Source organism: Rhinoraja longicauda, chromosome 27 (assembly GCF_053455715.1).
Source record: "Rhinoraja longicauda isolate Sanriku21f chromosome 27, sRhiLon1.1, whole genome shotgun sequence".
NCBI lineage: Eukaryota > Metazoa > Chordata > Chondrichthyes > Rajiformes > Arhynchobatidae > Rhinoraja > Rhinoraja longicauda.
The window spans coordinates 12,140,508-12,284,686 of NC_135979.1; the positions used below are offsets into that span (position 1 = coordinate 12,140,508).

General features: G+C 42.9%; 3 protein-coding genes and 1 long non-coding RNA gene across 6 annotated transcripts in view; 3 read left to right on the forward strand and 1 right to left on the reverse strand.

Annotated features, from left to right (window-relative positions):
• Positions 1 to 8,869: 8,869 nt before the first annotated feature.
• LOC144606874 (F-box only protein 39-like) lies at positions 8,870 to 16,215 on the forward strand. Its single transcript, XM_078423325.1, has 4 exons — positions 8,870 to 9,328; positions 11,200 to 11,772; positions 12,722 to 12,898; positions 16,087 to 16,215. Exons 1-4 carry the CDS (start codon positions 8,870 to 8,872, stop codon positions 16,213 to 16,215), a joined length of 1,338 nt encoding a protein of 445 aa, XP_078279451.1.
• A 22,614-nt stretch (positions 16,216 to 38,829) lies between these two features.
• On the reverse strand, positions 38,830 to 98,124 carry mfsd2ab (MFSD2 lysolipid transporter A, lysophospholipid b). Of its 2 annotated transcripts, XM_078423424.1 has the most exons (14): positions 97,916 to 98,124; positions 91,977 to 92,102; positions 89,808 to 89,932; positions 62,772 to 62,904; positions 61,005 to 61,083; positions 57,245 to 57,411; positions 56,979 to 57,069; positions 51,030 to 51,151; positions 49,153 to 49,236; positions 46,737 to 46,820; positions 44,826 to 44,938; positions 42,754 to 42,897; positions 41,215 to 41,391; positions 38,830 to 39,183 (listed from the first exon to the last, which is right to left on the reverse strand). In XM_078423424.1, exons 1-14 carry the CDS (start codon positions 98,006 to 98,008, stop codon positions 39,129 to 39,131), a joined length of 1,593 nt encoding a protein of 530 aa, XP_078279550.1. In that variant the 5' UTR covers positions 98,009 to 98,124; the 3' UTR covers positions 38,830 to 39,128. The 2 variants fall into 2 exon arrangements, with proteins under 2 accessions (XP_078279550.1, XP_078279551.1); XM_078423425.1 differs by lacking the exons at positions 62,772 to 62,904; positions 97,916 to 98,124 and having other exon boundaries at positions 91,977 to 92,101.
• A 7,824-nt stretch (positions 98,125 to 105,948) lies between these two features.
• Positions 105,949 to 128,152, forward strand: LOC144606901 (uncharacterized). Its single transcript, XR_013548998.1, has 5 exons — positions 105,949 to 106,082; positions 108,575 to 108,675; positions 118,039 to 118,105; positions 121,057 to 121,135; positions 128,067 to 128,152. It is a non-coding gene; the product is annotated as an uncharacterized LOC144606901 (long non-coding RNA).
• Positions 128,153 to 137,114: 8,962 nt separating this feature from the next.
• trappc3 (trafficking protein particle complex subunit 3) overlaps positions 137,115 to 144,179 on the forward strand; it is a 17,349-nt gene continuing 10,284 nt past the window's right edge. Inside the window, exon 1 of one of the 2 annotated variants that reach the window (XM_078422960.1) lies at positions 137,115 to 137,255. In XM_078422960.1, the coding sequence (XP_078279086.1) occupies positions 137,214 to 137,255 (42 nt within the window). In that variant the 5' untranslated portion in view covers positions 137,115 to 137,213. The remainder of the gene's footprint in view (positions 137,256 to 144,179) is intronic. The other variant, XM_078422961.1, reaches the window with a different exon arrangement.

Below are 144,179 nucleotides of genomic sequence, written 5' to 3' on the forward strand. Positions count from 1 at the left end.
GAGTGCGAGGTAGATTCAAAAGACAGGGAACTACCCTCCCAATCATATAAAGGGCAGGAAGCCTGCCCCCCATGTGGACAGGGGATATCATGAAGCATCAGTTTGTGCATTCAACACAGCCAACAATAGGATGTCTTACACAAGTTTGTCAAAACAGGCAGAATGCAGCAAATATTGGGAATATTACAATCCACATAGGTCTCAACGGCAGGTAAACAAATTGGCAGGACAAATTCAGTGGGATACCTTGAATACCTCAGGAGTAAATGAGGAGATGGAAGAATGTGTGCAAAATATTTGCATTAGCAACGGAAGGGGACTGCAATAAATGTCAAATCATTGTTAGATAAATGGTCATTGGGTTGTGATAAAGAATGTTACTGCAGGATATTTCTGGGCAGATGGAGCATTCCTACCTTATCAGGAGCACACCCTTCCTGGAAATACAGGTGAATGGTCAGGAAGTTTAGCATGCCATAGAGTCATAGAGTCATAGTGATACAGCTTGGAAACAGTTCCTTTAGCCCAACTTACCCACACTGGCCAACATGTCCCAGCTACACTAGTCCCAACTGTCAGCATTTGGTCCCTATCCCTCCAAACCTGTCCTATCCATGTACCTATCCAACTGCTTCTGAAATGTTGGGATAGTCCTTGCCTCAACTACCTCCTCTGGCAACTTGGTCCATAAATCCACCACCCTTTGTGTGAAAAAGTTACCCCTCAGATTCCTATTAAATCTTTTCCCCTTCACCTTAAACCTATGTCCTCTGGTGCTCGATTCACCTACTCTGGGCAAGAAACTCTATGCATCCACCCGATCTATTCCTCTCATGATCTTTTACACCTTTATAAGATCACCCCTCATCCTCCTGTGCTCCAAGGAATAGAGTCCCAGCATACTCCACCTCTGCCTATAGCTTAGACCTTCTAGTCCTGGCAACATCCATGTAAATCTCCTCTGTACCCTTTCCAGCTTGACAACATCTTTCCTTTTACATGGTGCCCAGAACTGAACACGTTCCCACTTACCAGACCTTGGCTCCCTTCAACATACCAATGTCCCATTTCCGGCACTCTCTTTCCACTCACTAGGGTCCCTGTTACCATGCTCCCTTTCCAATACGTAGTTCATTGGAAAATTTATTACATCTAAAGTGAATTCATACAGAACATAGAACAGTACAGCATGGGATAGGCCCTTCTGCCCACAATGTCCATTCCTAATGTGATGTCAGGTTAAACTAATCTCCTCTACCTGCACATGATTCATGTCCCCCCCCCATTCCCTGCAAGTACATGTGCCTATCTAAAGCCTCTTAAATGCCTTTATTGTATCTGTTTCCACCACCACCCCTGGCAGCACCATCCAGGGTCCCACCACACTCCCTGTAAAAAATACTTGCCTTGCACATCTTCTTTAAATTTTGTCCCTCTCACCTTAAATCAATCCTAATTGAGGAGTAAGGAATGAATTGAACGCAGAGGTCTTTGGAGGGAGTCCAAAGGAATAAGTATGTCCAGGAATATAAATTTGACAAAAATCAGGGGTACAAATTCACAGGAAGATCCTAATGAAGAGACCTGGAACAGAGACAGAATCAAAGATGGATCTGTGCTGTTGTGGCAGGTCTCAGGTATACTTAGAATTGTGACTGTGCCCAAATGCAAGTTCTTCACTGTGATTAGGCTTACAGGACACATAAGTTCTTAAAGAGAACGTGTGGACCTATTTCTACAGCGTTCTTTCTGTGAAGGAGGGTTGTTGTAGTTGAAGCATGTTGTGTACCTGCTGCCTTAAAGGTCACTATTACCTTAACAAGTCTCATAGAAACATAGAAACATAGAAAATAGGTGCAGGAGTAGGCCATTCGGCCCTTCGAGCCTGCACCGCCATTCAATATGATCATGGCTGATCATTCAGCTCAGTAGTCTCGGGTGAATGTAGCAAAATTTGGAAGGACATCACCCACCTATGGTTTTCCAACCTCATCTATTTACATTGCAAATAAATGTAAATTGTAATTGGTTTTTATATTTTTTAATTTTAATTAATTTCAATAGTGCAGAAAATTTGCCAGTCTGGATAGAGAATTATTCCAAATTAATTCCAAATACCTAAAATTACAACAAAAAAAATGTTTAAAAATAAATAAAGAAAATAAATAAAGAAACCTGAATTGATTTAGTTAACTTGAATTTGTTATTTTCATATGAAAAAAATTATTGCGTTTATCAGTCATAAACTTCAGATTTTTTTAAAGGGACAGAGTATGTTTTGAAATTAATTAACACTGGGCGGGATGAAAACTGTCTCACCGCCACTGTTCCACAGCGAGCACTTAATTGTTTGTGAAATTCCTCAGGTAGTTTCTGCTACCTGGTGCCAGGTGAGACGGTACACTTGGCAGCTGTCCCTCCTTCAGTCCCTGCAAAATGGCAGCAATGTTGGCGGCTCAGGAATGCGCTGGGACTCCCTGGTTCCACTCCTTATTTTGTTTCAGGGAAAGCCCTTTCACAACAGGGAAAGCCCTTCCACCCACCTGTGGCAGAAACGAAAGGCGAGTGCTCACTTTCCATGATCACACGTACCCGCAACTCAGCAAATATCAAAGGAAACGTAATCCTCATCATCAGTTTGTTTTTGTTTTCTGTGGGAAACCTTAGCAATCATTATTAAACCACAAGCAATGATTACAAACCATTCACAAACAGTTTTGGTGTTGACTAAGTGTTGTGAAAGCCATTCTCAATGCAGCATGGTTTTAAGCCAAGAATTAATTCATGTCTGTAATGCCCACAGGCCCTTTTGTGCTACCATTTACAAGTGCAACAAATACAGCAATCAAATTCAAAATCCATGCTGCATACAGACCACCAAACAGCAGTAGGGAGGTTGGGGGTAGCATCAAGTGGGAAATTAGGGATCCGTGTAACAAAGGTACAGCAGTTATCATGGATGACTTTAATCTACATATCGTATAAGAAAATAACTGCAGATGCTGGTACAAATCGAAGGTATTTATTCACAAAATGCTGGAGTAACTCAGCAGGTCAGGCAGCATCTCGGAAGAGAAGGAATGGGCGACGTTTCGGGTCGAGACCCTTCTTCAGACTGATGTCAGGGGGGCGGGACAAAGGAAGGATATAGGCGGAGACAGGAAGATCGAGGGAGATCTGGGAAGGGGGAGGGGAAGAGAGGGACAGAGGAACTATCTAAAGTTGGAGAAGTCGATGTTCATACCACTGGGCTGCAAGCTGCCCAGGCGAAATATGAGGTGCTGTTCCTCCAATTTCCGGTGGGCCTCACTATGGCACTGGAGGAGGCCCATGACAGAAAGGTCAGACGGAATGGGAGGGGGAGTTGAAGTGCTCGGCCACCGGGAGATCAGATTGGCCAACGCGGACCGAGCGCAGGTGTTGAGCGAAGCGATCGCCGAGCCTGCGTTTGGTCTCGCTGATGTAAATAAGCTGACATCTGGAGCAGCGGATGCAATAAATGAGGTTGTAGGAGGTGCAGGTGAACCTCTGTCTCACCTGGAAAGACAGTTTGGCTCCTTGGATGGAGTTGAGTGGGGAGGTAAAGGGACAGGTGCTGCATCTCGTGCGGTTGCAGGGGAACGTGCCCAGGGATGGGGTGGTTTGGGTAGGAAGGGACGAGTGGACCAGGGAGTTACGGAGGGAACGGTCTCTGTGGATATAAAAATCAATTACAATTTACATATAAATTGGGCCAACCAAATTGGTAACAGTACTGAGGAGGAGGATTTTGTGGAATGTATACGGGCTGGTTTTCTAAACCAATATGTAGATGAAACGACTAGAAAGCAGGCCATCCGAGACTGGGTATTGTGTAATGAGGAAGGATTAGTTAGCGATCTAGTTGTGCAAGGCCCCTTGGGCATTAGGATGGAGATTGACATGGTTAATTCAGAGACTGAACTTGAACAAAGGAGACTTTGAAGTTATGAGATAGGAATTGGCTAGGATAGATTTGCAAATTATACTTAAAAGGGTTGACAGTGGAGATGCAATGGGAAAGATTTAAAGACCGCATGGATGAACTCCAGAAATTGTTCATCCCTGTCTGGCGAAAAAATAAAACTGGGAAGGCGGCTCAACCGTGGCTGACGAGGGAAGTCAAGGATAGTGTTAAATCCAAGGAAGCATATAAATTGGCCAGAGTAAATGGCAAACTAGAGGTCTGGGAGAAATTTAGAACTCAACAGAGGAGGACAAAGGGGTTAATTAAGAGGGGAAAAACAGAGCATGAAAGAAGGCTTGCGGGGAATATAAAAACTGACTGTCAAAGTTTCTTTAGGTATGTATAAAGGAAAAGACTAGTAAAGACAAATGTAGGTCCCTTACAATCAGACAGGTGAATTTATAATGGGAAACAAGGAAATGGCAGAACAGTTAAACGAGTACTTTGGTGAATGTTATAGACCTGTGATAATCATTGATTAATAAGATCGGTGGAATTTTACCCCTGTGATCACATGATCACTAAAATTCCTGGAGCACGACCATGTCCATATTATTAGTTTGGCCAATCATGTATTGTATTTTAAACAAAGCTTGTATTTTCCTCTTTATTCTCTCATGGTTGGGGCATCCGTCGGGGCAATCGAAGCCCCCGCAGCCGGAGGTCGAAGCTCCCATGTCGGGGCGATTGAAACTCCTGCGTCGCGGTGGTCGAAGCACCTGCGGCTTAGTTCCCTGAGTCGATTTCTGACCAGAGACTGCGAGCTCCGTGATGTTAAGTCCACAAGCACTCACAGTTGGAGGTCCGAGGTCGATCCCTGGCAAAGGGATCGCGGGCTCCACGATGGTAAGTCCCGTAGGCACCCGCGATGGAGCTCTCGCAACCGGCCTCCAGCAGAGGCCGCCATCTCCTCGATGTTAGGCCGCAGTGCGGGCAGAGAAACGATACGGAAAAAAATCGCATCTCCGTCGAGGTAAGAGATTAGAAAAAGTTTCCCCCAACCCTCCCCCACCCCCCACATAAAACAAGCTAAAGAACACTAAAAACATACATTTAACACATACTATTAAAACACAAAGAAGGAAGGGACAGGCAGACTGTCGGCGAGGCAGCCATTGTTGGCGCCATCCGGTGTTTAATTTAGAGATACAGCGTGGAAACAGACCCTTTGGCCCATCAAGTCTGTGCTGACCAGCTATCACCCGTACACCAGTTCTGTCCTACACACTGGGGCCGATTTTACAGAGGCCAATTAACCTACAAACCTGCACGTCTTTGAAATGTGGGAGGAAACCTGAACACCTGGAGGGATTGCATGTGGTCACAGGGAGAGTGTACAAACTCCATACAGACAGCACCCATGGTCGGGATCGAACCCGGGGCTTTGGCTCTGTACCGCTGTGCCACCGGGCTGCCCTCTGCTGCTCCACTGTGCCTCCCTAATTTGTCTATAATTTAATTGCTGGTGAACGAAGGATCCACAATAAACCCGAAGAAAGCTTGATTGAATTAGGAAGACTAGTTTCAGTGTAGGAATTTTACTGTAATTGACACAAACTGGGATGTAACAGTCAGGCCATGAGGTCACAGAGGTTGCTATGACCTGGCAGCACTGAGGGACATTGCCTACTCAGTTTAAATGGCAGCGACGTGCAGAAACCTTGATTCATGGTTAATTTGGAAAGGGGTCTTGACTGACAGTGAAACTGGTGTTTGTTGGCAAGTACGATTTGATGAAAAATACTTGAACACAATTAGTGATCGACCCGTGCTTAAAAGAGTCTCTAAAGAATACATTGATATTTGACAGGATCTATTCCATAATTAATCATTTTCTGACCTGAAGTGTCATGTGACAAGCCTTTATTGATGCATAACTCTAATCTGAAACTGGTAAGTTTCCAGTCTAACATCAAGCAACGGATAGATTGATTTGGTTTTGATTGTGAATTGACTTGGGCACAAATAAGGAAGACAATTTGTCATCATTTCATCAGATGGGCACTTGATGGAGTCTGATAAATGACTGATTGCAATCAGTGGTCAATTTAGTCACCACAAGTTACTAATTAATAATCTGGTCATCTGAAGTAAAAAATACTTTTATGAACAAGACAACCATGGAATGGGGAAAAGGGTACTTCAAAAACTCAGTGCGCACACCAAATTATAGACCAGAGCCGGCTATTATATGGGATAGTGGAGAGGGAAGTTGAATGGGGAAGTTGCCATTTCCTGTCTTTGATGTCAAGCGGTAACACTAAAGTGAAATCAAAAATTGTGACAAAGTGCAGGAAGGTTCTCATGGTAGAGGAAGAATATACGGTTCTTTGGAATTTAATCGTCCAAATGAAGATACGAACGCAGCATTGCATAAAATATGTGAAGTCAAAAATGGGTGAGAAGCAGGGAAGGGAGTGCAATGGGGAAAGTACATCATGGTCAAATGTCTATACAAACCTGGCAAAAGACTTAGATCCAACATTTCAAAATACGAGTGTAGCTTTAAGGTGAGAGACGCAAAGTTCGAAATAGATGTGCGGGGTAAGTTTTTTAAGCCTGGAGTGGTGGTCCTAGAACACGCTGCAAGGGGTGGACGTGCAGGCAGATATGATAGTGACACTTAAGAGGTTTTTAGATAGGCACATTGTATGCGGGGAATGGAGAGATGTGGATCATGTGCAGGGAGAGGAGATTCGTTTAACTTGGCATCATGCTTCGCATGGTCATTGTGGGCCGAAGGGCTGTTTCCTGTGCTGTACTGTTCTATATTCTATGCGACATGCATGGAAATACAGACATGCCCAAACTCCTCAAAACTGAGGTTAGCGATGGGGAAATGTCTACAAGGAGACAGGCAACACACCAAAGGCTGACAAAGTAAGTCAAGAACAGCTGGGCAAATGGATTTCAATGAGGGAAAATGGGAAATCATCTGGTTTTGAACAAAGAAAATGATTTTTTTTAGATGGTGAGAAATACAAAACTGCAGAGGAGCAAAGTGATATTTGGGAGTCCAAATATACAAGTCATTAATTGTGGTAAACAAGGATTAAAAAATCATTAAGGCCAATTTCCTAAGTACCTTCATCTCAAGGGAAATAGAATGCATTGAAAGGCGTGATCTTTTGGTTTCACTCCCCATTTTGAGTTTGGTCGCTGTGGGATAGATTCTGATGGAAGATTATTGACCTTGTACATTGCCATTGTTTTTCTCACCACCAGTGCTGACTGGTCTTATTTTTTAGTTTAGTTTAGAGATACAGCACGGAATCAGACCCAATCGGCCCACTGAGTCCACGCCAACCAGCGATTCCCAAACTCTAGCACTATCCTACACACATTAGGGACAATTTACAATTTTATCAAGCCATTTAACCTACAAATCTATACGTCTTTGGAGTGTTTCCAGCATTTTCTGTTTTTTGTTAAATTGCAAGTTTACATAATTCACAATATTTTGCTTTAATAGAATATAATCTCTCTTTGGATGGGATGCAGCACAGATTCACCAGACTAATACCAGCATTTAGAGGGTTAAGTTGTTAGCATGGGTCCAATTAACTTGGCCTTCATGTATTCCATGAAGATAGAGGAGGCTGAGGACCTATCTGCTTGAAGTATTTCAAATGTTAAGAGAATTCAAGGGGCAGACACTGATGTAGAAAGGACCAATTTACACAAAGTAGAAATTTGGCACTCTTCCCCCAAAAGGTTGTACAATTTAGATCAAGATTCCAGGCTTCCAAGATTACAGCAGAGAGATTTGTATTGGAGGAAGGAAGAGATAAGGTGAAAAGCTGAGGAAATGAATGAGCAGAGCCGATCATTAAACAGCTCACTGAATGGGAGGGGCAGGTGGGCTCTGATACCTCACGATTGCACCAATACACGAGGGTGTCTAGAATGATTCATTAAAATGCTTCTTGGAAGAATATAGATGGATAAAAAAGGCGCCTATTCTGTGCCATGTCAAGCTTAGTTCAAACGAGACAGGCAGAACGCGACGTGTGTTGAAAAATGCATGTCAGTACAATCTAAAGGTAGATTGGAGGCACGACAGATGGTAGATAAAGATGGAGGCATACAGACAATAAGTGAATTTTAACATGGGAATAAGACTCGCTTGAAAGTTGCAGTTGCGTGTCCTGCATGAATTAAATAGACAATAGACAATAGGCAATAGACAATAGGTGCAGGAGTAGGCCATTCGGCCCTTCGAGCCAGCACCACCACCATTCAATGTGATCATGGCTGATCATTCTCAATCAGTACCCCATTCCTGCCTTCTCCCCATACCCCCTGACTCCGCTATCCTTAAGAGCTCTATCTAGCCCTCTCTTGAATGCATTCAGAGAATTGGCCTCCACTGCCTTCTGAGGCAGAGAATTCCACAGACTTACAACTCTCTGACTGAAAAAGTTTTTCCTCATCTTCATTCTAAATGGCCTACCCCTTACTCTTAAACTGTGGCCCCTGGTTCGGGACTCCCCCAACATTGGGAACATGTTTCCTGCCTCTAGCGTGTGCAATCCTTTAATAATCTTACATGTTTTGATAAGATCCCCTCTCATCCTTCTAAATTCCAGTCTACACAAGTCCAGTCGCTCCTGTCTTTTAACGTATGACATTCCTGCCATTCCGGGAATTAACCTCGTAATTATGACTAATGACTAAATGACTGATTTTAATGTTTATCATTAAAATCTACTTGTCTGACACTTGCTGTAGTGATTAATAATTTGGTTGTAACTGACCTTTAAATAAATGTCAACTCCTGCCTCAGGTGTGTTGATTAAGAGACGGGTCATTGGCAGCACTTCCGATTAAATTCTCAACCGACTAAAGTCTGGATTTTAATCACTGTCTCTGCCAGCACTCAAAATGACCAATGGGATGGAGGTGTCCCATGAACCGTGTCCAGATGCAGGGAATTGGAGTGAGCTGCCAGAGGTCTCCCTGAGGCAGGTGTTCCGGTGGCTTGGAGACCAGGATCGAGTTCGGGCGGCACTGGTGTGCAAATGCTGGAACCACGTGATGCACTCGCCAGCTCTCTGGCGGTCCAGGACTTTCACCTTCTGCGGAAGACCGTCCAAATATCGGCGGGCCGAGTACGAGTCTGCCATCTGGTACGCCAAGAAGTTTGGCAGGTACCTGGTAAACTGCGAGATCAAATTCATGAACCCGTACAACTCCCTCCTAACTCGGAGATTCCAGATAACAATGAGGAGCTTCTTGGCGCGCCTGGGAAATGAGAACAACAGGTTGAAGTCTTTCACCATCCAGCACCTGGAGTTGGACCGGCTTGTGTGGAGCTCATCTGTCAGGAATGCCTTCCTCAAGGTACCATCTTGTGCACAGAATATGTCTTATTTTTTCATGTTCTAATTGATACTTTCCGTTGGTTTAGTTCATAATCTTCCTCTGGGGTGGTCCAATCGTGCTTAGCCTTTCAAGCCTGAACCAATTGAGTGGTGAAATGAGCACCACTACAACTGTGCCGTAACTATGGGGACACTGGGGACACAAGGAGCATCCTGAGTGTAGGACAGAGTGTATAAAACATAGACATAGAAAATCGGTGCAGGAGGAGGCCATTCGGCCTTTCGAGCCAGCACCGCCAGTATAGTTTAGAGATACAGCGCGGAAACAGGCTCTTTGGCCAAACTCCCTGCCGATCACCGATCCCCGCACATTAGCACAACTCGGGACAGTTTCTGATTCTTCTTGCACTCCACCCACTTTGCCGTACAATTGTTGTCCATGGTGTTGTCCACAACATGAACTTCTGCTCCTGAGCCCCTCACCATTGCAACACCTCATCTACTTTACGACTCTGTTTAAAACTCACCTCTGTCCAAGTGATTGGTCACCTTTCCGACCTCTTTGATTCTCAGCATTAAAGTTTTACTGAGGTTGTTAAGGATGTTTGTTCATAGTAAGACCGAGATATAAATGCAGGTACTATCCGTTCCTGTAGCAGTAGTGAGTTTGAGTTTAGTGAAGAGCTGGAGGCAAGAAAAGACCAGGACCAATCACGACCTGCTGAGTTACCCCAGCACTTTGTGTCAATCTTTGGAATCAACCAGCATCTGCAGTTCTTTGTTCCTGCAAGGAAATGTGCCACCCTTACCTGGTCTATCTGCCTATGGAATGGTCTCATAGGTCTCATAAGTCACAATCAGAAAATGGATTGACACCATTTGGCCTGTTGAGTCCATATCAGTTCTATGGAAGAGCAATTCAGCTAATCACATTCCCTGCCCTCTCACCGTTATCTTGCTAATTCTTTTCTTTCAAATAGGATTAGCTCAGTAAGCAATTTGGTCGGCGTGGATGAGTTGGGCTTGTTTCCATGCTGTGTAAATCTATGACTCTATAAATATTATTCCAGCTCCACTATCAACACCACAGCCTTCACTGCTACCCCTTCCAATTACATCTATTCTCTCCATTATCGTGAACATATTTTCCTTTCAAAGACTTGGAACACTGTGATGGAATTGCCCTTGAGGGCCTGAGCTGCAGAGAGATGTTCAGCAGGCTAGGATTGTATTCCTTGGAGTGTAGGGGGCTGAGGGGGGGGGGGATCTTATAGGGGTATATAAAATCATGAGGGGAATAGATAGGGTGAATTATTATTTTTTCCCCAAGACAGTGGAATTAAAAACTAGAGGGCATTAGATGTAAGGTGAAAAATGTAATATGAACCTGAAGGGCGACCTTTTCACATGGAGGGGGTGGGGGTGTATATGGCACAAGCTTGCAGAGGAAGAATTTGAGGAAGGCATCAAAAGCCTGCCTCAAATACTCAAATAACAACATTTGAAAGACATTTGGACAGTCTTGTGATAGAATAAATAACAAGAATAAGATGGGGAATTGGGATGACCTCACCTCAAGTGGCCCTACAAATACTTGGAATATTTGCAACAATGCAATTAACTGTGTTTAATAACACCCCTAAAACTACACAGCACCACACTCCTTTACAAAGAGTATCGTAACTATTTTACACTTCCAATAGCAATGATCCTTTGGTACTAACTTTCTGAGAAGGCAGAATTCACCCGATTCGCAGGCTGAGTTTTCAAATTTGTGAAGATCTTTGTGTGTAAGATTTATAACGTCATGTCCAATTCAAACAAAAAACCTGTTTGAGATATTTAACTGAAGACTCTGCATACTGTAATAGAGATTTCCTTCTGTTAAAGAGCCTGAACTTCTTCCTTCGTCGCGAGTGCAGACATCTACAGTCGTTCAACCTTCGAGGAGCTCGGCTGGGCATGGAGCAAGGTTTTTCCATCCTGAACTCGCTGATCCACCAGAGGAACATAAGCTCCATTTCCGAGCTGAACATCGAGGACTTCTTCAGCCACCACTTGGCCATCTACACCAATCCCACCTTCCCCAAAATCCTTCGCAGCTTCTGTGAACTTACCAGCATCTCGATCAATTATAATTGTATCTCAGATGACCTCCTGGACACCTTGTGTGAAAGCTGCTACCAGACCCTCAGGACGATGAACATTAAATGCCACATCCATGACCCTCACAACCAGGTTGTGTGGGGCCTCTCCTGGTCCAAACTTGCCAAACGTGCCACCAGCCTGAAAGTGAACTTCTACTTTGAGCTTGTGATGAAGAATGATCGCCTGACTCGGATATTGGTGCCAGAGATCCCAGTGAGGAGCTTAAATTTCAGGAGCTGCTACTTCAGTGACCCTGACTGGACCATGAAACCCACACTGTCTGAACTAATTCCGCACTACAGGAGTACACTGCAGGTAGGTATGAGAGGGACTGTGTATGAGCAGGGGCGTTACCATGCAGTGATGACAAGCCAGGAACTCTCCTAGACACCTGGGAGTGTTGTCCGATCCCATTTGCACAAGATTTGGTGAGGACACATTTGGAGTATTGTGTTCAATTTGTACATTCTCCCTGCGACTCTGTAGGTTTTCTCTGAGTGTTCCGGTTTCCTTCTACCTTCCAAAGACATGCAAGCTCGTCGGTTCATTGGCTGCTGTAAATTGTCCCTAGTGTGTAGGATAGAATTGGCGGATGGGTGATCGTTGGTCTGCATGGACTTGGTGGGCCGAAGGGCCTGTTTCCACGCTTTCTCTCTCACTCTCTTTCTCTCAGATAAACATTACATAGAAGTAGTTATATCGTGGAAAGCTAGAAGTCCATTGCATGTGATTGCAGACAGTGCCAACAGCCTTGTTGTATTTGCCAGCAGCTTTAATGATATCTGTGTTTTCTGTTATTGGAGGAAACTCCTTGGCCTTCACAAATAACAATGGTCTTAGTTGACTCAGATTTTCAGCAGGCTTTTGATGAAGTGATTAATCAAAAGTTGCTGAAATAAAACAAAAGATTAATGGTGCAGGATTAACACATCAGCAGACTGAATGAGTAACTAGAAGCGTGAGCACATTGTGTTTTTCGAAGCAAATGCTGCAATTACTTCCAAAAATATGATTCTGCTTTTAACAGGAATCTCAATGTTCTAGTTGTAAATAGGTAAATAAGCCCCTCACCCACAATGAGCATGGAGAGAGATAGAGAGACTAAAAGATAAGGCCAAAATAAAGGAGAAAAAATATCGCCAGCCGATAAACATGTAAGAGATATGCCAGCATTTTATGTTTAACACAAGGCATGATCAATCTACTGTGATGTCATCAGGTCGGTGCATGCTCCTAATATTGTGGTGCAATTTTGTTTTGACAGAAATTGACATTGGAATTTAATAATAGTCATGAACGAATTGATGATGAGCTCTTGCAGCTGGTGTTAACATGTGAACGTTTACACTACATGAAGATCTGGGCGTTTCTCAGCATTAAATTTATTGAGACAATTCTACAATATCGACAGGAGGGAAAATCCAACTTCCGCACTCTTAAGGTAGAAGTATCTATTCTAATTAATAGGATCACTGGGTCAGGTGAGCACGAGTGATGGCCAGATCACTAAGAAAATACTTTCTTCCCAACGCCCCAGGCAATCTGTGACATGTTTTAGATTACGCTATATTTTTTTCGTTTAGCTTAGAGATACAGCAAGGACCAGGCCCTTTGGCCCACCACGTCTACACTGACTAACGATCGCCCGTTCACACTATTCGATGTTATCTCACTTTCTTATCCACTCCCTTACGCACTAGAGGCAATTCACAGAGGCCGATTAGCAACAAACATGCATGTCGTTTGGGATATGGGGGGAAACCGGAGCACCTGCAGGGAACCTCTGTGGTCACGGGGAGAACGTGCAAACGCCACACAGACAACACCTGAGGTCAGGATCGAACCGAGATCTCTGGCGCCTTGAGACGCACCTCCACCAGCTGCGCCACTGTGCCATCCCGTTGGGCTGGTTTGCTTGGGCTGCTCTCATTCCTGGGATAACTTGTTTTCCCTCAGCTATACTTAAGGCTGGCTGTCTACCATCTCAGAGCTGTGACACACCTTTTCCAGTGACAGACCATATGCCCATCACCCCTCTGTCCCAGAGCAATAAGCTTCCGGGCACATGAGATGTCAATAGAAAATAAATGATTGTTGTTAAGGTGAAACTTTCCACAGACATAATTTGGTGGCCTAATTTAAACATTTTTAAAAAGGAAAATAAATGTAAGAGGGTGTTGACGGCATTGAATTCACTGGCTGAGATTAACTAGGTTGAGTAATTAATGTCACTGGGTGGCTCTACGTTAGTTCAGGACAAATTGAAGGACTCAGTTTTACTGACCTTCCTTTCTTCTTCAACAAAGGTAAATCCTGGTACTTGAGATGCAAGCCTTTATCATGTGTTGTCTCATAATATCATAAAGATTATTATCATTATCAATATCATGTTAATAACTATTACCAATATGATAATAATCAACATCATTCTGCTATTAATAATGCTAATAAAGTTGATTATCATTAATAGTTAAAGGTTAATTGATAACTGAATCAATTATCAATTGATAAACTGAATCAATTCAGTTGATCACTTGCATCAACTGAATAGTGTCGACAGGTATATTCAACATGCAATGTGGACCAGCCATTTGGCCTGCAACAAATGGCTACCTCTGTGCTGACCATAATGCCAATAAACTAATCTCATCTGCCTGCTCATAACTAATATCCCCCCATTCCCTTCATATCCACCTGCGTATCTAAAAGTCTGTTACAACGTCACTATTATATCTGCCTCCACCACAACCCCTGGCCACAAGTTTCAGGCACCCACCACCCTCTTTGTCAAAAATCCTGCCCCGCACATCACCTTTAAACTTTGCCACTTTTACCTTTCTCCTGTCAAAAGGAATTTGGCAGATGGAGACAATATTTCAATTCCTAAATTCACCAGATAAACCTCTGTTAAAACAGAAGGCTGGGAGATTCACGAAGATGTTGCCAGGACCTGAAGGCCTAAGCAAGAGGGAAAGGTTGGGCAGGCTAGGAATTTATTCCTTGGATCACAGGAAGCTAAGGGGTGATCTTGTAGAGGTGTACATGATCATGAGGGGAAATAGATAGGGTGGATGCACAAAGTTCTTTACCCAGGTTAGGGGAAACAAGAACCAGAAGATATGGGTTTCAGGTGAGAGGGGGAAGATTTAATAGGAATCTTTGGGGCAGCTTTTTCACTTGGGGAGTGGTGGGTATATGGAACAAGTTACCAAAGGAGATAGTTGAGGCAGGTAGTGTAACACTATTTAAAAGACACCTGGAAATAATTAGAGGAATATGGGGCAAAAATGAACAAAGCATTTATGGAGCTTATGGAACATCTTGGTTGGCATGGATCAGTTGGGCTGAAGGGCCTGTTTCTGTGCTGTATGACTTTGACAGAGTTTCAAATGTGTTCATGGAGGAGGTTCTCACAGTGAAAGCAAAATATATAAATGGGGAAGCTATTTATAGGTGAGTCATGTAAACCAATCCCAGATATTTTGCAAGGCTGTTATTTTATATGTGAAAGTACAAATGATAGTACAATATATATGATATATTATATATGATAGTACAAATAGGGCAGAGTTTCACTACTGCGATTCTTCTTTTGTCTTCCATATTGCGAAAGTATTAGTCATTCAGTTTGTGTGTGTGTCTCACTGTAAACAGTTTTACGTATTCATAGTCTCTCCCTCTCAGGCTGTAATGCTCTAGACCTTGAAAATGGGAAATCTTACCAATAAACCCAAGAAGGTCAAGTCCTATACCCTAGACTTTTTATTGATAAAGACAATATCTAAATTGATGAAGATCAAGCAGCCTGCATCTTATCCCTTCCATCTGCTGTGATTCAGGCTAGACTTAGGGAGGGGGAAGTTAAGGCATATTTGATGTTTCCTTATCTTTTGCAACTGGATTTTGCTTCCACTTTGATCTCCACAATGAACTAGAATGAACATTCGTATCCCTTCGGGACATGCAAATGCCAATTCACATCCATGAGGTGCCACAATGCAGCAGTTGTGCATGAAGGAGATGCCCAAAATGATTCAATAGAGAGTTATGAGAATCAGCAGCTCGCCGGGGAGAAAAAGGAAACACTACCATTTTATGTTAAGGAAATCAAAATGTAAACATACCTCATTGCACTCTTTTATTACTTAACACATTTTATTCTGGTGCTACACACCATTCAGATGACAAAGTGCTTTAAGTTTGATTGTAAGTTCTAGGAGTAGAATTGGGCCATTCAGTCCATCAAGTCTACTCTGCCATTCAATCATGGCTGATTTATCTTTCCCTCTCTAACCCATTGTCCTGCCTTCTCCCCATAACCCCTGACACCCAGACTAATCAAGAAACTGTCAATCTGCACCTTAAAAATGTGACCTCCAGAGCCGTCTGTGGCAATGAATTCCACAGATTCACCACCCATGCAGATTAAAAATGCTTTTCAGAAATAATATTTCAAGCTATACTCTCCGTTTAAGGTGGTTTGTCATGATATTTTTCTATTCCAATAAAATATGTGATATCTCAGGTATCAACATACTAAGCCTGTCTCAATTGAGCTTGCAGACGATTGCTGACAACAGCCAAACCTTTGAGACTTTTAATGTGATGGAGAAATTGTTTGATCTACAGGTGAGAATTTACATGCACAAGTACGAAACAAATGAGGAAGATAAACTACTTCGCAACTTGTACATGAAGTACAGGGATCTAATCGACACAGAACTCAATTATTTTGTGATTACTTACCCCTTGATGTAAGGACAGCTCTACTGAATGGACAGCCCAACTATAATACATTTAACCAGTTACAGGACCAATAAATGTATTTGTCAGCCAGTCAAATAAAACCTTCAGAAGTTATAATGTTATCAGACGTAACCAATGTCAAGGAATAACTGGAAATCACTTTGTACCATTGGCGATAATTGTGCAGTGCAGTCTATTCAATCCTTGTTAATGACATCGGGCAGTTGGATGGAGTTTACAGTAGGAAGTACTGATGGCATTGAATCCACAATCTGTGAAATGTAACTGGGCTCAGATAGCTTGTGAGACATTGCTGAGGATTGTATTTGTTCAGGAAAAAATTGAAGGCCTCACATTTACTGACCTTCCTTTCCTCTTCAACAAAAGGGAAGCTCTGGTTTGCGAAGTGCAAGCCTTTATTACCTGTAGTCAGACCTGCCTGCAAACATTCTTATGCTTAGTTATACTGATTTTCATTCACCACCTTCAGCAGTCCCAGCTCATTACACAAACCAGCCTCCCATCCCCAGCAGCTTCAGTTGTACTCCAGGCTTCTCGGGAAAGCGGTCAACTCAATCATGGACCTCTCACACCCTGTTCCTTCTCCCTGGTCCCCTCTCCTGTTGGCCAGAAGACACAAAAGCTTGAAATCACATTGCACCATATTGAAGAACAGTTTCTTCCCCACTGTTATCAGACTTTTGATTGGGCCTCTCACATGCTAGGGAAGAACTGATCTTCTAATCTACCTCTTTGCAGCTCTTGCACTTAAAAAAAAACCCCTGCACTTTCTCACTATATCCTGGTCCATTCATGTATCTCGGTACACATGACAATAATAAACCAATACGAATAACTCCTATCATGCTTAATGGAAAAAAAGCAAAACAGAAGTGAAAACTAATGTTTGATGACAGGGAAAAGCTGTGATCTCTGAACATATACATTTAGCAGTTGAAAACAATACTTCAATTCCTGAATTCACAATTTGCACATGCTTATCGCAGATTCTCCATGGTAAATCCATCTAGGAAGAGCTAGTGATGGAAAATAGAAGCAGATATGATAGTAATGTTTAAAAGTTTTTAAATAGGCACATGGGTATGCAGGAAATGGAGGTATATGGATCACGTGCAGGCAGTGGAGATTAACTTGGCAATATGTTCTGCGCAGATAGGGGGTAAAGGGGCTGCCTCTGTGCTGTACTGTTCTATGTACATATAGAAAGGCACTACTCAATAAATGTTTTCACTCATTGGAACAAATTAAGTCCATGGAAATTATTTTGAAATCATAACTGTGTGTTACTGCAGCAGAGTTGGAGTGTGGGTTAAAACAATGGCTGCAAGGTTCACAGTCAGAGTTGTATCATGTTGAGGAAGCACAGATTGGGAAATTGTTACTTAACCAAAGTGGGGTGGAGTTGTTACACTCTCACTCTCAGTATCATAGAAACGTAGAAACATAGAAAATAGGTGCAGGAGGAGGCCATTTGACCTTTTGAGCCAGCACCGCCATTCATTGTGATCATGGCTGATCATCTACAATCAGTAACCCATGCCTGCCTTCTGCTCATATCCCTTGATTCCGCTAGCCCCTGGAGCTCTATCTAACTCTCTTTTAAATTCATCCAGTGTATTGGCCTCCACTGCCTTCTCTGGCAGAGAATTCGACAAATTCACAACTCTGGGTGAAAAAGTTTTTTCTCATCTCATTTTCAAATGGCCTCCCCTTTATTCTTAGACCGTGGCCCCTGGTTCTGGACTCCCCCATCCTTGGTAAGAAATAATTTGGTGCCTTTTGTAGGGGCGGAATGCCTGTCATTAATTTACCTGCATCGAAGTTAGAGTTCATTGCAAGAAAGAGTAAAATTCAGCACAGGGTTTGAAAGGAAAGGAAGAAATGGAATGAGGAATGACTGCTCCAGAACGAGGACTGCTCTTGGGCAGCACGGTGGCGCAGCGGTAGAGTTGCTGTCTTACAGTGCCAGGGATCTGGGTTCCATCCTGACTACGGGTGCTTGTATGTACAGAGTGTGTACGTCCTCCCCGTGACCTGTGTGGGTTTTCTCCGGGATCTCGGGTTTCCTCCTACACACCAAAGACAAACTGGTTTGTAGGCTAATTGGCTTGGTGTAATTGTAAATTGTCCCTATTGTGCGTAGGACAGCGTTAGTGGGCGGGGATCGCTGGTCGGCACGGACTCAGTGGGCCAAAGGGCCTGTTTCAGCACTGTATCTCTAAACTAAACTGAACAACCTAAACCAGAAAGACCAGGTATGTCTTCCTAATTTTTAAAATAAATCCTCCCAAGCATGTGGAAACATGATTAGAATCACGATGTGTGTAAGTTGCAAATAAAATATTTCTGACAAAGTGAAATTAAGGCTTTTCCCCCTCGTACATTAAAAATGAATATATTGTACTATAATAGATGTCAACTTATTTACATCGGCGAAACCAAGCGCAGGCTCGTCGAACGCTTCGCTCAACACCTGCGCTCGGTCCGCGTTGGCCAAACTGATCTCCCGGTGGCCGAGCACTTCAACTCCCCCTCCCATTCCCAGTCTGACCTTTCTGTCATGGGCCTCCTCCAGTGCCATAGTGAGGCCCACCGGAAATTGGAGGAACAGCACCTTATATTTCGCCTGGGCAGCTTGCAGCCCAGCGGTATGAACATCGACTTCTCCAAATTTAGATAGTTCCTCTGTCCCTCCCTTCCCCTCCTCCTTCCCAGATCTCCCTCTATCTTCCTGGCTCCATCTATATCCTTCCTTTGTCCCGCCCCCGACATCAGTCTGAAGAAGGCCATTCAGTCCATCAAGTCTACTCTGCCATTCAATCATGGCTGATTTATCTTTCCCTCTCTAACCCATTGTCCTGCCTTCTCCCCATAACCCCTGACACCCAGACTAATCAAGAATCTGTCAATCTGCACCTTAAAAATGTGACCTCCAGAGCCGTCTGTGGCAATGAATTTCACAGATTCACCACCCATGCAGATTAAAAATGCTTTTCAGAAATATTATTTCAAGCTATACTCTCCGTTTAAGGTGGTTTGCCATGATATTTTTCTATTCCAATAAAATATGTGATATCTCAGGTATCAACATACTAAGCCTGTCTCAGTTGAGCTTGCAGACGATTGCTGACAACAGCCAAACCTTTGAGACTTTTAATGTGATGGAGAAATTGTTTGTTCTACAGGTGAGAATTTACATGCACAAGTACGAGACAAATGAGGAAGATAAACTACTTTGCAACTTGTACATGAAGTACAGGGATCTAATCGACACAGAACTCAATTATTTTGTGATTACTTACCCCTTGATGTAAGGACAGCTCTACTGAATGGACAGCCCAACTATAATACATTTAACCAGTTACAGGACCAATAAATGTATTTGTCAGCCAGTCAAATAAAACCTTCAGAAGTTATAATGTTATCAGACGTAACCAATGTCAAGGAATAACTGGAAATCACTTTGTACCATTGGCGATAATTGTGCAGTGCAGTCTATTCAATCCTTGTTAATGACATCGGGCAGTTGGATGGAGTTTACAGTAGGAAGTACTGATGGCATTGAATCCACAATCTGTGAAATGTAACTGGGCTCAGATAGCTTGTGAGACATTGCTGAGGATTGTATTTGTTCAGGAAAAAATTGAAGGCCTCACATTTACTGACCTTCCTTTCCTCTTCAACAAAAGGGAAGCTCTGGTTTGCGAAGTGCAAGCCTTTATTACCTGTAGTCAGACCTGCCTGCAAACATTCTTATGCTTAGTTATACTGATTTTCATTCACCACCTTCAGCAGTCCCAGCTCATTACACAAACCAGCCTCCCATCCCCAGCAGCTTCAGTTGTACTCCAGGCTTCTCGGGAAAGCAGTCAACTCAATCATGGACCTCTCACACCCTGTTCCTTCTCCCTGGTCCCCTCTCCTGTTGGCCAGAAGACACAAAAGCTTGAAATCACATCGCACCATATTGAAGAACAGTTTCTTCCCCACTGTTATCAGACTTTTGATTGGGCCTCTCACATGCTAGGGAAGAACTGATCTTCTAATCTACCTCTTTGCAGCTCTTGCACTTAAACCCCACCCCCCCTGCACTTTCTCACTATATCAATAGACAATAGACAATAGACAATAGACAATAGGTGCAGGAGTAGGCCATTCAGCCCTTCGAGCCAGCACCGCCATTCAATGCGATCATGGCTGATCACTCTCAATCAGTACCCCGTTCCTGCCTTCTCCCCATACCCCCTCACTCCGCTATTCTTAAGAGCTCTATCCAGCTCTCTCTTGAAAGCATCCAACGAACTGGCCTCCACTGCCTTCTGAGGCAGAGAATTCCACACCTTCACCACTCTCTGACTGAAAAAGTTCTTCCTCATCTCCGTTCTAAATGGCCTACCCCTTATTCTTAAACTGTGGCCCCTTGTCCATTCATGTATCTCGGTACACGTAACAATAATAAACCAATACCAATAACTCCTATCATGCTTATTGGAAAAAAAGCAAAACAGAAGTGAAAAGAGCCAGTACTAATGTTTGATGACAAGGAAAAGCTGTGATCTCTGAACATATACATTTAGCAGTTGAAAACAATACTTCAATTCCTGAATTCACAATTTGCACATGCTTATCGCAGATTCTCCATGGCGGCACGGTAGCGCAGTGGTAGAGTTGCTGCTTTACAGCGAATGCAGCGCCGGAGACTCAGGTTCGATCCTGACTACGGGTGCTGCACTGTAAGGAGTTTGTACATTCTCCCCGTGACCTGCGTGGGTTTTCTCCGAGATCTTCGGTTTCCTCCCACACTCCAAAGACGTACAGGTATAATAATAATAATAATAATCCATTTATTTTATATAGCGCCTTATCACATGCTCAAAGCGCTTTACAAAAACAATTAACATAGAAACAAACAGACAAACTATCCTGACGGTATGTAGGTTAATTGGCTGGGTAAATGTAAAAATTGTCCCTAGTGGGTGTAGGATAGTGTTAATGTATGGGGATCACTGGGCGGCACGGACTTGGAGGGCCGAAAAGGCCTGTTTCCGGCTGTATATATATGAAATATATGAAATCCATCTAGGAAGAGCTAGTGATGGAAAATAGAAGCAGATATGATAGTTATGTTTAAAAGTTTTTAAATAGGCACATGGGTATGCAGGAAATGGAGGGATATGGATCACGTGCAGGCAGTGGAGATTAACTTGGCAATATGTTCTGCGCAGATAGAGGGTAAAGGGGCTGCCTCTGTGCTGTACTGTTCTATGTACATATAGAAAGGCATTACTCAATAAATGTTTTCACTCATTGGAACAAATTAAGTCCATGGAAATTATTTTGAAATCATAACTGTTTGTTACTGCAGCAGAGTTGGAGTGTGGGTTAAAACAATGGCTGCAAGGTTCACAGTCAGAGTTGTATCATGTTGAGGAAGCACAGATTGGGAAATTGTTACTTAACCAAAGTGGGGTGGAGTTGTTACACTCTCACTCTCAGTATCATAGAAACGTAGAAACATAGAAAATAGGTGCAGGAGGAGGCCATTTGACCTTTTGAGCCAGCACCGCCATTCATTGTGATCATGGCTGATCATCTACAATCAGTAACCCGTGCCTGCCTTCTGCTCATATCCCTTGATTCCGCTAGCCCCTGGAGCTCTATCTAACTCTCTTTTAAATTCATCCAGTGTATTGGCCTCCACTGCCTTCTCTGGCAGAGAATTCCACAAATTCACAACTCTGGGTGAAAAAGTTTTTTCTCATCTCATTTTCAAATGGCCTCCCCTTTATTCTTAGACCGTGGCCCCTGGTTCTGGACTCCCCCATCCTTGGTAAGAAATAATTTGGTGCCTTTTGTAGGGGCGGAATGCCTGTCATTAATTTACCTGCATCGAAGTTAGAGTTCATTGCAAGAAAGAGTAAAATTCAGCACAGGGTTTGAAAGGAAAGGAAGAAATGGAATGAGGAATGACTGCTCCAGAACGAGGACTGCTCTTGGGCAGCACGGTGGCGCAGCGGTAGAGTTGCTGTCTTACAGTGCCAGGGACCTGGGTTCCATCCTGACTACGGGTGCTTGTATGTACGGAGTGTGTACGTTCTCCCCGTGACCTGTGTGGGTTTTCTCCGGGATCTCGGGTTTCCTCCCACACACCAAAGACAAACTGGTTTGTAGGCTAATTGGCTTGGTGTAATTGTAAATTGTCCCTATTGTGCGTAGGAAAGCGTTAGTGGGCGTGGATCGCTGGTCGGCACGGACTCAGTGGGCCAAAGGGCCTGTTTCAGCACTGTATCTCTAAACTAAACTGAACAACCTAAACCAGAAAGACCAGGTATGTCTTCCTAATTTTTAAAATAAATCCTCCCAAGCATGTGGAAACATGATAGATGTACTATAATAGATGTCAACTTATTTACATCGGCGAAACCAAGCGCAGGCTCGGCGAACGCTTCGCTCAACACCTGCGCTCGGTCCGCGTTGGCCAAACTGATCTCCCGGTGGCCGAGCACTTCAACTCCCCCTCCCATTTCCAGTCTCACCTTTCTGTCATGGGCCTCCTCCAGTGCCATAGTGAGGCCCACCGGAAATTGGAGGAACAGCACCTTATATTTCACCTGGGCAGCTTGCAGCCCAGCGGTATGAACATCGACTTCTCCAACTTTAGATAGTTCCTCTGTCCCTCCCTTCCCCTCCTCCTTCCCAGATCTCCCTCTATCTTCCTGGCTCCATCTATATCCTTCCTTTGTCCCGCCCCCGACATCAGTCTGAAGAAGGCCATTCAGTCCATCAAGTCTACTCTGCCATTCAATCATGGCTGATTTATCTTTCCCTCTCTAACCCATTGTCCTGCCTTCTCCCCATAACCCCTGACACCCAGACTAATCAAGAATCTGTCAATCTGCACCTTAAAAATGTGACCTCCAGAGCCGTCTGTGGCAATGAATTCCACAGATTCACCACCCGTGCAGATTAAAAATGCTTTTCAGAAATATTATTTTAAGCTATACTCTCCGTTTAAGGTGGTTTGCCATGATATTTTTCTATTCCAATAAAATATGTGATATCTCAGGTATCAACATACTAAGCCTGTCTCAGTTGAGCTTGCAGACGATTGCTGACAACAGCCAAACCTTTGAGACTTTTAATGTGATGGAGAAATTGTTTGTTCTACAGGTGAGAATTTACATGCACAAGTACGAAACAAATGAGGAAGATAAACTACTTTGCAACTTGTACATGAAGTACAGGGATCTAATCGACACAGAACTCAATTATTTTGTGATTACTTACCCCTTGATGTAAGGACAGCTCTACTGAATGGACAGCCCAACTATAATACATTTAACCAGTTACAGGACCAATAAATGTATTTGTCAGCCAGTCAAATAAAACCTTCAGAAGTTATAATGTTATCAGACGTAACCAATGTCAAGGAATAACTGGAAATCACTTTGTACCATTGGCGATAATTGTGCAGTGCAGTCTATTCAATCCTTGTTAATGACATCGGGCAGTTGGATGGAGTTTACAGTAGGAAGTACTGATGGCATTGAATCCACAATCTGTGAAATGTAACTGGGCTCAGATAGCTTGTGAGACATTGCTGAGGATTGTATTTGTTCAGGAAAAAATTGAAGGCCTCACATTTACTGACCTTCCTTTCCTCTTCAACAAAAGGGAAGCTCTGGTTTGCGAAGTGCAAGCCTTTATTACCTGTAGTCAGACCTGCCTGCAAACATTCTTATGCTTAGTTATACTGATTTTCATTCACCACCTTCAGCAGTCCCAGCTCATTACACAAACCAGCCTCCCATCCCCAGCAGCTTCAGTTGTACTCCAGGCTTCTCGGGAAAGCAGTCAACTCAATCATGGACCTCTCACACCCTGTTCCTTCTCCCTGGTCCCCTCTCCTGTTGGCCAGAAGACACAAAAGCTTGAAATCACATCGCACCATATTGAAGAACAGTTTCTTCCCCACTGTTATCAGACTTTTGATTGGGCCTCTCACATGCTAGGGAAGAACTGATCTTCTAATCTACCTCTTTGCAGCTCTTGCACTTAAAAAAAACCCCTGCACTTTCTCACTATATCCTGGTCCATTCATGTATCTCGGTACACATGACAATAATAAACCAATACGAATAACTCCTATCATGCTTATTGGAAAAAAAGCAAAACAGAAGTGAAAACTAATGTTTGATGACAGGGAAAAGCTGTGATCTCTGAACATATACATTTAGCAGTTGAAAACAATACTTCAATTCCTGAATTCACAATTTGCACATGCTTATCGCAGATTCTCCATGGTAAATCCATCTAGGAAGAGCTAGTGAGGGAAAATAGAAGCAGATATGATGGTAATGTTTAAAAGTTTTTAAATAGGCACATGGGTATGCAGGAAATGGAGGTATATGGATCACGTGCAGGCAGTGGAGATTAACTTGGCAATATGTTCTGCGCAGATAGGGGGTAAAGGGGCTGCCTCTGTGCTGAACTGTTCTATGTACATATAGAAAGGCACTACTCAATAAATGTTTTCACTCATTGGAACAAATTAAGTCCATGGAAATTATTTTGAAATCATAACTGTGTGTTACTGTAGCAGAGTTGGAGTGTGGGTTAAAACAATGGCTGCAAGGTTCACAGTCAGAGTTGCATCATGTTGAGGAAGCACAGATTGGGAAATTGTTACTTAACCAAAGTGGGGTGGAGTTGTTACACTCTCACTCTCAGTATCATAGAAACGTAGAAACATAGAAAATAGGTGCAGGAGGAGGCCATTTGACCTTTTGAGCCAGCACCGCCATTCATTGTGATCATGGCTGATCATCTACAATCAGTAACCCATGCCTGCCTTCTGCTCATATCCCTTGATTCCGCTAGCCCCTGGAGCTCTATCTAACTCTCTTTTAAATTCATCCAGTGTATTGGCCTCCACTGCCTTCTCTGGCAGAGAATTCCACAAATTCACAACTCTCTGGGTGAAAAAGTTTTTTCTCATCTCAGTTTTAAATGGCCTCCCCTTTATTCTTAGACCGTGGCCCCTGGTTCTGGACTCCCCCATCCTTGGTAAGAAATAATTTGGTGCCTTTTGTAGGGGCGGAATGCCTGTCATTTATTTACCTGCATCGAAGTTAGAGTTCATTGCAAGAAAGAGTAAAATTCAGCACAGGGTTTGAAAGGAAAGGAAGAAATGGAATGAGGAATGACTGCTCCAGAACGAGGACTGCTCTTGGGCAGCACGGTGGCGCAGCGGTAGAGTTGCTGTCTTACAGTGCCAGGGACCTGGGTTCCATCCCGACTACGGGTGCTTGTATGTACAGAGTGTGTACGTTTTCCCCGTGACCTGTGTGGGTTTTCTCCGGGATCTCGGGTTTCCTCCCACACACCAAAGACAAACTGGTTTGTAGGCTAATTGGCTTGGTGTAATTGTAAATTGTCCCTATTGTGCGTAGGACAGCGTTAGTGGGCGTGGATCGCTGGTCGGCACGGACTCAGTGGGCCAAAGGGCCTGTTTCAGCACTGTATCTCTAAACTAAACTGAACAACCTAAACCAGAAAGACCAGGTATGTCTTCCTAATTTTAAAAATAAATCCTCCCAAACATGTGGAAACATGATTAGAATCATGATGTGTGTAATTTGCAAATAAAATATTTCTGACAAAGTGAAATTAAGGCTTTTCCCCCTCGTACATTAAAAATGAATATATTGCACTATAATAGATGTCAACTTATTTACATCGGCGAAACCAAGCGCAGGCTCGTCGAACGCTTCGCTCAACACCTGCGCTCGGTCCGCGTTGGCCAAACTGATCTCCCGGTGGCCGAGCACTTCAACTCCCCCTCCCATTCCCAGTCTGACCTTTCTGTCATGGGCCTCCTCCAGTGCCATAGTGAGGCCCACCGGAAATTGGAGGAACAGCACCTTATATTTCGCCTGGGCAGCTTGCAGCCCAGCGGTATGAACATCAACTTATCCAACTTTAGATAGTTCCTCTGTCCCTCCCTTCCCCTCCTCCTTCCCAGATCTCCCTCTATCTTCCTGTCTCCACCTATATCCTTCCTTTGTCCCGCCCCCCTGTCATCAGTCTGAAGAAGGGTCTCGACCCGAAACGTCACCCATTCCTTCTCTCCCGAGATGCTGCCTGACATGCTGAGTTACTCCAGCATTTTGTGAATAAATTCTTCTGAGATGTTGCCTGGCCTGACCTGCTGAGTTACTCCAGCATTTTGTGAATAAATACCTTCGATTTGTACCAGCATCTGCAGTTATTTTCTTATTGTACTATAAAACGATTGCTAGGCTGAAACTACACAGTAGATGTTGCAATTCAAAGATACCGAGGAGAACTGGGTGTGTACATAAGTATTTGATTGCCCGTTGATTATTGCCATGGTTTGATGCTGTGAACATATTTTATCTTATGTCATTCTTTTTCTGTAAAACATTCTTTATCTGTAAAACATTAAGTGGATTTACGAACTTATTTAATCCATCTTCACTACCCACCTTCACAATGCCTGGGCTACTATCTACCTAGTCACTGGATTTGTCCTAAAGTCTCTGATGGTTAATTTAGTTTAGTTTAGTTTAACTTATTATTGTCATGTGTACCTAAGTAGTGAAAAGCATTTTCCAGTCCGCTATCCAATCAGCGAAAAGACTGGATATAATCACAATCAAGCCGTCCACAGTGTGTGGAAACAGCCCCTTCGTCCCGCTGAGTCCGCGCTGACCAGCGATCACCCATACACTAGTTCTATCTTACACACTAGGGATAATTTACAAAGGTCAGTTAACCTACAAACCCACACAACTTTGGAACGTGGGAGGAAACTGGAGCACCGAGAGGAAACCCGTAAGGTCACGGTGAGAACGTGCAAACTCTGTACAGACAGCACCCGTAGTCAGGATTGAACTTCGGTTCCTGGCGCTGTAAGGCAGCAACTCTACTGCTGTGGCACTATGCTGCCCACCCAACCGACAGGTACAGGATAAAGGGTATAACATTTAGTGCAAGTTAAAGTCCAGTAAATTCTGATTAAAGCTTGTTTGAAGGATGCCAATGAGGTAGATGGGAGGTCAGGACCCGTCTCTAGTTGGTGAGAGGATGGTTCAGTTGCCTGATACCAGCTGGGAAGAAACTGTCTCTGAATCTGGAGGTATGCTTTTTCAAACTTCTGTACCTCTTGCCTGATGGGAGAGGGGAGAAGAGGGAGTGACCAGGGTGAGACTGGGCCACAATTATACTCGTGGTCTTGCCGAGGCAGCGTGAAGTGTAGATGGAATCAATGGAAGGGTTTGCATGATGGTCTGGGCTACGTCCACAACTCTCTGCAATTTCTTGCGGTGTTGGATGGAACTGTTCCCAAACCATGCTATGATGCATCCCGATAAAATGCTTTCTATGCGCATCTGTAGAACTTGGAGAGGAAAATTACTTACGAAAATTGCTGGGACTCTGCGCAGTCTTTGAAGATAAAGATTGCTTTGAGAGAAACATTGAGTAGATTGGACCAATACTGTCTAAGGTTTAGGGGAAAGAGAGGTGGCCTTAACAAAACATTGCAGTTCCTTCCTACACATTTTCTGTCCATAAAATATCCTGTTGTCTGGCAGGAACAAATGCTGTGGAGATGTTCCCCCTGGTGGAGAAATGGAGAAAAATACTTTGTAGTTTCTGATTAACAACTGAGATGAGAAATTATTTTCCCCAATGGGCTGTGATTCTTTGAAGTTCTTTAGCACAGAGTGGAATCTGTAGAATCATTAATCACATTTAAGCATGGTGCGGCTCGGCCGCTGGACTTAACAGTGCCCGGTGCGGTTCGGCCGCGGGGCCTAACATCGCCCGGTGCGGCTCGGCCGCGGGGCTTAACATCGCCCAGTGCGGCTCGGCCGCGGGGCTTAACATCGCTGGTGCAGCTCAGCCGCGGGACTTTTCATCGCTGGTGCGGCTCGGCCGCGGGGCTTTACATCGCTGATGCGGCTCGGCCGCGGGGCTTAACATCGCTGGTGTGGCTTGGCCGCGGGGCCTAACATCGCCCGGTGCGGCTCGGCCGCGGGACTTTTTTTTTTTTTTTTTGGATAAATATTTTTATTAAACATAAATACATATTAATAAAATTTACTTATTACATACATTCGTGATATTATTAATATTAACAATTGTGTCCTACATATTTCTATACTTTTTTTTTTTTTAAGAGAGGAAAAGATAGAGAAAAATAAAATAAAAATAAGAGATCCAAATTGGAGAAATGAATGGAGTATTAAAAAAGTTATCTATCATTGGAGATATATCCATAATTTATTATTCATAATTCTTCCTCCATTCCATTATTCAGGCCACGGTCAAGTCCTCGAACCAAGCCATTTTGACCCTTTAAATATACAATAAATGGAGACCATATTCCTCTGAAAAGATTCAACCTGTCCACTAGTACAAGTCTCAATCTTTCCAGATGAAGTGTCTCCGACATTCCTGTAATCCACATTTTAATTGTGGGGGATGTAGGACCTTTCCAGAATTTCAGTATTAATTTTTTCCCAATTATTAAACTATAATCAATAAAAATTCTTTGATTCGTTGTTAATAATTGATCTGTTTCTAATATTCCCAGTATTATTAAATTTGAGTCAGGGATCAGCTTCCTATTAACAACATTCGAAATTATTTTAAATATTTCTGTCCAGAATTTAGTGATTTTTTTACAGTTTGTGAATGTGTGTGTTAAATTAGCTTCCAATTGGGACTTCCGCGGGACTTAACATCGCCCGGTGCGGCTCGGCCGTGGGACTTAGCTGCGCAAGGCTCGGTCGCGGGGCCTTCCATCGCCCGGCTCGGCCGCGAGACGTTTCAGCGCCCGGTGCGACTCGGCCGCGGGGACTTCCACCCCCTTGCGGGGACTGTGCGGGTCGGTCGGGGACGAGCTGTCTGTCCGTGGGCGTGGGGAAGAGAGTGGAAGTTTTGTTGCCTCCATCACAGTGAGGGGGTGTTTGGAGTCACTGTGATGGACGTTTGTGTTGGGGTTATGTGTCTTGTGTTCTTTTTTGTGTGTGACTGCTATGTAAGAGGCCCTTCGGCCCATCATGTCCTCGCCGCCCGTTACCAAACACAGTCTAATTTTAATCCCATTTTCCCGCATTTGGACCGTAGCCCTGAATGTTGTAGCATTTCAAGTGCCCATCCAAATGCCTCTTAAACGTTGTGAGTGTTCCCGCCTCCACCACCACCCCAGTCAGTGAGTTCCAGACTCCAACCACCCTCTGGGTGAAAAAGTTCTTTCTCACATCCCCCCGAAACCTCCCTCCTCTTACCCTGTATCTATGTCCCCTCGTTGTTGAACCTTCCACCAGTGGAAGAAGTTCCCCGCCATCCACTTTATCTATGCCCCTCATGATCTTGTACACCTCGATCATGTCCCCTCTCAGCCTTCTCTGCTCCAGGGAAAACAACCCCAGTCTGCCCAGTCTCTCCTCATAGCCGAGACCCTTCATCCCTGGCAGCATCCTGGTGAATCTCCTCTGCACCCTCTCCAAAGCTATCACATCCTTTCTATAATGTGGTGACCAGAACTGTACACAATACTCCAGCTGTGGCCTCACCAGTGTTCTGTACAATTCCATCATCACCCCCCTACTTTTATATTCGATGCCCCGGCTAATGAAGGCCAGTAACCCATATGCCTTTTTAACCACCCTATCCACCTGTCCTGCTGCCTTCAAGGACTTGTGTACCTGTACTCCAAGGTCCCTCTGTACCCCTGTCTTCCCTAGGGTCCTTCCATTCATGGTGTACTCCCTCTCCAAGTTATTTCTGCCAAAATGCATCACCTTGCACTTTTCAGGATTAAATTCCATCTGCCACTGCTCCGCCCATCTGACCATCTCATCTATATCTTCCTGCAGCTTGCAGATCCCTTCTTCGCTATTCACCACCCCCCCCCTACCTTTGTGTCATCTGCAAACTTGCTGATCATGCCCTGTACGTTGACATCCAGATCATTTATGTAGATTACAAACAGTAAGGGACCCAACACCGATCCCTGCGGCACCCCACTGGACACCGGCCTCCAGTCACAGAAGCACCCTTCTACCATCACCCTCTGCCTTCTGTCACTAAGCCAGTTTTTTATCCATTTTGCCATGGTGCCCTGGATCCCATGGGCTCTTACCTTCTTGACTAGTCTCCTGTGTGGGACCTTGTCAAAAGCCTTACTGAAATCCATGTATACCACATCCACTGCACTACCCCCATCTACCTCCTTGGTCACCCCTTCAAAAAATTCAATCAAGTTAGTCAGACACGACCTCCCTTAACAAAGCCATGTTGACTATTCTTAATTAACCCTTGATCCTCCAAGTGAAGACTGATTCTGTCCCTCAGAATCTTTTCTAGCAGCTTCCCCACCACCGATGTCAGACTCACCGGCCTGTAGTTCCCAGGTTTATCCCTACTGCCCTTTTTAAATAATGGCACCACATTAGCTATCCTCCAGTCCTCCGGTACATCCCCTGTTGCAAGAGAGGCTCTGAAAATTTGTGCCAGAACCCCCGCAATCTCCTCCCTTGCCTCTCTCAGCATCCTGGGATACATCTCGTCAGGGCCCGGAGACTTATCCACTTTTAAGCCTGCCAGAGCCTCCAGCACCGCCTCCCTGTCAATAGCAATATGCTCAAGAACATCACAACCCTCCTGCTCCATTTCTAAGTCCGCATCGCCCTCCTCCCTCGTAAAAACAGATGCAAAAAATTCATTTAAAACATCTCCTACATCCTCTGGCTCCACACACAGCTTTCCACTATGGTCCCTGATGGGCCCCACTCTTTCCCTCGTTATCCTCTTACCCTTGATATACTTATAGAACACTTTGGGATTTTCTTTTATTTTGCCCGCTAGTGCTATCTCATGGCCCCTTTTTGCTCTCCTAATTTCTTTTTTAAGAACCGCCCTACACCTTCTGTATTCCTCTAATGATGTCTGTGCCTTAAGTTCTTTATGCCTTCCAAAAGCCCCCCTTTTTTTCCGAATTAATCCTACTATATCGTTCGACATCCAAGGTTCTTTGGACTTGTTTGTCCCACCCTTGAACTTTAGGGGAACATGCTTCCTCTGTACTTTTTCAATTATTCCTTTGAATGACTCCCACTGTTCTGATGCGGTCCTCCCCACGAGAAGCTGATCCCACTCCACCAGGGCCAACTTCTGCCTTATCAGATTAAAATCGGCCTTGCCCCAATTTAGAAATTTTCCTCTTTCCTCTGGTCCCTCTTTATCCTTTTCCATTACCACATTAAATATCACTGAATTGTGATCACTGTCACCAAAATGCTCTGCCACTGACACTTCAGCCACCTGTCCGACCTCATTTCCCAAGATTAAGTCCAATACCGCCCCTCCCTTGTTGGACTTTCAACATATTGGCTCAAAAAGCCCTCCTGGATGACCCTTAGGAACTCTGCACCCTCAGGGCCCTTGACACTTTGGCTATCCCAATCAATATTCGGGAAGTTGAAATCCCCTACTATTACTACCCTGTTGTTTTCACACCCCCCCGAGATTTGCCTACAAATATGTTCTTCTATTTCCCTCTGACTGTTTGGGGGTCTGTAGTATACACCCAGTAAGGTGCATGCCCCTTTTCTATTTCTCAATTCCACCCAAATAGCCTCATTTGAGGAACCCGCTAATATGTCATCCCTTCTTACAGCAGAAATAGATTCTTTGATTAATACTGCAACACCCCCTCCCCTTTTTCCCTGCTCTCTATCTCCCTGAAGATTCTATATCCTGGAATATTGAGCTGCCAGTCCTGCCCTTCCTTCAACCATGTTTCCGTAATGGCAACAATGTCGTACTCCCATGTGTTCAGGAACACCTTCAATTCATCCCCCTTGCTTCCAATACTCCTTGCATTAAAATAAATGCCGTTCAGACTTGCCCTACCCCATTGTGCTGGGGCATTCTTGTTCTGCCTCCCAATCTGACCAGTTTTTTCCTCTATATTTTCCTTCTCCACACCCCCTATACTAGCTCCATGCTGTATCCCAACCCCCTGCCAAATTAGTTTAAACCCTCCCCAACAGTGCTAGCAAACCTCCCCGCCAGGATATTGGTCCCCCTCTGGTTAAGGTGGAGACCGTCCGGCCTATACAGTTCCCACCTTTCCCAGAAACAGGCCCAATTATCCAGAAAAACGAATCCCTCCCCCCTGCTCCAACTCCTGAGCCACACATTAAACTGCTCTATCCTCCTATTTCTATACTCACTAGCTCGTGGCACAGGGAGTAATCCAGAGATTACAACCTTAGATGTCCTACACTTCAATCCTCTACCTAGTCGTTTTTTTAACTCTCTTCCTAGCCCCCTAAATTCTCCTTTCAGGACCTCTTCCCTTATCCTACCTATATTGTTGGTACCTATATGTACCACGATCTCTGGCTCCTCTCCCTCCCCTTTCAGGATATCCTGGACACGCTCAGACACATCCCGGACACCGGCACCAGGGAGGCAAACCACCATCCGGGTCTCCCGACTGCGTCCACAGAATCGCCTATCTGACCTCCTCACTATAGAGTCCCCTATCACTATCGCTCTCCTCTTCCTTTCCCTACCCTTCTGAGCAACAGGGCCGGACTCCGTGCCAGAGGCCCGGGCGCCGTCGCTGCCCCCAGGTAGGCCATACTCCCCAACAACACCTAAACAGGAGTATTTATTGCCAAGGGGTACAAGGGGGTACATCCACTGGGGTACTCTCTCGTCCCTTCCTCTACTCCTTGCCCCCCCTAACCGTGACCCACTTGTCTACCTCCCGTGGTCTTGGAGTGACCACCTCTTTATAACTCCTCTCTATAACCTCCTCACTCTCCCTAACCAGACGGAGGTCATCAATCTGCCGCTCCAGGTTCCTAATACGGTCCCTTAGGAGCCCCATCTCATCGCACCTGGCGCAGATGTGGATGTCTGGAAGACTATCAGACTCCCAGATTCCCCACATCCGACACCCAGAACAATAAACTGCCCTGGCACTCATACTCTCCAAACAAAGCCCCGTGCTCGGTTACCAAACCTACCGCCCGGCCGCTGCTCCACCCGCTCCAACCGCCCACCCAAAAGAACTGAGTGATCTCCTGGGAGAGGCGAAAAACCGGATTAAAAACCCTGGCCAATTTGGGGAAAAAAATCTGGGAAATTCCTCTCCGACCCCAAGCTAGGCGATCGAAACTTGTCCGGGAGATCACACAGGTCTTACTCCTTACTATCTCCACACAATACTACCCAAGCTGCTGCTAGCTGCTGCTGGCTGCTGCTCTGCTGCTAATTGCTGCTACCCTGTAGTATCATCTACTCCTGTGCTCATTCTTTGTGGACTCCATGTTATTGCAGTCCAACCCTCAATGCCCACGTTCTCAGAGGCAACCATGCACTCCTGACATTGTGAGGGAGCCTTTGGCCTGATTGCAAAGCCTCCCATGCAAAACTCCCCATTTCTAATTGCTGCCTTCTTGCACTTCAGCGACCCCACACCAAGGAAGGTGATGCTGGTTGTTGGAAGGTACCTTCACAGTACTGATGGGTCAGGAGACAGGCTCATTCTCATTGGAGATGAAAATGGTCATTCCCTGGGATATTGTTGCTAGGAATATTACATGTCACTGAAAGAGCATGCCTAAATATCATCCCAGTGTTATTGCATGCAGACTCCTTTGCGGAGAAGTTGTATATTTTGAAATCATCAGTGAACCTCCCCACATTATAAAGGAAGGAAGGTCTTTAGACTTTAGACTTTACTTTAGAGATCCAAACCTTCAGCCCACCGAGTCCGTACCGATCAGCGATCACCCTGTACATTAGCATATCCTACACACTAGGGACAATTTACAATTTACAGTAGCCAATTAACCTACAAGCCTGTACGAGTTTGGAGTGTGAGAGGAAATTGGAGCACTCAGAGAAAACCCACGGGGTCACAGGGAGAACATACCAACTCTGTACAGACAGCACCCATGGTCAGGATCTAACCCAGGTCTCTCGCGCTGTAAGGCAGCAACTTTACTGCTGCCCCACTGTGCCATCTGGTCACTGATGAAGTGGCCAATGATGGTGGGGGCTGGGACGTTGTGCTGAGAAACTGGAGTGATGTGCTGGAGCTGGGAACGATTGATTTCCATCATCCACCTACCTTTGTGCATACGCCGACTACCTGCCACAGACCCAGTTTGGTAGCCGTATCCTTCAGGACTCAGCCAGCTAGATCTCTCCTCAGCACTTTGTGCGATCACCCATACACTAGTTCTATCTTACACACTAGGGATAATTTACAAAGGTCAGTTAACCTACAAACCCACACAACTTTGGAACGTGGGAGGAAACTGGAGCACCGAGAGGAAACCCGTAAGGTCACGGTGAGAACGTGCAAACTCTGTACAGACAGCACCCGTAGTCAGGATTGAACTTCGGTTCCTGGCGCTGTAAGGCAGCAACTCTACTGCTGTGGCACTATGCTGCCCACCCAACCGACAGGTACAGGATAAAGGGTATAACATTTAGTGCAAGTTAAAGTCCAGTAAATTCTGATTAAAACTTGTTTGAAGGATGCCAATGAGGTAGATGGGAGGTCAGGACCCGTCTCTAGTTGGTGAGAGGATGGTTCAGTTGCCTGATACCAGCTGGGAAGAAACTGTCTCTGAATCTGGAGGGAGTGACCAGGGTGAGACTGGGCCACAATTATGCTGGTGGTCTTGCTGAGTCAGCGTGAAGTGTAGATGGACTCAATGGAAGGGTTTAAATGATGGTCTGGGCCACGTCCACAACTCTCTGCAATTTCTTGCGGTCTTGGATGGAACTGTTCCCAAACCATGCTATGATGCATCCCGATAAAATGCTTTCTATGCGCATCTGTAGAACTTGGAGAGGAAAATTACTTATGAAAATTGCTGGGACTCAGCGCAGTCTTTGAAGATAAAGATTGCTTTGAGAGAAACATTGAGTAGATTGGACCAATACTGTCTCAGGTTTAGGGGAAAGAGAGGTGGCCTTAACAAAACATTGCAGTTCCTTCCTACACATTTTCTGTCCATAAAATATCCTGTTGTCTGGCAGGAACAAATGCTGTGGAGATGTTCCCCCTGGTGGAGAAATGGAGAAAAATACTTTGTAGTTTCTGATTAACAACTGAGATGAGAAATTATTTTCCCCAGTGGGCTGTGATTCTTTGAAGTTCTTTAGCACAGAGTGGAATCTGTAGAATCATTAATCACATTTAAGCATGAAGTAATGGAGATGAGTCACCAAACTAGAGGAGGCCAAAAACTGACATCATGCATGATCCTATTGCATGGGGGAGCAGGCTAAAGCGGTGGTATCATCTACTCCTGTGCTCATTCTTTGTGGACTCCATGTTATTGCAGTCCAAGCCCTCAATGCCCACGTTCTCAGAGGCAACCGTGCACTCCTGACATTGTGAGGGAGCCTTTGGCCTGATTGCAAAGCCTCCCATGCAAAGCTCCCCATTTCTGATTGCTGCCTTCTTGCACTTCAGCGACCCCATACCAAGGAAGGTGATGCTGGTTGTTGGAAGGTACCTTCACAGTACTGATGGGTCAGGAGACAGGCTCATTCTCATTGGAGATGAAAATGGTCATAGAAACATAGAAACATAGAAAATAGGTGCAGGAGTCTTCTGAACGGTTCCGACTCAAAACGTCACCCATCCTTTTTCTCCAGAGATGCTGCCTGACCCGCTGAGTTACTCCAGCATTTTGTTTCTATCTTTGGTATAGACCAGCATCTGCAGTTGTTTGCTTCTGATATTCTTAATGTATTATTTAATGGTTTGCTCTCTCATTGCCTATATTTGCACTCCAATTACCTGGAAAAGATTAGCATGTCAGAGATTTGAAATAAAATAGCAAGGGACACAGTGTAAACATGGCTGAAAATAAAAGATAGATGTTGCTAATATTCAACATAACAAATTCATAATCTTGCAAATTGGGAAGATTTTAAAAGTGTACAAAGTATGGTCTAGGAATTGGAGCAAGAAACCACTGCAAGGTGAAAACAGATCATACAAGCTTAAGATTGTTCAGATCATACAGGTTTAAGGCGAGGTGGGGTGCGGTGAAGTTTTAATAGGAACCCAAAGGCAACTTTCTATTTTACATAAAGGTTGGTGGGCCTATGGAACGAGCTGTCAGAGGAGGTGGTTGAGGCAGGTGCTATCTGGAGGTATACATATTCAAACCTTGGTACCTCTTGCCTGATGGGAGAGGGGAGAAGAGGGAGTGACCGGGGTGAGACTGGTCCTTGATTATGCTGCTGGCCTTGCTGAGGCAGTGTGGAGTACAGGCGGAGTCAATGGAAGGGAGGCTGGTTTGCGTGATGGTCTGAGCAGCGTCCGCGACTCTCTGCTGTTTCTTGCGGCCTTGGGTGGAGCTGTTCCCAAACCATGTTGTGATGCATCCCGATAAAATGCTTTCTCTGCCGCATCTGTAGAAGTTGGTGAGGAAAATTGCTCAATGAAAGTTACTGGGACTCTGCAGTCTTTGAAGATAAAGATCACACTGATTAAGAAACATTGGACAGGTGCATGGAAAGAATAGGTTTAGAGGGATATGGGTCAAATGCAGGCAGGCAGGACTAGTGCTGATGGGACTTGCTCAGCATGGGCAAGTTGGGCTGCATTACCTGTTTCCATGCTGTGTGATTCCAAGCTGCTAAAGATATTTAAAATGTAGAGAGAGCGAGATATTTGTCCCTTACAGACAAGGGCAGGAAAAATTAAGGGGAAAGCTAAACATAGTACAATTAAATACATACCTTATATCAGCCCACATTTTGGAAAGTGGGGATTGGTTCAGACTGGGAAATTAAGAGATTCGTGTTTGTAATGTATTTAGACAAACATGAATGGGTTTGAAATGCAATGAATCTACTGAAGATCATGGCTTAACAGGGAAGGATGTGCTGGCTCTGGAGAGGGCCCAGAGGAGGTTTACAAGAATGATCCCAGGAATGAGTAGGTTAATATATAATGAGCATTTGTCGGTGCTGGGCCTGTACTCGCTGGAGTTTAGAAGAATGAGGGGGGGACCTCATTGAAACATACAGAATAGTGAAAGGCTTCGAGTGGATGTGGAGAGGATGTTTCCACTAGTGCGAGAGTCTAGGACTAGAAGTCATAGCCTCAGAATTAAATGACGTTCTTTTAGGAAGGAGATGAGGAGAAATGTCTTTAGAAGGCTGTGTGGAGGCCGTCAGTGGATATTTTTACGGCAATAGATTCTTGATTAGTACGGGTGCCAGAGGTTATGAGAAGACAGGAGAATGGGATTAGGAGGGAGAGATCGATCAGACATGATTGAATGGCAGAGTGGACTTGATGGGCCGAATAGCCTAATTCTACTCCTATCACTTATGACATATTATGAAAATTCAGATTTCTTCTGACCCATTGATTTTAATAAATTATAAAATGATCCTGTAGATTGAAGGGTGACAAACAAACATGTCACTCATGAAAGGAGGGAGGAAGAGGGAGCTTGTCGTGCCCATTTGTAGTATGAGGGGGATATTCTGAAATCTGTTACTTGGATCTAGTTATGCGTCTCTTCAAATATGTTTGCGAAACACCAAAAAGATTTAAGAGGGGGAAATTCTGTTAGTAAAACTGGAGTATTTTGAGGCTACAGTGAACTTGGGAGATAAAACTGGGGATCAGTGGATTTAGAAAAGGGATATGATTAGCAATCATTCTATGGATTCTTATTCAACATTTTAATTCCTAAGGCTGGGTTCTATAATGACACAAGTTGAGGACAGAATTATAGAGAGCACGCAAAGAATGGGGATAATGGGCTTAGAGAGAGTGACAGTGGAGAGGATGCTTCCAGTAGTGGGAGAATCTAGGACCAGAGGGCACAGCCTCAGAATAGAAGGATACAACTTTAGAATGGAGTTGAGGAGGAATTTTTTTTTTTTAGCCAGAGGGTGGTGAATCTATGGAAAAAAATTGCTCCAGATGGCAGTGGAGGCCAAGTCATTGGGTAGTTTAAAAACAGATTGATAGATTCTTGATTAGATTAGCGCGTCAAAGGTTACCCAAAGAACGCAGGAGAATGGGGTGGAGGGGGAAAAATAGATCAGCCATGATCAAACGGCAGAGCAGACTTGATGGGCCGCATGGCCTAAATCTGTCCCAATCTTATGATGTTAAAAATAATAGGGAGGCACGGTGGCACAGCAGTAGAGTTGCTGCCTTACAGCGAATGCTGCGCCGGAGACCCGGGTTCGATTCCAACTACGGGTGCTGTCTGTACGGAGTTTGCACGTTCTCCCCGTGACCTGCATGGGTTTTCTCCAAGATCTTCGGTTTCCTCCCACACTCCAAAGTAGGTTAATTGGCTTGGTAAATGTAAAAATTGTCCCTAGTGGGTATAGGATAGTGTTAATGTGCGGGGATCACTGGTCAGCGTGGACCCGGTGGGCCGAAGAGGCCTGTTTCAATGTTGTATCACTAAACTAAACTAATAAACTTTGGGAAGGCAGTCTGTAAATTAGTGCGCTGTGTCCATGTCAAAACCCAGAATAATCAGAGATCAGTCAGTGATTTAATATTTTATTGACAACTAATATTTTAATTCAAATATATACAGGATATTGAGATTTATATAAATTTACATTAGACCAAGCTATCTGTACAGCTTTCTAAATTAGAACAATATACACTGTACAAATTCTATGTTCAGTACGAATAGAATGTAAACATATTAAACAGTGTGGAAAAGGTTAGCTTGAATCCATATGTTTGGATGTCGGTCTTCTGTGGGTGGCGTGTTGTTTTCATATTTTAATGCAATGTACACTGTACAAAAATAGTTTTTCATATCTGCAAATATTTGTTATACAATGCTGCAGCGTTCCTTTGTATCTGTTTGTGAAAGCTGGTCATCGTCTCTGCAAGGAAGAAAGTAAAACAACAATGATGTAAGTCGTCACTCAGCACACAATTTGTGTTTAGTTTAGAGTAACAGCACGGAAACAGGCCTTGCAGCCCACTGCGTCTGCACCGACCAGCGATCCCCACACATTAACACTACCCTACACGCACCTGGGATAATTTAACTTTTTTTTTAAACCAAGCCAATTAACCCACAAACCTGTACGTCTTTGGAGTGTGGGAGCAAACTGAAGATCTTGGAGAAAACCCACACAGGTCAAGGGGAGAACGTACAAACTCCGTACAGACAAGCACCCGTAGTCAGGATCGAACCCAGGTCTCTGGCACTGCAAGGCAATATCTCTGCCGCTATGCCACCGTGCTGCCTTTGTGTTGCCAGAGAAACGCTTAATGCAGGTCTGCCATATTCAAGACTTTTGGTTGTTGTGCAGTCCTCTCTCCCACACTATCACCCCCATTTTTACAAAAACCTACATCAATTGGTAAAGCCAAACAATACAAGTACAACCATGTCATTTTCTAAAAGCTGCAATTCATGACCAATGACTCGGAAAGCCCAGGTTAGACAAGTCGTGGAAACAGCAAATATCTGCTCAGTCACTCTTTCCATTGTGGCTACCCTTAAGTTATGGACAAGCTACCAGAAGAGGTAGGTCCTGTTACAGCATTAAAACGACACTTGGACAGGTACATTGATAGGATAAGTTTAGGACGTGGGCCACAAGTGGGCAAATGGGACTAGCATAGATAGGGCATCTTGAATGGCATGGGTGAGTTGGGCCGAAGGGCCTGTCTCCATGATGCATGACTCTACGACCAAGTACAGCAACTTTGGTGGACAAGACCATTGGAACAATCAGGTTAGACAATGGTATGCAATGCACGATAATCAAACTGGTTTTGTTCTGCAACTTTATAAAACCAAAACACAAAACTGCAGGTGCAGGTAATCCAACGTTTTAAAAAAATGAAAATTCTGTACATATTCATAGTTGTGGAACTGGCTTATTCACCTGTATCTGTATCAGGTCAAGAATTTGAACATAGAACAGTACAGTGTAAGAACAGGCCCATCGGCCTACAGTGTCCATGCTGAACATGATGCCAAGACCATCTCATGTCTACTCATGTATAATCCATATCCCTCCATTCCCTGTGTGTCCATGTGCCGATCCAAAAGCCTCTTGAATGCCACGATCATATCTGCCTCGACCTCCAGCCCTGGTAGCGTGTTACAGGCACTCAAACCCCGTGTAAAAAAAGTTCCCCCGTACATTTCCTTTAAAGTTTACTCCTCTCATGCTAAAGCTATGCCCACTAGTATTTGATTTTATTGACTGCTATTAAAATATATAAGCAGCACTCGTTGACACGTTCCGTTTTAGTTTAGTTTAGAGATATGGCATAGGATCAATCACCTGTCCCACTAGTTCTGTCATCCCTCTCCCTAAGCACTATCGACAATTTACAGAGGCCAATTACCCTATAAACCCACATGTCTTTGGGATGTGGGAGGAAACTGGAGCACCCAGAAGAAACCTATGTGGTCACAGGAGGAATGTGCAAACTCCACACAGACTGCACCCGAGGTCAGGACCAAACCACTGCAATGCCCTAAAGTGTATATCTAGTGGGTAAATATCAAAACGTCACACCCTCCCAGAGGCTTAAATGCAGAATCTTAGTCAGTTCTCATGTGACAGTGAATCTGGGACAGCAAATTCTCAAATGCCACGTTTAACTGCATTAAGTACCAACACTTCATCCAGTTTACTTTTTAAGAATGGCGAGCACTGATGGTCTTAGTTACTTTTACTGCTGCACCCCAGTCTTCATTTAATGGATGATGGCAGTGGAATTCAGGACCAGGCTGCCCGAGGTTTACGGGAGACTAATGGATTTGCATAACGTGGGTATGCAAGCAAAGACTTTCACTGTGCCTTGTCACATGTGGCAATAAAGTATTCCATTCCATTCCAAGTCAAGAAAGGGTAAAGGCAAGAATGAAAGTGAATTCACAAACTCACCGCAAATCTTCGAGTGCTTTCCTGTTCTTCATTCTAATTTCCTCATCAATTGGGTACAATTTAAAAAGAATCAATCCCAGTATGATTAAGAATATGGGTGCTGGGGCAACCAACATCTTCAGGGTCAGATGCACTGCATCAGGCTGTTCACATCCTCGGGTCAGGTAACCTGCAAAACTATACGAGGAAAATATAATGAAAACAGAGTCCCAGTGGTTGCTTACTACAGCTTTAAGCAGGATATCCAAGAAGCTATCTTAGTTAAGATGAAATCGCTATACAAGTCGAAAATTTACTGGAACAAAGAGGAAGAAGTTTGAACTTTATTGCCTTCCATCACAGTGAGGAATGTGGAATCCACTGTGATGGATGGTTATGTTAACTTTTATCTGGTTGTGTGTCTTGTTGCTTTTCACTTAGTATGGCTGCATGGTAACTCAAATTTCACATTGGTACTTGTGACAATAAACTGACCTTGAAACCTTGAGATCTTGAATTATTTTTTTTTGCAAATCAAGTCAAGTTTATTTGTAGAGCACATTTAAAAACAACCCACGTTGACCAAAGTGCTGTACATCTGATTAGGTTCCAATGGAAAAAAAAAATGTAGTTGCGTAGACAATAAATTAAAGCTAAAAGGAGTGCCAAAGACATCGTTTTCAAGGGTGATAAAAAAATATCATCAAATCAAAGGAAACCATGTGTGTTTGATTTCTTATGATCCGGATACTAATAACGTGGAATGACTAAGTTTGAGTGATGATACAAATTTCCTTATTATATCCCCCAAATAAAATGGTACATCGGGGTGTGAAACAGAATATAATTTCATAATGACCTATTTGGAGCCTTTCCACAACAAATTTCAGGTTTAAAATATTACTTTCAGCTAATATTTAATTAGCCCAAGTTCAATCCCAAATCACACTTAACTGTACATTTGCTTACAAGCTAATATGTCAGCCCCCTAAAGTATTATTTTAAAGCTGGGGTTCAAATTAAACATGCAGAATCTGCATTCTCAAGGGTCCCAGTTATTGTCCTCATCTAGTTTCTTTATCCAGCTCTACTTCATTATTGATAGAAGCTGAATTAGGCCATTCGGTCTACTGAGTCTACTCCGCCATTCAATCATGACCGATCTACCTTTCCTTCTCAACCCCATTCTCCTCCCTTAGGTCCTAGGTCATAAGTGACAGGCGTAGAATTAGGCCATCCAGCCCATCAAGTCTAAACTGCCATTCAACCATGGCGGATTTATCTCTCCCGCCTAACCCAATTCCCCTGCCTTCCCCCCATAACCTCTGACACCAGTACTAATCTCTGCCTTCTCCCCGTAGCCTTTGACACCCTTACAAATCAAGAACTTATCAATCTCTACTTTAAAAATACCCAAATACTTGGCCTCCACAGCCGCCCATGGCAATGAAATCCTTGGATTCACCACCCTCTGGCTGAAGAAATTCATCCTCATCCCTTCTAAAGGTACGTCTCAAGGTATCATATTCTAAAATGTGAGAGTAAATCAAAGGTACGCACTCGAGGCTCAGTGTGGATATTCCAAGGGACACTCCAGATGCAAACTTGGTGAAGAAGACATAGAAGGAGTAAAAAATCGCTTCATGCCCCATGGAGGTTGGATTCTTCAGTCTGAAATCATCAAGAACATCAGGCAACATGGACCTGTTAAGAGGGCAAACGGGGAATATGTTTAACATTGAATATAGAGTGACATAATGGGTTTTAATTACAGTTTTAAAGCACCAGTATTTGTAAATGGTGAAATCTTGAAAAGGCATCTGAATTCTTATTCATTTTCATTTACTTGACTGAATGTAAATTAAAACATCGTCAACACAACAATCTTTTGCACATGGAAGACAGATACAAAGTGCTGGAGTAACTCAGCCGACAGTATTTCTGAAGTAAATGGATAGGTGACGTTTTGGGTTCGGACCCTTATTAAGTAAGTGATAGGAGCAGAAATAGGCCATTCGGCCCACCAAGTCTACTCCGTCATTCAATCATGGCTGATCTATCTCTCCCTCATACTCCCCATATCCCCTGACACCCGTACTAATCAAGAATCTATCTATCTCTGCCAGAATATTTTGCATATTGAATTTATAATAAACCACTACAATTAATATTCAGGCTTCGTCATTCATTATCCAATATTTTAACAAAAAAGAAACAAGACTAGTATGTTAAATAGATTGATTAACATGCTGCCCTATTTGGTTTTTCTCAGTTCAAAATGATTTTCATTTAATGTGGAACAAAACCTGCAATTCTGATAAAGTTCAATTAATGATCATGTACACTAATCATTATTTTCCTGGAGAAGGTAGGAATCTCTATCCTTTAATGAAACTGGTATTTTTAATCATCACGAAGCATGAGGTCTCAGGTATGTGGAGCATTCAATCAATTCAGGAGTAGTCTGGTGGGGGTGCTGAAGAGATTGCGTAAAATGCCTTTGTTTTGCAGGAGTGAAATGATTGGCACTGCCCTCTCACAGAGCCCAGCTACTGTGGGCGAGTAACGCAGAACCTCCTTTAAAATGGTGCCCACTGGCACCATCAGCTTGCTAATCATCGGCAAAGAGCTAATCAAGGGTTACTTACGGCGGTGCAGCTGTTGATTTACTGCCTTACAGTGCCAGTGACCTGGGTTCGACCCTAACGTTGGGTGCTTGTCTGCACGGAGTTTGTACGTTCTTCTGCGTGGGCTTAGCCTGGGACCTCTGGTTTCCTCCCACATTCCAAAGACGTACAGGTTTGTTGGTTAATTGGCGTGGTAATATTGACAAATTGTCCCTAACATGTGTAGGATAATGTCAGCGTGTGGGGATCTATGGTCGGCGCGGACTTGGTGGGCCGAAGAACCCGTATCCGCGCTTTATCTCCAAAATGAAAAAGCTAAACATAACGACAGCACATCTCTTGCTGTAATGGAAGCTGTTCCACTTGGTAGCTTCGCTGCTTAGGCCCACTGCAAATTTCTCACAAGGGCGCACAATAAGGTGACAATGTAACAGGGCGCTTTCTTCCAGCAAAGCTCTGCAATGAGTTTGAGATGATGCTTGAGCAGAGATTGATACAAAGTGCTGGAGTATCTCAGTGGGTCAGGCAAACATCTCTGGAGAAAAAGGATGGGTGATGTTTCAGGTTGGGACCCTTCATCAGACTTGAAAGTCGAGGGGAAGGAACTGGAAGCAAGTAAAGGCCAGAACAAAGCATGACCAAGGGAGGGTGGAGCCCATAATGGCCCACTGATGGCTGGGGAAGAAATGATAATGAAGGAATACAAGGATATGAACAGTGGAATTAGAAGGATGACTAGGTTGGGGGGTGAAGAGGGAATGCAGGGGTCATTTGAAATGAGAGAAATCAACATTCATACTGCTGGTAGACACAAAATGCTGGAGTAACTCGATAGGACAGGCAGCATCTCTGGAGAGAAGGAATGGGTGACGTTTCGGGTCGAGACCCTTCTTCAGACTGATCCTACTGTTGGGGTTGGTAAGCTGCCCAAGTGGGTCTACTACTGAAGCAGAACGACAAAGCCAGTCACAACAGTCGGGCGTTGCTGGGAATTTTTTCACTTACCATGGCAACAGGAAAGCAGCAGCCACGCTCACTCCAGAGGCAAATGACACGACATAGGCCACGATTAGGTTGGCCTTCACCAGAACGTTCAGGATGAGAAAAGGGACTGCCGACTGCGAAGGAGCGGAACAAAAACATGTTGACATTAGAATTCTAATGACGGCCAAGGGAATACTGCATAAATTAACTGTGAATGCAGCAATGGTGCCAAGATCCAAAAACTATTGTTCTGCTATTCCCTATTCTCCTTTGAGCCCTGGTAACACAGACACAATGGTCCAGTTTTCCCACCACTGTGCTCACAGCCAGTCACCTCACATTCATTAAACTGAGCAGAAGTGACACAGCCAGCAAGTGGTAAACTTGGGTCTTCATCTAGAGTCAGACAAAACTGGTCAACCATGGAATGGATCAGGATGTAACGGATATAAGAAAAAAATAACGTTGCTTCACATCATCTCTAGAATTAAAAATGGAGAGAGTTTGACCAAGCACTTAAACGTAGATTCAGTATTTGAAGGGTAAAGAGTGGGACTGTAAGCTCTAGTGGAAATTACCAGAACTGCATTTGAATTGTTTAACTTTAATGCAGTCATTGCTGGTTAAGTCACTAGTGGGCCTTGAAGCAACTTCTAAATAAGCGAAGTGATCTGATAACATTTTGAAAGAGGGCAGATGGAAATCGATCCCTTTACAACACTAACCTCCACGTCGACAACCTTGAATTGGCGATAGAGCAGAACACAATTCAGATATTTGACTGCACTGTGTAACCTGATGCACGTTTGGCTCTATATTATTATTTATCTTGATCGTTATCAGGACCGATGCTGACCCTATTATTGATCATTTGACTAATTCTGAGATTGGGCAATTGTAGATTTGTTCGAGGTACATTAGAAAGGTACATTAGAAAGGGGTCTAATTTATTTCTTCCTAGTGCTGCAGAGAGAACAACAAAATAATAGCGCATTAAAGGACAATAATAGACGCTGACAGATAACTCTTTCTCTAATTGTGACAGCAATCTTTTACTTAATATGAATTGAAAAAACAGCCAACACAACAATCTTTTTGCATGCTGAAGATAGACACAAAGTGCTGGAGTAACTCTGTCGGTCAGGCAGTATCTCAGTATCTCTGAAGAAAATGTCCAGGTGATGTTTTGGATTGGGACCCTTCTTCAGAATATCTTGCACATTGAATTAGAAATAAACAACCGCCACAACGCTCCATCCCATTAATATTCAGCCTTCTCTCTAATCTGCACAGACTGAGGGCCAAAGGGTACACTCTCCACGTGGATGACTGAACGCATCACTTCCCCTCAATATAACGATTCTGGCCATGAGGATCATCAGCCACGAATGTGAACATTCGTTTCCCAATATATCAGCAACCCAAGAGGGCGCTGAAGTCAAGCGACTCACTGCGTGCTGGTCCCAGAAATGGATCTGCAATCATTCATTACAATTGCTCCACTTTTCTAAACCTATTCCCTTTATCGTGTAGGTCGACACAAAAAGCTGGAGTAACTCAGCGAGTCAGACAGCATCTCTGGAGAAAAGGTGACGTTACGCAATGAAACCCTTCTTCAGACTGAGAGTCCCGCGGGGAAAGATAATCGAGAGATATAGATGGAGATATAGACCCTTTATCCTGTATCTGGACTCTGTGTATGGCTTGATTGTAATCATGTATAATCTTCCAGCCAACTGGATAGCATGCAGCAAAAAAGCTTTTCACTGTACCTCGTTTCACAGGACAATAAACGAAACTAAAATCTGTGTGTCCACCATTCTCTACTTTCATCCTTTGTGGCCATTGTTAATCCTTATCTACACCCTTTAAAAGCGAGCAGTAACATTTTTCACAGGCCCACTGCATAATAAGCGCTGTGGTTAAACTTACAGAGATGCCGACGTACACTGCAGTTTTCTTGCCAAATCTGGTCAAAAACCACTGCCAGAAAGGGATGGTCAATGTTGCGGAAAGCTGGGGGGAAAAAAAGTGAAGCTGTTGCTTATTGCATCACCGGTCTGGATACGTGGACTTTGAAATCGTACACTGGTGAATCATTAGGGCAGCACAATGCAGTTTGTAAAGTGACCATCTGGTCTTTAAAAGACTGACTTGGGAGAAAAGCAAGCTCGTTAGAAAGTGTAGACACCAGGAACTGCAGATGCTGGTTTTGTGTTTGCAGAAATGGTAGAGAACAGAGTACAGTCCCTATCTGCTGAAACAGCATTCTTACATTCAGTTCTAAAGTGGAATGGCACTTTCCAAATGTCTATTTTTGATACTATTATCACCATAACCACAAGCAACAGGATGAATAAATGTAATATTCTGCTATTAATGTAATAAATTCTGCTACTTGACATTAGTGGCAATACTTAACTTTCTACTTAATATGGGCCTGTCACCTACTGCCAATCTTACAGCCTGGCCACCAGTCAAACTGTTTGTTTGCATAAGGGAGTAAGTATTCCAGGATTATTCAACCATCACTAAGTTTTTGAGAACAGATTGCATCTAAGAAATCAGTATAAGCCCATCCTGTAAAAGTAGAGATCCCGATAGAATTAATGTGACTTTGTTCAAGACAAAGCTTCATTTTCTCTTCTGCCTGTGGTTACTGACGATCATTTGAAAGACAGAACCTCAACAGAATGGAGTTCACTACAACTCCCTCCCTTTTCCCATGACTAATGTCTTTGCAGCATCTCTTAATAAGAATCACTGCCAGGATTTCTCCTGTCACCCCCCCCTCCCCCCCTCCCCCCCTCCCCCCACCCTAGTTTAAATGGAATGTTTTTAAACAGGGACAAACCTGCAGTATTCAAATGCAGGCACAGCCTCCTCGCCACTGGTCTCCCACTCCTCCCATCGACCCACAACAATCTGGTGCTGACAGTTATATTGTGTGCTTAACTAAATGCACACTTATCTGCATAAGGTCCTTGGAAAAATTGTGTTCATTCCAAAAGCATTGCGTGTGAACTGACCATTATAAAACTGCTATTGAGAAATGATAATGAAGATCAGAATACTGGAGGACTATGAAAAGGTCGCCAACTCTGCTCCCGGGAGAGCTAATACACAAGTGTTCATGCACTCCAGACACTGGCGAGCTGGGACTCAGTGCCCCTTACTCTGAATTTCAATGATTTCTAGGAACTTTTGTTCAGCTTTGAATTCAGCCGGGCACTTTTGAAAGCATTATTTTCACTGAAGAAAGTGTCTCTCACTCAATGGGGTTGGTTTAACAGAATACACATGCATCTCTCTGTGTCGGGCGGACTGGGAATCACCACAACAAAGACATTACTGTTCAGCTCAAGAACACCCACGACCTCTCCACTATCTGCTAAATACAGATGCTTCTATTTACAACTGAAAGGAACGGGGTTGGCCATGCAAAGTTGTTCATTATAATCTTATGCTACTTAAGCACATTTAGAAATTATAGAAGTTTGGGGAACTCTGCAGGTTTAAAAGGCTAATGAAGGAATTCATTATATTCTACACCCATGCATTTTCTCTGCAGCTCAAGCTGTCCTGGTGCTATGGCTAGCAGATGCAATTTTAAAAAACTGGATAAAGCACCACTTTAGCTTGGTTTAATTATTTTTGGTTTAGTTATTTTAGTTTCGAGATACAGCACGGAAACAGGCCCTTCGGCCCACCGAGTTCACGCTGACCAGCGATCCCCGTACATTAACACTATCCTACGCACTAGGGACAATTTACAAATTTAACCGAAGCCAACTAGCTTACAATCCCGCAATTCTTGGGAATGTGGGAGGAAACCAGAGCACTCGGACAAAACCCGTGCAGTCACAGGGAGAACGTACAAACTCCATAAAGACAGTGCCCATCGTCAGGATTGAACTGGGATCTCTGGCGCTGTAAGGCAGCAACTCTATGGCTGTCGCCATTGTGTGGAACGCTCACTCTCCATTTTACACACTGAGGTGAATGAAAGTTTTTGGAAGTGAGATGTTTCAACTTGAGCACACTTCTGATGAAATGGTTTATTTTAAAACAACTTGCTTCTGGGATTAGACGCAAAAAGCTGGAGTAACTCAGCGGGCCAGACAGCATTGCAGGAGAAAAGACCTTCTTTTCTCCAGAGGTGCTGTCTGACCCGCTGAGTTACTCCAGCTTTTCGTCTCTATCTTCGGTTTAAACCAGCATCTGCAGTTCCTTCCTACACATTGCTTCTGGGATTAGTTCATTGTGGCAGTGAACTGCTTAAATGACTTTGTTTTTTCCTTTCCATACACAAACTTTGTCCTGTACACAAACATCATCTGATTCTTACCATGATAACCAGCAGAATATTTTGGAAGTCGTTTGGGAAGCCCAGAGTGTAGGAACAGTACAATGCATAATTCCCTTCCAGCAACTAAAAGAAGAACATATTTTGTGTAAAATAAATTTATACAAATCATGAATATATAACAAAACAAGTGTCTGAACCCTTGACCCTTAAGTGTGTTTTTTTTCTTTGCGGAAGCAACAAATGAAAATGTCCCACTTTCCTTTCATTTTCCCTCCCTCAACTTCCTCACCTTACATTGAGTCAGAGTGATACAGTGTGGAAACAGGGCCTTCGGCCCGACTTGTTCACACTGGCCAACATGTCCCAGCTACATGAGTCCCACCAGCCAGCGTTTGGTCCATATCCCTCCAAACCTGTCCTATCCTTGTACCTGTCCAACTGCTTCTTAAATGTTGGGATAGTCCCTCGGCCTCAACTACACCCCTTGGCAGCTTGTTCCATACATCCACCACACTTTGTGTGAAAAAGTTACCTCTCAGATTCCTGTTAAATCTTTTCCCCTTCACCGTAGACCTTTGTCTTCTGGTCCTCGATTCACCTACTTTGGGCAAGAGACTCTCAACATCTACCTGATCTATTCCTCTCATGATCTTAGCCACCTCTAAAAGATCACCCCTCACCTTCCTGCGCTCCAGGGAATAGAGTCCCAGCCTACTCAACCTCTGCCTATAGCTCACACCCTCGAGTCCTGGCAACATCCTCATAAATCTTCTCTGTACCCTTTCCAGCTTGACAACATCTTTCCTATAACACGGTGCCCAAAACTAAACACAATAATCTAAATGTGGCCTCACCAAAGTCTTGTACAACGGCAACATGACCTCCCAACTTCTATACGCAGGCACAGCTGTAATTTGCCTGGCCAATCCCACTGCAGCGACCTATTTGTAGATTGGTCTGCCCCTCATGCAGTTCTGCGAGGATTTATTGAGTTATTTGAATTTAAGTTATTGATTACTTAAGAGTCACAGATTACTTAAAAGCAAATACCCAGGATTGTCCCGAATAATCTCTGAACTAAATCTACAAATAATATTTGGTGGTATTTATGCTGAGCACTTACAGTTCCTGTAATATTCCCTGTTCTACATTAGCACAAAAAGGATGTCATTTTAGCCACTAATTCATCTCTAACTTCCAATGTCTAATGTTCTTGAATTAATTATCCCTCCAGGCTAACCTGGACCATGTTAGGGCCCAGATTCTAGTTTAAATCGCTAAAACTGTGTTTCCACGTCTCTGTACACTCTGATTCCAGTGATATGTTGAGCATTCATCGGTTGGTGCATTGAGGACAAGAGTCAGGAAGTCATATTGCAGCTTTGATCGGCTGGTCTTTAAATGACCTGCGTGTCAGGTATGGACATGCCTAATAACAAATGCTCCCAATTTACTCCTCCTCGCTCCTCTCTCATAATGTAGTAAAGTGCCCTCCCCTATATAGTATTTTCCCTGATATCTAGACTTATCCTTATTCATGACTATCTTAAAACTAATTATCCTCTGTTGAAGGTTCTTGTACTAAAGTTGTCCTAGCCAACATTGGGGGTTAAAAGCCACCCACCATGACAACCCTGTTGCATCTTTCCATAATCTGTCTCGGTATCTGTCCCGCTATCTCCCACTGGCTACTGGGAGGCCCATAGTATAATCCCATCAGATTGATTACACCCTTTCTTTCTATACCCTTGTATGATCTTCAATTTCCCAGCTGCTGTTCCCACCTGCCCATGGGAGAGGAGAGGAGCTGCAGCTGGACATACTCCCTGCAGAATTTAGGAGTCACAGATACAAGATGCACAGAATGATATCACGATAGATTTTTTGGAACATTGAAAAAAAAAAAAAAATCCTACCATAAAAGCTAATGACGTGAACAAGAAACCAATGATCAGCTTCACATAAGGTCCGTGGCTCATGACGAGTTTCAACCCTTTCCAAAACGAGAACGGTTTTTGTGTCTTTCTAATGTGTGGATCTAGGTACAGAAATAAAGAAAAAAATCGAAATGAAGTTAAAACCAACTCACATAAGCTATGCTCTTCAGGTCCCACATCACCTTTACTTTATTTCAATATTCCAGAGTCCATAACATTTGCTTCTTAGGTTTGGGTCCCTCATTTAAGGGTGGCTTACTCCTTTATCCGCCATCTCCACCTCAGAGTATTAATTATTTGACAGATACACAGAATTAAGATATTCTGTACCTTTCCCTTCACTCTATCTATTGTAATCGTTTGGCTTGTGCAGTTTTATCTGATTTGACAACTATTCAATGCAAGATGAAGTGAAGTTATTTAGATCTTTTAGATCTTTCCATTTGAACTGAAGTTGTCTTATAATGAAGCTAAAGCAGGTTTCTGTACATTAACCATAATGCGTAATTCCAAAGAAGATGCATTTTCTTCACCAATTTGCATGATCTTCTGAAAACAAAAGCACACCATGGTAAATTTTAAGTTTAATTAAGCCTGTGCTTTTTACAGGCAAGGAAGATGGCCACTGTGTGATAAAGTATGCTGATGATAACACTTTTGATGGCAGTAATGGCGGCTGTTATAATGTTCATCAACTAATGCTGAATTATCTTCCCTGTGAAGAAGTTAATCTTTCTGCTGAGAAATTCCCAAAGCAACCAACAGAAGAAATGGAATTCAGCAAAAGAAAAGTGTCAATTAATATTGCATGTATAAAATCCTGAGGGAATAAAGAAGGTAAATGCACATATTTTATCCAGAGTGGGGGAGTCGAACCAGAGAACATAGGGTTAAGGTAAGAGGAGAACAATTTAATAGTAACCTGAGGGGCAATTTCTTCACACAGAGGTTGGTGGATACATGGAGCGAACTGCCAAGGGAGGCAGCTGAGGTACAAGTACATATCCTCTGGGTGTTCCAGTTTCCTCCTGCATCCCAGAGGTGCAGGTTTGTAGGCTAATAGGCCTCTGTAAATCACATCTACTGAGTAGGGAGTGGACGGGAAAGTGGGATAACAGAACTGGTGTGAACGGGTGGTATGGACTTGTTGGGCTGAAGGGCCCGTTTCCACACTGTATCTCTAAACTAAACTAATCTTGCAGTTTATTTAGAAATGGAGGAAGTTGCAGAAACAATCACTTAGATATCAACAGCCTGCTTTTCAACTTCCAGATGATGAATTATAGTCATGTTGCAGCATTGCTGCAGCTCATTCACCAATGAAATTTTACTGTGAAAAATAATGAAATTAATGCTACACTGTTCCAATATAAATGTTTAATAAGTATGTAAATGCTTTGTGTGCTCTTTTAAAAGGTGTTAATCTATTATAAAATTTCCCTCAAAATAATTTGGGACATGTTAAATATTCAATGCAAAACATCTGCATTATAATTTCTATTCTTTTGCAAATCACTTCCCTGTTTTTTTTTCCTGGAAAGTATTGCCCTACATCTATGTAAAACTGCTCTACAATATGAACACCATTCTCTTTGGACAGAAAAGGGGATTGAAGTCATGTAGAAAATAATGGTTTGATATTTTGGCATTCTATAGTTATGACCACACACAGTGAAGTCCGGTTCTTTTTAGCTCAACGTTGAATGGTTACCAGAATATGGAGGTGAGTTACTTGTTTCTTTGTCTTTCCTAAACCCTGGCAGAATGCTTTGTTTATCCAAACAACATTTGGGAGGAAATTAGATCATTTATGTCAGTTTGGGTAGGTTTGCCATTAACTCAATTTGCAGAAAATGGGTGTAATCTAATCCAGGTGTGACATGCAGTGAAAATCTTATCTAGTTGTTTCTTTGCCACTTATCACTACCCTCAACAAACCAAAGCGTGCTAATCATGCTGTCATGGACACCATGCCTCTTACTTCCCCTGCTACCAACCCTGTATTTAAAAGGCACTTAGACAGGTACTAGGATAGGAAAGGTTTGGGGGGAAATATGGGCCAAATGGGACCAGCTTAGATAAGGCAACTTGGTTTGGCATGGAGGAGTTGGGCCAAAGGGTGTATCTTGTGTTGTATGACTATTTACTGTCACTTGTTTAGTATTTGATGCCGTTACAATTTGTTTGGGCCACAAAGATTTGTTTGGGCCACACAGAGGTATAACATCATATTTTTGTTTCGGTTAGAGTTTCAGTAACAGTGCAGTGCCCATAACCTTCACTGGCCATGTTACTTGACCCAGTCTTTCTTCATTTCAACATATTTAATCGATATAAAAGTGTACCTGGAGCTCATCACAGCAATTGTTTTTTTCATGGACCAAAATACAAATTCACAAATTGCCCAAATGTCCACAACGACTCAGAGTATGGATCTACATGGAGACGCAAGGAACTGGGGATGCTGGAATCTCAAACAAATCACAAAGTGATGGAGTAACTCAGCAGATCAGGCAGCATCTTTTGGGTCAGACCCAACTTCAGGCAAAGAAGGGTCTCGCCCCAAAATATCGCTTATCCAGAGATGCTACCTGACTCACTGAGTTACTCCAGCTTCCCCTGCTACCAATCATGTATTTAAAAGACACTTGGACGGGTACTAGGTAGGATAGGCAAGGTTTGGGGCTGGGAGAATATGGGCCAAGATGGACCAGCTTAGACGAGGCACCTTGGTTTGGCATGGACGAGTTCGGCCGAAGGGCCATCACAGTATAGATCCACTGGTTTAATGCTGGATCCCCATGTATTGCCAATTTCACGGACCTGAAAAAGGCCTCATGTAGCCAGGCTAACCACATCACCTGCTACTGGGTTCAAAAGATAGCAGCAGCTTCAAAAAACTGTTTTAAAGAAATTGGATATGAGCAGACTATAGCACAGGAAATTAGCCGCAGTTTTCTGCATGCAATTAGATTAGAAAATTGAGACTATTAAAAGAAAATGCTGTCAGGAACACGTCCACTTTGTTGTTTGTTTTGAGATAAAGGAGGGAATTGACACAAGTTTAATGCACATGCTTAAAATCACTTAACTAAGACAACAATGGATACCAAATTAGGCTGCACAAGGCCCAGAGGACCTGCTTCATCATCTCTTCCTCCCTTTCAAGTGACTCTGAATGGCAAAGGAGTCAAGAGCCTGTTTGTTTAATATTTGTACAAGAGAGTTAAATTTTAAACAGTTACCTTGAAAGCCAAGTCTGTTAACTAACAGAGCAATTAAAGAGAGCAACATGAAGAGAAATGTTTTAAGCCTCGTTGATTAAATACTGCTTAAGTATCGCAAGGTGAACAGTCTGTGTTCATTTGGGAAGAATAAAAGAACTCTGTGTACATTCCCAAAGAATTCAAAAGGATTGTCTCATGCACTTATGTAACTCTTAAAGTTACTGAATGCAAACCATTGAGGTCCCATTTTCAACCTAGTGAAGGCAATGTCATGAATGCCATTACACAGGGGATATACATTAGTCCTTGAAGTGGATAATCTAATACAACCTCTCCTTCACAATTTCGCAGTACTGGCACAGGCAGAGAGCTGAGGGGCCTCCTGCAGGACTGCATCATTCCCCATCGCAAGCCAGCAGCTCGTTTGGAATGCTCCCATTGCCATGTTGACAGAGCGAGATTTTGGCAATTATGCCTGATCAATCTTGATTTTTTAAATCACAGTGAAAGGTATTTTCCCCTCAGGCTAAAACTGGGCAGTAAACCAGTCTGTCACAGAAAATAACCTGAAGAAGGGTCCCGACCCGATATGCCACCTGTCCCTGCTCAGTCTGAGGAATGGACCCGAACCGTTACCGATCCGTGTTCGCCAGAGATACTGCCTGACCTGCTGAGTTACTCCAGCTCTGTGTCCTTCACTGAAAATGGTCTCATTTGTTATATCTTAACACTTCAGCCTTTACTAACTTCACTGGGCACTGTCACTCCTCAAATTAAAGTAGGGGCATTGCGAGAGAGAGTGAAAACAATCTGAAATGGCGACAATGAAATGTACTCAAAACTCTTCTTAAGAATCATAGAAATTTACAGTGCAGGAGGCAGCCATTCATTCCAACTCAGCGTGAAAGAGCAAACAGATGTGTTAATTCTACACAGTCCTTGTGGCATTTTGCATTTTATTCCTGCAATGTCGTTGCTGCTGCTGGTTTTACGATTAAATTTTCCATCACAACAGGATCCCATAAGCAGCGTTTGCACATATTTTATTTATGTGCTGCCGACTTAAGACAAATGTGCCAGGGAACTTTTAAGGACACTGAATTTTAAAAAAACAGTTCTTGATTATGCTTGAACAGCGGTCAGCAGGGTAGTGGTCAGCTGTAGATGGTGATGCACACTGGAACCCAAATACACAACAGATGCTTTGCGAAGGGAGGTGGAAGGAGAGAATGCAGAGATCGAGAGTTTGCAGCAAAAAGGAAAAAAGACAGTAAACGGAAAATTAGAATGGCAAGGATGAAAGGAAGGGAGAGACTTCAGGGATACAGCATGAAAACAAGCCCTTCAGCCCACCGTCCACGCCGACCCAGCGATCACCCAGTCACTATCCTGCACGAGAGCAACAATTTGTAATTTTACCAAACCAAATTAATCTACAAATCTGTGTGTCTGTGGTAGTGTGGGAGGAAACTGGAGCACCCGGAGAAAACCAATGGTCACGGGGAGAATGCGCAAACTCAGTACAGACAGTCAGGATTGAACCCAGGTCTCTGGCGCTGCGCCACCGTGCCATCCTTTAAGTAAGGGGAGTAAGCAAGGACGCAACTTTGAATGATCACTGAGCCTATTGCATATTGCTGCAAGCTTAACGCAAAAAAAATAAAAATCAGGTGAAATACAAATCTATGTATACTTCACTAGTATCCATCTATGTTTAAAAAACATGACAGATCAGTATTAAAAGAAGTGACTCCTAATTGTGTGACACCTTTCATAACTTTATAGGCAATAAAGTCCTTTTGAAGAGTGGTCGGAGTCGAGATAGGAAACTTCTAAGTTGTCCATGGCAAGGTGTCACCCTATCAACATGATCATGACCTGACGTGCTTTAACATTTGAACTGAGTAAATATTGGCCTGGAGAACTACGGTAATTGTCTGGCTCTTTTCAGAAATTGCGTCGAGGGGTTATTTGCATCCAGTCCATTGCATCATCTGAAAGCAGTACCTTCAACATTGTAGACACAGGGAACTGCAGATGCTGGAATATTGCATAAAACACAAAGTGCTGGAATAATTCAGTGGGTCAGGTTGCATCTCTGGAAGACATGGATAGGCAATGTTTTGGGTCTGGAACCTTCTTCAGGCTAGAATTATATTGAGGCTGAAGGTCCCCGTGACCTGCGTGGGTTTTCTCCGAGATCTTCGGTTTCCTCCCACACTCCAAAGACGTGCAGGTTTGTAGGTTAATTGACTGGGTAAATGTAAAAATTGTCCCTGGTGTGTGTAGGGTAGTGTTAATGTGCGGGGATCACTGGGCGGCGCGGACTTGGTGGGCCGAAAGGGCCTGTTTCCGCGCTGTAGAATCTAAATCTAAATCTAAATCTAAAAGGTCCCAACCCGAAAGGTCACCTGTCCACGTCTTTCAGGGATGCTGCCTGTCACGCTGAGGTACTCCAGCACCTTGTGGTGTACCTTCAATGGTATATCGCACCCACACCACTGAGCTACAAAGTCTCTCCAGAGCTTTGTGTTGCAGAGGCCTCAACAGTGGGACTCAACCCCATAACTGCTTATGGAATAAAGTGCTTGCTGTTGAAGGCAGTGGAATTTTTCTTCAAAATATCAAAGCAAAAATCGACTTTTTTTCCCTTTGGATACAGTGACTGCGTTACGTTCATTCATAAACAGGCAATAATTACCCTCTTTTTCTTGGACTCCAGCGAACAAAATGATGGTGCACAGAATATACACACCACCAATAACTCCGGCTGCCATCATGTATGCACTTTTCTGTTCAAAGAGAAGAAGTGTACGGATCAATCATGTGATGATTCCAGATAAGTTATATAAATGCACAAGAAATCCTTACTTTTTACATTCACAAACCTACAAAACAGTGGTATTAGATTTGGACTTTAGATCTTTATAAACTGAGCCAGTTTATTGCAAGAGGCAGAAAACCTACCAGTTGGGTGATGGAGGTGTTGGAGTTGTACTGCGTGCTGTTGATGTCAATTGTAGATATTGAGGCATTAATATCATTCTCATGAACGCACGGAGAGCTTGCTCCCCCGACAATCTGGCCTTGTATTGCCGTTCCCAATACAGTCCCCAGCACCTCCACAGTCATACCTACAACAGAAAGTGGAATAATCACCAACTTCACATATGGACAGATTCTCGATTAGTACGGGTGTCAGAGGTTATGGGAAGAAGGCAGGAGAATGGGGTGGAGAGGGAGAGATAGATCAGCCATGATTGAATGATGGCATAGACTTGATGGGCCGAATGGCCTAATTCTGCTCCTATAACGTATGAACTTCACAGGACCTCTCTTCCACCAACCCACTCGGCCATTTTGAACAGAAAACTTGCTATAAACTCCCAATACTCTTGGGGTCCATATCACCTGCGTCCCCTGGAAAATCCAGAATTATATTCTGGCCTCTGGGATAAATGTATTGGGGGGGGGGGGGGGGGAATCACACAAAATAAAGTAGTAGAATGGTATTGAAATTAGCTCCACATTCCACTAAGAGAGGAAATGGAAGCATTTTTTAATGTGGAATAGCAGAAACCAACCTAGAAGACAGGCCTGATTTCATAGAAAAACCTGGATAGATTCTGCTAGTTTTTGTTATTAATTTCCATAATCTTATTTTTTACTGTTCTAAATTAATTGGTCTGCTTCAACAGTTATTGATGGAGAATGCAATCTGGCACCCACTCCTCAAGATATTAGGGAACAAATCCATTTTGTTAGAGTTAAAAAAAAGACAGGAGCTTTTACACTACAGCCTGTCGAGTATAGAAAGGCTATTTTAATAGATCTGCAGGAAAGATACAGAGAAGTCCAGGAACTGTGGTGTGGTGACAATGGAGAAATTTGACTATCTTAATTTTGGCTGCTAAAGGCAAATGTTTTCTATAAAAATGACATAGAAACAAAGAAAATAAGTGCAGGAGGAGGCCATTCGGCCCTTCGAGCCAGCACTGCCAGTCATTGTGATCATGGCCTATTGCAAATTTCTTTCAGTTCCTCTACCCCCTTAGATCCTCTTTCCTTTAGTACATCTGGGAGATTGTTTGTGTCTTCCTTAGTGAAGACAGATCCGAAGTACCTGTTCAACTCTTCTGCCATTTCCTTGTTACCCATAATAATTTCACCCGTGTCTGCCTTCAAGGGACCCACATTTGACTTTGCTACTCTTTTTCTCTTAACATATCTAAAGAAGCTTTTACTGTCCTTCTTTATATTCTTGGCCATCTTCCCCTCGTACTTCATCTTTTCAGCCCGTATTGCCCGTTGTGTTACCTTCTGTTGTCCTATGAAAGTTTCCTAATCCTCTGGCTTCCCACTACTCTTTGCTGTGTTATACATCTTTTCTTTTAGATTTATTCCATCCCTAACTTCCCTTGTCAGCCACGGTTGCCTCCTACTCCCCTTAGAATCTTGCTTCCTCGTGGATGTTGTTTTCTGCTGAACGAAGAGTCATTGAGGGATTATGCACAGTGTACCCTTGTTTATAGCAGGTTACAAACCAGAAATTTGCCACAACAATATAGAAAAATTTGAGATTGAGAATAAAACTTCACTCCAACAGAATTTATGTGAGAAAAATTAACTAAATAAACTCGAAATATGAAAGCAACATCAATTTTTTTTCAACAGTTGGTGTTAGGGAAAATCACGATACAGATGGTCGTCTAGGAACACAACTCCGCACAATGTGTGGATAGACAAAACTCGTGAATGGATCAAGTGGATTAAATAGCAAAGGGGATGATAGAAAGAGAGAGATTTGTACAATGTTTAGAAAATAAGGATTAGTTTTAAATACCATTCAGAAAATGAGGATGATAAATAATAGTCTTTTTAATCAGCCCTCTGATTAAATGCACAGTTACAGGGCAAAGCCCTGAGGTGTGGAGAATGGACACAAAAAGCTGGAGTAAGGAATGGGCGGCGTTTCGGGTCGAGACCCTTCTTCAGACTGGAAATGGGTCTCTTCCTCATCAATTGGAATCGAAAATTGGAAGTAAATTATGGGTGGGTTTTAAAGTGAAAATGTCTTAAGTGCAGTCCATGGAGAAAGGAAGGGGAATAGAGTCAGTGATCCTGGCTGACAAAGAATGTGGAGTAAAAGGAAGTAGTAAAAGCATGAGGGATGTGAGATTTACAACACTACAAGTGGGACCACGATAGAATGACCAAAAATGGACAGGAAAAAAAGGAAAAAGAGGTACAAAGGGAAAGTCTGAGATTAAGTTTACATGTAATATTTAAAGCTAAAAGCAAGCATCGACGTGCAAAGAGTAAATGGGTAGAGAGAGAGAGAGGAAGTTTGTGGACTGATGCATGCATATATCACAGTAATGCAGTTTCCATGTGAGTACTTTGCATCTGCTCTTCAGAAGATGGTATCAAAGTCACAGTGAAAGAGATGGTAGTCAAGATACTGGATAGGACAAATGTTTCTGAGAGAGAAGTCTTCGAAAGTAGGCAAATACGTACTTAACGTGGATAAGTTACCGACATTACCGAAGGGTGCAAGGTAAATATTATGAAGATTTCGACCATATAATCTCCCAATTTATGTTATACAGGGTTGATGCCAGAACATTTATTATAATCACATTTCACACACTCATGCAAAATGGTAGCAAGAATCAATTAGCAACTGCACATCAGTCAGTCGGATATCAGTCTTATCTGATAGTGGGATTGCTGTTAGAAGCAACAATCAGAGATAAATTTGTCATGTGGATCCATGTGCATTGTTAAAAAGGCAGCATGAACTAGTTGAAGGCAAATCATGGCAGCTGACTTGATTGGGATCTTTTTGAGGCAACAAATAGATCAATGACGGCCAAGGGATTTTCCAAAAGGGGGTGATAAATGGTCACAGACTTTGTTACAAAATCACAGCGCCAGTGTCAACATACAGCCCAGCCCAGATGTTAGCCCAGGGGCCAGCAGAGCAGTGGCAAATGCTCATTTCCAGTCATAGACAGTTTTGCATAAATGCGCTGCAGAGATTAGGATCAGAATCATTGTGTTCCTTGGTATGAACTGATGACTTGCTGTATAAAGGACGTAGTTTCAAAATCTGCTTGAAAGTAAAAATAAACAGGGCGGCACTGTGGCACAGCAGTAGAATTGCTGCCTTACAGCGCCAGAGGCAAGGGTTCGATCCCGACTACAGTGATCAGCCGTACACTAGTTCTATCCTACACTCTTGGGACAATTTACATTAGCCAATTAACCTAGAGACATGCACGTCTTTGGATCGTGGGAGGAAATTTGAGCACCGGGAGAAAAAACCCACACAGTCACAGGGAGAATGTACAAACTCCATACAGACAAGCACCCGCAGTTGGGATCGAACCTGGGTCTCTGGTGCTGCAAGGCAGCAATTCTACTGCTGCACCACTGTGCCGCCCCTGATCTGGAACGTAGTGTACACAGGGGAAGCAGAAGTAGATTAAAATGGTGTTTCTCAAAAAGGAATTAGGAAGAATGTTCGGCAAAGGTGCTGGGGGCTTGACAAATTCTCTTACCATAAGTCAGACTGGATTCAATGTGCTAAATTCCTCCCATCTATTCTGCAACGATTCCTCATTTGTTTTTTTGGGGGTGTGAATAGCTGCTGTCAAAAGCAAATGCTCCAATGAATCAGGCTCCTCTCAGAAACACCTAAAAACCACGGCAAAGGCTTACTCACGATAGGCAGTTGCAGAGTCCCTTTCCTTCTGGTCTGTGCTTATGAACATTGTAAGTGCAGAGTAGGGGACGTGGAAGCACTAGGAACAAAATGGAATAATTTATTTGCAAACAGAAGTTTTATGTACAATCAGTGAATTTTAGCATCTGAATTTTGATGTCGCAACACAGCATCTAAAACCCAAGAGGCAAATAAAGAAGAACCGAAGGAAAATAAAAGCAAAGAACCATGTAGTTGTGAAACAAATATATTAAAATCAAAAAATACTTCAGAGTATTAATCTGCAGCATTTGTAAAAGACGACCTAATCCAAGGTATTATGAGGAGAATCAAAAACGACCTGAACAATCCTGATTAACTGTTCAGAATTAATTGATAAGAACTTTCTACATCAGCTACGAGTGTGGTCCTGATCTCCCGCGTACCTCACTGGCGACCCTTGAACTATCTTTAATCGAACTTTATCGGACTTCAGGGTTATACCTTGCACGGAATGTTGGCCCTTTATCCGTGAACTATTTGATTGTATTCATGCATGGTCTTTTCTCTAGCATGCTTTTCACTGTACCTCGGTACACGTGACCGTAACATACTAAACATGTAAAATACACGGCATAACATTGTAAGTTTTTATAGAATATGGAATGCTTCTACAGGTGCTGCACTTTATTGGTCTTTCTAATGAGTGCCCATGGGTCATGAAGATGATGTTTAGTATCGCACTATAGGGGGAGTGATGTGATGGAAACTGCAAGCTGCTGAGCTGCTACCAATGGTCAGTGGAGCACTGTATTAAATACCAAACTGAGAACCCAATGAAGTATCCATTCTATGTCTGAAATTAGTTGGAGGAAAAGATGAACCAAAAATTGAGAGCTGGAACAGGCACCAACTGTGCATTTACAAAAGGTAGAGTCATAATGTCTTAGAGCGCGGAAACACCGGCCAACATGTCCCATCATCACTAGTCCCACCTACCTATGTTTGGCCCGTATTCTTCTAAACCTGTTCTATCCATGTACCCGTCTAAAGGTTTCTTAAACATTGCGATAGTATCCGCCTCAACTACCTCCTCCGGCAGCTCAATGTTGCCATTACAGCTCTGCTGGGAAGTTGCTACAAATTGAACCAACGCGGCTAAGGTACGTAAACAGATTCATTTCGGGAGAAGACGGTCTAATACGCTTCTTGTTGCCTTCTCACTCTGGAATAATAGGAAACATTATTCACACAGAAGAAGCATTGAGTCTCATGTTTACCCATAAAAAATAGATGTCATTTTCCCAAAAGTTACACAGCAACAACCCAAAGATAATACATGGTCAGCCAAGTCAAGCAGGTGGTGGGGGTGGGGAGTTTCTAGACGTATCTAGGTCACCAAATTATGATTCAGCAGGTACTGCATTTTCAGAAGCAGACTGGTATTCCTGGCATTGGCTGTGGAATATCTCTGGAGCTGATCATGGCTTAGATTGGATCAGTTTCAGCTTCATAAACGCTGAAAGCAAAACTCTAAATATGGCATCAGCCATCCTGCCTATCGCTTCATCCCCCTTACTCCCCAAAATAACAGACACCACTATGTGCTAAGTGACCTTTCTGGATGAAAGCTGAGATACGTGCAGCAGCATGCACTACAGTTCAAAAAATAAACCATGTGCTAGCCCAGTATCCGACGATCTGGAATAATTCTTATTGAATTGAAATGTTGTCCCACATGTCACTGAATCTCACGGGTAATAGCGGCCTCCCTTGTTCAGTACTTACTGTCTGCATCGTTTGAAACAAGCAGTAGAAGATCAAGTACCAAAAGATTTTTCCAACCTCCGATAGATTTCTATCTGGTACATACCACAGGAGAAAGTAAGAGGCTACTGCAAACGGCGATGAGCAAATTATCCTGGAAGCAAAAACAGGAAAAAACAACTTTTTAATTTTGCTTAATCTTCTGTTTGTTCTATTGAACTAATATTTCCCATTGCCGGCCCAAGTTCCGTGTTGTACTTTTACAATGAATTACGCCAACCAGCCATACTGCCCTCCTTGTCCCATTACTCTCTGTAACAATGGTTCATAAGTTCTAGGAGCAGAATTAGGTCATTCAGCCCATCAAGTTTACTCCACCAGTCAATCATGGCTGATCTATCTTTCCCTCTCAACCCCATTTTCCTGCCTTCTCCTCATAATCCCTGATGCCCTGACTAATCAAGAATCTGTCAATCTCCACCTTAAAAATATCCATTGACTTGGCCTCCACTGCCGCCAGTGGCAATGAATTCCACTGGTCAGGATTGTCAGACAAAGGTCAAGAGGACACTCGACAAGTACTCAAGTCAGCCTTGAGGCAGAGCAGCTAAATTTATGTAAAAAGTATCTCACACACGCACGCGCCAAACAACAAATGATGCATATGCCGATTACAAAACAATTGCTCAAGGCAATTTTTGTTTCAGGTTTTGTTACTGCAGGACCTCCCCAGGTTAGGTCAGGTTTTCGTTTCGGAACAGTTTACAAGTCGGAAATGTAGTCACCTGGCAATATATATATTTAAATAGAAAAACGCATGCCAACCAAGGGCAGCGCGCAATTAAACCGTTCAGATATCGCCACGGCAAAGTTTCCACAGGGCAATAGACAATAGACGCAGGAGTAGGCCATTCGGCCCTTCGAGCCAGCACCACCATTCAATGTGATCATGGCTGATCATTTTCAATCAGTACCCCGTTCCTGCCTTCTCCCCATACCCCCTGACTCCGCTATCCTTAAGAGCTCTATCCAGCTCTCTCTTGAATGCATTCAGAGAATTGGCCTCCACTGCCTTCTGAGGCAGAGAATTCCACAGATTTACAACTCAGACGGAAAATGTTTTTCCTCATCTCCGTTCTAAATGGCCTACTCCTTATTCTTAAACTGTGGCCCCTGGTTCTGGACTCCCCCAACATTGGGAACATGTTTCCTGCCTCTAACGTGTCCAATCCCTTAATAATCTTATATGTTTTGATAAGATCCCCTCCCATCCTTCTAAACTCCAGTGTATACAAGCCTAGTCGCTCCAGTCTTTCAACATATGACAGTCCCACCATTCCGGGAATTAACCTAGTAAACCTACGCTGCACGACGTCAATAGCAAGAATATCCTTCCTCAAATTTGGAGACCAAAACTGCACACAGTACTCCAGGTGCGGTCTCACTAGGGCCCTGTACAACTCCAGAAGGACCTCTTTGCTCCTATACTTAATTCCTCTTGTTATGAAGGCCAACATTCCATTGGCTTTCTTCACTGCCTGCTGTACCTGCATGCTTCCTTTCAGTGACTGATGCACTAGGACACCCAGATCTCGTTGTACGTCCCCTTTTCCTAACTTGACACCATTCAGATAATAATCTGCCTTCCTATTCTTACTACCAAAGTGGATAACCTCACACTTATCCTCATTAAACTGCATCTGCCATGCATCCGCCCACTCACACAACCTGTCCAAGTCACCCTGCAACCTCATAGCATCTTCCTCACAGTTCACACTACCACCCAGCTTTGTATCATCTGCAAATTTGCTAATGGTACTTTTAATCCTTTCACCCAAGTCATTAATGTATATTGTAAATAGCTGCGGTCCCAGCACCGAGCCTTGCGGTTCCCCACTAGTCTGCCAACCAATTTTCCATCCATGTCAGTACCCTACCCCCAATACCATGTGCTCTAATTTTGCCCACTAATCTCCTATGTGGGACCTTGTCGAAGGCTTTCTGAAAGTCGAGGTACACCACATCCACCGGCTCTCCCCAGTCAATTTTCCTAGTTACATCCTCAAAAAATTCCAGAAGATTAGTCAAGCATGATTTCCCCTTCGTAAATCCATGCTGACTCGGAACGATCCTGTTACTGCTATCCAAATGCTCCGCAATTTCGTCTTTTATAATTGACTCCAGCATCTTCCCCACCACTGATGTCAGAGTAACTGGTCTATAATTTCCCGTTTTCTCTCTCCCTCCTTTCTTAAAAAGTGGGATAACATTAGCTACCCTCCAATCCACAGGAACTGATCCTGAATCTATAGAACATTGGAAAATGATCACCAATGCGTCCACAATTTCTAGAGCCACCTCCTTAAGTACCCTGGGATGCAGACCATCAGGCCCTGGGGATTTATCAGCCTTCAGTCCCATCAGTCTACCCAACACCATTTCCTGCCTAATGTGAATTTCTTTCAGTTCCTGGAACACCCTAGGATCTCAGGCCACTAGAATATCTGGGAGATTGTTTGTATCTTCCTTAGTGAAGGCAGATCCAAAGTACCGGTTCAACTCGTCTGCCATTTCCTTGTTCCCCATAATAAATTCCCCTGCTTCTACCTTCAAGCGACCCATATTTGCCTTGACTATTTTTTTCCTCTTCACATACCTAAAAAAGCTTTTACTATCCTCCTTTATTATTGGCTAGCTTACCCTCGTACCTCATCTTTTCTCCCCGTATTGCCTTTTTAGTTATCTTCTGTTGCTCTTTAAAAGAGTCCCAACCCTCTGGCTTCCCACTCTTCTTTGCTATGTTGTACTTCTTCTCTTTTATTTTTATGCTGTCCTTGACTCCCCTTGTCAGCCACGGGTGCCTCTTACTCCCTTTAGAATCTTTCCTCCTCTTTGGGATAAATTGATCCTGCAACTTCTGCATTATTCCCAGGTATACCTGCCATTGCTGTTCCACCGTCTTCCCTGCTAGGGCCTCCTTCTAGTCAAATCTGGCCAGCTCCTGCCTCATGCCTATGTAATCCCCTTTGCTATACTGTAATACTGACACTTCCGATTTTCCTTTGTCCCTCTCAATTTGTAGAGTAAAACCTATCATATTATGATCACTGCCTCCTAATGGCTCTTTTACCTTGAGTCCCCTTATCAGATCAGGTTCATTACACAACACTAAATCCAGAATTGCCTTCTCCCTGGTAGGCTCCAGTACAAGCTGTTCTAGGAATCCACCAAGAGTTTTCTCCGAGATCTTCGGTTTCCTCCCACACTCCAAAGACGTACAGGTATGTAGGTTAATTGGCTGGGTAAATGTAAAAAATTGTCCCTAGTGGGTGTAGGATAGTGTTAATGTGCGGGGATCGCTGGGCGGCGCGGACTTGGAGGGCCAAAAAGGCCTGTTTCCGGCTGTATATATATGATGATGATGATGATGATGATGAAGTGCACCAAGCTGCCACACAACAGCGGGTAAATCTACTGCATCAGTGTTCCAAGGGCTCGGTTGTTAGTTCTTAAGTCATTTGCTTGCAACCTGGGAAGACCTGTATTTCCACACGGTCAGAGCTATTCATCTCAGGCTAAATCCATTGGCAGACATAGCACATTCTGTGGGCAATAATGTTCCATACTAAAATCTAAATGTGCGTGTGAGATACCAATAACAATTATGAGGAATTCAATTAAATGTTAAGAGTTCAAACATTTGAAATTTGTATTTGGCCAGAATTTATATTTGGAAATCTTGTTGCCCCCTCCAACCCTCCCCATTTGAAAATGTTTCCACCCATTCACTTCCGACTCCCTAAAGTAGATCCGAGCTACCGTGTCCAAGTTACCATTTGTCACCAAGCACTTCGTCCATAAATAACGTTACATGTACCAGCTCACATTGGAATACCAAACACGGTGGTTTGCAGCAGGGGTTGAGGCCAGTTACAGTGTGACCAGTGGCCCAGCTGAAGTGAGCTCATTTTCACCAAGTGCGACTCCTAATCTTCATTGTCGTGCCTAATCCAGCACTAAATAGGGTTAATATTTTTACCCAGTAGATCACAGCAAGATAGAGTCAAGGAGTCACACAGCATGGAAACTGGCCCTTTGGCCCGCCTCGTCCATGCCGACCAAGATGCGAGTCCCATTTGCCAGTGTTTGGCACATATCCCTCAAAACCTTTCCTATCCACGTATCTGTCCAACTGACTTAAATGCTGTTTATAGTATCTGACTAAACAACCTCATCTGGCAGCTTGTTCCATATACAGACCTCCCAACCCTTCCGAGTTTGGCGAAAAGATTTCCGCTTTCTTATTTCATTTCCGCCATTCCGATTTCGCCTCACATTTTTCCGCAAAACACATGCCCCGCCGTTTGCCCCGCCTCGCCACTCGCCCAGCCACGTAGTGTGAGGCCCGTTGATGTTGAGAGGGGATGGGGTGGGTGAATGGGGGGGGGGGGGGTCAGGGGGGGGAGGAGGAAGGGAGGAGGAGGGGGCAGTGGGGGTGGGGAGGAGGGTGGGGAGGGGAGAGGGGAATAGAGGTGGGGGAGGGGTTGGGGTAGGGGAGGGGGGAGTGGAGATGAGGAGAAGGGGGGGGAGGGGGGACATGGACCGTTGTGATTTGTTGTTGAAGACCACTGGGGCAAGGATGTCTTCAATGAAATTAGGTATGTGCAGTTTTTAATGAAACTCTTTATTCATAACTTAGTCGTACATTTTATGACCACTGTTCTTTTATTCAAACCAAGAGAATTGGGATGTGTAAGGAAAAAGCAAAATAGAAAAAACAAAACGAATTTTTCTTTGTGATGTATAAAGTATTTCTGTTCAATAACCTTTCTGTAAATAGCATGATAGGCCTGACATTGTACATGTAGTCCAAGAACAACAGGCTGTTGGAAATAACAGTCATTTTTCACACATGAATGTAGTGCAAGGCATTTGGTGTGCATACTTTTGTTTTGCTGAAGAGTTGCATTAGGCACCATATTAAGAATTTTGATGTAAAATTCTGAATTTTGGACATCAAAATTATGAATTTGTAAAATCAAATGCTGAGAGGTCTGCAAATACCCACTACCCTCTGAATGCAAAAGATCTTGAATGATTGCTCAGATTGATGTCCAGCTGGGAGCCAAACACAGATGAAGATACAAAGCCAGACAACAGAAGAGGATTTGGAAAATGAGCTAACATTTGCCCACGTCTCGTAGAATTCCTGTAACCTCTCTGATCAGCTTGTAGAGACCCATGGAACATTTTAGACTGTGCTATGACAGGAATTCAGAGTTAACTACACACCACATTGCGATGGATTATTACTTTTGAATCCGATGCATTCCAAAGATGAAGAGTGCAGCATCGGTCTACTTCTGTTGTAACAAGGGGGCAGCTGTGTTTGAAACATTCTGCACCATCCTGTGACCAGCAGGATGGAGGAAGCCTCTGAGAAAATTAATTGTAAAACGCAACCGTTAAACCAAAAAAAAGTACAACATTTTAATTGGTAAACTTTCGCTCAGTCATCTAAAAAAGCGGACTTTTTATTTAGAGATACAGTGCTGAAACAGACCCTTCGGCCCACCGAGTCCGCGCCGCCCAGCGATCCCCGCATACTAACACTATCCTACATATACTAGGGACAATTTTTACATTTACCCAGTCAATTAACTTACATACCTGTACGTCTTTGGAGTGTGGGAGGAAACCAAAGATCTCGGAGAAACCCCACGCAGGTCACGGGGAGAACGTACAAACTCCATACAGATGGCGCCCGTAGTCAGGATCGAACCTGAGTCTCCGGCGCTGCAGTCGCTGTAAGGCAGCAACTCTACCGCTGCGCCACCGTGCCGCATTTTGCCCGGTTGCTGTCAGCGGTCACAGTCAGAACACAAGTCGTCTTTCCGTACAGAGCTACTGAGGGGAATCCAGGAGGTGTGGTGGGCAGAGTTCGTCCATGTGCTGACCTGTTGCAGCCTCCACCAGGATATTCAGCAGAAACCAGAGTGCACGTGGACTGGAACTGTGTCTTCCACAAGCTGGCTCTTCCATGAGAAACATTACCCTTGTTAGATTCGGTGTGACTGTGATGTGAGCTGTGCCCGATGGAATTTAACCCCAACAAGGATGAGGTGATGCATTTTGGAAGGTCAGATAAGGGGAGGACATGCACTGTAAATGGTGGGGCCCCAGAGAATGTTGATGAATGGAGGGTGGTTGGGTGGATGGGAGAGATCCCTGAAGGTGGAGCACAGATAGATAGGGTGAAGGCGCCCCCCCCCCCGACCCAGTGGAATGGTCCCATTGCATTAAAGTCTCAGGTGGCCGTGTCACTCATAACCCCAGACACAAAATTCTTTCTAGAGGCAAGACAATTAACACACCTAAAAGGACCATTGAAAGCTTTATGAATCGTACCAAGCATGATGTTTGCCTCTGCGCATTGTTTTTCACCCTGTCCTAGAAGACAGCAATAACACACAGCTCTTCCATACATCTTAGAACACAAAACTGGCACTAACGACAAGGTCATGGCAAGAAACATGACCAAAAGTGTGAGAAGTGCTAAAATGCTTGGACTTCCAGTAGAATGTTAGAGTTCGATAGAGCTCTAGGGGCTAGTGGAATCAAGGGATATGGGGGAGAAGGGAGGCACGAGGTATTGATTGGGGACGATCAGCCATGATCACAATGAATGGCGGTGCTGGCTCGAAGGGCCGAATGGCCTCCTCCCGCACCTATGTTTCTATGTTTCTATGTTAATGTCGCATTCTCATGAAAGGTCATCAATCTGAAACACTGACTCTACTTCCCACCCCACAGAAACTGCTCAAGTAAACATTATTTTGTTTTAGAAATAGACACTTAAGCATTTTTCACGTCACGAATAATTTACGTGGGCACAAGATGAAAATACAGGCAACATGGATTTGAAGCAGCCCTGTTTTTCTTTGGCCCATCATTAGCGATGAATCATGGCCAAGTACGGGCAACTTGTTCCCAAATCCCAAGTATTCCACTTTACCAAATAAGGACTGGAGTGCAAAGTGGTGCGGCTGCAAGCAAAGGCACAGAGCATTCATTCCCAGCACCAGCTGGGCGGGTGTCCACCACTTAGTTGCCAACGCAGAGCTCAAAAAGACTGCATTTGTTTACGCAGTGGTGAGAATAAAAATAAATCACCGCCCTTTAAGAAAATAAGCACACACACACTTACACTTTGCTTGTTACCAGTGGCAGACACCATGGGGTTAATAAATAGATTATGTCTTGGGCCGGGACCTTTCCTGGAACATGGTACACGGATAGGACAGGTTTGGTGGGATATGTAAATTTCCCCGGTGTGGGACGAATAAAGGAATATATTATTATTATTATTATTATTATTATGGACCAAGCGCAGGGAAGTGGGACCAGTGTAGCTGGGACATTGTTGGCCGGTGTGGGCGAGTTGGGCCAAAGGGCCTGTTTCCACACTGTATCACTCTAAACATCCCCACCCATAACATGGCCTATCTATTTTCTCCAGAGATGCTGCCTGGCCCATTGAGTTACTGCAGCGTTTTGTGTCTCAGCACCTGCAGTTCCTTTTTATTTACCATGGGGTTAACACGAGCTCCGCACAATGCTTTGAAAATTAAATCCATCTTCAGATATTAAAAAATGACGCAGTCATGGGTGGTAATAAGGCAGCAAAAATGCATTCTTTAAAGCTACCCAGCTTTGTATTCTCGAATGTGTGCCTTGATTAAAAACGGCACAGAGAGAGACATTTTAGTCTCACCTAATCATCAAAAAACAGACACAACCGGGCATTCTGCTGCTGTTGCAGTCTGCTTTACATTATACTCCACTCACCTCAAGGGAGAGCAAAACCAGACAAAGGGATAAAACCAGAACCCCCACCGATGCAATCCGGCCACATCAATGGATTGGCTCGAAATGGCACTTGATATATTTTTTTAAACAGCATTAAACTGAAAGCAATGATTTGCAGCACAGAAGCCAACAAGTTAACCTGAAGTAAACGCCATTTCACAGTGCGATTTAAGTGTGCGGTGTTTCATAACGGGCATCTCTGTAGGAGAATTATTATTCCCGAGGAGCCTCATCATTCCTGGTGCTTTGCAAATTGGCTGAACTACAGACTGCGTCTCTGTCCTCCGGTTATTGCCTGCAAGGATGGTGAAAGCAAATTCAACTTTTCAAAGGAACTGGATGAACACTGGGGGAACATTTGAAGGGTATCGGGGTGGGTGGGGGATCAGTTTTATGCTGAAAGAGTTTGATGTTGGGAGGAGCCCCTTTCTGTACTGCACAATTCTAAAAAGTTCCACAAACACAATAAAACGAAGAAAGTACAGGAGGCCCAGTTGCATCTTAAAAAGAGTGAATGACGTCTCATCTGCACATCGTTTTCCATGGACTGATAGTTTGTTCATTGTATCACAAGCCTGGTTTATTATTTCCTCTTCCGAGACACCTGTCCCAAGTATTCAAAGAGGGATGCGATTTTGACCCAATGTGGCTCTTCCTTCACTCTTAACCCTGGGGGCAAATTCCACTTTTGTGAGAACGTGACTTACGTTTATTACCTTTGGTGATTAAGCGAAAAACTAAACGCTACACACGAAAACATTAAAGCGCACACAGTAAGTTTCTAGATTCTGCAATGCACTATGTGAAAGGGCAGATTCAACAGTGACATTCAGAAGGAAATTGGATACTTACTTGAAGGGAAAGGGCAGAGGGAGAGCTGGGAAGAGCAACTAACAGGATCGGGGAAAACATTGGCTTCCTATGGATATCGACACAGATTTTGAGTGTTGTTCTGCTCTTAGGCTCATAGAGGAACCCAGCAGGGAAGCAGGCCCTTTGGGCCAACTCATCTGTGCTGATCAAGCCAATACCATTTGCCTGCATTTGGCCCATATTCCTCCAAACCTTTCCTATACACCTACTTGTCCATGCATCTTTTAAATGTTGTAATTGTAATTGTAATCGCTTCCTCTAGCAACTTGTCCAATATAGTTGCACAATCCTGTGTGTAAAATGTTGCCCCTCAGGCACACTGCAAAAAAACATTCCCCTCATGTTCCTTTTAAATCCTTCCACTCTAGGCTTAAATCTATGGCCTCTAGTTTTAGACCTGGGGAAAAGACTTTGTCAGCGTCCTTATGTGGAGACTTTTGCATATCTTGGGTATGCAAGCAAAGAATTTCACTGTGACAACATGTGACAATAAAGTATTCATTCATTCATGCAGACAGTGACCATCCACCACACGCACACCCTCATGATTCTATGTACCTCTATAAGAGCTAGGGTTGCCAACTATCTCACTCCCAAATAAGGGACAAGGTGATGTCACCGCCTCACGCCCCATGTGACCTCACCCAGCCAGTGGCCATGTGCTCCCGCTCCACCAATGGAGGCCGCCCGGGCTGGGAGGCGGGTTGCTACGCAACCTCCGTTAGGCGGCGCCCGGGCCTCCGGACAAGGGCAGTCCCGTACGGGACAAACCAATTTAGCCCAAAATACCGGATGTCCCGGCTAATACGGGACAGTTGGCAACCCTAATAAGAGCACCACTCAAATGCCTATACCAACCTCCTATACTCCAGTGAAAACAGCCCCAACTCCTGAAAACTTAAGCCCTCAAGCCCCCGGTAACATCTATGAATTTTCTCTGCACCCTGTCCAGCTTAATGACATCCTTCCACTAGCTGGGGTGAGCAGAAATGCACGCAGTACTCCAAACGTGGTTTCATCAACAACCTGTACAATTGTAACATGATGTTCCAACTGCTGTTCTCAAAGCTCTGACCGATGAAGGCCAAACACCATCCTATCCATGTCATCCCTTTCAGTAAAACATGTATCTGCACCCCCAGAGCTCTCTATTCTACAACACTTTCCAAGGCCCTACCATTTACTGTGCAAGTCCTACCTTGGCATTACTTTTGAAACTGCAATGTCTCGCACTGGCCAGAGTTTAATACCATTTGCCATTTCTTGGCCCACTTCCCCAGCTTATCTGGACCCTCCTGCAATCTTAGATAACCTCCTTCACCGATCACGACATCACCAATGTGGGCATCACCTACAAACTCACTAATCATAATAACAACATTTCCATCCAAAACTTAAATATAGATGATAAACAACAGTGCCCCCCCCCCACCGATCCCTGTGGCACGTCACTGGTCACAGGCTTGTGATCTGAATAACAGCCTCCGAGTCCCACTTCCATGGAGACAATTTTGTATCCAATTGGCTAGCTCAACCCGAATCCCATGTGCTCCAACCTCCCAGAATTGCCCAACATGCAGGATCTTGCCAAAGGCTTTGCTAAAGTCCATGGATATGTAAGAGCGTGCATGTGTTCTGTGTGAGGGAATTCAAAGGTAACCACTTTTGCTGAAGAAGTCTGCTTTTCCTGATACCATGGAGATGAGGACAGACACAAAAAGCTGGAGTAACTCAGCGGGTCAGACAGCATCTCTGGAGAAAAGGAATAGGTGACGTTTCGTGTCGAGACACTATTTCGGACACCTATTCCTTTTCTCTAGAGGTGCTGTCTGACCCGCTGAGTTACTCCAGCTTTTTGTGTCTATCTTTGGTTTCAACCAGCACTGCAGTTCCTTCCTACACCATGGGGATCAATCTGCCAATGTGTGGAAGGAGAGAGCGGGTGAGCATTGATGCTCTCTGCCAGTGCAAGGATGTGGTGGGCACCTACATTGATGGCCTACTCTTTGAACTGCAGAATCTTTTGCCCTTTTTATTGGTTCACTTACAATGATCACCCCCCAGTTTTTAAACCAACATTTGAATAACTAATTCCCCTCTGGCCTCCCACCTTACTCAGTTTGATTAAGCTTCATTGATTTTCCCTCACATGTAGTGTAGTCTATGGCCACATGGCTTGTGTGTTCTGCTACTAAAAAGGTGACGACTCTTCGCATATAATTGCTGAACAAAACACTGCAGCCAAACCAATAAAACTCTGCAGTGTGTACTGCTCTCTCAGCCTGTGTTTTGTCTGAAGCCTGTTTTGAATATAAATTAAGTTGTATCGGAATGATTAAAATCAGATGCAGTCATAAAATGTTGCTTTTGCATACATTGGTTCTTTCCCAATCCCCTCCTTTCCTCTGCTGAAAGTAGTTTTTTGTACTGTCTCACGTTAAAGAAAAAGTTGTATTTTTGGAAACTAAATCCTAAACCCTCCTGTTAACAATGACGAGAGCCAGGCTCCCAATTGGAATACTTTATTGTCTCACAAGTGACAAGGCACAGTGTAATTATTTGTCACAACTGAAGTCCCACTGCACGTGTACACAGATGCATTCACATCGAAAGGCAATCTGATAAATTCTGATAAGGCTCAGTGTACAGGAAGTGGGGAGATGGTTTCCCTTGGTTACGGTGGGGGTGGGGGTGGGGGGGGAAAAGACCCTGCTACAGGGTGTGGGACAAGATATTTACGACTGAGATGACGAGAAATTTCTTCACCCAGGGGGCCAATTTCGGCAAAACCCCGAATCCAAAACCCTTTTTGCAGATAGATTAAAAAAGTAACTTTAAAAAAAAAAAGGAAAATTAGATGATTAGAAGATTAGAAGATTAGTACAATCTGTGGTTGTACAGAGAATATGCCTCTAGATCGGCCCATATTGTGCATCTCAGACATCAGGCACCGCGTCTGACCGAATGTAACCCCGCGTTGCTGCAGCACATTCCATCAACAGCCCACAGCTGGGATCACTTGCTGTTGGCTGAGACTGATAGCGTGTTGAACACACCTCCTTTCTCCTCCCCCTCTCTTCCCAGCTTTCCTCCAACCCACTTTGTGCTGGAGAACAAACCTTGCATAGAGAAAACAGGGAGTGCAGCAGGAAATTCTCCCCCTTGAAATCCAGCTTCGGCGACACGCTGAGGACATCGAGCTGGTTTAAATAGATCAACGTGTGCTATATGCCACAGTTAGACCTTCCTTAGGTGAAGAGGAACGAGGTTAAATGGAAATGAAACACGTGGATGCCAATTCTGATATTTAAGTTGGAAACCCCAGACCACATTATAAATTCAGAAACCGAGTGTAATTCGGGAACCGAGTGCAAGAGTATTTATTTGTCATATTCACTGGATATAAACGGGGTCACATTAAATTCTTACTTGCCCCATGTTCTTAGACAACCATGCTTTACCAATATCTAAATGATTGACATTTAATCTCCATTAATGATTGCTCATCTAAATTTGCAGGAAGGATTAGTTTCGCAGATTGGATAATGAAAGTCAATCCAACCATATTAAGTTAAGAAAAATATCAGAAAGGACCATTGTGTTTAAAATATTAAGCTTACTTCCCAGCTTACTTAGCAGAGTTTTTAATTTGAAACCTCCAGAATTTTTTTAAACAAAATCACAAAGTCCCAATTTCCCTCCACTTATAATGGCAGGTCACCCGGTTCCCATGCCCACCGCTTTTTGGATTTCAATTTGACCTCAAAATCTACTGCACAAAATGATGGCAGGCATCGGCAGACGGCATGCAGCGTGGGTGTTTCCCTTGGCTAGGATTGGCAGAGTCCAGAATAAAGTGGGGGAGGAAGGTCACAGTCTTAGGATATGGAGTAAGACTCTTAGGACTGAGACGAGGAGAATTTCACCACGAAGAGGTGGACTTGTGGAATTCTGCACAGAAAGCTGCAAATATGCTTCTTCAGACTGATTGTAGGGGGGGTGGGGGGGGGGCGAGGAGGCTGGAAAAAAGGAGGGGTTGGGAGAAAGCTGGAAAAGAGGGGGGAGGAGAAAGCTGGAAAAGGGGGGAGAAAACTTTAAAAGAGGGAGGCGAGAAAGCTTTAAAAGAGGGGGGAGAAAGCTGGAAAAGAGGGGGGGGGAGAAAGCTGGAAAAGAGGGGGGGGAGAAAGCTGGAAAAGAGGGGGGAGAGAAAGCTGGAAAAGAGGGGGGGAGAGAAAGCTGGAAAAGAGGGGGGTGGGAGGAAGAAAGCTGGAAGGGGGGGAGAAGAAAACTGGAAAGGAGGGAGGACAAAGCCAGGCAAGTGATAGGTGGATACAATTGAGAGGAGTTTTTATTGGCAGATGGGTGGATAAAGGCTATTGAATAAGGAGAGAAGTGGAGTGAAATGTGAAGCTAGAGGAAGGGATATAGGTGGAAATGGACGCGGAGGGGGAGAAAAGGGAAGGGGGTAATTAGGGAAAGGAGAAATGGGTGCGTACCTGGGTAGGACAAAGAAAAGAGAAGGGGGATGGGTGGGTTGTTGATTAAAATTAGAGATTTCAGTGTTTCTAATGTTGGGGTGTAAGCTATCCAAGTGAAATGTAAGGCGCTGTTCCTCCAGTTTGCCTATTGTCTCACTCAGGCAACGGAGGAAGCCCAGGACAGAAAAGTCAGTATGGGATCGGGGAGGAGAGTTAAAATGGTTAGCAACCGGGATATCCATCAGGCCTCGGCGGACCGAACCCAAGTGTTCGCTGAAACGGTGGCCTTGTCTACGTTTGGTCTCGCCGATGTAAAGGATGCTGCTGCATGCTGCACCACTTGGCTCAAGGTTGAGCAAAGCTCCGAATATCATTGAACTAATTCCACATTTTGAGTGCAATTTTGGAGCCCTTTCCAGCAGCCCCAACTCTGCTTTGTTTTTTGAAATTAAAAAACACCAATAATTTTAAAAAAACTTCTTAAAATTCAAAGATAGACACAAAAAGCTGGAGTAACTCAACGGGTCAGGCAGCATCTCTGGAGAGGAGTGAGTAACGTTTTGGGTCAAGATCCTTCTTCAGTGCCTGACCCGCTGAGGTACTCCAGCTTTTTTGTGTCTACCTTTGGTTTAAACCAGCAACTGCAGTTCCTTCCGACACATTCTTAAAAATCAACACTAAAAGATGTCTCCAAACATAATTAAAACTTTGAAAAAATGTACAGAAAAACCCCCCAAGATTTTGCTTTGTTAGCATTCAAAGGAAAGGGGTCAGATTAAGATCTGCTACCGGATGCTACGTACAGGTATCAAATGGCACGTCTGTCGTCTTTTCTTTAACCTTAAGACACAGACAACATGCATCCTGTGTGCGTATAATTGGGTGGTTTGAAAGGCTGTGCAAGTCTGCCAGTGCTCCATGGCCAATTTAACATCTGCAGGAGGTGACATTCAGATCTTAAATCAAGCTCACAGCATGCAGTCACATGCATCATGTGCCACATCAGCTAAACTGCACACCAAAATATGTACACTGCAACGTATTTAAAATAATTAAATTTCCAAGCTACATTACAAATTTCTCAACAAAAGAATTCTGTGCTCATTTCATGAGTTTGTTTTGGAATTTGCATAAATTTTAAATTATATTGTTCATTTGGAACCTCATTAAATACTCAAATTGATGTCACCTTAATGAAGCTCAATGAAGGAGTTGAATTGTATTGAAATATACAACATGGAAGCAGGCCATTCGGCCCACCGAGTTCCTGCCGACCACCGATCATGTGCTCACACTAGTTCTATGTTATCCTAGTTTTGCATCCTCTCCCCTACGCACTAGGGGCAATTTACAGAGGACAATTAAACTACAAACCCGCACTCCATCCCTTTTGGATGAGAGAGGAAACCAAGAGCACTCAGAGAAAATGCACGTGGTCACAGGGAGAACGTGCAAACTCTACGCCGACTGTAGTCAAGGTCAGGATCGTTCCTGGGTTTCAGGTGCTGTGAGGCAGCAGCACTACCAGCTGTGTCACCCATGGGTGAGCAATGGGTTAGTTTCAGTAAAATTAGATGTGCAAGTGATTTTCCTGAGGATTTAGAGGCTCAGTGACACAGAGTTGTGTACGGTGGCACAGAGGTGCCATGGTAGTGGCCTCCTTACAGCGCCAGAGACCCAGGTTCGATCGTGATTACGGGTGCTGTCTGTGCGGAGTCTGTATGCTCTTCCCGTGACCGTGTGCGTTCCCTCGAGCTCTTACTAATCAAAAACATGTCAATTTCCACTTTACAAATGCCCAATGGTTTGGCCTCTGCAGCCGCCTGCGGTAATGAATTCCACAGGTTCACCACCGTCTGGCTAAAGAAATTTGTCCTCATCTCCATTCTAAAGGTGCATCCTTTTATTCTGAGGCTGTGACTTCGGATCCTGGACTCCCCCACTAATGGAAATATCCACTATATCCAGGATTGGCAGAGTCCAGAATAAAGTGGGGGAGGAAGGTCACAGTCTTAGGATATGGAGTAAGACTCTTAGGACTGAGACAAGGAGAAATTCACCACTTAGAGGTGGACTTGTGGAATTCTGCACAGAAAGCTGCAGAGAATATGCTTCTTCAGACCGATTGTAGGGGTCTGACCGATCGAAGGGCCGAATGGCCTACACCCGCACCTATTGTCTATTGTCTAAATGGGGCGCTCTGGTGCTGGTCTCAGCCACTCCATATCGGAACAAGTTCCATATTATCACTTGTCACTGCTGCCTGGGTTATCAGCATAAAATCCAATCTGACCGTTCATTCTGACTGGTTTCTGTGTCTGGTGGGATGCACTAGAATGGAGCAACGTCGACTAAGGTTTCTCAGTTTCAGCTCTCTGGGTGGGTGAAGGAGGCTGGTACTGGTTAAGGTGGCAATTTCAGAGGGGTGACAGCCATATCACTCCATTGCCTAGAAAACAGCTAACAATGGCCTGTTTCCTTTATCATCGTTACTTTTTTGCATATCTTTCATTCATTTGTTCTATATCTTTCTACATCATCGTCTATATCTCTCGTTTCTCTTTCCCATGGCTTTCAGTCTAACCCATTCCTTCTCTCCAGAGATGCTGCCTGACCCGCTGAGTTCCTCCAGCATTTTGTGTCTATCTTCGGTTGAAACCAGCATCTGCAGTTCCTTCCTACACAATCCATTGCCTGGTACACAGCGGCAATCAAATTGTCAATCAAGAGTGTTTAATTGAGATATGTACCAAATCGGAACAATGAAATTTTTACTTGCAGCAGCACAACAGGTCTGAAAACACAATATTCATAGGTAACATAATAATTTAAAAAAAAAATTAACCCCAATATTCGGGCAAAACAAAAGCCCAAAGTCCCTAGTACAATCAAGACTTCTTTGCTTAGTTGCTGTTTGTAGTGCTTAAGAGCAGATGGTTATTGGGAAGAAGCTGTTCCTCATCCTGGAGTTCAGAAACACTGACCTCGTGGTTTAGGAGGGGGTTTGCCTTCTCTCTATCTAATTGCATGGAGGTTAGAGTTTCCACAGATACATATTTGCCCACTCCAAGATCTGCTTTGATCAGGGCCGTGATGGCCAAACGCTGCTGATACATCCGTGACTAACCTTGCATCCTCGAGTTTAATTTGCACATTGATATTACCATAACATGGCATTAGGAAGCAACAACAGCCACAAGATTCTGGACTAATTCTAGAGACACAAGGAACTGCACATGTTGGAATCTTGAGCAAAACACACAAAGTGCTGGGGCAACTCAGCGAGTCGGGCAACATTTGTGGATAGAAGATATTTTGGGTTGGGACCCTTCTTCAGACATCAATTCTAAATGGCTAAAAGGTTTTGACAACAGATGGAAGGCAAAGATAATACATAGATCCAAGTATAAATATGGAGGAGGGAACCTACCATCTGGAGATTCACAGCACTGAGCGGAATCTTGCGCGGGGAGACTCACTTTAAATCTCCCCACTCTCCAGTTAGTAGAGTTGATCGGAGAATGGCCTACGTCTCCCGAGCTTCAGAATGACATGGACTAAACGCTCCTGGCAACATGCGTGCAGGGGGATGTCATCACATATGGATGTCCAATGCCAAGAGTATGTCAATGTTGCACATGTTACCTGCAGTCCGATGCCTCCAACTCAATTCCACAGAGACGTGACACAAAAAGCTGAAGTAACTCAGCGGGTCAGACAAGATCTCTGGAGAAAAGGAAGAGGTAGAAACAAAATGCTGGAGTAACTCAGCGGGATAGGCATCATCTCTGGAGAGAAGGACTGGGTGACAATTCAGGTCGAGACCCTTCCTCAGACTCCCACAAAGGTGTGATCTAACCATTATTATTACGCCCCACTCGGTGATTGATAGTTAGATCCATTTTTGCTTTAGAATATATTTACTGCAGCCCAACAATATCGTTCATTCGCAAGGTGCTTTCCCCACATATCAAAGGGGAATATGTGCCCAGTCCACACGGAACTCTGGGTGAAACATTAACCTTGTGAAATGCAGTTAATTCACCATGAAACACTGTAACCATTCACTTTAATTATAAGGTGAGAACTTTCACCTCGCAGATGAAACAAATTGCCAGAGGCAACTTCCTTTAAGGTGTGTCCTAGTAAAGATTGCAGGGGTAAGCCACTATTACAATAGCAATATAATAGGCAAATCACTGAAGCAGGAGAATTCAATTTTGAAAGGAGGGGAAGACCAGGGAAAAGGATTTCAAATTTCTAGCATCTGCAGTTTTCTTCTTGGAGAATTAGGATAGGATAAGCCTTACCTTCTCCTTCCATCCTACCAACCTCCACATCCTCACATCCCCAATGTCATGTCACCACTGGAAATATCTTCCTTCCTCTTTCTTTGCAGGAGTCTGAAAGGACCATTCCTTGCCTCATTCAGATTCCCTCCTTCCCCTCCAGCAACACTCAATCCTTTTCTCACTCTAGGGGGGAAGAGATGCAAGAACGCAAAGTGCTGGAGTAGCTCAAGTGGATGAGTTAGCATCTCTGGAGAACATGGATAGGTGACACTTGGGCTTGGGGCCCTTCCTCATACTGACTGATAACCCACCAAGTTACGTCAGCATGTTGTGTGCTTTTGTATGAACCAGCATCTGCAGTTCCAATTCTCTAGGAGGTGCAAAACTTTCCCTTGTATATCCTCCCTTTTCATTGTCCACATCCCCAAATACCCCTTCCAGGTGAAACAGTTATCAAACTATAATTTATCCAATTGAATGCACAGCATTCAGTGTTCACCTTGTGATCTCCATTACATTGGGTGCCACTTTAAAGAGCACTTCCATTCATTTGCAACAATTGCCTGTAACTCTAATTTTCCACCCCATGCCCATTCTAACATCTCCCTTTGGCATCCCACTCTGTTTCAATGAAGCTCAAACATAACTTTCAAGACCAGTACCTCATCTGCCAACTTGGGTCATTCAAGACTCAACAATTAATTTGAAATTCAGTCTGAAGAAGGGTCTCGACCCGAAACGTTGCCCATTCCTTCTCTCCCGAGATGCTGCCTGACCTGCTGAGTTACTCCAGCTTTTTGTGAATAAATCAACAATTAATTTAATAATCTCAAATAATTTGTTATGCCAGACTGGTATTGCTCATTTCCAACAACCATCACCCCCACCACCTTGGTGTTCTGCATGTCTCTTCCCATCTACTCTTCCAATTCACCTTTACCACCTCTTTCTGCCAGAAACCCCACAAGCCCTGCTTAACCTCTCCAAGTCTCCACCTTATCAGCTATTCCCTTTGTTCTCTCTACCTCCACCCACCTCTCTGACTCTGCTCAGTTCTGATGAAAATGCACAGATCTGAAATGTCCATGTCTCTCTCCACAGAGAGAATGTTCCTGAATGTTCCCATGTTCCTCAAGTCACTGTGTACTTCTTGGTGTTGCAGGTCATAGGTTTAGGGAGATGCTGTTGGCTTGTAACTTACATTAGGCAAGTATTTCTTTAAGGACAATTAACAGTCAACCAAAATGACAGGGAAACAAACAGATTATAGGGCTTTATTCAATTATACTCTACATTATTGCCATGTGTATCTATGTACAGTGAAATGCTTTGTGATGCATGCAACCCAGTAAATTCATACAGCTGACCTCACCTAGGCAGTGCACAGTGTTGCCATGTGTCTTGCTCAGACAAAGTTAGAAAAGTTAGAAAAGTTCACCGAATATTCAGATCTACTGCCTGCCAGTGCGCATGGCATCGGCCCCCACCCACCCCACCCCCCATCGTTCTCGGTGCCACCCCATCATGGAGCAGAATGGGAGAAGAATGAGGAGGAGATAAGACTTTTCTTTGCCTTCCATCACAGTGAGGGTGTGCCTGGAGCAATCACTGTGATGGCTGTTTGTGTTAAAAATTGTAATTGTGTGTCTTGTGTTCTTTATTGTCTACTGCCGGACCCTGACGTGAGAGGACGCTGGCGCTATTTGTTCGCCGCTTCTCCGTCAGGACAGTTCATTTGTTTGTTTTTATGTCATGACTGTTTTTGTAAAGCGTCTTTGAGCACTTGGAAAAAATAATGTTTATTATTATTATTATTACAATCAGCCCCTACAGCCCACTGTGCCTCTGCTGGCTTTGTTTATGCGCTGCTCTCCAAAGATAGTAAGCAGCAAGTGTGTAGGAAGGAACTGCAGATGCTGGTTTAAAATCGCAGATAGACTCAAAATGCTGGAGTAACTCAGCAGGACAGGCAGCACCTCTGGAGAGAAGGAATGGGTGACGTTTCGGGTCGAGACCCTTCTTCAGACTGAACAGTAGGCAAGTCAAGTCAAGTCAAGTCAAGTCAAGTCAAGTTTATTTGTCACATACACATACACGATGTGCAGTGAAATGAAAATGGCAATGCCTGTGGATTGTGCACAAAAAAGAATTACAGTTACAGCATATAAATAAAGTTAATAAAGTTACTATAGTGTAGACAGAATTTAGTCTCCGGAATTATAAAAGTTGACAGTCCTGATGGCCTGTGGGAAGAAACTCCGTCTCATCCTCTCCGTTTTCACAGCATGACAGCGGAGGCGTTTGCCTGACCGTGGCATCTGGAACAGTCCGTTACTGGGGTGGCAGGGGTCCCTCATAATCTTACTTGCTCTGGATCTGCACCTCCTGATGTATAGGTCCTTGAGGGGGACGAGTGTAGATTCGTCCCATGGTACATTCTGCCGAACGCACTACTCTCTGCAGGGCCATCCTGTCCTGGGCAGAGCTGTTCCCAAACCAGACTGTAATGTTGCCGGACAGGATGCTCTCTACAGCCCCAGAGTAGAAGGTGGTAAAGGCACTGCATTGCCTTACCCACCAGTGCACGTTTAGAAGGGCTTGGGCATCCTCTGATTGAGATAGTTTGTAGCCTTTAGGTTCAGTGAACCATCGGGCAGCAGATACAATACTTCCAATGTTGTACCATCCGTAACTCTGGTGCCCCTGGCCTGTCACCAGTACCCCACAGCAAACTAAATATTTCCATTTCACAATTCCAATTTTATAAAAGAGATGTAACAGTGATTTCAGCAAAGGCCATACCAATAGGCCAGGCAGAGCAAATTTTACAAGCAGAATTAGCACGCTGAAGGTTTGCTTAGGTTTTTTGGCAAGGGTTCAATTACTTTTAGCATATCAAACAGTTCACTGCAATTTCAAATAAACCACAGTATTTCCTCGAGGATATAACTCTTTGAGCCCTTGCGTGATCACTTAATTCTATAATAACTCGCCTTTTCAAAAATAAACTATATTGGTCAATCAAGCTGGAAGTAGGTAGGGGAGGTAGTGAACTGCTCTCTCTGGCAAGGTTCCTTCAGTGGGGTTGGCAGGGAAGCATGTTTTGTCTTTGCTAAGAATCAGTGAGATTCAAATATCCATTTTAGAACCTTCTAGTCCACATATTGCAAGCTGCAAATGCTCTGCAGAGCTCTGACACTGCCAAATTAACATGCATTCATGCGATGGTTCTCATAAAGATTCGAGAACATATTACCAACGTGGGCGGTGCAGCGGTAGAGTTGCTGCCTGACAGCACTTACAGAATCTCAGACCCGTTTCTCTGTAGGGAGTTTGTACGTGCTCCCCATGGTACGTTTCCTCCCACACTCCATAGACATACAGGTTTGTAGGTTAATTGGCTTGGTATAAATCTAAATTGTCCTTAGTGTGTGTAGGATAGTGTTAGTGTGTGGGGATCGCTGGTCGGTGCCGAAGGGCTGTTTCCGCTGTGTTTCCAAAACTGCTAAATTAGAGCGTGATCCAATCGAGGGGATTTATTTGGAAATGGAGGAAATGTACAAATGGAAAGTGCCTGATATGGTTTTAAGAGTCAGAAGATCGCAAAGCATAATGGCTTTGGGGCAAAATATCAGAGTAGTATTATTATTAGTCGGCGTTACGCAGCAGGGCAGCATAGTTGGTGCAAGCTGGTAGAGCTGCTGGCTGTATGGAGTTTGCATGTTCTCAATGTGACCGCGTGGGTTTCCTCTGGGTGCTCCGATCTCCTCCCACATCCCAAAGATGTGAGGGTTTGTGGGTTAATCAGCCTCTGGAAGTTGCCCCTAGTATGCAGGGAGTGGATACGAAAGTGGGATCATATAGAACTAGTATGAACGGGTGGTCGCTGGTCGGTGTGGACCCTGTGGGTCAACATGTTGTACCTTTAAAAACGAAAAAAAATTAAACAATCCATCTACAGCAGTGCAAGAAGAGGTTTGAGGAGCACGAAAATAAATAATTCAGAATTGTCCTTAACGATGTCTTTTCTGGAAGGCAGTGTCAGTGGATAGCCAAACTGTTTAAAGGTGCCGAACTGAACTCAATAATTGGAAGGTTGGAATCTGAATATTCTTAAAATGAACCTAATCGTAGTTAGTGGATAAATTAATAAAACGTGGAGGAAAGAAAATAGAGTACATATTTTGGAGAATATTTAACTGTTGATAAAGGAAATTGCAGAATATCATAAAAGCATGGGAGGTCTTTGGGCCAGAGTCCATACGGACCACCTGCAGGGCAATCTATTCAGTCCCATTTCCTTGCAGACCATTCCCTCAAATGCCCACATGGAGCTCTTGAGATTGAGATGGCCAGAATGGAGGGATATAGAATTATGCACAGGTAGATAAGAGATGGGCTTGGCATAATGTTCGGCATAGATATTGTGGGCTGAAGGGCCTGTTCTTGTGCTGTACTGTTCTGTTATATGTTCTATCTATTCTCCTTGTACCACCTCGATAAGCACCGACCCAGGACATCACTGTTCTTTGCACGTGAAGCACACACACAAATGAACAATGTTTCAGCAGTGGAAGATGACAGCCGTGACAATGAGCAAGATGGAAAGCTGCAACTTCATTCAGTGTAAAACAGAAAACTTAGCTTGTGAAATATTAGCCTCAGTGTGGTTGGAGTGCATGAATTCCCTATAAAACACTGGGGGAAAGGCAGGGCCTTGGCACATCCAGGCCTCAGTAGTACTTATAACCTCTGTCATTCAAACACGATATTTTCTATTGATGACACTTGCATCATTTGAAGGAAAAATGCACTCAACTCTAAATGTAAATAAGGGACCCTAAACATTCACAACTTCACAAGTGGGGCAGTAATATTTTGACGGACGTAAAAATGTGTTTACTGATACAAAACTGCTGCTGTTTTACTTGGCCAGAAAACATGGTATGAGGAAGAGGCAATGACAAATCAGAAGTTGCAGGGTCCAAGGTGCTTGAGGGGGAAAGACCATCGTGTAACTCCGTTAAGATAACGTTGGAGCCACAATAACTGCGGCACATGACTCATCTTTTACAACCAGCCAATCCAAAGTTAACACAAGCACAGAAAAGCAAGTGCTGGGAGTTAGATCCTGTTGTCAGAGGTGCCAAGTTTCCCCTTGGCAGCTTCACCAGTGCCAGATAAAGCTTTTACTTTACTCAATCTAGCAAAGCTAACTGGGTTCAAGAAATAGCTACTTTGATGTTCTGGCCGCATTTAAAGTTCAAATCCTTGCGATCATGAGTCTCAGGAAGAATACAGGAAGGTGTGTTTACATGATCCTGAGCCAGCCCACTATTGCAAGGCAGATTTTGCTGCTGGGTTACTATTGGCATCAGTTGTAAAGGTAAGTCCAGGATGTAAGGTGGGTAAATTACACGTTAATTATTTCTGTCAGGAAGCAAACTGAGGAAACGGGGAGCTCTGTGCACTTTGTTAAACTGAACCGTTTGGAAAACATGGTTCCTCCCAGATCAATCCCATTGTATCCCCTTCACAAACACTTTACAGCTGGCCATTCAGAACCTGGTCTTCCTTCATGAGCTCACTAAAAGATTCCATGCTGATGTTGGGAGTGGTGGGAAGTTTCTTCCTGCCACTTGTGCAGGAGAATCCCGAGGTAGACAGAGGGACTGCCTGCCTCACGTTTCCACATCCTCGGCATTGGCAGGATGCCATTCCAAGTGAGATTTGGCAGAGAATGTCAGAGAGTGGCACAGTGGTACAGCTGCTGCTTTGCAGCACCAGAGGCCCAGGTTTGATCCAGACCTCAGCTGCTGCCTGTGTAGTTTGCATGTTCTCCCCGCGACAGCACTGGATTACCTCCAGATACTCTGGTTTCCCCCCACATCACAAAAATGTGCAGATTCAGAATTTAATTGGATTCTGTACATTGGCACCCACTACCTTCCACACTGGGCAAAATGGGTAACATGGAAATAGTGTGAACAGGTAATCGATGGTTGGCAAGGACTCAATGGCCTAACCACCCCTCCCCCTCCGATGCGCAAGTTAGAGACAGGCAATAAAGACCGGGTTTGCTGGTCACACCCTGATCCTGATGATAATAAATATCCAAGAATTTGCACAGGCCATTTAACAAGACTTTGCCCACACCCTCTGTTTTCAGCCGAACTGAAATGAAAAAGGATTTATTCCTTCAACTAATCAGCCAAAGCAAGTCTAAATATAATGCTTTAATATGCACAATTCAGCATAATTTGGCTGCACTGAAATAGTTAAGTTGTCTGGAAAGTACAAGTAGTACCTTTGGTCTTAGGGCGAGTATGTGCGAGCTAAAATCTTTCAAAGTCCCTTGGGCACCGAGACAAGAATTTTCCATCATTACAAGTTCTCACTCAATCCTCGTAAGATGCTGCAACCTGCTTTTATTTATTTGTTTTCACTCTAGTTTTAAAAGTATTTGATGCATCTTGAAAAGTATTTCAATCTTTTGGCAACAACTTGTGTTCACTCGGATCCCACCAATAGCGAGTGTTTATGTGGAGACGTTAAGACATTAAACTTGAGGAGTTAACAAGAGTGCTTTCAGACACTATTGACAAATAAGGGGATATTAAAGTAGGCCACCAAAACCAGAGACAATGATTAATGGGAGCGAAGGAGAAAGGTTTAGAAAGAGACTTCTGTTCAGCATTCCTGGGTGGTGACATTGAAAGCACAGCCACCAGTGAGGAAGTGAAAGGATTTGGGGAAAATCAGAGGAGGATGGTTGTTCGACTGGTTAAGGTTACAGGAATGGGGCGGGCCACACAATGGAGAGATTTGAACGTAATGATCTAGAATTTTAAGAGCTTACGTAAGTCATCGAGTGCACAGGTGGTGGGCAAACAAGTTCTGGTGCAAGTTAGGAGGCATCTATTGGCTGGTAATGTGAACCTTGACCCACTCCACTCCCTCTCCACCCCCATTGAAACCTGATCTCCGTCAGTCTGTTGCAAGTGTAATCAATTCACGTTTCTTATTAATCAACACCGTTGGGCTGCTAATGGGCTTTTATCAGAAGGGTGGTGTTTTAAAAACACAAACGACACCGGGGGACTAAACGGTCAGTGCTTAACAAAGATTGGCACACCTTTAAAAATGCAAAGTTACGTTAGGATTTTGCATTTTGCAGGATAACAATGGATGAAAGTGTCAGTACCTGCCGACCTTGCCCCTTTAATGGAGAATAACTGTGGGATTTCTGTGCGTGTGTGTATCTGTGAACCTGGAAATGACAAGGTCACTTTCACTGCTCGACAGGCAGCTTTCAGACAATGCGCTCTTCATGGAATTCAGCGCAGCAGAGGAGACTAGGCCTGTACGTGCCACTTAATACTGTTTTGCACTTACTGAAGTACTTTGTATCATATCTGAGACGACCCAAGGTTATCTTCCCATTGGGTCTTATGGGAAGGAGTGGCTTAGGGTGGGAGTTTATTAGTTGAATAAAACTGTTGTTTAAATGACTTGTAAAAAGAAAAAGCATTGGAAATATTTTTTTTTAAACCATTTGAAGTGTTGGCTTAACCATGCAGCAATCTTTTGGAGTTCAGTAGTTTTAAGTTTATTTTTTAAAAAAGGATTTGAGATTTTTTAAATATCTTAGATTTTAAACACACAGCACGGAAGCTGGCCCTTCCACGCCGACCAGCGATAACCCCGTACACTAACACTATCCTACTCACTAGGGACAATTTTACCAAAGCCAATTAACCTGCAAACTTGCATGTCTTTGGGATGTACGAGGAAACCGGAGCACCCGGAGAAAACCCACCCGGTCACAAGGAAAACGTACAAACTCCGTACAGACAGAACCTATGGCGAGGATCGAACCCAGGTCCCTGGCGCTGTAAGGCAGCAACTCTACCATTGCACCACTATGCTACCCCATCTTGGAATAATTCAGAATGTATTAGTGATTTTATGCATTTAGCAGATCTGCTTAATTTTCTGGGCTAGTTATCAAATTGTTTCTCATTTGAGGCAGGGTTCTATCTCCAATCCTCCAACTTCTTGATGCCTCCTGTGACACAAAGGTTCTTTTGCGATGCAGGTCTCAGCTACAAAGTCCCCCACCAACGGCATCTTACAATGTGTTACTGGGATGGTCACTGGAAGTTATTATTATTAATTTAAAGAAACTAAGGGTAAGATAGTGGCACAGTGGTCGAGTTGCTGCCTTACAGCTCCAGAGATCCGGGTTTGATCACAACTGACCACGAGTGCTATCTGTACAAAGTTGTATGTTCTCCCTGTGACCACATGAATATTCTCCAGGTGCTCTGGTTTCCTTCCACAGTCCAAAGACATGCTGCTTTGAAGATTTGGCTGTTGTAAATTGCCCCTGGTGTCGGACATGGACTAGTATAGGCAGACAGAAAGCAAAAGTTGCTATGTTGAATGCATTTTAACTGGCTCTAAATTAGAACAATAGGAAACATGTTTGTTTCTCCTGGTGCAAACATGGGAAAATATTGGAGTGGAAGTCACCAGCAAGCCCATCAACATTTGCCCTCAAGGTCACAGTGATTGAAGCATCGTGGTACAGAACATCTACACAATGACCAGCATGAGAGAACCTCTTGGGAATGGCGAGGGAAAGAAAACATTCTGCAATCACAAAACAAGATCTCTCGTAATCAGTCACAAGACTGAAACATGAACGATAACTCCAGATCTCATTGCATTTTCAGTTCGTAGACAAGGACATACATTTATTTATCTTATACAATCACATTTAAGACAAATAAAGTGAGATCAATAGGAAATTGACAAAGAAAGTTCATGGTTTAAAGAGGTTTTAATGATTTTCTCATTTAGTGAAAGACTCTTCACAGATAAAACTTTTATTTTTACATTTCAGGAGCTATGCATGGATAGAAACATAGAAAATAGGTGCAGGAGTAGGCCATTCGGCCCTTCGAGCCTGCACCGCCATTCAATATGATCATGGCTGATCGTCCAACTCAGTATCCCGTACTTGCCTTCTCTCCATACCCCCTGATCCCTTTAGCCACAAGGGCCACATCTAACTCCCTCTTAAATATAGCCAATGAACTGGCCTCAACTACCTTCTGTGGCAGAGAATTCCACAGATTCACCACTCTCTGTGTGAAAAAAAACGTTCTCATCTCGGTCCTAAAAGACTTCCCCCCTATCCTTAAACTGTGACCCCTTGTTCTGGACTTCCCCAACATCGGGAACAATCTTCCTGCATCTAGCCTGTCCAACCCCTTAAGAATTTTGTAAGTTTCTATAAGATCCCCCCTCAATCTTCTAAATTCCAGCGAGAACAAGCCGAGTCTATCCAGTCTTTCTTCATATGAAAGTCCTGCCATCCCAGGAATCAATCTGGTGAACCTTCTCTGTACTCCCTCTATGGCAAGAATGTCTTTCCTCAGATTAGGAGACCAAAACTGTATGCAATACTCCAGGTGTGGTCTCACTAATGCCCTGTACAATTGCAGCACTGAAGAAGTGAATCACAAAAACCTTCTTACCATGGCAGTAGTTTTCCAAATTTTGTCCATTTGCTTCTGCTTATGAAGAAGCCAACAGTAGGGTCAGTGACGGCATCCCAGGCTCGGCCAATGAAAAGGATCAGGGATGCGGACGATGGGTCAAGCTATGATGGAAGGTAATGTGGATACACAATTAAACAGAGTTATATGACTTCTGTCAGCGACACAAAAACAAGCTCAACTTGCAGCACAGGGAGATTAACTTAATGGATTATTTAACTCAAAGGTGCAGGAGGGAACTGCAGATGCTGGTTTAAACCGAAGATGGACACAAAAAGCTGGAGTAACTCAGCGGGTCAGGCAGCATCTCTGGAGAAAAGGAATAGGTGATGTTTCAGGTCAAGACCCTTCTTCAACTAAACCGTTAACTCAAGGGTTTGTACCTTGGGGACTTTCCAACATGATCAAACTGGGGTCAGTGCTGAAGTCGTCTTTGTAGACAATAGACAATAGGTGCAGGAGTAGGCCATTCGGGCCTTCGAGCCAGCACCGCCATTCAATGTGATCATGGCTGATCATTCTCAATCAGTACCCTGTTCCTGCCTTCTCCCCATACCCCCTGACTCCGTTATCCTTAAGAGCTCTATCTCTTTATAGCTTAATGTCCAAGTCATGATAAAATTAATCTGACTAGTCAGGTAACTTTTTCTGTACTTTTCCACCGATTTCTTCCAATGTAATTATTTTTGCTGCATATCCTCTGATATGAATTTACTTGAAACTATCAGCAAGTCATTTTAGCTTTGAGCACAGCTCAATCCTAGTCTGTTTCTACTTGGCTGAATACACTTCCAGCAGAGATTCATAGAGAGTAACCTGAAGCAGGAACTATAAAGTAACTCAGGGCAACAAAGATCAATAGCAATGCCCCTTATTAGTGGTGTTAAAACCAACTTGTTGGGCGCAAACTGGGGATTACTTCCCGCATCTTTTTCATTGCATGAGGTAGCTATTAATTACAGTAGATGTTGGATGGGGGCAGTTGGGTAGTGCAATGAAGAACTCCATATCAAGTGGATGATACACAGAATTAAAAACAGAACTCGCTGGAAACACTTAGCAGGTCAGGCAGCGTCTGTAGAAAGAGAAATAATTAACATTTCAAGTCAGAGACCCTTGATCAGAAGTGGGAAAGTGTGAAAACAAGATTAGTTTTCAGTTGTAAAGAAGGATAAAGCAGCTTAAAACAGGTTTTCTTACTTTGTCAGTTCTTATGAATGACTATCAATCTGAAACATTAATTGTTTCTGCTGGGCTATTTCTTTCCCCCTCCATTATTCCTGGTTTGTTTTCAGAGTTCTTAAATTTTCAGGCACATACTGAATGTCCAGGAGCTAATGAGTCTTAATAACTGCCCCTTTCATTAAAATGTCTTTAAATCCTACGATGCAGAGAGAATTACACCTTGCATTGGGGGATGAAAGTACCTTAATTTGAGGGCGCTCTGCAATCTGATAATTATAAGGAATTATCCTTGCCACAGGCAACTTTAATTTACACAATCTGTGATATCCTTTCAGATAAGCATCCTATTTGCATGGATAGAATATGTTTAGGTTATTGTGATTCCATGCATACTTGGGTCTAAAATTCAGTGAAAATCCAACAGCATATTTGAGTCATGGAGTCATAGAGTGTGGGAACAGACTGTTCGGCTCAACTTGCCCATGCCAACCACCATGCCTCATCCTTACTATTCCACCTGCCGACCTGAAATGTTAATTATTTCTCTTTCTACAGACACTGCCTGACCTGCTAAGTGTTTCCAGCAAGCTCTGTTTTTAATTCTGTGTATCATCAACTTGATATGGAGTGTGGCCCATATTCCACTAAACCTATCCTATACTATTGATTAGTAAGGGTGTCGGGGGTTATGTGGAGAAGGCAAGAGAATGGGGTTGATAGGAAAAGATAGATTAGCCATGATTGAATGGTGGAGCAGACGATGGGCCGAATGGCCTTATTCTGTTCCTAACACTTATGAACTCTCCATGTACCCATCTAAATTTGCCATCAGCTCATCTTCCATTTCTCTAATGATTAAGAATGTTAGAAAATGAATCCCTTAGTTCAATAATAGTTCATTTGGAGCAAATATTTAGAGGAAAATAAGATACATGAACATATTATTGAGTCAGTATGACTCACCTGTGCAACATCCAGCAGGTAAATTTGTAGAAAAAACCCAATGGCACATCCTGTAATCTGGTAGGGTGCTCCACCAATAGCATAACATAACTTGTTGCACACCGACAGATTCTTTCTCACTGCTCTCTGAAAAAAAATGGTGAGAGGTTAGAAAATACAATACTATCCAAACAAGGAACTTTAGGTGCTAGCGTACACAAAAATGACACAAATTGCTGGAGTCACTCAGCAGGTCAGGCAGCATCTCTGGAGAACATGAATAGGTGATGTTTTGGGTCAGGACCCTTATTTAGACATTGGAGGGGGGGGGGAGGAAGAAATAAAACTGGGAGAGAGGATAGGCATGCATGGCAAAGCATGGCAGGTTAAGTGGTGGATACAGGCAAGGGGGGTTTTGATGGACAGATGGTTGGAACAAAGGCCAGAGATTAAAGCTGATATGAGACCTACAGACTGAAGAGTTGGAAATTGTGAAGCTAGAGGAAGGAATGTGGGATGGGAGGGGATAAATAGGTCCAGGTGGGGCACAGGGGTGGGGAGTGAGAGAAAAAAAGGGGAGGGGGAGGGGGAGAGGGGTTGCAGAAGATTACCTAAAATTGGAAAATTCAGTGTTCAGACTGTGTATTGTTGTTCTATGACAGGCAATTCAAATACGGATGAGTTTAATTAAGTTTATTTACTTTAGTTTATTGCCACGTGTACCAAGGTACAGTGATAAGCTTTGATCAGAAACTAATTTATTTCAGTACTTGCCTCTATTTGAAACAACTGGCATTTTCCCACATACTATAAGAATAGACACACACAACTATTACATTTAAAAATGTCTGATTCTAGCCTCTGCTTCCTAAAATAATTTATGCCTTACTATTTCAGGGAAAAACAGGAATCAATGTAACAATTTGCAATAACAAACTGTCAGCATGAAGTATTTCCTCAAAATGTGTTGGTAATGGCCAAATGTAGTGAAACCACATGGATCGTGAGGTTCTGTGTTTAATTCTCAATGTGTTGAGCCAGGAAGACAGATCCAGGTCAACAATTGGCCATGGCACCTGTTGGCTGGATAGAGGGCATAGAGGGCATTTTTTTGTGGGGATGTGGGGGATAAGACCAAGGGCGGCACGGTAGCGCAGCGGTAGAGTTGCTGCTTTACAGCGAATGCAGCGCCAGAGACTCAGGTTCGATCCTGACTACAGGTGCTGCACTGTAAGGAGTTTGTACGTTCTCCCCGTGACCTGCGTGGGTTTTCTCCGAGATCTTCGATTTCCTCCCACACTCCAAAGACGTACAGGTATGTAGGTTAATTGGCTGGGTAAATGTAAAAATTGTCCCTAATGGGTGTAGGATAGTGTTAGTGTACGGGGATCACTGGGCGGCACGGACTTGGAGGGCCGAAAAGGCCTGTTTCCGGCTGTATATATATGATATGATATGATAATTCTACAATGGAACATACAAAACAAAGGAGTCATCTTGTAGAGGCACTCACCCTTTCTCCCCCAAGATCGGAGACTCAAGAACTAGAGGACATAGGTTTAAAACGAGAGAGGAAAGATGTAACAGGAGGCAGAGGTGCAGTGGAGTAAGATGCAGTGAAGAGGCTGTTGGGCATTAATGCAGTTAGATGTAAAACTATATACCACACATGTATAAATGAGCTGCCAGAGGAAGTGGTTGAGGCAGGTATGATAACACCCTTGAAAAGATAGAGAAAGTAGAAACAAGGAACTGCAGATGCTGGTTTACAATAAAAGACAAAGTGCTGGAAGGTAGGTCAGGAAGCGTCTCCAGAGAACATGGATAGGTGGCGTTTCAGGTTGGGACACTACTTCAGACCCTGAAGAAAAGATATTTGGCCAGGTACATGAATGGGAAAGGTTTAGGTGGATTTTGGCAAATGCAGGAAAATGGGACTGACATTGATGGAGCATCTTGGTCGGAATGGACAAGTTGGGCCAAAGAGCCTGTACTCTTTGACTCTAATTGGCAAGTATGAGAAGATGTATGGATTTGGCAAGCTGGGTGAATCTTATTCTCTTCTTTCAACCTTCAGAGGATAGAGCAGATATAAGAGTAAGAAGAAATTCATTTAAAAAAAAACCTACCAGCACGTTAATACTAGAAATAACCACCATACACTGACGCGGGCAAATCATTTAAGGTGATGGATGTTCCAATTTTAAAATAATTCTTCTAGGATTAAAGATTATTTATTAAAAATCCATTGTAAAAATAGACACAAAGACAAGTCTGCTTGAAGAATACAGAAGCCTCATCCACAATTGAGTTCATAGACGGTGAATTATTTAAAATGCTCTTGCTCAAATCATTTAGTTGCATAAGCTTTTAGAAGATTATATGCAATTTCAACCCACACTTAGCAGCAATTAGAAAATATTCATTATGATATATATAGTAAATCGTAGCCTAATGGTCCCTTGAAGCCACATTAAGGATTATCTGGTTCTTCAGATTACAACGTGTGGCCTGAAGGCCCCCAACTGAATTCTGTTTGTATTTTTTAAATATAAAGAACAAATCATATTAGTAAATCTAGAAAGCAGGTTTTATAGGGTATTGAACTGGAATACTGAAAATGTAGGATTTCAGCCTCCTTTTGCCATTCATGCATCTGCTGAAAACCAATACACATCATGCAGAGGGAATTAAAGCTAAGTTACGTAACCCTCCCAATACCAGCAGACTTCAGTTGATAAGCAGATAAGCAAGGCTTTGGAGGAATACAATATCAATATCACAATAATCCAACACTGACAGGAATTAGGAGGCGTTTTACTTATTCCCCCTAACTGTACTTGGGCTTGAATTCATAGTTTTCTTTTCTTTCTCTCAAAGTTCCAGTAAGCAGAATAAGGTTTCTGAATTTAAGCAGTCATAGAAACATAGAAAATAGGTGCAGGAGGCCATTCGGCCCTTCGAGCCAGTACCGCCATTCATTGTGATCATGGCTGATCATCCCCAATCAATACCCCGTGCCTGCCTTCTCCCCATATCCCTTGATTCCACTAGCCCCTAGAACTCTATCTAACTCTCTCTTAAATCCATCCAGTGATTTGGCTTCCACTGCCCTCTGTGGCAGAGAATTCCACAAATTCACAACTCTGGGTGAAAAAGTTTTTTCTCATCTCAGTTTTAAATGGCCTTCCCCTTATTCTGAGACTGTGGCCCCTGGTTCTGGACTCGCCCAACATTAGGAACATTTCTCCTGCATCTAGCTTGTCCAGTCCTTTTATAATTTTATATGTTTCTATAAGATCCCCTCTCATCCTTCTAAACTCCAGTGAATACTAGCCTAGTCTTTTCAATCTTTCCTCATATGTCAGTCCCGCCATCCCAGGGATCAATCTCGTGAACCTACGCTGCATTGCCTCAATTACAAGGATGTCCTTCCTCAAATTAGGAGACCAAAACTGTACACAATACTCCAGATGTGGTCTTACCATTGCCCTATACAACTGCAGAAGAACCTCTTTACACTTATACTGAAATCCTCTTGTTATGAAGGCCATTAGCTTTCTTCACTGCCTGCTGTACCTGCATGCCAACTTTCAGTGACTGGTGTACAAGGACACCCAGGTCTCGCTGGACCTCCCCCTTATCTAACCTAACTCCATTGGGATAATAATCTGCCTCCTTGTTTCTGCCGCCAAAGTGGATAACCTCACATTTATCTATATTATCCTGCATCTGCCACATATCTGCCCACTCACTCAACCTGTCCAGGTCACCCTGCAACCTCCTAACATCCTCTTCACAGTTTACACTGCCACCCAGCTTTGTGTCATCCGCAAACATGCTCATGTTGCTTCTAATTCCCTCTTCCAAATCATTAATATATATGGTAAACAGTTGTGGCCCCAACACCCAGCCTTGCGGCACTCCACTAGCCACTGCCTGCCATTCTGAAAAGGACCCGTTTACTCCTACTCTTTGCTTCCTGTCTGCCAACCAATTTTCTATCCATGTCAACACCCTACCCCCAATACCATGTACTCTAATTTCAGTCACCAATCTCCCGTACGGGACCTTATCATATTGAAAATTACTTTTTAAAAAGGTGATCACACATTCCAGGAAACGAAATAGTACAACTGCCCGTGGGGTTTTAACCACAACTGCAACATTGTGCTCTGTTTCTGATCAGTTAAAGTCTCCAACAGTGGCAGCGTTAACCTCTGAAAATAAATAATTAGTTACGACGAAGTGTTGAATTCCAAATTGCCCCAGACCCTTGGAATAGAGGGGTTATTTTTCACCCTGTCCTTAACTGGAAGGAAAAGTATTAAAATGATACAGTCGGACAAAAATCCTCATAGCCTCAGACTCGGAAGCAAATCAATCACATATTTATAGCCTTCTCCCGTCTTTTAAATACATTAGCAGCATTTGGATTTTCAAGGGCTCAGGGAATCGGTATCCGGTTCTGAAGAAGTGTCTCAGCAGACCAAAGGCACAAGCGACCGCTTTAGTTCAGTTGGTTCTATTTCAGGCAGTTGTTAATTCCACTCGATCTTGGGTTTTTAAAAAATGGGGAACGAGGAAGATGAAAAGGGGAAGTGGGTGGTTGGGCAAAGATGGCCTGGGGGGTAGAGGGTGAGGGTATCCTGGGTCGGTAGGGTGGAAGTCAGGGAAAAGAGACTGCCCCGAGGTTGTGTGCGTGAGGGGGAAGGGGTAATGTGAAATGGGTAGACAGGGGAGCTGGGCGAATTAGGGGAGCTGGGGTCGGGAGAGGGGGTGCCGATTGGAGACACATTAAGGGTGGGATATGAGGGGGGGGGGGGGGGGGGAGAGAGAGAGGGGTTAGTGGGTATGTATTCTCAGTGGTGTTTATTCACAAAATGCTGGAGTAACTCAGCAGGTCAGGCAGAATCTCGGGAGAGAAGGAATGGGTGACGCTTCGGGTCGAGACCCTTCTTCAGACTGACCATGTATGTTCTCAGTGGGCTGGTGGAGATTTGAGATGGGGATGTGCTTCGGTGGTGTGGTGGGGTGGGGTGGGGTTGGGGTGGGGTGGGGGTGGGGGGGGGGGGTCCCAAGTGGGTGATGTGCTGGGGTTTGGAGCGGGATGAGGCAGTCCCATGTGGATGTTTTGGACGGGTTATCCTGGGTTCCACGGGGTTCGGGTGGGCAATGGACGAGTGGGGTTACAGACGGGAGGGGTGGGACGGGGGTGTCCCGGGTGTGGGTGATGATGGACGGGGATCGGGTGTGGGAGTCCCGGGAAGGGAGGGGGGGGGGGGGGGCAATGAATGGGAGTCCCGGGTGGACAATGAACCGGGGTCCCGGGTGGACAATGAGTGGGAGTCCCGGGTGGACAATGGACGGGAGCGGACCCTCTTCCTCCGGCCCCGGGAGACGAGGTAAGCGGCAGCAGCCGACCCTCGGCGAGGCAGGGGCAGTCATGTGGTGACCGGTCCCCAGTTAGTTACAATTACACAACCCAAGCCAGGCTCTTCCACCAGGGGGGGCTTTATATATTAAAGGGACGGAGGGCAGCGAGCAGCCCCTGGGGTGAGGTGGGGGGTATGCCCTCGGTGGTGGGGTGGGGTGGGGGGATTGCCCTCCTCTCTCGACCTCCCGGCCTCCCATGTATGTCCACTCTCTCGCTGAGCAAGTCAGTCACCGACCCTCGTGGAGCAAGGGAACCACTCTGTGTGTGTGTGTGTGTGTGTGTGAGAGACGCGAACCAAGTGACAATTCTGCACCCCCCCCCCTTTTTAAAAATAGACGCGAATTATAAATAACTTATGAAGTTAAAAAGAAAAAAGTTATTTAAAAAAGTTTTAAGTCAAGTGTTAGTTTGAGTCAATGGGAAGGTTCCACCACCCCCCCCCCCCCCCCCCGCCCCCGCCCAGGCTTTCGGTCTGATCGTTTCCAATAATAAATCTCCCGGTCGGTCGTTGGGTGAAGGTTACCTGCTTCAGGGAGCGGTCACCACCGTTGATGGTCTTGGGTTGGAGGAAGGTCGCCGCCGCGCTGTAAGTCTCGCCGCCCTCACCCCTGGCCATAGCAAAGTGTGTGGCCGTCTAACTAGTCATCCTCGCTCGACTCGGTGAATGAACGAGTTGTGCCTTTTTTTTTTTTTCTTCTTCTCCCCTTTCCCGCCCATAGGGTTTGTGGACGCCCCCACGTCAGCAGAGAAGGATGTGACCACATTAGCCGCCACTCACATGGAAGCTATTGACAAGAAGGAACCCACATATATTACAACAACAACAACAACAACAACAACACACCCACAAAATGGGTTGATGAGACACAAAATGCTGTAGGTGAAATGTCACCTACTGCGGCATCTCTGGAGGGGAAGGAATGGCGGGGTAGAGACCATTCAGTTTAGGTTGTAGCTCGCCATAAGGTTGACAATTTGGGGAGATACGTCAGAAAAGACAAACTCCTTCATCAACAGATTTCCCTGTGGTGCGTTTGGGAAGAAGGTGAACCTGAAGGTCTTCAGTCAACTCCTGTGGTCTGAGGAAATATAAGAAAATAACTGCAGATGCTGGTACAAATCGAAGGTATTTATTCACAAAATGCTGGAGTAACTCAGCAGGTCAGGCAGCATCTCAGGAGAGAAGGAATGGGTGACGTCCCTTCTTCAGACTGATGTCTGGAGAAGAAGTTTCAGGTCGAAACCCTTCTCCAGACATCAGTCTGAAGAAGGGACGTCACCCATTCCTTCTCTCCTGAGATGCTGCCTGACCTGCTGAGTTACTCCAGCATTTTGTGAATAAATACCGTGGTCTGAGGAAAGGTCTCCACCCGAAACGTCACCTATCTCCCTTTCTCCACATATACTGCCTGACCCACTGAGCTATTCCAGCTTTTTTTGTGTCTATCCTTTTGCAGCCTCCTTTTGCTCTGGTATTTTATTTCATTCTTCACATGTTTAAATTATAATGTTTCAAATTGTTTACTGTATATCGTGTTGTTACTTGCGAGCAAAGCACCAAGGCAAATTCCTTGTATGTAGACATACTTGGCTAATAAAATGTATTCAATTCAATTCAATCTTGTGGCCTGGTTGTTGACCCGCAGTCTAAGAAGGCTGCCTGGTGCAGATTACCGTACGATAGAACTTTATTTATCCCAGAAGGGAAATTAATTTGCTTAATTACTATTGGTGAACGATTGCTGGTTAGTCTTGCAAGTGTTCTTGAAAAAACAGGTCACTGTAGATACTGGAATTCTGAAATAATGCACAAAAGCGAAAGGTAGCAACTCGAAAGAGAAAGAGAGATAATGTTTTTGGCCGATGATCATTTGGTCAATAATGTAAATAATGTGAGTGCAAATGAATGTCATGAATTGAAGGACCAAGGGATCCAAGTCCACATTTTCCTAAAAGTGGCCACAAGGTCAATAGGCATATTGGCATACTTGCCTTCATTAATCAGAGCATTGATAAGAGTTGGGACGTTATGTTGTAACTAGTCTGGCTCAGCTTGAGAATTCTTTGCACTGCTGGTCACCACACCATTAGACAAGATGTGGTGGCATTGGAGGGAGTGCAGAATGGATTCACCAGGATGATGCCTGGATTGAAGAACTTTGGTTATGGGGAGAGGTTGGATATGCTTTTGTTTAAGAAGGAATTGCAGATGTTGGTTTATACCAAAGATAGACACACAAAGCCGGAGTAACTCAGCGGGTCAGGTAAATTCTCTGGAGTAAAGGAATAGGTGATATTTCGGGTCAGAACCTGAAGGTCTGAAGAAGGGTTCTGACCAGAAATGTCACCTATTCCTTTTCTCCAGAGATGCTGCCTGACCTGTTGAGTTACTCCAGCATTTTATGTCTGTCTTTGGGATAGAATTGCTCCAGGATATTGTTCTCTGGAGCAATTCAACTGCAGAATTACCTACTAGAAATAAATAAGATCATGGGAAGTCGAGGGGAGATAGATAGTCAAATTAATTTTTCCCCTGGTGGGGGTATCAAAAACAAAAAGATATGGGTTTAATGTATGAAGCAGGAGTTCTAAAGAGGACCTGAGTGGCATGTTTTTTATACAGAGTGGTTGATATCTGGAAAGCAATGCCAGAGAAGGTGGAATCAGGTACAATTACTATGTATAAGATGCATTTAGAAGAAAGTTGAATAGGCAAAACAGTCCAAAGAGAGCAAAATGTGAGTGGTGTAGATGGGCAACAATGTCGGCATGGACATGGTGGGCCAATGTGTCTGATTCTGTGCTGCACAACTGTAAGATTCTATACTTTAAATCTGAAAGGTGATTAATCTGAACCATTCACTCTATTTTACCCTCTATAGGTACTTCCTGACAGAGGCATAGCGTGAAAATAGGCCCTTCTGCCCAATTTGTCCATGCTGCCCAAGATGCCCCATCTATGCTAGTGCCACCTGCCCTCATTTCTTACTACCTCCTCTGGCAGCTCGTTCCTTTCTTCCCACCACCTGCTGAATTTCACACTTCTCTGGTCTGTGAAACATGCTCATCTTCCATTTAATCAGAAATGCAAAGATTTACAAAATTAGAAGCTTTGCAAAGAATCACAAGACATTCATACTTTCCTTATTTGTTCTGGATTCAAGGCCATTTTTTATGGTGTACAGAAAAATACATTTTATATGCAAAAGAATTCAAGTTATTTATCTAACAGTTTACAGAGCACCCAGACAATATAAATGACCTTAATTTTGTAAAAAAACTGCTCAATCGAACTGATTTGTGATCATAGAGAACGTGTTGAGTCACGATGTAGGGAGGAGATGGAGCCATGCATGTTGATTTATCTCAAAGGCACGCAGGGGCAATGTCGACTACTGTAACCTGTCTGTTGAATTCTGGTGAGTTCAGAGAGCCACCGTAGATCATGAACAGATTACCGCCTCAATCTTTGCCAATGGACTGAAACTGTTCCTTTGAAAAACTCAGTTCAACAGAAAATAATACAATTATTTGAAGTAGATTGGCGCAGAGTTGCTGCCACACAGCTCCAGAAACCTGGGCTGTCATGACCTCTGGTGCTGCCAAGATAGAGTTTACACGTTCACCCCATGACTCGTGATGTTTCTTTGGGTGTTCTCCTTCTCCCCCCCCCCCCCCCCCCCCCACTTTTCAACGATGTACAGTTGGTAGTTTGTTAAATGTAAATGACTCCTTGAGAGGTAGAATCTGGGGAGATTTTAAAAATCAGAATGGGGGTAATAGGTTATACGAAAATTAATGAGGAATGGGGTTCCAGTGTAAACGGCATAAACACAAAATGTCCTCCCATGTTGCAAGGAAATATCAAATCACATGACTTTTAGAAGAAACACTTCCCAATGAAGGTTGTTCTGATCTATGCAAAAGTCAAATGCATTTCTTAATATGTTATTCACAATCAAGTTTGACATGAATAAACAGCAATTTTTAATTGGAATGGTTTTTTCCATTCAATACCTTGCTGAATTTAATTGTTAATTTTCCAGTGTTCAATATTCAAGGTTGTATTTACATTACTGTGTGAAAATTCATATCAGCTTTGCTTGTGGGTCACCAGGCTAATTACACCACACCTAGATTCAAATTAGTATTTTTTGTTATGTACAAAAAAGTGCAATGAAATTCTTTGTTCACATTAAGCTCACAGAGTAAATAGTATACATAGAGTAATAATAAATACATCGATAAATAGAATTAGTTCAAAACAACGCAGTGCAAAAACATTAACATACAATAAAGGGAGAATATGATAAGGTAGAGTTAAGTGTAAGAGGACACAACAGCATCTCGAGGAAGGGGATTTGAAAGAGGTGATTGGTTCAGGAGCCTGATAGCAGTAGGGAAGTAGCAGTTCTTTTGGTTTGGTTTATTATTGTCACGTGTACTGAGACACAGTGGAAAAACTTGGTTTGTGTGCTATCCAGTCAAATCATACTATACCCGAATACAATCAAGCCATACACACGTACCACAGGTCGTGCAAAGAGAAAAATACCCGACTGCCAAATATAGTGTCGCAGTTACAGAGACACTGAAGTCTGAACATCTGTGCTTTCAAGCGGCTGGAATTTCTTCCAGAAAGTAGAACGTGGAACAATACAGCACAAGAACAGGTCCTTCGGCTCACCATGTCTGTGCCAAACTTGATGCCAACTCATATTTATCTGCACATAATCCATATCCCTCCATTCCTTACATATGCCTATCCTATAGTCTCTTAAATGCCACTGTTGTATCTGGTTCAGCCACTACCCCCAACATAGTGTTCATGCCAGTCACCATCTCTTTGTAGAAAAACTTCTCCACAATCTCATTTAAACTATTCCCCTCTTAGCTTAAAACCTCTGGTATTTCATTTTTCCATCCTGAGAAAAAAGTTCTGACTTCTACCCGAATTGTACCTCTCATAATTGTACATACCTCTATCAGGTCTCCCTGCAACCTCCTGCGTTGTGGAGAAAACTATCCACATCTGTCCAACCTCCCCCTGTGGCCATCACCCCGTGATCCAGGCATCATTCTGATAAAGCTCTTCTGCACCCTTTCCAAAGCCTCCACGTTTTTCCTGTAATGGGGTGATCAAAACCACATGCAACACTCTCAATAATCAATAAACTGGGTAGAAGGGAGAACATGGAATAGCCAGCGTGGTAGTCGTCGTTGATGATATTTCTACCCTTCCTGATGCAATACAGCATCAAGATGGCTGGCTGTAAGGAAATTACACATCGGAGATGTGTCAGATGTGGGAACCACCGCTCCCTGCATGTTCACGAGCAGAGCATTTGCCACACCAGGCTGAGTTGCATCCCTATCACTGCCAACATCTTCTAAGCATTCAGGAATCATAATTATAATAATCATCATAATCATAATCATACTTTATTTGCCAAGTATGTTTTGCAACATACGAGGAATCTCATTTGCCATACAGTCATACCAATAAAAAGCAACAGAACACACAAAATAAATTTTAACATGAACATCCACCACAGTGACTCTCCCGCATTCCTCACTGTGATGGAAGGCGGAAAAAAGATCAATCTCTTCCCTTCTATGTTCTCCCGCGGTCGGGTGCCTCGAAACTCCGTTGACGGGACGATCCTGACTCCCGTAGCCGGCAGTCAGGCCTTCCTCGCCCGGGCGATCAAGCTCCTGCATCATGGGGGAATCTCAGCTCCCCTGTGCCGAGTGATCGGACCCAGGTTGGGGATTGGACACATTAGAGGCAGGAAACATGTTCCCAATGTTGGGGGAGTCCAGAACAAGGGGCCATAGTTTAAGAATAAGGGGTAGGCCATTTAGAACGGAGATGAAGAAGAACTTTTTCAGTCAGAGAGTGGTGAAGGTGTGGAATTCTCTGCCACAGAAGGCAGTGGAGGCCAGTTCGTTGGATGCTTTCAAGAGAGAGCTGGATAGAGCTCTTAAGGATAGCGGAGTGAGGGGGTATGGGGAGAAGGCAGGAACGGGGTACTGATTGAGAGTGATCAGCCATGATCGCATTGAATGGCGGTGCTGGCTCGAAGGGCTGAATGGCCTACTCCTGCACCTATTGTCTATTGTCTATTGTCTATAGTCGAAACCATAATTTAGAGCTCCCGACATCAGTCTCTACCCAAGACTGTGAGCTCCTCGATATTGAAGTTCGCAGACTGCGGTTGGAGCGTCAATCCCAGGCAAGGGATCGCACGCTCTGATGGTAAGTCCACGTCCCCGCAGTGGGGCTCAAAGTCCCGAGCCAGGCCTCCAGCTCCATGATGTTAGGCCGCAGAGCGACCGGAGATACGATCTGGAAAACAATCGCATCTCCGGCTAGGTAAGAGATTGAAAAAAAGTTTCCCCTGACTCCCCCGCCCACCCCCCACATAAAACAAACCAGAGAACATTTATACATACTTTTTAAACACACTAAAAATAACAAAAAAAAGTCGAAAAAGACAGACAGACTGTAGGCAAGGCTGCCATTGTGATGCCACCCGCCGCGAATCAAACAATTCTGTGGGTTCCAACTTGTCTTTGCTGGAGTGTAATCAATAATGGCTTCCTAAAATGTTGCATTTGCTGAATATGTTGTGTGGTCTTGAATCCATCACACATATCAGGAAAGAGTCACATTTGATCTTTGCCTTAAGACAAAGTACCTCTGAGGCAGGGAGGGGAGAGCCAAGTGAGATGTCATGGTTGATTGATCTCTTTTGGAAAGAGCACATGTGCCAATGGAAGTGAGAACTAGCGTGTGAATGTTTGCACATGAATACAATTGATATATTTTTTGCCTTGTTTCACAGTTGATAAACTTGAAGAGGTCTGTGTTTGATGTAAATGTTTGCTAACATATTCCATAATTGCAACATTTGTAAGTGAAGTTCTGATAATCAGCGATCTGACTTTGAAAATCCTAATGGTTCAACTTCTGTTCACGTAGTGCTGATTCCTGCTGTCCCAGTAATGAACTGGCTGTCCAATTCCCACACTCTCTTTCACACGTTGGTTTCTGTACTACCTTGGTGTGTATTCATGTCATATAAACTTATCTGTTGTTCAAAGTACTTTTTGGCAGTACTTTTTTCTTGTACAGGGAGAGGTGCCGGTAGGCACGATTAATAAACATATTTGTCAAGTATCCAGAAAATTAAATAATACATTAAAGTTTTTAGAGGTGTCTGTATGCAAAACTGCCACAAAAAAAGCACTGCTTTTTGGTGCCTATTTGGAAAATGCTCTCTTTACATAAGTATGTTTACAAGTGCATTAATATTTATGCTGCCATCCCAAGAAAGAAAGGAAAAATATTTTTTACACCATGTAAGGAGCTCATTCAGCTCACTGGGTCTATGCCAGCACACAGAGCATTCCCATCTGTTCCATACACCCACTTATTTCCCATAGCATATTTCCTCTCACATGCCCACCAATTCTCACTTGATTCTTCTGCCATCCAAATTACCAGTTCCTCTTTAGGACATGGCTGGCAGGAAACCCAAAATGTGACAGGGAGAACATGCAAACTCCACACTGTCAGCTCCCAAGGTTAGTATCAAACCCGAGGCTGAAGCTTGCAGAAGTGCTGGTTGTGGCACCCAGGTGCTGCTCAATCTTTGCCCAAAAACTCAGTGCAAACTCTGACGCTGAGGTCTAATGTAAATGACCCACAGTTTCATGGTACATAAGTGGATAAGGGCTTGGATTCCACAGCACCTTGGAAGGTGTTTCCAGTCAATTATGCATTTTCTTTGAGATGCACTTGTCCTTGTAAGACAGGATGCACATAGCAAACTCCCTAAAACAGAAATGATTGAACCAAAAAGATCAATTTCTTTGTAGTGCTGAATTGAGGCAAAAGCAATTCAACCAAGGAAGAGGGTTCTGCCAAAATAATGGCAAATGAGAAAGTTGACCGGATACTGAATGAAATAAGAAAATAACTGCAGATGCTGGTACAAATCGATTTATTCACAAAATGCTGGAGTAACTCAGCAGGTCAGGCAGCATCTCGGGAGAGAAGGAATGGATGACGTTTCGGGTCCTTCTCTCCCGAGATGCTGCCTGACCTGCTGAGTTACTCCAGCATTTTATAAACTGAATGAAATAAAATTAGATAGGTGTTAGAAAAGCTTGCAGAAGTTAAATGGGTAGTAAAAATACAATAAACTAGAAATACTCAGAAAGTCACACAATACGATGTTTCAGGTTAATGAGGAATCATCAATCGGAAACATACCAGGTTCTCTCTTTCTGCAGGTGCTGACTGCTCTGATGAGTATTTCCAATATGTTCTGTTCGTATTTAAGATTTCCAAAATATGCTATTTCTTTCTTTTTAATTAAAATAATATTGCTTTTTATGGGAGGCATCTTGGATTGTTGATAAAAATATGAATTATTAGTGAAATTGCTGCCCATTGTCTTCCAAATGTAATTTGTTACTGGGATCATCCCAGAGGAGTGGATGGTAGTAAATACAAAACTTCATTTATAATTTATTTTTCAGCAAGTTTAACATGGGCGATTTTGGAAACAATAGACCATTCACTTCAGGCAATGGAGTTGGACTAAATTCAGAGACAGCACAAGTTTGTTAAGGCTTGTAAGCAACATAGAAGAAAGAGGCAGTGATCATCTGGATACAAGGTTAGCAAGACTTAAAAATAATTGTTTTTTTGCAGGAGATATAAAGTGTTCGCCAAGGTTCAGCACCATTGTACCTGATCTCTTTCAATTGGACTGATGGGATGTTGGGTGTAATTGTGAAGCCCACAGTTGGCACAAAACATGAAACTGCAGTAAACCATGGGAAAGCTGGTAGAGGACCAAGGGAATATGGTAGACTTGCAGAAGGTGAAAGTATATTGCAGAATCCTGTGAGGCAACACATAATGGTGGGAAGTATAAGGAATATAAATAGAAGGTAAATCTGGCAAGAACAGAGCATCCTTCAGGTATTTATGCCCAAGTCAGCAAACCAATTAATAAGGCTAATGCTAACTGGATTTAGCCAGATAATTGCTCAAGTGTTTGGCCCACTTTGTAGTATTGTGGCCAGAGAAGCGTATCTTCATAGGCTTTGGCAAGGATACAAAGATAGTCACTAGAATTAATTCAGCGTTAGATATTTCAATTACATGGTTAAGCTGGAGAAAGTAAAGTTGTTGGCAAACAGTTAGAAGTATAACTATAAAAAAAATAAATGTCACTTTGTTCTCATACAAGCAAATGATACACTCGTTCTCATACTGATGTAGTACTGAGCCATAATTATAGTCCAGAAATAAGATAAAGGTTTAGTTCATATTTATAAGTGATTCAACATGTTACAGCTATTCAGTACTTGGCAGTTGTTTTCAAACCAGGGAATGATACACTGGTTCTTATGTTGATTGAGCGTTAATTATCATTCAGGATTGAGAGAAAGCTTTACTTCACCTGTGCACAGCAATTCAAAGGTTTTACCTGTGCGGTACTTGCGGCACAAATGACTCAAGATGCCTGAGAGCTATGGGTGAACCAACTTGTCTGAAGACTTGGGAACCAATGGCATACATCCAGTTATTTCAAGCATCTGTTCCTTTTCATGCTTCCCCAAGTAATGAAGTCTGTAAATGTTGACCTAGTTTTGTCCTTTATTTTCTCTTTCTGGTTTTAATCTAGACTCATAGAAACATAGAAACATAGAAAATAGGTGCAGGAGTAGGCCATTCGGCCCTTCGAGCCTGCACCACCATTCAATATGATCATGGCTGATCATCCAGCTCAGTAGCCTGTACCTGCCTTCTCTCCATACCCCCTGATCCCTTTAGCAAAAAGGGCCACATCTAACTCCCTCTTAAATATAGCCAATGAACTGGTCTCAACTACCTTCTGTGGCAGAGAATTCCACAGACTCACCACTCTCTGTGTGAAGAAATGTTTTCCCATCTCGGTCCTAAAAGACTTCCCCCTTATCCTTAAGCTGTGACCCCTGGTTCTGGACGCCCCCAACATCGGGAACAATCTTCCCGCATCTAGCCTCTCCAACCCCTTAAGAATTTTATATATTTCTATAAGATCCCCCCTCAGTCTTCTAAATTCCAGCGAGTACAAGCCCAGTCTATCCAGTCTTTCCTCATATGCAAGTCCCGCCATCCCAGGGATTAATCTGGTGAACCTTCTCTGTACTCCCTCTAAGGCAAGAACGTCTTTCCTCAGGTTAGGAGACCAAAACTGCACACAATACTCCAGGTCATATCACATGCAATGATATCAGCGGGGTTTACATATTTTAAATCACCTGATAAAAGTGTATGTTCTGACTGTCTCTCGTCATAACTCTAAACCCAAAGACGCCATCTGATATCCAGTTCTAAGTACAGTATTCATTTTTCCTGTTTTCACCCAGGAGGGAGAGCTGCCATGTTGTATTGTAATAGTCATGGGGAGTTCTTCGTTTTGAATTGCGAAGTTTACCAAGCTTAAACTATTGATAAATTAATAATGCATGCTCTTACAAAATATGGGCTCAAGCCAAGAGGTTTGTACATTTGATTGCATGAATACATAAAGGCTAGATTTAATAAGTGTTACAACACCATCTCAATTGTTGGAACTCAAATGCTGCATAAAAATATTTGCAAACTAAGTTGTGTTTCATGATTCTATATTCTATCTTTTTCTTCTGAAGGGGATTGTTGCTTTTGTGGAGAATGGAGCATTTTTGTTATCCAATGCAAAGATGAGGCAGTTCCCGATTCAATCTAGTGGACTGTGGGTGTGAATTAATACTCCAGTTATACTTCAACACTATGTTTTAATTGTAATAGAGATAAATATTGCATCAGTATGAATATTTCTATTTCCCTTGCCAGCTAACAGGTACTTAAAAAAAATTTGGAATTAAAATAATTGTAATTAGTCCTAGATTTAGCATCCAGAATTCAGGAAGGCAAGTAATTTTTTTCAGTCCTGCCACATGTGACCTCTTCTGGAGAATATTTAATGCTTTTGTAATACATTTCTTGTGTCTCGGTTTTAATGGAAAATTAATACAATTAAAATGACCATTTAATTCGTGCAGAGAGCATTTTGATATATGCAGTAAACATCTCAAAGAACTGATGACATTATTTTCCACCTTAATATTTCCATAGAGGAAAATATCAACATGCTGAAATGTGGTCATGTTATGTTGGAGTTGAAATTGACCACTTCATGCCTTTACAGATACTGTTCCCACACACAGTTCCAAACAGTGAGTATAATTGCATTTATACTCCACCTTATATCCGTTGCCTCTCTATTCATATCCTGAGCATGTAATTTGTCCAAGATTTTAGGAAGTTGAACAACAGCAAATAATATATCTAGATCCAGTTAGAAAAGTTTGTTGTTAACCTGTTTGCTCGAGGCAGTGAATCAAATCCAACTGACTAAAAAGGGGATTTTTAAAATTATTGTGCGTTGCGTTGCATTTGAAATTTTTATAACCTCTCTGTTACAATCAATGCACACCCACTCAGTGAAACAGATGTAGGCATTTGGGTTCTCTCATTAAACATATCTTTTGCCGTGTGGCTCAGTATTCTGTCGCTTAGAAACCTGCAGGTGGGATCTTGTTATCTCTATTTCAAACAATATTACCTGTGATTATACCATAAACAAAGGGCTGCAAAATCTTTCGTCTGCAGATTCCATCTCTTTGTCCAAGGGATAAAATATGCTGAGTTATCTGCAGTCGACGTGGATGTTTTATGGCAGTCTGTCTTTTTGGAAGGACTTTGTGTAATGTGGAGAAGGAGTTGCCCCTAGATTGTGTCTAACCTTTTCTCACTGAAGTGATGTACTGTAAAACTACAGAATTTCCAGTAATGTTCAAGAATGGCAAACTAAAATAGGATTGGTGGCACAGGGGCACAATGGTAGAGTTGCTGCCTTACAGTGCCAGGACCCAAGCTTGATCCTGACTCCAGGTACTTTCTGTACGGAGTCTGTACGTTCTCCCCCTGACCTGCGTGGGTTTACTCTGACAACTTCGGTTTCCTCTCTCACTCCAAAGATGTAGAGGTTTGTAGGTTAATCGGCTTGGTATAACTGTAAAAAAAATGGTCCCTAGTGTGTTTAGGTTAGCGTTAATGTCCGGGGATTGCTGGTCGGTGTGGACTTGGTGGGCTGAAGGGCCTGTTTCCACACTGTATCTCTAAACTAAACAAAACCAGTTAAACCTGTGATCTTCAGTTCACTTTGAATCAATGTTACTCTTACCTAGTTCCTACCCAGAAGGCATGTGCTCTTTTACTAATCCAGTCTGTCAAATATGTTTAAAAAAAGGAGAGGTTTACAAAAGAAACCCGACATATTTTCTGAGATGTTAAACTTACTTTTTATCTTTATTTAGTTGGTCTGGTAAGAATTAAATCTCAAGGGATTTAGCTGGAGACCTGCCTTTAGTTATGCCGTTGGCTAGCTTATCTTGGGTAATTGTGGTTAGAAGATAAATATTTGCTGTCGTTCTCTGAACTCAAAGTTGCTTTCTTAAAAGCCAGTCAAATTTCAAATGGTTTTTCTGTGTTGGCAAGTGAAGGTCAGGGTGAACTTAACATCTTTCCACATCTGACCTCAAACTGACAAACTCCTGTATAAATCAATGTAGTGAGAATCTGCATGCACAGGTTCAAACTTAAAAATAAAATGATATCCTAACGCCGTCAATCAGCATCTCCACAATAGTAAACGCCACAGGACTCAATGATGATACTTTGAGTAGAAAGAAGCAACTGCAGATGCTGGTTTACAAAAATAAAGAGACACAAAGTGCTAGAGTAACTTAGATCCCCAAGAACATAGTCTGAAGAAGGGTCCCAACCCAAAACGTCACCTAACCACGTTCTCCAGGGATAGACACAAAACATAGAAACATAGAAAAATAGGTGCAGGAGTAGGCCATTCGGCCCTTTGAGCCAGCACCGCCATTCAATATGATCATGGCTGATCATCTGAAATCAGTATCCTGTTCCTGCTTTTTCCCCATATCCCTTGATTCCTTTAGCCCTAAGAGCTAAATCTGACTCTCTCTTGAAAACATACAGTGAATTGGCCTCCACTGCCTTCTATAGCAGAGAATTCCACAGATTCACAACTCTGTGGGTAACGGTGAGACCGCAACCCGAAACGTCACCCATGCCTCTCCAGAGATGTTGCTTGTCCCGCTGAATTACTCCAGCTTTTTTTGTCTATCTTCGGTTGATACCAGCAACTGCAGTTCCTTCTTACAGAGTTATTTTCTCTGGTTGTAGTAAAATGGAATAGGGGCATGATCTGAACATTGGATCCAGACCTTTCAACACTATTGCCATGTAATCTTTACACACACAGACGGTGTTGAAATTTGGAACTCTTTTCTGCAAATGGGATATGAGATTAGGTTAACGATTAATTTTAAATTTGAGATTGATTGAAATTTGTTAAGAAAAAGAAATGGGAGGGGTTGAAGTGGATTTTGTTCAGTTTATGACCTAATGGACTGGTAGAACTGGTTTGCAGAGCTATATAACCTGTTGTTGCTTTTATGTGTTTAGTTTAGTTTAGTTTAGAGATACAGCGCGGAAGCAGGCCCTTCGGCCCACAAACTAACATTATGCCACACACAATAGGGCCAATTTACATTTTATAGCAAGCCGATTAACCTACAAATCTGTAGGGTTTTTGGAGTGTAGTCTTTGGAGTGTGGGAGGAAACCGAAGATCTCAGAGAAAACCGACACGGTCACGGGGAGAATGTACAAACTCTGTGCAGACAGCACCCGTAGTCGTGATCGAACCCGGTTGTCGGGCGCTGCAAGCGCTGTAAGGCAGCAACTCTACCGCTGTGCCACCGTGCCACCCTCACTACGTTCTATAACATTTACCAAATGTATATTAATTGACATATTGATTGCTTTAATTTCCAAAATACATTCTTTGTTTTTATATTCCTAAAATATTGCTTGCTTCTGAAGCAGTTATAGTGGGATTGGGGATGGTGCATCCCATGCCAACTTTCAACAGTCCGTCTGTTTGCATTGATTAATATTTTGAGATGGTGCTGGAGAGTGGCGACATGTTACATGTAGTCAACAGAGAAGGAATCTCCCTGTTCACCCAAGGTTTCGAGTTAGGAAAGACCCTAATTATCTTTTCGGAATGCAACCATCAAGGCGTTTCTTGATGAAACCAGTGACAATTGAGGTACACTCATTCAGGCCAGATGAAGTAGTCTTGAATATGTTCCAGACCTTTGACTCAAGGCAGTCATAAAGTAGAACTTTCAGCCTCCAGCCTCTTGTCTATCACTCTTTTAGTTGGTGCCTGCCACTAACAGTCAACTCCCACCTCCATCTTGGAGTACAGGAGTAGAGGAGCTTGAGAGCCCAGACATTGAGAATTAAGTTTCTTCCGTAATACTATCACACTTCTGAGGCAATCACTTCTTTCACATTCCTTTCCTGGGGGTGCTGCCACATACTCTTACTTTGAAAACTGTCTCATTTGGTTATTCTTATATTGTATTTTAATATTCTTTTGCACTACTCTGAATTGCACTACAATCTTGCACCATTTTGCTGCTTTGCATTCAATATTGCATTTGTTGCTGTGTTTATCATTACTGTTTGCATACAGTTTACTCCATGTGTACAAGGAATTTCATTGCATCCTGGTGTATATAGCAATAAATTAATCTGAATCTGAGTTAATCTGATTCTGAATTAATCAAGTTCTTTGCGAGAATATCGGTTTACTGGTGTATTTTTTATTACACAGCAGACGAAAAGACTTAAACTGCCTTTCATTAGATTCCTCTATTCATTCGGTACCTTGATAAAAGATTTAGACTACCTGAGCATTGAAACCTTTAATTCTTGTATGCCAATCTCAAATTTAAATCCACATATTTTGTTCACAACTCCTTATTTGGATCAGATGCTTGACATAGTGTTTTTTATTTCAAGACTGAACGATTTCTAAGAAGGGCTACAGTTTAACATAGAAACATAGAAACATAGAAAATAGGTGCAGGAGTAGGCCATTCGGCCCTTCGAGCCTGCACCGCCATTCAATATGATCATGGCTGATCATTCAGCTCAGTAGCCTGTACCTGCCTTCTCTCCATACCCCCTGATCCCTTTAGCAAAAAGGGCCACATCTAACTCCCTCTTAAATATAGCCAATGAACTGGCCTCAACTACCTTCTGTGGCAGAGAATTCCACAGACTCACCACTCTCTGTGTGAAGAAATGTTTTCTCATCTCGGTCCTAAAAGACTTCCCCCTTATCCTTAAGCTGTGACCCCTGGTTCTGGACTCCCCCAACATCGGGAACAATCTTCCCGCATCTAGCCTCTCCAACCCCTTAAGAATTTTATATGTTTCTATAAGATCCCCCCTCAGTCTTCTAAATTCCAGCGAGTACAAGTCCAGTCTATCCAGTCTTTCCTCATATGTAAGTCCCGCCATCCCAGGGATTAATCTGGTGAACCTTCTCTGTACTCCCTCTAAGGCAAGAACGTCTTTCCTCAGGTTAGGAGACCAAAACTGCACACAATACTCCAGGTGCAGTCTCACCAAGGCCCTGTACAACTGCAGCAGAACCTCCCTGCTCCTAAACTCAAATCCTCTTGCTATGAATGCCAACATACCATTCACTTTCTTCACTGCCTCCTGCACCTGCATGCTTGCTTTCAATGACTGGTGCACCATGACACCCAGGTCACGATGCATCTCCCCTTCTCCCAATCGGTCACCATTCAGGTAATACTCTGCTTTCCTGTTCTTGCCGCCAAAGTGGATAACCTCACATTTATCCACATTATATTGCATCTGCCATGCATTTGCCCACTCGCCTAATCTATCCAAGTCACTCTGCAGCCTCCTAGCATCCTCCTCGCAGCTAACACTGCCACCCAGCTTCGTGTCATCCGCAAACTTAGAGATGTTGCATTCAATTCCCTCGTCCAAATCATTAATATACACTGTAAATAACTGGGGTCCCAGCACTGAGCCTTGCGGTACCCCACTAGTCACTGCCTGCCATTCCGAAAAGGACCCGTTTATTCCTACTCTTTGCTTCCTGTCCGCCAACCAATTTTCTATCCACCTCAACACTGAACCCTCAATACCGTGTGCTTTAAGTTTGTACACCAATCTCCTTATCCACTCTACTAGTTACATCCTCGAAAAATTCTATAAGATTCGTCAGACATGATTTGCCTTTGGTAAATCCATGCTGACTTTGTCCGATGATTTCACCACTTTCCAAATGTAATGCTATCACATCTTTAATAACTGACTCTAGCATTTTCCCCACTACCGATGTTAGGCTAACTGGTCTATAATTCCCCGTTTTCTCTCTCCCTCCCTTTTTAAAAAGTGGGGTTACATTAGCTACCCTCCAGTCCTCAGGAACTACTCCAGAATCTAAAGAGTTTTGAAAAATTATCACTAATGCATCCACTATTTCTGAGGCTACTTCCTTAAGCACTCTGGGATGCAGCCTATCTGGCCCTGGGGATTTATCTGCCTTTAATCCATTTAATTTACCTAACACCACTTCCCGACTAACCTGGATTTCCCTCAGTTCCTCCATCTCATTAGACCCCCGGTCCCCCGCTATTTCCGGCAGAAAGTTTATGTCTTCCTTAGTGAAGGCAGAACCAAAGTATTTGTTCAATTGGTCTGCCATCTCCTTGTTCCCTATGATCAATTCACCTGTTTCCGACTGCAAGGGACCTACATTTGCCTTAATTAATCTTTTTCTCTTGACATATCTATAAAAGCTTTTGCAGTCTGTTTTTATGTTCCTTGCCAGTTTTCCCCTCATAATCTATTTTCCCTTTCCTAATTAAGCCATTTGTCCTCCTCTGCTGGACTCTGAATTTCTCCCAGTCCTCTGGTATGCTACTTTTTCTGGCTAATCTGTATGCTTCATCTTTTGTTTTAATACTATCCTTGATTTCCCTTGTTAGCCACGGATGCACTACCTTTCCTGGTTTGTTCTTTTGCCAAACTGGGATGAACACTTGTTGTAGTTCATCCATGCGACCTTTAAATGCCTTCCATTGCATGTCCACCGTCAACCCTTTCAGCATCAATCGCCAGTCTATCTTGGACAATTCACGCCTCATACCCTCAAAGTTACCTTTCTTTAAGTTCAGAACACTTGTTTCTGTATCGACTTTGTCACTCTCCATCCTAATGAAGAACTCTATCATATTATGATCACTCTTGCCCAAGGGGCCTCGCACAACAAGACTGCTAACTGCTAACTAACCCTTCCTCATTACTCAATACCCAATCTAGAATGGCCTGTCTTAACGTCTTCATAGAATCTGAACTGGACAGAATTCAAAACTTAGAAAACGCCTCAGACCCATTTTAGCTACTACTGGGATTAGTGTGTCTTTTCCCTAAAACCTAAACTGATGCAAATATTTGGTTTAGTGTGTGTGAGCTTGTATATTGTTTTACCATTGAATACCTGACCTTCTCTAGGATTATTTTTGACTTAGGCATTGTGTTCTCACACGTCTTTAAAGTACTCCTTAAAACCTAACCATTCAACCAAATCTTTTGATCATCCACCTTAATATCGCTTCATCTGGGATAGCAATGTTTGTTTGTCAATGCTCCTTTTTAAGTATCTTGGAATGTTTTGCTATGCGGAAGGCACTATATAAATAGAAGTTGTTGATGTTGTGGAAGTCAAGGTTTTTTTCTGCAGGAAAGAAAGTAAATCCCTAGAGATTATCAATACACTTTAGTGCTGGGTCTTGTCTGACTGTTCAGAAGGGCGTTAACAATCTGATTGGGCAATTCAAAGAATTTTGTCAAATATTCCCACTGTTCTGGACAAAAGAATTGAACTGAAACTACTATCTATCTAAGGCCCCCCTTGGTCATGGCTGACCATGGGTGATGCATCCTGGTTGTTGGCTGCTTGCTCCAAACCTCGGCTAGAGCAGCGAGGATGTGTGGTCGGATGCAAGCCTGGGCGATGTCATATGAAGGACAGGCTGTTGCCCATGCAGCACGTCCCCCCTCTCCACATCGCTGATCGATCCAAAGGAACAGCAGAGCCGTTACAGTTTGGCACCAGCGCCATCGCAGGAGCTGCCAGAACCAGGTTGTAGACAACGACGAACTGCCTTAGGGACTCCGACTCCGGATTTTTCTTGAGGTTTACTCCTGGAGCCTTTTCCATGACTGGATATGGCCACAAGGTAGTGGAGGTTTTAGATCAGAGTTTTCCCTCTCCTAGATGGACTGCCTTCCGAGGCTGACGAGCCTCATCTGCCCAAGACTCATGGGGGTGGGAGCGTCTACCTTCCCGTCTATAGCACGTGCCCACTGCAACCTTCATCCATCTGCCTTCCCAGCCGTTGTGACGCTCCACTAAAGTCAGCCATCATCCTCCGCCTGTTTCACCGTTGAGGTCTTGGTTGGATTGCTCTTTGTCTGGGACCTCCCCCTTGACCTTACCACCATGGGTGACCCTACCAGGAGTATAGCTCCAGATGGCAAACAACTACACAAAAGATTAAAACACAAAGTGCTGGAGTAATTCAGTGGGTCAAGCAATATTTGTGGAGGGAATAGTCAGGCAACATAAGGTCGGGACCCTTCTTCAGATCCTTCTTCAGACAAAAAAGATTAACCGGCCGCTCCTTTCCCTGCTGTTTATGGGATGATTTCAGACAGATTAGTCGCTGGATTACCCAGAGGTTGTTAGTTACTACACTTTTAATGTTTTCCATTCTGTGAAATACAGCAGCGTTTTTCTAGTGTGATAATGCACCATATAATTGCTGGTTTTGGTTAAATCAGGGAGAGAGTAACCCCAAACTGCTATTTGTTGCTGCTGCGGAGAATGGGGAATAGATGGTTCTGAATGATGCTTATCATTGGGGAATAATATTTTCTCACGAGTAAGATTTATGCTAAAACAGCTGCATCAGTCCAATGGAAATTATTTTGTAAAGGCCCCAATTGTTGCACAACTAAACCATATATCGGTGCTTTCAAAGATACCTTACCTCTGGGCAGGAAAGATATCAGAAAGAACAGTGCTTTGAAATTCTCCAGGTACTCTTGTGCGTGAATCACAATAGGTTAGCAGAATGGTGGAGCAAGAAGAAAATGGCATATTGACCTATTTTGCAAATTTAGGAAGAATTGTCACAGTTTTGTAGGATGCTGGTGAGGCCACACCTGGAATACCGTGCACTGTTTTGGCTATCGTACTGGAAAAAAGGTTAAAGTAGCATTAGAGGCAGTCAAAAGGAGATTCACCAGGTTTATATTTAGGAAGAGGGGATTGTCCCATCAAGAGAGGCCAAACTTTTGTCTCTCTTCTCTGGAGTTTAGAAGAATGAGGGGTGATCACATTGAAACATATAAGATCCAAAGAGGGGGCATGAGAGGGTAGATGTCAATACATTTTCACTAATGGGAGATTCTCAAATGAAGCCTATTTCTGTGCTGTATCTCTAAACTAAACTAAACTAAACTAAACTCTTGGCAGTACAGATCAAAGTTCAGCGCAAGATCCAAGTTGCCCCATAAGGACTCCAAAAGGAGCGCCCATGGGGAAGGATATTATCCTTCAATGCCCCCCCAATTAAAAATCACAGCAGGATTTAATGGGGGATAAACCCACTGAAGTGCACGTCGTATTGATGAGAAATTAACCAGATGTGTTTTGCAATGAGAAAATAAATCTGTCTTCAATTGTAAAACACTGGATTAAAAAAAAACTGTGTTATGTAATCGAATTTCTAAGGACAGATTCTCAGAGAAATGCCAAGTTCTTTGTAACTCCATCAGCGTTTGGCCTTGAAAAATAATGAAAAGATTAATTAAAACCCTTCGGAATGGATGCTGTAAGCAACTACAGAAAAACACCCAGCAAACGAACAATGAAGCGAATTGTCAGCTGATGGAAGTAGAATACTAAGTTAAATGGAGATAGTTTCACGACCAGATGTGTCTCAAGTGCTGTGCCCAGGCACTGGAATTAATCCAGAGCTCTTGTCTGCTGAGCTATCTCAGTCACGTGCAAAGAAAATATCAAAATTAAACAACATTATGCCATCAGTATACACCCCACTTGACACAGATTCTCCCCAACTAATCCTCTGGAAATGGAAGAAACATATTTGGACCCAAACCTACAATCAGACTCACTACCTGTTGAAAGCTCATGTGTTCTCAGCTGCTGAAAGGCAACTTTTATATTTGACCATCCCTTTTCCTTCATTAACACATGCCCCTCCTCTCCTAGAGGCATAAAGTCAGTCCGCTCAAAACAGGCCCTTCAGCACAACTTGCCCAAGCCGACCAAGGTGCCGTTTACACTTGGCCCACCTGCCTGCATTTGGCCCACATCCCTCTAAACCTTTCCTATCCATGTACCTGTCAAAACAACTTTTAAATGTTGGTACAGTATATGTACACACACTGTGAGAGTAAGTGAACCTTGTACCCACCAAGGGAAGGAATAGTCGAGAAGCCATGTTGCAGCTTTGGAGGACTTTGGTTAGGCCATATTTGGGAGTACTATGTTCAGTTTTGTTTGTCCTGTTATAGGAAGGATGTGGAGAGTTTGGAGAGGGGGCCGAGGATGTTGCCCGGATTGGGTGTACAGATGTTTGAGGTAAGGAAATTCACCCTTACAGAATTTACAAATCACTACCCAAAATTTTGAGGTATGGAATAATTTTTTTTCCCAGGGAATTTGTGTAATAAAAAAATTAATTAATGAACACAAAATGTTTTTTTCAGCTCATGTTTCTTTACACATGCAGAGGTGACGTGGCCTTGAGTTATGGAAAATTGTGATATGGACTATTTTCTAGGAATGCAACCTTGCTTATAACATAGAGGCTGCCGATATTAGCTGTAAGGAGAGGCTGGATAAATGGGATCATGTTCTCAACTTCCGTCATGGTCTCAACTTCCACTGCTTCGCCGATGATATCCAGCTCCTCATCTCCACCAAGTCAATCTCCACCACCACACACTCTACACTGACAAACTGCATCACTGAAATAAAATCTTGGCTTCAATCAAATTTCCTCAAACTCAATTGCAACAAATCTGAAATCATCATCATTGGTCCAAAAACGCTCACCAAATCCACCCAAAACTTCATCCTCAACATTGATGGTCTCCCAGTATCCACCTCCCCTCACATCCGGAATCTTGGAATCATCTTTGATCAAACCCTCTCCTTCGACAAACACATCAAACACATCACAAAGACAGCCTTCTTCCACCTCAAAAACATTGTCCGTCTCCGTCCATCCCTCTCCTCCACAGCTGCAGAAACCCTCATCCACGCCTTCATCACCTCCCGTCTGGACTACTGCAACAGCCTCCTCTATGGCGCACCCTCAAAAATCATCAGTAAACTTCAATACATTCAAAACTCCGCTGCCCGTCTACTCACCTACACACCGATCCGTGACCATATCACCCCCGTCCTTTACAAACTCCACTGGCTCCCCATCTCCCAGAGAATCCAGTACAAAATCCTCCTCATAACCTACAAAGCCCTCCATAACCTGGCCCCATCCTACCTGACCGACCTCCTCCACAGGCACACTCCCACCTGCACCCTCCGCTCTGCTGCTGCCAATCTCCTATCCCCCCACATCCGGACTAAACTCAGATCCTGTGGGGACACGGCTTTCTCCATCGCTGCTCCCACCCTATGGAACTCACTACCCCAAACCGTTAGAGACTCCTCCACACTCACCACATTCAAAACATCGCTGAAGTCTCACCTGTTCAGTACTGCCTTCAACCACTGAAGGTCACCTCACCTTCTGTCTCCTTTCTCTGTTCGTTTACTTATTTACTTATTTATCTATTTATTCATTTCCCTATGTTCTCTAAATCTCTGTAAAGCGTCTTTGAGTATATGAAAAGCGCTATATAAATAAAATGCATTATTATTATTATTATTATGTTCCCTGGAGCATCGTAGGCTGTGTGGTGTTTTGGGATGTATATATAAAACTGAGACCCTGCACAGAGAGGATGTGTCTTTTTCCTTGTGTTAAAATATCAAATACCAGAGGGTACAGGTTTAATGTGAGAGTGAGTCAGGTTTAAAGGAGATTTGCAAGGAAACTTCTGTACACTGAACGTGGCAGTGCCTGGTAGATGTGCTCCTATGAGAAATGGTAGAAGCAGATACAATATAAATATTTAAGCAAGATTTAAGATATATTTAAACAGACACATGAACAGCAGCGAGATACAGACCATGTGATGGCAGATGGGATAAATTGGATTGGCATTATAGTTCACATTGACATGGTGGGCCGAAGGGTTTGTTCCTGTGCTATACTATTCTATATTTGGTGTAATAGGAAGTTCTCTATTTTGTGAGGAATTTGTCCAAAGTTAGTAAGCAATATTGAATTTTTAGTTTAGTTTTAAGTTTAGAGATACAGCACGCAAACAGGCCCTTCGGCCCACCGGTGCCGAGCCGAGCAGCGATTCCTGCACATTAGTACTGCCCGACATACACTCGGGACAATTTAACATGAACACTAAGCCAATTTACCTACAAACCTGCAGGGTCTTTGGAACGTGGGAGGAAACCGAAACTATCAGAGAAAACCCACACAGGTCATGGGGTGAACGTACAGAGGAAGCACCTGTAGTCAGGATCGAACCTGGGTCTCTGGCGCTGTAAGGCTCTACTGCTGCGTCACCCATTTTGTTTGTTTCTTCATTCCTTCCGGCAGAATTATTTCCCCGGTTTTCAATGTTCTGCTGCCAGGATTAGGTAGCTGGGGTTGGTTATGCACATGCTTATTGATTCAAGCTTTAATAGAAACAAATGCCAATAAAAAGGGCTGTTTAAAGTTCATTTGTGGCTCTGGTTAATGCTTCATTCTTATAACCCATCTGTTAACTTTTGGAGTTTACAAATGCTGATCAAGATGAGCTGAATTCCAGGAGGACCACTGCAGATTAAACGTGAATGGTTGCTCTGAGCTACAGAGTTCATCATTTGTAGTGTATTGTGAATGAAGTCTTTTTGTTCAAAGTTTTTACGTCTCCAGTTTTATTTTGTAAAATCTGGCATCGTTTAAAAATATAAGTGTACAGGAAAAAAATTGAAACAGTCTGTTTAAATTTCTATTAATTTACCATTTTGGATTCATCGATTTATGACAATTTTTGCCATTCATTCATTCATTCATTTATTTTCTTGTGGACGCAGAGTACATTTGGATAGATTGCCTTTAAAGATGGCCTTTTAACATTTTTCGGTGCTCCAATTCTACTTGTTTTTTCTCTCTTTCCTATTTTGCTATTTCATCTTTAACTCTGCTTTGTTTTACTCCTGGCTAGGAAGCAATTTCGCAATAAAATGCATTAATTTTAAAGCTGTCTCAAATCAAATAATTACAGATAAAAGGAGTGTGACTGAGTCATACATTTTTAGGGCCCCTTAGGATTTTCTGCTGAACGATGGCAATATTCCAATAGTTCAGACATATCCAGCCCACAATAAACAATGATGGAAAGTGTAAATGAGTCTGCCTCCCAGTCTGATGAAACCTCACGTATTTACTTTGTTCACAGATTGCTCAATTTGATCTTGGACTAGAACTCGTTGTAGCGTAAGACCAAAGTCAATAAAGAGCTGAATTCCATGGGCAAAGTGAGTATGACTATTTTTGACAGTGTGGCACCAAGGAGCCCTGGCAGCATTGAAATCAATGGGAATCGTGGTGGAAAAGCTCCTCAGATAATCAAGCAGTTTTATTTTGCCTTAAATATACCAAGACTTGGACACTCGTCACATGATAAGTGGCAAACAGCATTTCTGCCATACAGATTAAAAGACATAACCAATTTCAACAAGAAAGAGTCTAATCACCAATCCTAAACAATCACACCTTTTACCAAAGGACAAAGGCAGCAGGTGTATGGGGGCACTATCTGGACATTCTCTCCAGGCTGAACTGATATCTGGATTTCAAGAGCCCAGAATGTTTATTGTCAAATACACCAGGAATGGAACAATGTAATTCTTACTTGTTGCAGCTTTACAGGTACAACAATGCAACAGCACAACAAATAAACACACACTAAACAATAATAGTGTACACTATCAGTTATACAAGATAACAAGACCAAAATGGTGCAGGCTGAATTATGTAGTGCAATATGCAACCTATAAAAAGTTCACAGTCGTTTGTCATTGAGGTAGGATTGTGGTCAGGGTTGTGCAGGGTGGCTCAAGAGCCTGATAGTTGATGGGAAGATGTTGATCTTCAACCTGGATCAGTCTGAAGAAGGGTCTCGACCCGAAACGTCACGCATTCCTTCTCTCCTGAGATGCTGCGTGACCTGCTGAGTTACTCCAGCATTTTGTGAATAAATACCTTTGATTTGTACCAGCATCTGCAGTTATTTTCTTTCAACCTGGTGTTAATGGTTCTCAGGCTCCTGTACCTTCTTCCTGATGGTAGCAGTAAGATAAGAGCGTGGCCAGGGTGATGTGGGTCTTTGACGATATTAGCCACCTTCGTGAGGCAGCGCTTCCTGTAAATCCCTTTGATAGTGGGGAGGTCAGCACCTGTGATGAGGCAGGAAAAGTCCACCATTTTCTGCAGCCTCCTTTGTTATTGGGTGTTTAAGTTACCGGATCAGTGCATGATGCATCCAATCTGTATGCACTCTACATACACCTGACGAAGTTCGGTAGAGTATTTGGTAACATACTTAGAACTATAATTGCAATTATATGACTGTTGCTGGGTTTCAATCATGAAATTTTCTTTTTAACACAAATCCTGAGATTGCTTGAACTATAATCAAGGTTATTATAGACAAACAATAAATGCTGGACATGCCAATAAGAGCCAATCTCATAAATGAATGAAAATACACATCAGGATGTCAGACAGCGAACAGACAATAAGTCCTTTGGCCAGATGTAGGATTGCGAGAATGTCTCTGTTGTTAAGGCACTGCTCATTAAATGGATATGTGTTGAGTCTGTGGATTTAATATTCTGTCTTGTTTTTATTTAGCTAAGATATGCAGTTTATCCTCACTCTTCCACATTACAAAGGCACACCTGTAGACCTAGTCTAAGATATCCTTTAGAAGTTAAGTGCGCAACAGCCACAATAATAATCGTTAATTTTGTCTTCATTAGTGGGTAACTATTTACAGGACCAATTTTGACAGTGAGTAATTTAATATTAAAGGAGAGCTCTCTGTCTATGTGGCATATTTGTCGAGGGATGGCTGCTTATTAAATTTGCCCACACAGGGATAACATTGGGTTTTACTCACCTGGAAAACCACCCATGGATTCTAATTTATTATGGAAACATCAGCTGCCTTCATACCCTTGAGCTTTTCCCTTTTTAGAAAGCTGTTTCGCTTTGTTTTACTGAAGGTGCAAGCCTGTGCAGATAAGCGCACCACCCAAATTGAAGTGTGCTGCAGAACCTGGGAGGTAGAAATGTAAAGCCATATGGTGTGAGGCTTGGGTGGTACGGTGGCACAGTGGTAGAGTTGCTGCCTTACAGCGCCAGAGACCAGGGTTCGATCCTGACCACGGCTGCTGTCTATACCGAGTTTGTAGTTTCTCCCTTTGCCTGTGTGGGTTTCCCCCGGGTGCTTCAGTTTTCTCCCACACTCCAAGGACGTGCAGGTTTGTAGGTTAATTGGCTTTGGTAAAATTGTAAATTGGCCCTAATGTGTAGGATAGTGCTATTGTATGGGGATCGTGCACTCGGTGGGCCGTATGGCCTGTTTCCACGCTGCTTCTCTAAACGAAACGAAACTAAGCTCCATGATAAGCACCAGATGTTACATTTTACATGTAGCCTACAATCTAAATATATCACCTGACATGAGATCATTGGATAGCTTACAAACAAAAAGGAAGAGCCTCCAATTGGCACATTCAGGACATGCAACTGGTCATCACATTCTCTAGGCGTATCTCTGATGATGGACTGGGTTACAGAGGAATATGTACATGTAATAAATTATGGTGAGAGCAAAAGAGGCTGCTTTCCATTCTCATGCAGTGTCAAAGCGTTGCCACTCATGAGATACTGGAACTGTCAAAGTCTGAGAAGTGAATTCAATTAGTTAACAGTTGTGACATCTGAAAAGTTGACAGGAGTCAGAAGCATATATATACTTTAAAATTATTACTTACTTGAATGCTGGATAAACTAAAGGGAAAATCCAGAAATGTACGGAATTGGGGCTTTAGAAGCTTTGTATGTTGTATCAAATGAGAAGACGAGCTTCACTAGAATGGGAGGTAGACACAAAATGCTGGAGTAACTCAGCGGGACAGGCAGAATCTCTGAATGGGTGATGTTTCGGGTCGAGACCCTTCTTTAGACTGATGTCAGGGGAGTGGGCGGGCCTAAAATTGTTGCGCTATCGTGTACCGTTTTGGCTGTAGTTCAGGAACAAACGAGAGTTTTAGTATATGGATAGATAAGCAAAGTACAAAAGAAGCTGGGGTAGCGTTAATATTAAGGAATGAGCTTGGTATAAATGTAAAATATAAAGGGCAGCACGGTGGCGCAGTGTTAGAGTTGTTCCTTACAGCGCCGAAGACCTGGGTTCAATCATAAACTACGGGTGCTGTCTGTACAGGGTGTGTATGTTCTCCCCATGACCGCATAGGTTTCCTACACAGGTAAGGGTAGGTAACTATTTACCTCTTTCTGACTTCTCCTGAACCAGAGTCTCAAATAAAAAGGGGGACTCTATCCTTGTTAAACCTTTTTAACCTCCCGTTGGAGGTGAAACGTCACCTCTCCAGGGATGCTGCCTGTCCCGCTGAGTTACTCCAGCTTTTTGTGTCTACCTCCAGAGATGCTGCTGAATTACTCCAGCACTTTGTGCTAAATAATAATATTGGCAATTCATTATCCTGGAAAATGGTGGAAACCTACGAAGTCTGGAGGAAGAGAGTGATTTACTTGCCCATGTTTAAAGTCACGAAAGACCAGCACATGGGGGCAAAAGACATTTGAATGTTTCTAAAATTAAATTGCTGATATTTTGTTCGGCAAGTACATTAAGTGATATGGACCCAAGGCAGGTAAATATTGGTGACACTCAGAGTAACTAAGAACTAATTGAATGAGAGACACTGCGACCTACTGTATACCTGTTACAATGTAGTGCTTGTGAATCGGGCAAGTTCATTTTGTGTTTGGTGTCAACTGTGTCCTTCTCCAACATCAGAAATTTGAATCTTTTATGTTGCCGTTACCTGGTGTGAAATCAAAGGGTAAGTTGCACCACTACCTAACAGCAACAGTGGGTCCACTAATTTAAAAACTGAATGTCAAAATCTGAGATCTATGGAATAATTGAAAAACAAGAAATGGAGGAAGACTAATTAAGACAGACAATGAAGAAAAATAGAAAAAGATAAGATAGCACTGTGAATAGGGCCTTTGTTGAGAGGCAAGAGTTGGACAAGCAGAACCAAACAAACGTAGCAATTTCTCAATATTGGATGCAGCTGTAAAGATAGGTTAGGAGTTGCTACATTGTATTTACTGGAAATTATTTTACAGGGAAAATATATACTTTAGTTGTAGACCTTGGGAGAAGATAAGCAAAGTAAATGGCAAACATTCAGGCTGATCCATTTGTTTCATCCAAATGTTTCAGAGGTAATCTCTGGCAGTGATTCCACATTTCTGTTCACACATTCTGTCCCTGAATATAATTATATTTACAGTTGACTTAGTTCACACTATATATTCTCCTGAAAAATTGCGCTTCTAGATTACGATCCTTTGCTAAGAGAGCAAAATAAAGTGCAACATTGATAGCAGTGTTTTATGCTTGAATTAATTTGTTGTATATTCTACATAACATTACAATGGTATCACCATTTCAATGCATATTTTAAAGAACAAGTATATCTATTGTATCAATTTTTTGAGCGTTTTAAATTGCCAAAACGTTTCCAAATTCCACGAACGGTGGAGTTTATCCGTATCTGAACTGCAACACGATTCGATGTCATCTGCTTGCACCTGTAGGAAGAGCCTTCCTCTCTTGAATGTTATTAGATAATTCATTTTCTTCCAGGAGATAGACACAAAAAGATGGAGTAACTCAGCGGGCCAGGCAGCATCTCTGGAGAGAAGGAATGGGTGCCGTTCGGGTCGAGACCCTTTTTCAGGCATGGCTGAGGAGACATGGCTGAACTTGGGTAAATTGATTCTGGTGCCATGCGACTATTTTCAGGAACTGAAAATGTCACCCTAGATTCACAAGGTGTTGTTAAGATGGTGAGTGCTGACATTGCTGTCTCCACAAATGCCACTTAAATCTGAGGAAGGGTCTCGACCCGAAACGTCACCCATTCCTTCTCTGCCGAGATGCTGCCTGACCCGCTGAGTTACTCCAGCTTTTTGTGTCTACCTTCGATTTAAACCAGCATCTGCAGTTTTCTTTCCTACACATAAAGTAGAACATCAAATAGTTTAGTTTAGTTTATTGTCATGTGTACCGAAGTACAGTGAAAAGCTTTTGTTGTGTGCTAACCAGTCAGCGGAAAGACAATACATGATTATATGTGTAATTATATTACAGCTGATTTAGATCACAATATATTCTCCAAAAAAATTGTCATAATTTGGCCATATACAATAAATACAATTATACAATTCAGAGGTACACCACTCTCCTGTGTACAAACTATAGGCCAAACACACACTGTATATTACAATCGTATCGCACTAGATAGCTGACTTGTCTGTTAGCATTTTCTTCAGAATATAAGAGTAAAGTCCTTGTGTGGGTAAATGACATTACATGATTGGGGGTTGCTGATTTTGAAGCGCTCAGAACAACCTGGTCGACGTTTCAGGTCGATCAAATCCCGAACAAACAGACTTAAGAACAGTTTTTACCCCAGGGCCATACGAGAACTGAACACTACCTTTGCACTAGGCAACACCGTTAAAAAATCTTGTACTTAATATAATTGTATTTAATTATATTTATGTATTTATTTGTTTTTGCATTTATTGCATATATGTTTGTACGCACCGTCAGGATTGGCTATTTTTTAATTTCGTTGTACTCGTTGCAATGACAATAAATGAATATTATTATTATTATTATTATTATGAATATTATTATTATTAATTACATTTAACATGGCCCAGCAGAATTTTGTGCTTTTGTCTGACCCAGAATTTGTTACACTGAGGAAATTGATACTGAACAACAGTGCACTGAGATGATAATAGGTCCTTCTCAGGTCGGTAGGCTATGACTGGGAGTGGAGGTGAGTGTGGGAATAGGGGTTGGGGGATAACCACAGGGATAGGTGTTCAGTCCCCACAATTCCCAATCCAAAGTGATAATTTGGGTGAGGGAGGCCAAAAGTAATAATTCAAAGTTTGGCGCAGCGGTAGAGTTGCTGCCTTACAGCGAATGCAGCGGCAGAGACTCAGGTTCGATCCTGACTACGGGCGCCGTCTGTATGGAGTTTGTACGTTCTCCCCGTGACCTGCGTGGGTTTTCTCCGAGATCTTCGGTTTCCTCCCACACTCCAAAGACGTGCAGTTTGTAGGTTAATTGGCTGGGCAAATGTAAAAATTGTCCCTAGTGGGTGTAGTATAGTGTTAATGTGCGGGGATCACTGGGCGGCGTGGACCTGGTGGGCCGAAGGGCCTGTTTCTGCACTGTATCTCTAAATCTAAATCTAAAAATCTAAAATGTGGAAATGCGAGTAGTGATGAAGGTGCTTTAGTTTAAAGTTTTAAAGATACAGCATGGAAATAGGCCCTTGGGGTTAGAGCAAGTCAGAGTCCACACCGACTTACTCATTCACACTAGCTCTGTGTTATCTCACTTTATCATGCATCCCCATGCACACTGAGGACAATTTACAGAGGCCAATTAACCTCCAAACCCACACGTCTTTGGGATGTGGGAGGAAGCCGGAGTATCCCGAGGAAACCCACGTGACCACAGGGAGAACGTGCAAACTCCACACAGACAGCACCTGGGCTCAGGATTGAACCGGGGTCTCTGGCGTTGTGAGGCAGCAGTTCTACCAGCTGAGCCACTGTACCACCCAAAGAGGGTGGTGCAAGGAGGGTTCAGGGAGATATGGACAGGCTTAATGACTGAGCAACTCTGTGTCACATAGAGAACACTGCGAGAAAGATGTAAGGTCTACGCTGGACTACGCTGGAGCAGACCGAAAGATCAGCACTCCCTGAAAGATAACACAACGGGTCAGACAGCATCTCTTGGGTCTCGACCCGAAAAGTCACCTATTCCTTTTCTCCAGAGATGCTGTCTGACCCACCGAGTTACTCTAGCCTTTTGTGTCTATCTCCGGTTTAAAACAGCATGTGCAGTTCCTTCCTCCCATCTTGAAAGATAACAATCAGGTGCAGCTGGATATGAAGAAGGTAAAAGATATCTTGAATTTTAATGCAGGAGGATTTGAGTACAAGAGTGGAGCTTTCTCATTACAATTATATGGAGCTTCAGTGAGTACATTTGGAGTCAATATGAACAATTTTGGTCTTAATTAAAAAAAGGATCAACTTGTTTTACAGAGAGTACATCATCAATTGTGGATGTCCATTCTTTGGAGTTTGGAAGAAAGTGAGATGACCTAATTGAAATGTTCAAAATTCTTAGAGGGTTCGACAGAAAGGATATTTCCCTTGGCTAAGCGGTGTGGAACTGGTGGCCAAATTTCAAAATAGCAGGTAGGTCATTCGGACTGAGATGTTGAGAGATTTCCTCACTTTGAGATTATAGAATCTGTGGTCTGTAATGCCTCAATGACTAATAGGAAGTGGTATGAACTTGTGTACAATTGCAGCATGCTAGATATATTTAAAAACATAAAGGCAGATTGTTACCTGAATGGTGTCAGATTAGGAAAAGGGGAGATGCAACGAGACCTGGGTGTGCTTGTAAATCAGCCACTGAAAGTAAGCATGCAGGTACAGCAGGCAGTGAAGAAAGCTAATGGCTTATTGGCCTTCATTGCAAGAGGATTTGAGTTTAGAAGCAAGGAGGTCCTACTGCAGTTGTACAGGCCCTGGTGAGACCGCCCATGGAATATCGTGTGTAATTTTGGTCTCCTAATTTGAGGAAGGACATTATTGCTATTGTGGGAGTGCAGCGTACGTTAATTCCAGGTTAATTCCAGGATGGCGGGACTGACATCTGATGAAAGAATGGGTCAACTGGGTTTGTATTTACTGGAATTTAGAAGGATGAGAGGGGATCTTATAGAAACATATAAACTTCTTAATGGATTGGGCTGGCTAGATGCAGGAAAAAAAATCCCGATGTTGGGGAAGTCTAGAACCAGGGGGTCACAGTTTAAGAATAAAGGGTAGGCCATTTAGGACTGAAATGAGGACATTTTTTTTCACCCAGAGAGTTGTGAATCTTTGGAATTCTAAGCTATAGAAGACAGTGGAGGCCAATTCACTGGATGTTTTCAAGAGAGAGTTAGATTTAGCTCTTAGGGCTAAAGGAATCAAGGGTTATGGGGAAAAAGCAGGAACGGGGTACTGATTTTAGATGATCAGTCATGATCATATTGAATGGCGGTGCTAGCTCGAAGGGCTGAATGGCCTATTCCTGCACCTACTTTTTATGTTTCTAATTACTTCGAGATTTGATGAGGCCAGAAATGGAATAATGTATACAGCATTGGTCTCTTTTTTGAAAATAAATGTTTAAAGTGTGTTGAAGCAGTGGAGAGAGGGTTTATTGTACCTGGAATGGGACTGTTGTCTTATCAGAAAAAGTTGATGAGAGTTTACTCAAATGAAATATTCAACCTGAGAGAACACGATAGAATGGATAGAAGATGATATTCTGAAAGTAAGAGATTGTGCATTTAAGTTGGATGATGCATAACATTCTCTGTGGGTTGTTGAACACCCAACATTAACCCTCTTCCTCAAAACCTATTTTTCTATGTTATTGTTATTATTATTATTATTATTATTATTATTATTATTATTATTATTATTATTATTATTATTATTATTATTATTATTATTATTATTATTATTATTATTATTATTATTATTATTATTATTATTATTATTATTATTATTATTATTATTATTATTATTATTGTTATTATTATTGTTGTTGTTGTTGTTATTATTATTGTTATTAATATTAGATCAAATTTTTAATTTAAAAAAATGTTAGATTGCATATGTTAAGAGCAATGAGTGCCTTATTGCAAGCTGCATATTTCAAATTAGTGAGAAGGAATATTAATGTATTGCCTTTTTCAGGACAGTTGAGTGGTCAAAAACCCTGTGGGCAGAATCTATGAATACAAGCATGGCCTTGAATTTAAAACTTGAATTTAAAAGGTGAATTTGAATAGAATTTAAACCTCCAGGTTCCCTTATTGTTGAAGTGCATCTCTATTTATACTGCTTGCTTTAATATAGAAATCTTACTCTGTGTTCCGTCTTTTGCTTGGCAGCCAATAAATACTCAAAATGTCTTATTCAGAATGTTGGTGTTGGTGCACTCAATTAACCTGAAAGTCATAGGGTAGCTGGATGACTGGATGGTTGTTGGTAGTGACACAGGGATTCCTGGAAATGCTTACGATTTTTTTTTTACTGAGTAGATCGTTGGGTTCCCAGATGTGGTCCAGGTACTGATAGTACAGCACAAGTCACAAACAAGGTTAGGCCGGTGTAGAACCATCCTCCACTGGGCTAGGGTCTTCACTACAACTCACAGAACATAAAACAGTACAGCACAAGAACAGGCCCTTTGGCCCACAATGAACATGACGCCCAAACCAACTCATGTATTCTCATGCATAATCATGTAATGTCTTTCCGCTGGATGGTTAGTACGCAACAAAAGCAACAAAAGCTTTTCACTGTATCTCGGCACATGTGACAATAAACTAAACTAAACTCTGCACATAATCCATGTCCCTCCATTCCCCGCGTATCCATATACCTGTCCAAAAGTCTCTTAAATGCCACTACTGTATCTGCCTCAACCACCCGTGACAGTGCCTTCCAGGCCTTCACCATCCTCCATGTAAAAAAACTTTGCCACACACATCTACTTTAAATTTTACCGCTCTCACCTTAGTGCTACGCCCTCAAGTATTTGATTTTTCTGACCTTGGGAAAAGGTTCTGACTGTCTACCCTATCTATATCTCTCATATTTTTATACTCAGATTATAACTGTGGCTAAACATTAACCACAATACATACGCATGGTAACTGCCAACTGACTGTGTTCAGTCTTAAATCTTTCCTATCCATGTACCTGTCCAAATGGCTTTTAAGTGTAGTTGCAACTATTTCATCTGGCAGCTTGTTCCACATAACTACCACCTTGGGAACACATCTTCAGCTAGTTATCGGTATACAGTTGGTAATCTGATATAGTTTGGGGAGAGGACATTTGGATTGGTGCTGTACTGTCTCCAGGGTTTGAAAGAGTTGGATTCATCCTGTCCAATTTCAAATTGTTAAAAAGTTCAGAATTGTTTCCTTGCTAGATTACACCATAAGGCAGTAATAGTTATCATATGCAGTAGCATGTAATCGGTGTCTTTGACTGATAAATAGAAGAAATAGTTCAAGTGCAAGCATAATATTTGAGTTAATTCACTAAAATAAACTGGAAGTTAGAAGCTAGTGAGACTGAAGTACTTCCTTACAGGATGTCCAAAAGAGCTTTACAGCTAAAGAAACATGTTGGATGTCTCACCTTTGCTAAGCTTTGTGTACATGACAGCAAAGTTACAAATGGTAAGATTGCACTGACTGCTAGTAGCCAAATAATGTGTTTGTTTTTGTTAGTTTTATTTATTCGTGTTATCACACAGCTGTTTGCCAATAGCGAGCAAATTTTAGTGCCACGTCGTTGGCCTCTGCAAGATCCTTTACAGTGCATGTGTCTTGCAGCATGTCACAGCTCAGGAGATGTTCCATGGTCTGGAGGCCCTGTCCTCACTCGTAGTCTGCCGCATCTTCAGTATATCCCCACTTCAGCATGTTCGATTTGCTCCTCCTCATGCCTGTCCACAGTCTGTTGAGACTGCGCCAGGTTATCCACGGTTGGTCAGAACCTGGTGGGAGTTTCTCAGAGGGATCGATTGCCATGTGAATGTCTTCCGGAGATTTTTCTAGTCTCTCTTCCCAGAGTTTGAACCTTCTGGACGATGCACTGCAGTCCAGGGGATGGACAGAAGAGAGGAAACCTCTGCCTGATTTCAAACGCTGAGGTGGCAAAGGGTGGTCTTATCCTCGTCTTTCATCCTCTGATTTTGTTAGTTGAAGAATAAATATTCAGCAGGACATTGGGGTAACTCTCAAACCCTTCTTATATTCATCCACAAAATCCATCACTCACAAAATGTGTGGTGTGGTGGCGCAGCGGTCGAGTTTCTGCCTTACAGCACCAGAGATCCAGGTATGATCCTGATTATGGGTGCTGTCTGTATAGACTTTGTATGTTCTCCCCATGACCTGCGTGGATTTTCTCTGGGTGCTCCGGTTTCCACCCACCCTCCAAAGACATCCAGGTTTGTAGGCTAATTGGCTTGGTGGAAATTGTAAATTGTCCCCAGTGTGTAGGATAATGTTAGTATGCGCGGATCATCAGTGGGCCGAAGGGCTGTTTCCACGCTGTATCTCTAAACTAAACTAAACTAAAAGTAGTTGGGAACCTTGGATAAGTAGCTCAACTGAAAATGGTATCAGAAATGAAAACCATGAAAGCACTGATATGCCATAAACCTCTATGATTCACTTATGTTTTCCAGAGAAGGGAATGTCCAGTTTGGCCTGTATATGATACTAGACATAGTAATATGGTTTACTCTTAACTGTCTCATGAATTGACCAAACTGTTCAAGGGAAATTAGGCCAGTCCAATAAAATCCAGGCATTGCCACTAACACACAGGCCCCATGAATCAATGAAAAAAAGGTGAGCTCTTAAGTTGTGTAGGAGAGAACTGCAGATGCTGGTTTAAACTGAAGACAGACACAAAAGGCTGGTGTAACTCAACGGTCAGACAGCATATCTGGAGAAAAGAAATAGATGACATTTCAGGTTGAGACTGAAGAAGGGTAAGTCAGCATCTCTGGAGAAAAAGAATAGCTGACATTTCGGTTTGGGTCTGAAGAAATGCCTCGACCCGAACCGTCACCTATTCCTTTTATCCAGTGATGCTGTTTGACCCGCTGAATTACTCCAGCCTTTTGTGTCTATCTTGAACTCTTAACTTGTAATGTTCACCAGCAGAGGGAGGGATGTGAACTTCCTGCTGTAAGCTTATCCAGATGCCCCTCTGGCATTATTTGAACCTGCAAATTGCGTAATTGGCAACACACCCTCCTCCCAGGCAGGGTAATGTGACTTTTGAAAATATTTCTTCAGATCTTGGCAACAACTGACGTTGAACTGAAAATTTGTTTGGCAATAGAGAAGGTTTAGAATCGCTCAGCCTTTTGCGTAATATATTAGAAAGTGCATTAGTGGATCGAAGTGAAGGTTTGAGTTATTTAAAAACAAGGAGCAATGGAATTTAAGAGATGACTTTGATAAATTTAATTTGCACTGATCCAAAACGATTCCTCAATCTTTATCAACGCAATTTTAACAATGGTGAGGTTACCTTGACTTTGGGACAGTGTGTGCACATTGATCTTGGAGCCACCTGACCTCAGGCACATGTGTACAGACAGAGACATGTGTATGGGAAGGGCACAAAGAGTAACTCAGTGAGTCAGGCAACATCCCTGGAGTACATGAAAAGCTGATGTTTTGGGTCGGGACCCTTCTTCAGATTGTTCTCTGCTGCTTGACCTGCTGTGTTACTCCAGCACCTTGTGTCCTTTTGTGTATTAACCAGCATCTGCAGGTCTTTGTTTCTACCGAAGACAGACCCAAAATGCTGGAGTAACTCAGCGGGACAGGCAGCATCTCTGGAGAGAAGGAACGGGTGACGTTTCGGGTTGAGACCTTTCTTCTACATACTGTGTATGGGTATAGCTTAGATAACTTAGGGTGGGTGTGTGTGTGAGCACTTAATTGTGGGCCCACCTATCTCTGGCTCTGTGTGTACGCATGTAACTTTGGGCCCAGCTACTTTCTTCTTGTGTGCATATGTGCACACTCTTGTGTCCACTTGAACCTTGCTGTGAACACACAACGCAACTAATCTTGGGCTTCGAAGGCTGTAGGCTCCATCTAGTGGTAGGGTTAATACATTGCAACACGAATGAACATAGATCTTTATTGAAGTACTACATTGCTGAGAACTATATTCTGCACTCTGTATTTTCCCCTTTGCTAATACATTGTATTTGAGTTTGACGATTGCATTTATGCATGGTATTGTCTGATCTGATTGGATAGCATGCAAAACAAAACTTGTCAATGTACTTTGGTACACATGACAATAATAAACCCAAAACTAAACCAACTATACCATTTGTGCAAAATGCTGCAGTAACTCTTTGGGTCAGAAGGCATCTCTGGAGAAAGTGGACAGATGACGTTTCGGGTCAGGACCTTCCTTCACCCAAAACGTTACCTTTTCTCCAGTGATGCTGCCTGTCCTGCTGAGTTACTCCATCATTTTGTGTCTATCTTCTCCATAGTTCGAAGTTGTGCTTCTTGGGCAGAGGAAGTTATATCCAGGACCTAGAGAAATATTCAAAATTTCATGAGGACTTTTGGCAGAGTGAAAAAAAAGAAACAATTTCTTCTGACAAATGGGTTGATAACTGGATGTTGTAGATTTAAAATAATTCACAAAAGGACAGTTGGCAGAATTAAATGTTTTCATACTATAAATAAGGATTGTTAAGGTCTGATTTCTTTGTCTGAAAGGATGGTGGAAATAGGTTCACTGAGACTGTTAATGTGCAATTGCACATGCAAATGGCTAGGATTAATTTGCAGGATTATGGAGGATAAAGCTTTGGTGTGGGATGAACAGAAAGCTCTTTTTCAGCAGCTGGCACAGGTGAATTGACACCTCGTTGCATGATTCTGTGGAGGAACAGGTGGATTTGTGGTGCAAAAAAAAGTATATGTTATGTAAACTGGGAGAGTTGTGGAAAATCCAGAGCCAGCAACATTATGGGGGACCCTTACCACCCCAGCAACGAACTGTTCCAGCTGCTACGGTCAGGCAAACGCCTCCGCTGTCACGCTGTGAAAACAGAGAGGATGAGACGGAGTTTCTTCCCACAGGCCATTAGGACTGTTAACTCTCATATCACATGGGACTAATTTAATTTACTGTATTCATTTATTTTTTGTGTTAACATTTTTTTTTTCTATTCTGTTTTGTAGTTTTAGGACAATCCGCACATCTTGTATATGTATGTGACAAATAAAGTTGACTTGACTTGACTTGATGTGCAGGTGCTTTTATTTGTTAAAATGGATATTGGGATAAAAGTCATCTGAAAGTGCTGTTGGGAACATGAAATACAGCACAGATGGAGCCAAATGAGGCACGGGGCCAAAGAGCCTTTAGCCCAAATGTCTGCACCAAGCTTCAAGCATCTATTTAGTCACATCCAGTTTATTCTTCCCACAATCCTATCAACTGCCCCAATACATTAGCTGCAGTTTTTATGCCATTTAACCTACCAACCCACACATCATAGCGACACATGAAGAAACCAGAGAATCTACAGGAAATATACACAGCACAGGCTAACCTGTACTTCATGTGTAGGAAGGAACTGCAGTTGCTTGTTTAAACAGAAGATAACCACAAAATGCTGGAGTAACTCAGCGGGACAGGCAGCATTTCTGGAGAGAAGGAATGGGTGATGTTTCGGGTTGAGACCCTTCTTCAGTCTGAAGAAGGATCTCAACCCAAAATGTCACCCATTCCTTCTCTCCAGAGATGCTGCTTGAGTTACTGCAGCATTTTGTGTCTATAATCTGCACTTCAGTTCCATTTCAATCAAATTTCTAGGCCACCATGCTGTTTTCCTTTTTGAGGCTTGAAAATCACTTTCACCTGGAGTAAAATATATTTTGCAACCATTTCCAAATCATTTCACTGCATCTGAGAAGTTTGTTTGGGCACATTTCACTGTGCATTACCCTTGCCACCCCAACAGTGCTTCTGGGATGCAGATGGTGTCATTATTCTTGCAGACTGCTACTTTCAGAGCATTGTAGGGGAGCTCAATTCACTCTGGCAAGGCAGTGAAGTAATTGAAAAGCACTCTCAGGAAAACTTGGCCTTGTCTTGTGGTGCCAAAACAGGAAGCTAGACGATGAGTGAAGAAATTGTTGATATCTTTTCTCATTCCAAGAGTGAAGCATTTTCATCACCTTGACCCCACGCTTCCACCTCATCACATTCATTTTGTTACTGCTTCTCAACTCCTAGCATCCATATTTTGTTACTGATCTCGTCAATTCACTCCCCACACCCCCTCCTGATTTTTGCCTCCCTGAACATACAATATCCAAGGCAGTCTCCACATACACATATACCCTGCTCCAAAGTGCCACGCTTGGCCTCAGGCCTGACTGAGCCAGCGCCCAAACTTCTTGGTCTAGCCATGGGCAGAGCATTAGGTGGGAGATAAAGAGTAATTATCTCAGACCCTTGACAACATTGCAAGAGTTCCCCAAGGCAGTACACTAGACTGAAAGAAGTTGAGTCATTGTGTTAAAACAGCCGACAGTTGGAAAATGTTCCATTCCATCTGCAACTTCTCAGAATGTTACGTAACCTACATCTGTGAAGTAATTCAAGTGCTTCAAAAGATCGGTTATTTCGCAAATCAACTTCTGTCTCAGTCATGACTGGGACCTACGACAATGTACCTACTTCCGCAATAAATCAGCAGTGGAAGTGATCTCGCTGGTTCTCCACTGCTGCGGACCACTTGGGCAACAGGAACACTTGCGTCATGCTGCTGTTCATCAGCTACAGCTCGGCGTTCAACACCATCATCTCTCCCAAACTTATTGCCAAACTTGTACAACTGGGTCTCTGCTCCTCCCTATGCAAGGGGATCATGGACTTCCTCATCGGCAGACATCAGCCAGTACAGATAAGCAACAACATCTCCTCCTCGCTGACCATCACCACAGGGACTCTTCAGGGTTGTGTACTCAGTCTCCTGCTCGACTCGCTTTATACCCATGACTGTGTAGCCGGACACAGTTTCAATGCCATCTTTAAATTGACCACAGAGACCCTGCTATTGTGGGATGAATAAAGTGTAGTGATGCGTCAGAGTACAGGAATGTCTATCTTCGATTTAAACTAGCATCTGTAGTTCCTTCCTACACATTTGTGTCTATCTTGTTCCCTACAAATATCTTTTCAACATTTCTAGCCCTTGATAGTGAATCAATTTTGTTTCACAGCCTCTCTATCTTTTTCAGCCATCTGTGTGCCCTCCAGTCATGACCCATGATTACAATGGTCAAGTGCGGTGCGGGATTCTGGGTGTTGTGGTCCCCACCGTGCGCCATTACGCGGTCGCGATGGATTCTGGTCTTTGTAGTCTTCTATCCCCAGCAGTCCCGGTGAGCGGATGGCCAGTTCCGGGAGACGGGACTACAATCCCCAGTGCACGGGCGAAGGTTGCGCGCATGCGTATTTGGAGTTCCGATTCCGGCGGACAGGTTTCTGTGCGAGAATCGAAGAGGCGGTTGAAAATCGCGAATTTGGAGGAAAAAAATGTCACGACAGACGAACCGAGGTACCGAGAACAAGAAAATGGTAATCTACCGTTTGGAAGCTAAACAGTTATTGAGGCCGGAAGGGATAAGAACATTGTTTTGCTTAATCTCCCAGCAGCGGGCCCGGGGCCCACTTCACCAGTTAGTCTCCTGAACCCATCCCTTCTCTCCAGAGATGCTGCCTGTCCCGCTGAGTTACTCCAGCATTTTGTGTCTATCTTCGATTTAAACCAACATCTGCAGCTGCTTCCTACACGGTCCTGAACCGCAACTCTGTGGGTTTCCGACGGCTGGCGGGACCTTCACTTTCTGCTACAGCGCCGGTCTTCTTGCATAAAGACAAGTGTAACAAGACAACCCATTTCAATAAAGTGTTTTTTTTTTTGTTGCCCGGTGCACAGTACAGACCAGTCTCTAGGGTTGATCCAATCGACGGACACGCACTTGGTCTGGTGCGTAATGTTTGTCACGCTCGGTTTGAGCTTTTGTATGATTTCGAAAGGGTATGAATTGCATGTGTAGCAAGGAACTGCAGATGCTGGATTAAACCGAAGATAGACACAAAAAGCTGGAGTAACTCACCGGGTCAAATAACATCTCTGGAGAAAAGGAATAGGTGACGTTTCGGGTCGAGACCCTTCAGACTGTGTACAAGTTTAGGTTTAACAATCTACTGGCTGGTGTTATAATAATCCTCATTTGTGCTAACTCAGTGGTCCATAGTTCCATTAGGAAGTGGAAACCTGATATTATGAAAAGTTGGTGGTCACAAGATTTTATTTTAGTAAGTGCAGGGAGGAACTGCAGATGCTGGTCTCCATCGAAGATAGACACGAAATGTTGGAATAACTCATCGGGTCAGGCAGCATGTCTGGAGAAAAGGAAATAGGTGGCGTTTCGGGTCGAGGCACTTCTTCGGACTGAGAGTCTCGGTCTGAAGAAGGGTCTCGACCCGAAACATAACCTAACATTTTAGTAATCTGCTCTTCCAATTCGGCTAATGGCGAGTTGTATAGTGAAAGATCAAGCCAATGTAATTTTGGTCTGAAAAGTATGATTTGGGTATATTTTAGTATGTCTGATATTCACTGAGCTATTTCCTTAGACTAATTTCATGCTGTATGAATAATTAGTTGTTAGCTCTATTTTCCCTTAAACATGTGCTTATTTTTCATCAAGTATTTCTTCATAAATAATACTTTTGTGCCACTGTCAATTCTAGAGTGCTTCATATTCAGAATTGTTTGTGACTAATAATACCTTTGCAGTACTTAAGATTTGTGGTAAATACAAAAAAATACAAAGCATTTAAAAAGTCAAAGATACCATTTTTGATTTTTAGCAAAATAATGTAATAAAAAATGTCTTATTTTTTAGAATATATGATCTACCTAACATTCCCAAATAATATATTTTAAATAAGTGTGCTGGGAGTATTTCTGGCCTATATGGAATATGATGCACAAAAGAAATGTTCAAATGCTTTTTGGAGCAATTACAGTTTTCATTTTGTGTATTTATAAGGCAATGGAAAACTTTGAAATGCTGCCATATCTGCCATTGAATTGTATTGTGTGTGTGTTGTATGAAAATAAACCAGATCTAAAGTTTAGCTTACACACACATTTTATCCAGACTTTTTGCTATGTGGAAATTGGATTCCTTGTAGTTTTATTATTTTCTGGATTATTAGATCCTATCTATTACGTCTGTTAGTTACTAGACTCGACTAACAATTGGAGGAACAGCACCTCGTATTTCGATTGGGCAGCTTGCAGCCCAGCGGTATGAACATTGACTTCTCCAACTTGAGATAGTTCCTCTGTCCCTCTCTTCCCCTTCCCAGTTCCCCCTCTGTCTTCTTGTCTCCACCTATATCCTTTCTTTGTCCCGCCCCCCTGACATCAGTCTGAAGAAGGGTCTCGACCCGAAACGTCACCCATTCCTTCTCTCCTGAGATGCTGCCTTACCTGCTGAGTTACTCCAGCATTTTGTGATACCTTCGATTTGTACCAGCATCTGCAGTTATTTTCCTACATTACTAGACTAATACTTCATTAAGTAGTATTCTGTAATTTTTGGGGGCGTTTACCTTGATATAAACTTTAAACAATGTTCTTGAATTCTATTCACAACATAATCTAGCTACAAAATCCAGTTTTAAAAATTATTCATTGAAAATTTGGGTTTTTGAATATAATATGGCTATTATTAACCCTGTGGAACCTACGACCCAGTGACCATCGTATAAAGGCTAGTAGATTTTGCAGAGATTATCTTTTAATGATAAATCTTCTTCAAACCTCTCTCCAAGAAAAGTAAGAATTGCAAGAGTGCTGATTGCCAATTAACAGTTTATTAATCTTTGTGACTGGCAACGCTTGGTGTCGTTTGCAGAAGTGAAATAATAGGTGCTACTACTGAATTCTAATTTATACCTGAATTTGTGATTAAAACAAGACTATATGGAATTGTTACACCTTTTCCAACAGTGAAGATACAGCCAGAGAAAAAAAATCCAGTTTTCTGTAATTTTTTGTATTTTCTTTACTTATCCGTGATTTTTATGTCACAACCTTTTTGTTAGTATAGGTCAGAAACAATAGTAGTTTTAATCAGATGGTGCCAGTATCACACACAGTTCCCTTCTATTTTTCTTTACGAAGAGAAAATTGTCCGGGTTTGAATCTTCTCCAATAATGAATTAAATATTTTGATTGTAGTATACCTTTAGGTATGTTTTATTTGATGATTTCAACAATTGTTCTAGTTAGATTTTAATGCCAAAGCTAATAGCTGTTTTTTTGGAATTGTTTGACAGCTTGCTTTTTGGTATTGATTTCACATTTGATTATTTTTCAGTGGAGCCAAATCTGTAGAAAACAACAAGTTACTGCAATTTATTGTCTTTGTACAATATTCTTCATCCTGCAGAGGAAAGGTTCTTGAACAAATTGCTAGCAGTTTTCTCAATTTAGAGAAAATCTGTATCAGCATGGCTTAAATTGAATAGCAAAATGTTTCCACATTTAATGCCCCATTTATTTTCTTCTAGCCTTTTATCCGTTTAAGGTAAGTAATTAAAACAAGAATGTTTAGCTGAGGTTTCAGTACAGGAATTGGTGATAAACTTCTCCAAGTATTCTTCGTTTATTCATTACGTAAATTATCAATAATTAATTCCAGTGGTGGTATATTACTGAAAAGTCTTGGCATGTCTAGTTATATTTTATCTTGGCATTGCATCCTTTATATGTGTGCACCATTGTATACAAAATTAAGTTCGTATGTATTGTCACTAAATCTCAATTCTGTCTTTTTCCTGTCTTTTCTGCCTAACGCATTCATTCTGTAGTACTGGTATTTGCCATTCATTTCACCTTCTGCATCTCTACATCTCATGGTAGGTGCTAGGAATACTAATTTACTTAAATGCCACAATGCATGTTTTCATTTTGCTTTATCTTATTTGCTTCATTGTTATTTTTTATGCAATGAAAGGTTTTGCCTTGGCTTGTGAAGAAGTATAAAGTGAAATTTGTAATCTCAAGACAAAACATTGTTTCTGTTATATGGTAAATTAGTTGAGACTATTGTAGGAAATTGGACATTTTGTTGCTGTGTGAATAGGGCAATGCCTTTTTGGTTAATTTTAATTAAATTTGTTGCATTAAATCTACAAATACTGGGATGCAGTTGTGCCATTATGGAAAGTCCTCCCTGGTGATAACAGTGGTGGTGGGAAAATAAAATCATTAGTGTGCACACTCTGAATTAGTTGTCTTCTGCAATGAATTGGTGTTTATTCCCTTTGGAGTACGTTACGGGAGTTGGCCATGGTCAATTCCGGTAACATACTCCAAAAGGGATAAACACACAAACTATGTTAAGTTTCCCATCTATGTTCACATCTCTGAAGAACAGCTGCTTTGAAAAGATGATGGAGCACAACCTCCACTTGTGAAATCTGGAGGTTTCAATAATGAATGATGGTTGGAAATGATGAATTTCTCGTCTGAAGTTCTATAATCTGCTAGTCAGTGTAACTGAATAAAGGTTGACAAATGAATGTGCAGTACAGTAGTTGTGTCGAATGATATAGCATGACTCACTTTGATTTTATTTTGGAAGCTTATTGGAGGCTATTGATATTGTTGTAGAGTTGTTACCCAGATTGCTTCTAAAATTGGCTTGGTTTATTTTTGCCTTCCACACAAGTTAGTTATTAGTAGTTGGGGTGAACTTTCTACCATGTTACTGGATGGGTGGAGGGGGCGGGAGATTGATACGGTTGATATTTACTTGTTTTGCTTTTTGTGGGGATGAGGTGAGGATTGGCAGGGGACAGTGAGGATAGCTTGGGGACAGGACGCGAGAAGGAATAGCATTGGGGGATCCAAGTGTACTCTATCCCAAGTGTTTGCTACCAAACAAAAGCTTCAATGAGTTTATAAGCTAAACGACAGAGCTTGAAGAATAAGGATTCTGGTTTATTTGAAGTTGGATGTTATTATTGTCTCGAGTATCTTTGGGTTAAAAGGAAAAAAATTGGGCTTATTTCTCATTCATTGTTGTTCTGACCTTGCAAGAAATGGATAAAAGCTTTGTGAAGATTAATTTTGGGATGTAATATGATATCCTGCCATTTAAAAACTATATTGATATAATTGATACCTTCATAAATAGTGGATATTTGGGTGACCAGCATGAGCAGAAGGACTGGGTATACAATTAGGAAAAAATAAAATAGCACTGCAAAGCAACTTCTAGCTGTTGCTCGGAATGAATTAATTGAGTAATGCATTACCATTGAAACATTTAAATCTGTTAATGTGAGATTTCCCCAGTGGTTTGGCAAACATTGAAATATTTGATAGGCAAACATTTTATTAAAATGTTGACCACATTAACATCGTCACACACTTATTGCTCTGTATTAATGCTTTTGTCTTTAATTTTGTCAGTTATTCTTTAATGGATATGTAAGTGGGTTAAAATGAAATGACAAAATTATTTCCAAATGTAGGAACATGTTTCACTAATGGTGCAGACGAGAGAGATTGTAATTAACTAGTTTATCAAATTTGTCCATCTGCAGCCCATATAAATGTTCCAGTGACCCTTTGACATTTATTTTGCACTTTTTAAACCTGTATTATAATGTTTGCTCCTGGTCACATGTTGAGAACAGTGATCTTCTAAACTGTACCCATAATCGTTCTCATATTGCGTTAATGTACTTTTATTTATCTCAAGGGAACAAGAGCAATTAGAAATTTTAATGGATCCTTATTTTGATGCATAGTCGTTTGAACATCAACATTCAAAGTAGATTGTACTGAGTAATTTGTTCACTTTAAATGTTGGATCATGTTTCCAGTTTCTTAGTCTTACAGATTTCAGTGCATTAAGTTCTGCCTCGTGACCACTCTTGCTTATCTGTGAAATGTGGATAATTTGTACCATACTTTCAGCAACCAGGAACTAACTAAGATAATTGAAAATCTTGTTGATACATGATAATGTATTAAAAGGAAAAATATCTAGTGCATTAGGCCTTAAAAGCCAATTATATTTCCTTTAGTTGTTTGTTTCTTGCACTGGCAGGAAAATGGGGTCGAGAGGGGAAAAATAGATCAGCCCTGATTGAATGGCAGAGTAGATTTGATGGGTTGAATGGCCCAATTCAGCTCCTATGTCGTCTGGTCTTAATTGAAATGCAATGCTAAGGTGGTAGCACAGGTGGATCAAGTTACTTGACAGTTCTTACTCTTGCAGAAACATGTCAAAATATTTGCAGTTTTGGCTATATTTTGATTTGAATCGGGTATTCAAAATGATTGACACACTTTTCCTCAGTTTGTTCCTCCTTTGACACTGAGCTGAGTTCTAGATTGGAGCTAATTTATCAGCGAGATTGTATACTCCCTTTTGGACTGCTTGCTTCTGAAACCCTTTTCCACTTCTTCCAACTTTGATTATTTTCAGAGTCCCTGGTAACCTTTTGCTATCTATCCTCCAACTCAGATTGATCTCTGGGTGCATGTTGGCCCATAGTCACTTTCTGTTCCCCTGTCTGTCCAGTTGGTAGCGTTATGAATTATACAATCTATAAAGGGAATACCTCATGTTGATTGTAATTATAAATTAGTGAACAAACAAACACTGCAGACCCCAGTGGGAAGGAAGGTGGAAGTGGAAAGAGGCAGTGAAATTCAACTTTAGTTTAGTTTGGAGAGACAGCATGGAAACAAGCCCTTCGGACCACCGAGTCCGTGCCGAACAACGATCCCCGCACATTAACACTATCCCTCACACACGGGACAATTTACACATACACCAAGCCAATTAACCTACATACCTGAAAATAGACACAAAAAGCAAGACAGGCAGCATCTCTGGAGAGAAGGAATAGGTGACGTTTCGGGTCGAGACCCTTCTTCAGACCTGTACGTCTTTGGAGTGTGGGAGGAAACCGAAGATCTCGGAGAAAACCCACACAGGTCACGGGGAGAACGCACAAACTCCGTACAGACAGCACCAGTAGTCGAGATCGAACCCGGGTCTCCGGCGCTGCAAGTGTTGTCGGGCAGCAACTCTACCGCTACGCCACCATGCCGCCCTTAAGTTACAACTTAAGTTACTTTGGCTAACCATATGCATAATGAACAAATTTGTGTAGGATTTTACATTCTGGTATTTGAGTTGAATTGAGGCATATATTGACTTGGCAGACTGCATGAGAATAGTTGATCCAGCATAATCTTGATGGGCTGAAATCTGAAACCTGGCTTGGGACTGAGAGGGAGAAAAGGGTGCCCATCAGTTAGGCCACCTGAATATACTGTTTCGAGTCAAATTATTGTTGCTGATCATTGCCAGGACTGCAAGTAATTTGAGTTTTTGCAATCAGTAAAAAGTTCAAGTAAAGCAATTGGAATTAATCAAAAGATGAAAATCTGCA

Bases quoted from the DNA above. Each gene is read 5' to 3' on its own strand.
- LOC144606874 (XM_078423325.1), top strand. From the start codon at position 8,870: ATGACCAATGGGATGGAGGTGTCCCATGAACCGTGTCCAGATGCAGGG. The intron at 9,329-11,199 runs GTACCATCTTGT...CTTCTGTTAAAG, and splicing joins TCAGGAATGCCTTCCTCAAG to AGCCTGAACTTCTTCCTTCG. The intron at 11,773-12,721 runs GTAGGTATGAGA...TTGTTTTGACAG, and splicing joins ACTACAGGAGTACACTGCAG to AAATTGACATTGGAATTTAA.
- mfsd2ab (XM_078423424.1), bottom strand. From the start codon at position 98,008: ATGGCCAGGGGTGAGGGCGGCGAGACTTACAGCGCGGCGGCGACCTTC. The intron at 46,821-49,152 runs GTAAGAATCAGA...TTTTCCCCCCAG, and splicing joins ATATTCTGCTGGTTATCATG to CTTTCCGCAACATTGACCAT. The intron at 39,184-41,214 runs GTGAGTTTGTGA...TCTTCCTTGCAG, and splicing joins AAAGCACTCGAAGATTTGCG to AGACGATGACCAGCTTTCAC.